The sequence below is a fragment of the Armigeres subalbatus genome, chromosome 3 (assembly GCF_024139115.2).
Source record: "Armigeres subalbatus isolate Guangzhou_Male chromosome 3, GZ_Asu_2, whole genome shotgun sequence".
Lineage (NCBI taxonomy): Eukaryota > Metazoa > Arthropoda > Insecta > Diptera > Culicidae > Armigeres > Armigeres subalbatus.
The window spans coordinates 269,711,218-269,855,396 of NC_085141.1; the positions used below are offsets into that span (position 1 = coordinate 269,711,218).

The window sequence follows — 144,179 nt, forward strand, 5'->3', positions numbered from 1 at the left end:
TTTTTATAGGGTTTAATGACCTATTATCTAAAATTGAGTCATATTTTGTTCGTTTCAATAGATAGACCCGTAGTGTCTTTGACATTTCTGACAACTTTCCTAAAAACGCCACTTTGTTTCAACAAATTTTGAAAAAAAAAATCTATTTCACTTTTAGGTGAATTAATCAAAAATTAAATTTTCTCAAATAATACCCCTTGATGTATGCAACATACTTGCTGAACATTACGTTGGGTGGTGGAACAATTTGCCAGGCAGTTAACGGAGCCAGTAATGCTGGGTAAACAAATTTTCGTGGTGCATTACGGAGTAAGATCTACCACACTGTACTCTAGTATTTTCTATTCTTGTTAATACTTATAAGTGATGGTCGGAAGGATTGTACGACAATTCTCCGAAAACCAATTCCCCGAATGCAATTTCCCCGAATGTAACAATTCCCCGAATGTAATTTCCCCGAATGTAACAATTCCCCGAATGTAACATTTCCCCGAATGGAACAATTCCCCGAAAATGACAAACACATCTCGCAATCAACTGTATGCGTCCGAAAAAAGCAGCGTTCAAAGATACGTTCAAGAGTGTCTTTTTGGAGATTATCAGCTGAATAGCCTTTGGTAGTAATTGTAGTTCTTGATCCCCCAAGATGTGTTATTGAATTATAAAGATATCAGAGTACAGTTTTTCTATCTTCGGAATCAAACTCCTGTCATGTATATACCTTCTTCAAATATATAAGGCAATAGTGGATGTAAATCCTTGTAAACAAAAATAATGCATTTACCCGGAAAGAGGCAATGTTGAATGTGATTCCTTTTTTAAAAAGAATGCATCTGCTCGGAATAATGCAATGGTAAATGCGTACCTTCTTCAGAGGGTGTTTCGCCAGATAATGAATGTTATTATTCGTTCTTTAATAACATGTATCTTCCCTGAATATGATAATGGGGGATGTGATGCATTCTTTAAAAGAAGGCATTTTTACAAAATAAAAAAAGGTAGATGTGGTCCTTTAAAAATAGGCGTTAGCTCGAAAAAATGCAAAGATGAATAAATTGAGAATGATAATAAGGACTAATCTGATCTCTTATTTTGATGCAGGCGAAATTGGCCAGAATAAGGAAAAATATATATAAGATCCCTTATTACACAAAATGTATTGAATGTATTATATTTCACCGAAAAACATTTTGCCGAACTCATTTTCGCAATATAGCATTAGGCGGGCTAATATAAAAGCAGTTTTAAAACATATAATTTCTTCATATCAATCATTTATTATACCTGGCAAGCGTGCTACTTGCTTAGTAAACGAATTATCTCCTCTTTTTGATTTATTGCGGACAGAATTTCTGTCTCGAGAGGCCTTAATTAAAAGAAGGTATTATCTCCTTCATTTTCATTTCACCGGACATACGCGATCATTTAAAGAAGGCGTTGTTTCATTATTTCACTTTTTCCAGACAAACGAGTTCATTTGAAGAAGGTGCTATCTATCTTTTATTGCCTTATACCGGGCAAATGTGTTCATTCGAGGAAGACATTATCACTTTATTTCCCTTAATACCGGGCGATGCCATCATCTAAAGAAGGAATTATCTCCTACCGTCATCTTATACCGGACAGACGCGTTCATTTTAAGAAGACATTCCCTTGGCTTTAAACCGGGCAGATGCGTTCATCATACTAAGCAAACTTATTAATTTAAAGAAAGCAATATCCCCTCACTTCGTCTTATACAGATCAAATGCATTAATTCAAAGAAAGGATTGCCTTCTTTCAGGGTATGTCTTCATCTTCAATGGCTTTACATTCAATCTGAAACTTGAGCTGTTTTTCAACTTAGTGTTCTACTATTATTTCCACAGTTATCGAAAGCTTTCCGGTACCTGACAGTTGCATGAATGTCTTGTGTAGCAAGTACAATGTATATACTGTGCACAAGGAGCCCAAAATGCTTCCCACCCTGAACCGAACCGAGAATCGAACTGGCAACCTCCGGATCGGCAATCATACGTCTTTGCTCGCATGGCTTATTTAATACCCATCGCCTTGTGCGGCATTCAAAAAAAGGGAGATTTATTCGGGGAAATTGCATTCGGGGAATTGTTATTCGGGGAACTGTCGTACAATCGTCGGAAGAGTGTGGAACGACTATAATTGATTGTACGACAATTCCCCGAATAACAATTCCCCGAATGCAATTTTCCCGAATGTAACAATTCCCCGAATGTAACATTTCCCCGAATGTAACAATTCCCCGAAAAATATTTCTTTCAAACAGTAAAATAAAAATCTGTTTTAGTTTTATTTGTTTATTATGTAACTTTAACGCTCTTATCTCATTTCTTATGAAGGATCATTGCGATCGACTGGATGTGCTCGAACAGGGGAGCGTTCAGTGATTCGCTTCTTGAAACAACGGCAGTTTTAAGTTTCTCCTGTTTCAACAAAAACTTGTCAGACTTTCGTCGTTCAATATTGTCTCCTTGTAGATGACGAAGATAGTCAGCAGAAGTTGACTGTTCCTCCTCTTGGAATATTTTCACGAAGCGATAAAACTTTTGATCCTTTATGCCTTCTATTAGTCTGTTGATTTTGTTGTGGTATCCCTCGATGGCATTTGATGTTCTAGGACGATCATTTAAGGTCAAGTTGTGCACTGACCAGAATTCTGGCATAAACCTTCCTTTTTCTTCCTTTTCACAGTTCCATCCGCATTTGTGATTAGTTTTCCAACGTAGTTCTTTTCGTAGTATTCAAAAAACGGTTGCATTTCCCTCGGAGCAAAATCGCGAACAGCTACAAAGCCTTCTGCAATTTCTTGAGGTTTCAAGAAAGCTAAAGCTTCAGCCTGCCTGAAGCACATCTGAATTTTAGTTTTCCGGTTGAAAGCGTTAGTAAGGCCAAGCTTCTGGATTTTTTTCCATAAATTTTTAACCAGATGGAAAAAACAACCATACTGCACAGTACCAGGGAAAACTCGTTTAATTGCATTTATTTCCGCTGACTCGAAATCTGTGAAAACTATATCCGGATTTAGACGAATGTTGTTTTCTTTAGCAATAGTTTTCACCAAACGCAAATTTTCGGTATATGTTCTCCGCCTTGTTGGGTAGGAGCATGAGTACGAATGGCAGAAACTTTTTCCCTACGCATCCATGAATGGTGAATACCTGTCTGAAAGTAGAAGGAGCAATCGAAAAGGTACCATCCATTATGTACACGGTAGACAAGCTCAACCGTTTGATATTTGTGATTGTTGTGAAAATCATGATTCTTCCATTACCTACTTCAATATTTTTCAACAGGAATTGTTGATCGTCAAAGGTTTTGAGATATGATTCATCTAACACATCGTAGTCCTCCGGATCATTTGGATACTCACGGTATCGTTGCCTCTCACAGGTTCTTCGCTGTGCTGTCTTCGACAATTGGGTTTGGACCTGTCATTATAAATAAATATAATAAAAATTAAAAAATTGTCCTACATGTAGGCAGTAGAACGTAATTTCAAGCGAAACTTACCTCAACTGGAGCTCTCGCGGCACTATAACGTATGATTTTTTAAGGGCGTTCTGAGCTTTCTTGAGCTTTTCGCTTCAATTTATTTTTGTACCGCTCAGTTTCAACGTTTAATGCACTAGGTAGATGATTATGTGACGCAGCTGATAGCAAATAATGTGCTCCTCGACGTACTTGCGTTCTAGCGCGAGACTGGCATTTCAGTCCAGAGTTCTCACGATAGAGAACGCATACCCAGTAACATGATTCGGAAGTCTGTAGTAATTGAAGTAAATTTCATTGTTTTTTTTTCTCCATAAAATTATGATGGAACAACATACCTGCTTATCTTTGTAATATAAGTATCCATCGTGTGCCAGCTTTTCTCCACCTCTTTGGGTTTTAATAATTTCACAAGACTCGCTCAGTTGCTCACCTTCGCCATCGGAACAGTCGAAAAATTGGTCGTCTTCGCTTGACATTTTATTCGCAAATCCTCCTCCATCTAGAGCTTGAGTTAAACTGACCACGAAACTGACATTTATTCTGCTAGTTACTGTTGCATGCACAACTTACACAAACCATACTTCCCCTCCGGATTACGTTCGACTTATTATAATGGCCTTGAATGAGAACAATGTGTGAAAACCAGCTCCTATAGTTGCTCACAATATAGAGCAACAGTGGATGTGTAAGTAGGTATGCATTTTGAATATGGAGACGCATTGCCTTTTGATATAGAGCCGCATGGCAGTGGTGACAAAGAGACGCATGGTACATCAAGAGAGAAGCAAATGACTGGTTTTTAAGTTTGTTTCGTCATAGAGAGCTCGAATTGGAAACATGTATGTGTGTTAATCTATTGCTTTTAACGTTAAATACTCGTAGAATTGGCAATCACGTGCAGTCATTTAGTAAATTACATATATGCGTAATGAACTTGTATTCAAAAGAACAATACGTGACACTAAAGAATGAACATTCAACATTCTTCATTTGCATCGTATGATAGAGGGAAAGCCATACCAATGCCAAACAACGTAGTGATCTTCATGAATACTTTTGCCCTTAAAACTAGCTTCAGGAAGCACCAGTCCAATAGAAACCTCCATTCCATTGCAAATAAAAACGATCATAGACTTCATTTTTGTAGACATGTTTTATTTCATATTGGTTTTTATAACCGCTTTCAAAGCTTTTCCTTACCGTTCAAAAATTCGTATTGTTTGTGCACCATACAGTAAGAAAAATATCGTTCCTGTACATTCATATTAGAGTAATAGTTGAATAATGAAATAATTTCACGTTTATATCGCTGAAACATTGCTCCTTTTATTTCGATTATGAATTTGACCCATTCTTCAGGATCACGAAGTCCGTTAACATAAAAGAATGTCGTTAGTTTAACGCGCTCGCTGTAGTTCAATGTATCAGATACAATATTTTTTTAAATGTGAGATGGCTATAAATATGCTGGCCCACAAATGTCCTGGAAGGTAAACATGACATCTGTTGAATAATGCGCTTGTCGATATGTTCTACTCGGTTTTTCCATCACGTTTCTCATCTCGAAGCAATCAATTAATAATAATATCTCCAGACACACTTGTTCACTGATGAAATACTCATATATAACTAACAGCATTCCGAAGCGTGGCATATTCTGATTAATTTATGCGGGCGAGCAATACAATTGTAGTCTAGTAGATATGTATTGGTGATTTATAAAAAAAAAACTGTACTGATTCATGGAGTACCAAGGATCATTCGTTTTCATTGATCTTGGATAACCGAGAATCGAACTCGTCACCATCTCTGGATTGGCAGTCCTACACCTTTGCTCGCAAGGCTACTGGAGACCCATTGAGTAACATCTGAATAAAAAACGGCTAGCTCATTTCTTCTCAATAGAAATGTAGCAGAAAGACTTGCACTAAACAAATGACACGGGTATGATACAAAAGCGCAATGTAATGGACGCAGTGGTTCATTCCGAACAAAAAAACTTAATTATTTAAGGTGAGATTCCAATTGTTCACTTAATTTCAAGTATGGCACATTTTGTATTCCTTACAGGAGACACGGACGCCCAATAGAGATTTTGCCAAGGGCGCTAAGAATCTACGCTAAAACTAGATCATTGAGAAATGGGTTCATTTTAGACTTAGTGGCGTTCCAAGTGGTCGGATATGCAAGTTTTTCACAGCGTTTTATAATTAGAATGGTTTATCTTTTCGGTCAGTTTTTTCATAGTTTTCCACAAACATGGTTTCAAAATATTCACCATACAGGAAGAGAAAAGAAAAATAATTATGCACAGTCCTTCAAAATCCATCTGCGTCAAAAAGCGGGTTTTACCCTTCATTCAGTCCCATGATGGCCCATTTATGTTTTGGCTAGATTTAGCCAGCTGCCATTGTAGCAAGGAAGTGTAGTTCAGTCCATCAAATTGTCCTTAGTTCCATCCAATAGAGACATTTTGGGCGCTTATTAAGCAGAAACTGAAGACAAAAGAAGCATTTATTAGTTATATTGACCAAATTGAGAATTGATGGAAACAGCTAGACAAAATCATGACTAAAGAAGGTGTGCGCCGGCTAACAAGCGGCATCAACAGAAAAGGAGGAGTCTTTCTTAGAAAAAACGATGCATAATATAAGCTTTGATCCATTTTTAGAAAGTTTTTCGATTGAACAAAAAGTAAAAAAATACACACATTTAAAAGTGCCGCATTTCTAAATAATCTGGTCGTTACAGCGCTGTGGGTAATAATTAACCATTTTGTTGGGTGTTTTTACTGACATGCATGCTCACTACTGAAAAATCACAAAAATAATAAACAAATCAAATTTTATTCCATGCTTTTGTTTGTGATACAATGAATATGGGAACTATGAGATGGTAACAGTCATCCTTATTCTAACCACAAAACATCTAGAGCATCACTGATAAATAGAAGCAACTCGAGTTCTTCGTGGAAATGCAGAAGGTAATTCGTTTTCAATCATTTGCTCCTCGTATTCCTGCCTGCATGTATTTAAGGACGTAGATAGCACCATTGTTGATGATTTAAATGCTCAAGATACTGAAAAGCCCCACATTTGCATGTTCCATGAAACTATTAAATTCGTCATGCCATGCGAGATTCCTTGCCGCAATCCCCTTCAAGATGTCGTGACTTTTAACTACATATCGTACTCAATAAACCAGCATATAAAATAACTCTTCTCTACAGACAGCCGTTCAAGCCGCCAAGTCAATAATTTTCAATTAGTCTGCACTTAATCTTCATTCCAATCTGCATATCAATGAACCCTTGCAAGATAAGCTTACACACGCTCTTCAGTGCTTTCACCCAAATATATTGATATTTTTTTTTCCTTTTACGCAATTTCAATTTTATGAACATCAACTTCCTGCCGCATGGTCTCTACACTATCACATGACTGCACAGTGCACAAGACCAAAAGACAGCCATCGAATGCATTACAAATTTATCCCAGCAAGGCCAAAAATAGGATCAACCTACACGCAAGCATATGCTCCCGATCCCCATCGTCGTCGTCGTTGCCGCCGTTGAAGTCTGGCATCTTCTCTCCGAACCCTGTCAAGTGACGACAATTTACGACTTACACGACGATGTCCGCCTCAAAGAAATGGGAGGAATGTTATCAACAGACGAAGTATTCCACAGCTCCTACCTCGGTAATCCAATACAGAAATGTTCACCAAATTGAATAAAAATGCATCACGTTCACCCGAAACGAAAAAAAAACTCAGTCCAAAATATGTAATCGCAAAAATGCTACACCGGCCCTTCCGTTCCTTCGCGAAACCTGACCTTATCCGATTCCGCGTGGTTTGCGGAGCTCTCCAATTGCACTCTGCGTGAATAAATTAGCCCAATAGCTCATATGAATGTAAAACATCAATGTAAACATAAACATCCTGTTTCTGCTATCGTCCGACTATGGATAAAACAGAAACATTCGGTGCAGCGAAAGGTGCATATACCCCTCGATGGCCGCCGCTATGATATGCATGGTTGGATGCATTCGGAACATAACGTTTGTCGGAGGGCAGTGCGCCATGTAACCGGCTACACAACAGATTCTCATAAATTTGTTGACCTCCGGTACCCTCGAGTTGTTACTTTGTTACTGCCTTCCTCGGACGACATTGGCGAAATGCAGCAGAATGGGTTATAACCTCCGAATTGCATGATGTACAAGCAACTTCATTACATACACACTTGCCTATTCAAATGAGTACAATTGCATAAGTTTAAAAGTAGTCTTGACGGAACTACGGTTACAGATCAGAACATTTAATTCATTATGCCTGCTTGAACCATAACACGAAAACTTCAGATAAAAGTTTCAACCAATAACTATCAAACAAATACCTCTTTTTTTGCCTTTGATAGGCTACAGCTTCTCTTATATGAGCCTACGCCGAATGGAGAATCCTTTTTCACTGGACTCGATCATAGGCAAATCGCTTCCAGTCGCTCTGAAGTTTAGCGCCCCCAGGTCCTAGTCAACTGCAAATAGCCATCGTGTACGTGGCCTTTCACAAAACCTACGGCCTCTTCCGGGTTCTCTACTGAATATATTCTTCGCTTAACGCTCTCCCGGCATACAAACAACGTGTCCAGCTCATCGTAGTCTCCCGGAGAAACTGTAGAAGGATTTGCCGGAGAAACTTCCGTATGCGTTCCCAGAGGAATATCCGGGGGCATTCCTGGAGGAATTTCCGAAACAACTCCCAAAGCAATTCTCAGAATTATCCGAAGGAACATCAAGAAGAATTTCCGGAGGAACTATCGGAGGAGCTCCCGGATGAATTCTCGGAGGGACTCCTGGAGAAATTTCCGGAGGAACTATCGGAGGAACTCCCAAAAGAACTCCTGGAATAATTCCCGATGGACATACCGGAGGAAGTCCCGGAGAAAGTCCCGGATGAAGTTCCAGAAGCACTTCTGGAGGATTTACCAAAGGAATTCTCGGAAGAAGTCTCGGAGAGAATTTCGGAGGAACTCACCTGTAGTAATAATATCTAAAGGAATTCCCAGAGGAAAACCTAAACAATTCCTTGAGTGAAGGAGTGAAGGAGGAGTTTCGGGATTGGTTCCCGATGTAACTCACGGACGAACTTCCGAAGGAATTTCCAGAGGAATTCCCGAAGGAACTACCGTAGGAACTCCTGGAGGAATCCCAGGAAAGGCTCTTGAAGGAATTCCCGGACGACGTGTTTCTGGGAGTATTGGAAGAATACCTGGAGGAACTCATGGAGGATATTAAAATCCTGAAGGAATTTCAAAATGAAATCCTTGAGGATCTCCTGGAAAAACACTTGGAGAAATTTGATGTCCTGGAAGAATTCCCAAAGGAATTCCTGGAGGAACTTTCAAAGGAATTCCGTATGAATTCTAGAAATAATAAAGAAGGAATAACAGCTAGATAGGATTTAAAATTGGGTTGGAATATACATTATGTACGGATCACACCCAAGACCAGATAAATAACATGATTCACTTCAAATTATTTTAAAAAATAATCCTTTTTGAACCATTGATATGATAACCAATAACTAACTATTTGAAAATCTTTGCAAAGGAAACTTTGAACTCGAAATCTGGATGATTTTAGATGGAATTTGATTGAGATTAAATTACATTGGATTGGATCAGATTAAAATGGAATGGAGTTAAATTGTTAAATTGAGTTGAATTAGAATTGGAATTGAATTAGAATTGGAATTGGATTAGAATTTAAATGGGATTTGATTGAAATTGAATTACAATTGGATTTGAATTAGAAATGAGTTAGATTGTAATTACATTGGAATTCTATATTGTAGCATGACTGGAATCGGAATGGAATTGGATAGCTCTTGGAATTGGAATTGGGTTGTAATTGGATTGGAATCCCGAGCAGGAGTGACTATCTCGATACCATACTCTGTTATGAACTATTGGGATTGGGATGGGATTGCAATAGTATTGGGACTGGGATGGGATTGGTACGGGATTGGGATTGGGATGGGATTGGGATGGGATTGGGATGGGATTGGGATGGGATTGGGTTGGGATTGGGATGGGATTGGGATGGGATTGGATTGGGATGGGATTGGGATGGGATTGGGATGGGATTGGGATGGGATTGGGATGGGATTGGGATGGGATTGGGATGGGATTGGGATGGGATTGGGATTGGGATGGGATTGGGATGGGATTGGGATGGGATTGGGATGGGTTTGGGATGGGATTGGGATGGGATTGGGATGGAATTGGATCTGAATTGGAATTGGATTGGAATTGGATTCAAACTTGAATGGAATTGATTTGAATTTGAAACGAAATTAAATTGGATCGGCGTGGGTTGGATTTGAATTACAACCTGGTGGAATTAAATGAAATAGTAGGGCAAGGTTGGCACCCCGACGTAACTTTTGACAGAAATCAGGTATGGACATTTTAATATATGTCATACGTGAGCTATATAAGCACGTTGTTTTTGTGCTAACTATCGATCGAAACACATGATGATGTTCCGTTTAAAGGTTAGTACGCTGCTGAAAAGCACTGTGCCAATATTTAGATAGGATTCGGAATGGCCACGGAATGATTCCGCTACTAAAATTCCGCGAGCAGTAGGGAGTTGGCAAGTAGAGAATTTTCTCTTAACGCTAATAACGCCTTCTTGGTAAAGTAAATACAGCTGTCACTTTTCCTTATACGAAAAAATATTCTGTACCACTATTCCTATATACGCTAGACGGGTTATAATCTTGTTTAAGGTTTGTAGATCATCCAAAGGCTCCATGGAATATCTGGATTATAGAAACACGATGGATAGTACATCATATCTTTCAAGGCTTGTAGGTAATTCAAGAACTCCTTGGAGTATAGACTTACGGATGAATCAGCGTAACGATGAATTTCTCTCGTGTGACCTCTATTAAAGCCCGTGTGACCTCTAATAGCCCCATTCTGGTCCATAGAAACACGCTATATAAACCAGCGAAACGACGAACGTAGCATTTTTGGCTCCAAGCGGAATAGCCTTTTTGTTTTATATGGAATTACGTTGAGTGGATTATCATCATTATAGAGGTTTGAAGATGTCCTCGAAGTCCGTCAAAAATGCAACTTCAAGCGGAATATCTCCATTCTGGTATATGGACACACGTTGGGCGGTGTGCCGTTTCATCATGTTGAATGTTTATAGGTTGCCCAACAACTCCCAGCAACAACCAGCGAACGATGAACTTTTCATGCGCATCTACGGGCGAAATACTTTCTTTCTGGGGCTGGGCTCAGAAGATATGATCAGAATACTTTTCTTCATGTAAAAGGCGAGTTAAAGTTGCTCACTCATTTTTTGGGCACCTAATCTTAACCGATTTGCTTGCGACAAGCTACGGTAAAACATACTTTTGCATATAAACAATAAGAAATGATCCATAAACAATATTAAAAACGATCTGTAAATAACTTCTGAATGTTCCATAAAACACTACCATAAATCCATAAAATAGTTCGAGAGTAACCATAAAGAAAAATTTTAAGATCCATAACTACACTAAAATTCACCAATTAATTGGAACAAAACTAGGGATCAAATGACCAAAATTCAGAAGTTTTGCAAAGTAAGGGCTGCCACAAGTTACAGTAAACGGGGAATCTTATTCCATTGCTTCCTATAGAGAAATGGCCCGATCTTACTATTGCCTTAAAAATAATGACTAAAGTACATTTTTTTTATACACATGCACTCACCGATTTGCTTGCAACAACTTGCATTCGTCGGGAAAATCTGTCTCATTGTTTCTTATTAAAAATTTACCAAATCGAATTATGGGATCAAAACCTTGGGCGAAAATACTACATATTACAAAGAATTAGTAAAAATCTTCGCATGGCAGCTGCCGCTTGAAGAATAACGGTATGAAGTCTTCGTTCTTCGATGTCGTCATGACGATTTGGTTACACGACGAAAGCTTACGTCGTGCGCGTCATTGACGATGTGTAGAGTAGCAATGAAGACAATGTAACTCGTCGCTACTGGTGGCATTTCGTGCTATGACGATGACTATTGTGACTAATGTTATTAATGTCATTTCCATTCACATAATAAATCTCGATATTTTCAGCCATAGCGCCCTCAATTCATATTCTTATGTTCTTAATGGTTTTATTAGGGTGCCGACAACCGGTCACCTTTTTCTCAAAGGCATAAAATCAACATTTAATAAAATTATTATTGAAATGTTTCAAATAGATAGAATAAATCAATTTTTTTCACCAGTTATTAACTTATGCCATTGATATGCAAATAGGGTTTCTTACCCCATTCCCGGCCTAACATGCATGCGGCTGCATTATTTAGTTGATATTTATGACAGGAAGCAACTTTTCCTAAATTTCGTGTGCCGTGCAATACTGCAATGGGGTTCACTTCTGCTTAAAAATAACTTTTCTTGGTAAACATCGTTTGAAAAAGCTTTTATTTGATTTAAATTAACGAGGTCCAGCACTAATTTCAGTCATAGCGATTTCATTTCCGGCCCACTTCCAAACCGGTTCCTGGCCTAAGCTAAATTTCGCTCAATCTCTCAACAACTTACTCTCATTCTCTCTCGGGACGGTAGAAAATGCGACGTAAACAAAAATAAGCACGTTCAACGCCGACATGATGCCAGATGGTATTATTTATAATAATTTTTATTTGGTTGAAAAGATATATTCACTCATCCAAATTACTTCCAAACGCTTAAAAGCTATATTTTTGTCACTTTTTGAAATCGAGAGAATTACAAATAACATGATACAGTCAACTAGGGTAAAATACCCAATAGTGGACCCTCAACCAATAGTGGACCCTCCAGCCGTTTTGCATTATTACAGCACAATGTAAATATTTTGCATTGAAATTCCATCGGGAGAACCTACCTTACAGTCCTATGATTTGATTACATGCATTGGAAATGCTATGGAAAGTAAAATTAGATGATTTTTTACAATTCTATAAAAAATAAACACAAGAGTGTCCATTATAGGAATATTTTGGGGGGTCCACAATAGGGAAGAAGAACGTCCCGAAACGAAACATGAAAATCAAATGAAGTGTCGACTATAGGGAAGCAATTTCCTATTATGGACCCCCTGGGGGTCTACTATAGGGCGAATTCAGTCGGACTTTAAAATGTTAATTTCAACGAATAACGTCGTGCATTTAAGTGCTTTATGTATGTATCGTGAAGAGGAGATGCAGAACTTGTTATTAGATATCAAGCAGAATTACTATGTTGAAAATATCTACTCCTTATGACCGGAAGAACAAAATTCCGCTACTAGGGGGTCCACTATTGGGTATTTTACCCTAATTAAATAGTTTTTCTATGAACGTTGAAGGATTTTGTTCATACTAAAAAAACTCCTGGCCTTCTGGCAGCACGGTGCGGCTAGAAGTTCTTAGGCCGAGGTGAATTTTTGTTCGGTTTGAGGATACATTTTTTAAATGTATTCTTATATGTTTATATTAGTTCTAGTGAAACAAACAAATAAAAAAAATTAAAGTGCGTGAGTTCAGAATTATTGTGTGGTGATTAACAGCTTCAAGCAATGATTGTATCGAGAACTGTGACGATTTTCAGGTAGGTGTTTATATGAAAATACCGTTTTGTAAAAGTGGAAAGATTCACTCCGGCTCAGTGGTGTAGCAACGGATAGTGATTGTTCGGAATGTACATTTTTATTTTCTATAATTGGACCATTCAGGCGTGAAATAAATGGTTGACAAATATTGAGTATTGTACGAAATACATGGGAGACTTTTTTAAAATTATCAACCATAAACCTACGGCTTCCAAAAAGTGTAAATCCTTAGTTTTCTGTGCAGTGAGCCGGGAATCGGGTCCATAGGCCCAAGTAGTGATTTACCCTATCACCACTTTATTCAATTAATGGAAGAAACACAGATAAAAATACGTTGTGATTTTAAATGTATTTTCATGCACATATTTGGAGCATGCAAATAAACGTAACATTCAATCGATCTCACTATTCTTTTAAATCGAAATAAATGTAAACGGTGCTTGCTTGTAAAATTCAATCAAATTTTATTGAATTTCGAATGCTAATTCGTTTGATGGAATAAGCTGCAATTTTACACGTCGTTGAATTTTCAAAATTATTTGCTGTGAAGTTATGAACTAAGAACAAAAGGGTGCCGACACCGACCACCTTCTCCTACTAAACTCGTCTTATGACAGGTGAAGACATTACTTTAAATGAGCTTAAAAATTTTCTCATTGGAATTTGATTGTAATTGACTTATAATTGGATTTGAACTGGATATGGGTTGGATAGGAATTGCATTGGGATTATATTAAAGCTTGACTGGAATTGGATTGGAATGCAATCAGGCAGCTATTAGAATTGGAATTGGTTTGTAAATGGATTGGTATTGGATTGAATTCAAATTAAATTGGATTGTAAATGCATTCGAATTGGATTGGAATCAGATTTAGGCTTAAATGGAATTGAATTGGAAATTAAATGAAATTGAATTGAATTGAAATTTAAATGAAATTGAATTGGATTGGAATTGAATAAGAATTGAATTGAAATTCAAATGGAATGGGATTAGAACTGTAGTAAAAATGAATTGGAATAAGAATAAAATGGGATTGGTATGCGATTGGAGTTGTAGTAGAATTTGATTATATTTGGATTGCATTGAATTAATATAATAACATCAAAACCCCTGATCAATCATCGTGAATCCGAAAGGGTTGGGAACCACTAGGTCTGTGGTCTGCGCTACTATGGAGCATTTTAAGGTTAGAGAGCAAAATCTCATGCCCCATCCCACTAGTCTCCTGTGCAATTGCGATTGTACTGGATAATCACGAAGTCTACGAAATGTACGGTCATCATGCGTCTGCTCATGCTCTTCTTTGTATGTAAGTATCAAAACTTACCATGCAGTGTCCTCGGGATGTAATTTGTTGGAAATTTTCAGTCACAATCTGCGAAGCCGAGCGACTTCCAATTCTAGGTTGGTTGTTCAACAGAGCAAAATTATCAAACTCAACCACATTTTAGGCCCCACAGCATACAGTGTCCTTAACATGCTTTTTTAAGAATCGTCGTGATCGTTCGTGAATTAAAGTTTTTACTTTTTGCATTGATCAAAAAAAAAAGGTTACGCGCCAAAAAGTATCGATCCCGCCAAACATGGAAACAAAACTTTTTTTTTGACATCGCATTTTGACGTTTAGCTGAACCCAGAGCTAATTGCGCCCCAACTAGGAACCAAAAAACCAAACCAGCGAACGTTCACTGTTAAAAATTTGGCTGCCACGTGGTGGATTCTGGCAATAAATGCTTTGATAGCGCGTGCTATTTGTACTGCGGATAAATTTTGCACATCTATGAGAACCTTGGAAAATGATCACGAAAGTTGTCATTTTGTTGCAAGGCATACATTTTTGTATGACAGGCAGTTTTAGGATAAAAACACCCAAAGTGATGGGGATCACTCCATTCCATTATATGATACATAGACTAACTATACGGCGTTTCCATAGTTCCATGGTGTGTGCAAAGGGTTACGGATATAGAAATTACAGACAATGTGATAAAAATTCCCAATTATTACTAATTATATTTCTTATGATTCTGTTTACTTCGCAGGGCACGCCGTACAGCGGATACACATCAGCCTCCTCCCAAAACTCCCCCTCCGCACCAAATTCCCTGCCCAGTCATTTGCACCAGAGTCGCCAGAGCTACAATTTTTGGAAGGCTGGCTCACAAACTCCCTTAACCAGTGCATCCTCTGTAAACTCCTTCTTCCGACCTTCATCCCATTCACGATGTTGCCTGTGGAAGGCCCTCAAACTGATATGGCGCTTCATCAAATGGCCGTTGGGTTTACTGTTGATATGCAGTCTTTTAGGCTTAGTAGTTTACTTTTTGGTTGTAGGTGAGTATCCGGAAAAAATTAACCCAAAAAGATTACATATAAGAATCTTTGTAATTCATTTTGCGTCTTGATTTCAATCGATCATATAGATAGGGATATCATGAGCAGTCCATTGTTTGGAGAACACAGCATCTACGATGTACAGGAAAACCTCTCTATCGATTTCAACGATTTTACGCATACGAATGATTTGGACAGCGGCCCTGTGACCACCTTCGGTCGAGATCACAAGGACAAAGGAACAGGATTCTCCAAAGACGGGTCGACACCAAATTCAAAATTCTCGTTTGGCCTCAACAACGATTTGCTAGCGATTTTCGTCAAGAAGACCGAGCAAAATCGAAACGAAGGCCACAGCGTGTGGTCATCAACGGAGCATGAGAATTTGAGCGAAGAAACGCCTGCCACGGTGGAGAGAATTACCAGCAGCACAACCCGTGCTCCGATTCGGAAAACCAGCACAATTTCACTGAAGGACTACACCAAGGCACGGGTGAACTTCGATGATGACGATGAATTGGACCACGGAGCCGCCATCAACGAGCATACGACACGGGCCATAGATGCTGGAATCGATTCCAACGGCAGACAGGTGGGGCCAAAGAAGGACGATGGTTCGCGCCAATCGTTCGGATTCACTTCAGGTCATCAAAATAATTTTGGCGTTCCCATCGAAGAGGATGAGCGTCTGTTGAGGAGGTTGAACGAACAATTGATGAAACTTGAAACGAAGAGAGAAGTGATTTATTGTTTCAATTATGTTTAACGTTTCCTTCTCCATCCGTGTGTTGGGATACGGGAGCATGAGCCCTCCACATTTTCCACCAAATAAACTTTTCACGTCACAGTGGTTCAGAAACAAAATAATGCCGCTTTGATAATGCATTTTCATATAACAATTTCATTTTCTCACTGATGGTTTTTCAATTTTTATACTTCAATGGATCATTTCCATTATAATGATGATTAGTAACAGAAAAACATACATACATATATAGCGTTAAAAGCTGTTTAATGGACCACTGTGCACCTCAAGAGCTTTATGATATCTCACGCTGCGGTGTATAAAAGTTGTTTCCCTTGTGGTGGCTGGGAAATCTGGTGTACAGCAATAATTTATGATGGATTACACACAGACACATTCCTACCTCTATCCACTCCCTCAGTCACGCAAACAGATGCTCAGTACACGTTTCAGTTCGATTCTACGACAGCAGGTGGGATGCACACTTCATTTACACGATGCAACAAAAATATAGCTAAACTTACATTTGGAAACGGGCGAAAACTGTTCGTCATTTCATCTCATAGCTCCCACATTTATCTCATAAAAAACAAAGCAATGAAAAGAAAATTCATTTGTTTCTTATTTTTGTGAATTTTTAAGCAGTGAGCACGCATGTTAGCAAAAAGAATCGATAAGATTGGTGCTGCATTTCTTTGTTTTGCGATGAGATGAGTATATGTTCAGTGAGATGGAAAACGGAGCAGTTTCCTTAGATATCGCAGTAAGGACTGGGCGGGCTTGGTTACCTAATAGGTGCAACTTTTGCCCAATGATCACTTTTTTTCGTTGGGAATTGAACTTTTCACATACTGTGCATATATCCACATTTATGAATCCGTTGAATAGTAGCGATTTTTGTTGCACTGTGTAATCCAAAATGTCCCCACCCTACTCAATGTGTTGAACACTACGCCAACCATTATCATACCTTCATTAATACCCGCTTCTGAACAAAAGCATTAGACATAGTGTTTAACCAATGAATCCCACCTCCGAAAACCTTTTCTAGAAAAACCTTACCATCACTTCGTCGACCACGGATTCCAGTCTGTACCGGACAAAGGTTTCCCCAACGCTGCCCATACTGTCCCGGTTCGAAATAACCACCGAAGGTTTGAAACGATTCAATATTTCCGAAGAAGGTACTGCACACAAGCCAACAGACAGCCCCGCAGGTGAGCTTTCCCGAAACGTACAATTCTACTCACAAGCCTCCCCCCTCTTCTTTTCCCACATCAATCTAGGCATCTGCAAGTCCACCTCGCTACCTCTGTGTAGAGCAGTGCTGCCCTACGATCTCACAACCTCCAAAAACCCACAGCTAACCAACATCGAGTATGAACATTTCCAGTACCTTATCAACTCGAAATGTTCGGTGCGTGTTGCGGAATTTGTATGTCTGGTACTGGAGCCGGAATGTCGACCAACCCGAATGGGAACACTGAGTCCCTGCAAGAGGATCTGCAAATGTAACTAATTTTGTTTTTCCATATCTGTTCGAATCATAGCCTAAATTTTCCAAATAACGCATCTCAACAGCAATTCTGGAACCATGTGCGCATATTATTGCCAGTTCGGAAGTTTTGACAGCGACGTTCGATTGCGATATCTATCCAGATTCCAACGATCGAAACGTGTGCGAGGATCCTACTCGTCAGAGTGACTGCCACGCGAATGAGTTCCAATGTGCGGATTCCAGTTGTATCCCTCTACAGTGGAAGTAAGTAATGGCAATGGGTATTCTCTATGATCTCTATTTTGCGGCATATAAAAAATGCTTTTAATTTTTACGCGATCATAATTCAATGGTAAATAATTATTATCTCTTGATACAAAACTAGACAACAAAAATGACACCAACTCACTGATATGACGATCATCGAAGAATCATATAATTCAGGACAATTATATCACAAGGAGTTCCACAAGACTCAATATACTTTCGACTTTCCTATATACATTTCTAGAGAATTTTAAATACCTGGTCGGTGGATCCTAAACTGACAACCCGAGAATATTGTGAAAAATCGAAAAGAGTTCCCCGTGGAAAGTAGGTACTCAATAGGACGTCGTCAAAGGTGCTATTTTTAAAATATGTCGCCACTACATTTAAAGTAAAATCGTTTTTTGGTATGGAGAAATCGCTGGTTCTCGCCAACTACACATCGCTGAAATGTGAAATTTGGGATAAAGGCAGCAAATAATGTTAGTATTCTGTTTACTCACTTTGATTTTCACAGAACGACAGCGTAAAATTTATTTTATTCATGTTTCATACTGGGATTGGGCCGTTTACTTTAAATGTATCAGCGCCATTTTGCTCAAGAAAAACATGATAAGAGTTTCCGAAAAAATACATTGTAACCTTGCAAGTTCGAAAGCAGTAGAGGAAAGTGTTATCGTGATTTTCACTATTTGGATAGTATATGGAACGGTGGTACGGTTTTAGAACCCTATTACTCGGGCATGTGCTACACAGATACAAATATGTTAGGATTTTAAATGTATTTTCATGCACATATTTGGAGCATGCAAATAGACGCAATATCTAATCGATCTTATTGTGCCTGCTTGTAAAACTCAGTCAAAATTAATTGAATATCAAATGTTAATTCGTTTGATGGAATTAGCAGCAATTTTACAAGTCGTTGAATTTTCAAAACAATTTGCTGTGTACCAACGACGAATGGGGATGACAAACTCCCCAACAGATGGCGCTTGTTGGTAGCTGGGTGACAGAATATAGGACGGAAGTCGGGAAATGACACGAAGAATGTCGAGAATGGGGAGAAAAATACCTGGACGACTGTATGGATGGGGACAGGGGATTCTGAGTGGAGATTGCTTTCGGAGGAGTTGAATATGAAGCCTCGTGGCGAAGTCTTTTCTTTTCGTGGAAGGAGAACAAAATTGAAGCGAGTTTCGAAACGTGCGATTCGAACAATAGTGCGTGAGTCATCAAGGACAGTTCGGTCCAAGTTTCGGGAACCGGCCAATCGAGTGGCAGCAATAGATTTCGGCTTTCATTTTATCATCGTGTAACCGCTTTTCTGGTCCAATCCATCAGCTGCTTGCTAGCGAGGCCATCGACCGTTTACCGCCAGCCCAGCTATCGTCACCTTTACGGTTGCCGTTGATTCTGACCGTCACCCCGCAAATCTGTTGGTCCAGCTATCGCCGCCGTTGCCGCCATCGGAAATCCTGCCCAGTGCTCAGAAAGCCTGCTGCCCCAGTTACCGTCGCCGCTCCATTCGCCGGTTAAGTTATCGCCGCCATCGTGACTAATCCTGCCCACCGCTAAGCAAGACTACCGCCCCAGTTACCGTCGCCATCAGCATTCCTGTCCCACTGTCAAGCCTGTCACCCTATTACCGCCATCGCAATTGTCGCTGATCTAGTGCGTCGCCCAGTCACCCTGCTAGCCTACAGTTGCTGCCGCCATCGCGATTCTCGCCGTGATATCAGCCGTCCAAGCTCAGCCACTGCCGCTCTCAATAGCGTGTCATCTCCAACCTGTCAAGCTACGTTATTGGACCCCTCCCCCTTCATCAAAGGCTAGCGTTTCCATGAGAAGTACCACCACCCGATCCGTCAATTAGGCCGAATTACTTGCCGGTCCTGTCCAATTCACGGCACTGCCGTGTGAGTAATATAAGTTCCAAAAACTAACCCACAATCCGTTGCTATCCAGATCCGAACGCCTCCCCGCTTCCTCAAAACGACCCTGGAACTCGAGGACCTAAAGAAGGCCTTTCGCGCCCACCCCGTTGGCTGCCGTAGGTTAGACCAGTGGCCTGGGGTTTTAATCGGATTCCCCTTCTGGGTTCCGGACAGAAATCCTCGAGGGCTAAAAGAGTCGTACCAGTAGAGAATAACAACATGCAGTTGTCGTTGCTGTACATGCATCTACATGTGTATAGGAGCACCACCTATGATCTGATAGTAAACATTGCGCATAATATTGCATTCGATGTTGCTTGCAATATCGTTGCTTACACATGCGCCACGTACCGGGAATCTTGAGCAGATTCAACTGCCGATATCCTATTGTGGAGATCAAAAATTCGTCGTAGATCTTCGATTCTTAAAACGTCCAACATTTTTATAAAAATATCCGCCAACTAATTCTTAGTGCTGATAGCACAGAGAATAGACGTTCATCTTCATTCACGCACTTGTGTAAGAGTTTGTACTGGTCATTTTAAAGTATGTCGTTATGTCTCCGTTGCGCGGTGCTAGTGTGCTGATAAATATGGTTGAAATTTGCCGTGTTTTACTTTTTAGCGCTAGTGTTTATTCCTAGGCTCGCTCCTAGGTGGCAGCACTACATTGTTTATGAAATGTATGCCAACGCCATCACTTAGTGAAATTGAGTTTTTATGTCGGGCAGCCTGCGTTGGGGGCGCTGAGGTGCGATTTAAATCTTTACACACGTTTTTACGGAATTTTGTTCGAGCATCCATGTCTGTTCTCTGTGCTGATAGTTTCTACAAATATTTGCCCGGCTTCAATATGGTCGCGAATAAAGTTGTGGCAATTGACTCACCCTTTCTGGAAGATGTCGCCACCGTTGTCACCTTCTTGATTGACTATGCAACTGTGTTCCTGTATACTTGAAATGAGAAACCGTTTCTATAGGATATAGGCAGTTGAATCTGCTCAAGATTCCTGCTACGTGGCGCATGTGTAAGCAACATCGAATGCAATATTATGCGCAATGTGTACTAGCAGTTCATAGGTGGTGCCCCTATACACGTGTAGATGCATATACAGCAACGACAACTGTATGTGATTGTTCGGAAACTCTCATCATGTTCATCTTGAGCAAAATGGCGCTGACAAATTTAAAGTAAACGGCCTATTCCCAGTATGAAACATGAATAAAATAAATTTAACGCCGTTGTTCTGCGAAAATCAAAGTGAGCAAACAGAATACTATTATTATTTGCTGCCTTTATCCCAAATTTCACATTTCAGCGCTATGTAGTTGACGAGAACCTGCCATTCCTGCATACTAAAAAACGACTTTACTTTAAATGTAGTGGCGACATCTCTTAAAAATAGCACCTTTGTTCACACTGCCCAGTCTGCGTCGACAATTTCAAATAATGAATGATATCATTTTCATTTCCTTGGACAAAAAAACTCCAAACAAGTGTTCTTCGAACCTTTCATTTCCTTGGACAAAAAAACTCCAAACAAGTGTTCTTCGAAGTTTTTATATGTCGCTGGTCATGTTGTATTGCAATCATCCAACCCTAGCAGCACAAGTCGGACCGATTTGGTTGCTGCAACTCAAATGTAACCAAATTCAGTTGTATATAGGTTGCATAAACCTCTATGCAACGTGTGTGCTGCTCGGGAAGCAGAACTTTCTCTGTGTTGGCTTCTAATAAATTTACAATTTTTCAGAAATTGAGAAATTGCATGATACCATACTTCTGAAGCTGGCAAACTGTATACTCATCTGTATCGACACCATCAAGAATGGCCGCAATTATTTTCTCTTAAAGCTCGCGTTGCAGGAACGCCGTTAATACATCCATATGATATACCTCTAGCTCTCTTTGTAACGCAATAGTTAGGGCTACATGAATCGTTGCCAGCTTGGCCTCAGAAGGGACCCTTCCTCGACTAGTCCAGCTTTATATCGCACTGCTTTTCCAACATCGCCATCCTTCAGTTGTAAAGGTTTAATTTCTGTTAGACGCTTCCCCAACCACCATACATGATTACTTTTCATCGATTGCAATTCCTCATCCAGTCGCTATGAAAGATCCGTCCCAGACTGGTAGATCAATAGGGCCGCACACATTCTAATGGGTTATCTCCAACGTCTCCAACGGACGTGTAGCGTAGTAGTCCGTCCCCGTCTACCCCAAGTAGCACAACTTGTTTCACTACTGAACATTAAATGTGAAATTTTCACTGTGTTGCAACTATTCGGAAACAGTGTTGTCCTACACTCAGGGCAAAATATTCTGCTCTTTGATTTTACTCCATCTAAACGATTTCATAGTCTCAACTAAGTCAGTTCAACTAATAGAAGGATATTTGAATTTTCTAAATGTCATGGCAAACTGTCAAAAAACTGCACTCCAGAGCCACAGGAGCGCGCGCGCTGAAAATACACTCCAGTGGCAAATTGTGTACGCAATAAATTGTTTAAGTATTCTGAGATGACCACAAACGGCCCTTCGGGAAATCCGAAACATTCGTAAAAGTGGCCAATTCCAAAAGTTCATCTCAAAACAAATTCTCGAAACTGTTTATATCATCGAATGGATTATGCAATCAATAGTGAAAGTCTATTGTGGCCCGAAATGACCACAATACGGTCCTCAAGAAGCCCGAAACATCCGTAAAATAGGTTAATCCTAAAATTTGATCCCAGACTTGAGTTAGCATTCACGTAGTAATGGTGAATTATATGTGGAGTAAATAGTGAAAGTCCTCTGTGACCTACCAAAAGTTAATCACATTCGATTTTTTAGACATTAACATTCACATTGTTAACGGCTCCGGTTTTCCGGGAAATTTGAGACATCCGCTAAAAGTATGATCCCCGGGGAGACTTGATCACCCTCTGTTTTATCGAGAACTAAAGTAGTTTAGTATTTTTAAGTATAGATCCTCTAGACAAATAACCTTTATGTGGTGAGTTGTTTTCTGGATTGACAAACCTTATTCATTCTGCGGCCTGCGTGTTGTGTTTTGACTTTCCCAAAGATTTGTTTATTGCCACGCAAAATTTGAACAACTTTTCGTAACAATGACGAAATGCTTCCGTTTTTTCACAGCACAAAGTTATAAATATGCTTAATGATCTGTACTGATGACAATGTCAACATTCCATCAAAGTTTTAGAATATTTGGATTTGAAGTTATTGCCTTAATATGACGACACTTGATCCCCCATTAGTTTATTTATTTTATTTCGGCAACCAACGTAAACTAGCACAAATTCATAGACCTTTGCAGGAGTTCACCAAATTCACTCACCCGATGAATTTTGGCATTTGAGCGGGTCGTCTTCTCGAACAAAAGTTCATTTCGCGTTCATTATGCGACCCGATCAGACGTCATAATTTCTTGGGGGGAGTTCATTTTGCGTTAGTCTATATACATGTTTGTTTTTGTAATGCTATAGTATGATTAATTTTTTTTTTGTAAAGCGATGTATAATTTTGATTTTTAATTTATATTGCTGAATTTGTTATGTTTGTTCTTTGAAAATATTGTCTGTTGTTATGCCGAGACATTGTTAAGTCAATAGTTTCGCAGTGTTGATTGTAAACAGCCATCTTTCGGTTGAGAGGCCCAAATTCGGCGTAATTTGTTCGGCAGTGGTTGGTTAAAAATAATGTTTTATGTCGAAGTAGCCGAGAAGGTATGTAAAAATTAAATTTCGATAATTCTTAGAGAGTCTGTGTGGAAATCGCGTATGTTTATTTATTCTTGGTTGTGATACATCGGAAATCAGAGAATGGGATCAAGTCAAGCCAGTCTCCCTAGTTGAAATTTTCTAGGACGTCTGAATGTGCACAAAACCGTCTTCCGGGAGATCAGGAATATCAGTGAAAATGATCAATTCCAAAAGTTTATCCCACAGCTTAGCTAATTTTCGCTTTCATTCATATGGGTGAATTATGTACGCAATCAATAGCGAAAATCCTCCGTGATATGCAATGATAATACAGTTAAACCTCCATGAGTCGATGTTCTATGACTCGATATCGACTCATGGAAGTAAATTATTCCATATTAAAAAATGTTTTCTGAGTTACTTTGATGGTCCGTTCAAACAGCATCACAAGGTTTGTGTATTCCACACATGACGTTTGTGTATCACACATATATTGTGATGACGGCGTGGCGGCGTTCCTCGTTGAATTCCTCCGAAGCTTCTCCAGAAGCTCCTCTGGAAGTTATTCAAGAACTACCTCCGGAAGTTTGTTTAGAAGTTCCTCCGGTAATCCCTTCGGAAGTTCATCAAGTAATCCCTCGGAAAGTTCCTAAAGGCTTTCCTCTAGAAGTTCTTCTCAGAACTCTGAGAGTTCTTCCGCAAATCTCTCCAGAACATTCAAAGTTAATTGCCTATATGCCGGGTATTAAGCCACCCGGAGTGGAAATTAATTACTATGTCTGAAACTTGATTATGCATATGTACAATGAAGGGGCGGTTACCCTCCAATACCTTTTCCGAACTAAATCTATCACATGTTGTACATATGCATAATCAAGTTTCAGACATAGTAATCTCTCCAGAAGTTCATCAAGTAACTCCTCGGGGAGCTGCTCCGGGAGCTCCACCGAACTTCTTCCGAAAGTTCCTCCAGAAATTCTCAACGAAGTGTCACGGAAGTTCCTCCGTGAATTCTTTTTCGAATTGGCCACATTCACGGTGTTCCGGATCTTCCGGAGTACCATTACCGTACAGTACCAAAAACTTTTATTATTGATTGCAAACACAATTCGTCAGGATAGGTAGTTACGAAAAAATTGCGATGCTCTGAGATATTATTTTGGAGTTGAGCACTTTTACGAATGAACTGGATCTTCCGGAGGACCGTTTCTTAAGAAATTGGAGGTCACAGAAGACTTTCCCTATCAATTTGCCAGAATGAAAGGTTTCGAAAAAAAATCACTGTGCTGAAGTTTTGGAATTGTCCACTTTTACAGATGTTTTACGGATGTTCCGGATCTTCCGGAGGACCGTTTCTGGGACATTCGTAGGTCACAGAAGGCTTTAACTATTGATAGCCCCCACAATTTGCCAGAATGAATGGTTATCAAAAAATCGCGGAGCTCTGGGATGAACTTTTAGAATTGGCCAATTTTACGGATGTTCCGGATCTTCCAGAGAGCTTTCCGATGACCGCTCGAGGGATAAATTTGCCCAGAAATGGCATATACAATATAGCAAATACAGTTGGGATCATCAGAGCACATATTTGCAAGCAATTTTATGTTTCATAACACGAAACTCGATAATTGAGAAGCTCAAACAGTACCTCTTTAGCACAGGTTCCCCGGGGACTAGAGTGGTCAATTTGGATGAATCACCCCGTGGGCTTGTTATTGGAACCTACAGCTTTCGTTTGGTGCCTAAAGATCAAAAATCGGTTGAAATTTGAGTTTTTGTGATCGAGATGAAATCTTGGGTCCAAATGGACCCCAATGCACAATGTGTCACTTTTTTTGTGGCGCCTCTCCTAGATGTCGCTGGAAGCTGATTTTCTCAGGGAATCCTTATTTCCAAAAGTTAGGAAAAGTCAGAATTTTTCAGATTTTTATCTCGTTGCGTTACAAAGTTACAGCGGTGTTTTGGGTGTGCTTGGGTCGAAATGGACCCCAATGCACTAGGAAGGTTAACAAAGCCCTTAGTCATTTCAAGCTTCACAAGATTATTTTATGCTTGATGATGACCTGCTTGCCCTAATCGCTGTAAGTGTTGGTTACGTTATGTCGAAAGTGTTACCGAAAAGTTCGTGTTAGTGTATTTCATGGAATAAATGTTGTAAACGCAGGAATTACTCGTGACTCAGTGTAGGTTTTTTTTCTCAGTTAGCTCCCTGTAGTAGGCTAGGCCTTAAATTGAACTCCACCACCACCCTAAAGCGCCACAATTGAAATCCACATTTCTCCATCCGTGGTTGCGCCACCGCTCGTCAAATCGCTTTGTAGTTATTTGCTTCACTCACCTAGCTCGCTGCGCTCCCTGTCTTTTTGTGCATGTCGGGTCGGAAGCGAACACCATCTTTGTAGGGATGTTGTTCGACATTCTTATAATATGTCCTGCCCATCATTCCCTTCTAGCTTCTAGCTACCTTCCGGATATTACTGGGTTTACTGTAGACTTGTTCGAGCTCGTGGTTCATCCTTCGCCGCCACACACCGTTGTTTTGCATACTGCCAAAGATGGTCCTAAGCAGCCCTCTCTCAAAACTCTGATTGCTTGTAAGTTCTCCTCGTGCATGGTCAAAGTTTCATGTCTGATTTTTTTTTTCCGCAGTATCTTTTTTGACCGCTGGAGCCCGTAGTAGGCCCGACATCCACAGAACATCTATCGTATCTAACTATGCTTCCCAAGTGGGCCCTATCACGTAACTTTCCCAGATTCCTCATCCCTGCATATTTCAGTTCGCGGCAAAAGCCTTTGCAGAATACGTTGAACCTTCACGTGACACAGTTTCCATATCCGCAGTCCAGGCGGCGTTTCTCATCCTCAAGGAAGCGGGTCTCACTCTCTCACTCATGGATCCTGAGCACCCCTAGGGGTACATAGGGCCAACGTAAAAGATCTCCATCCAAGGGCGGCTGCTCACTTTAGCTTTGAAGCGCAGGTCAGATTCCTGACAATTTCCTTTATTTCCTTGTTGAGGCTACGCCGCCACGAGCCCCTGCGTTTGCCTCTGCTGCGATGTCCTGCTGGATTCCAGTCCAGTGCTTGTTTGCAGATTTCGTCTCCGCTCTTTCGTAATGTGTGACCGACCCAGCTCCATTTACGCTCTCGAATTTCTGTCGATATCGGTTTATGATTGCATCGTCGATGGAGCTCAGCATTCGAAATCCAATTGTGAGGGCACCAGGTTCAAATTATAAAACGTAGACATCGGTTGGTAAATACTTGCAGTTTTTGCCTAATCTCTGCTGATACACACCAAGTCTCACTAGCGTATAACAACACAGATTTTACGTTTGAGTTGAATATTCGAAATTTGGTGCGTTGACTAATCTGATTGGATCTCCATACATTTCGTAAACTCGCAAAAGCAGCCCTAGCCTTCTTGATCCGTGCTCCTATGTCGATCTTGGTTCCACCGTCCGACACTAACTGGCTGCCGTGATATTGGAAGTTCTTAACCTTCTCCACTGCTTGCCCGGCTACCGTAAAGTTGGAGGGGTTGTTTGTGTTTACATCCAACGATTTGGTCTTGTTGACGTTGATGATGAGACCCGCCGTTGAGGAGCGTTCGGCCAGGTCGTTCAGCTTACTCTGCATATCAGAGCGCCGTTGTGCTAGTAGAGCAATATCATCAGCCAAATCGAAGTCGTTTAGATGCTCCATAGTAATAGGCTGCCAGAGCAGCCCACGGTTTGGTACACGGTCCCTCCAAGACACGTGGATTCTTTTTCGCAAATTTCATATCAATATGTCCATTTCGAAACATGTGCTGTGCATATGCCCAGCCAAGATATTTAACAAAAAAAAATATTTGCGTACAGCCGAGTTGCCGAATAATATGCAATTAATTGAAGAAGTTGAAGAATTGAAGAAGTGAGTAATTACCAAGGTTTGGGAGGATGAGGTTCTGCCGCAGGAGTGGATGGAAGGTGTCGCAATCACATTGCTGAACGCTTAACTACAAGGTACTCTCCCAAATTTTATGCCGCCGACTAACACCAATTGCAAAAGAGTTCATGGGGCAGTACCAGGCGTGATTTATGGGTGAACGCTCTACCACAGACCAGGTGTTCACCGTACGTCAGGTTTTGCTGAAATGCCGCGAATACAACGTGCCCACACATCATCTATTTATCGACTTTAAAACTACATATGATATATTCGATCGGGACCAGCTATGGCAGCTAATGAACGAATGGTTGAAGAATTCGTGTACTTGGGCTCACTGGTGACCGCCGATAACGATACCAGCAGAGAAATTCGAAGACGCATCATGGCAGGAAATTGTACGTACTTCGGACTCCGCAAAACGCTCCGATCGAATAGAGTTCGCCGTCGTACCAAACTGACTATCGCTTATGAGACCGGTAGTTCTCTACGGGCACGAGACCTGGACGATGCTCGTGGAGGACCAACGCGCACTGGAAGTTTTCGAAAGGTGCGGTGCAGATGGCGGACGGTATGTTGAGGAGGCGAATGAACCACGAGTTGCATCAGCTGTTGGCAGAACCATCCATCGTTCACACCGCGAAAATCGGAAAACTGCGGTGAGCCGGGCACGTAGCCAAATGTCTGACAGTAATCCGGTGAAAATGGTTCTCGACAACGATCCGACGGGAACAATGCACAGCGGGCAAGGTGGATCGATCAGGTGAAGGACGATTTGCAGATCCTCCGCAGACTGCGTGGTTGGCGAAGTGCAGCCATGGACCGAGCCGAATGAAGAAGACTTTTATGTATTGCACAGGAAACTCCGGCCTTAGTCTGGATAATAATAATAACAATTCAAGAAGTTGTTCGAAATGCTCGAGCCAACGCATCAGCGGATCAGTTGTGTCGGTGCGCAACTGACCTATTGCGTCGTTCACAGGCATCCTCGGATTCATCCTTGCTCCACTCAGGCATCGTGATATATCGTAGAGGAGGCGTATATCGCCAGTTGTTGCAGCTTTCTTCCCTTCGTCGGCCACGGAGTCCACCAACGCTCGCTTGTCCCGTCTGCAACAGCGTTTGACTTCCTTCTCTAGAACCGAATACCGTTGACGGGATTCGTACTTGGCTGCTCTGGTCCTTGCCCGCTCTATCGCGGCCTTTGCTTCTCTACGCTCCTCGATTTTCCGCCAGGTTGCATCAGTAATCGACTTTTTCCGCTTGTTTCGATGAAGGCATCCTTGATGGTCGTCCACTACTCTTCTACGCTGCCACCTTTCGGAACACCCGCTGCCCGAGTTCCAAGTTCTTCAATGCACGATCTCTACACAGCTGGATCTTCTAGTCGGCGTGGTCTGCTTCGCTGTTTCCTTCTTATTTTCCTGGATCCGATCTGTTATCTTTTGAACATATTCTAGAAACCTTTTTCACGGAAATGGCTATATGACCTATATGAGCTAAATCTTTTAAAAGAAAAAAATCTTTCAAATTCTTTATACAAATTTCGGTTGTGCCGCCTGATAGAACATAGTTAGTTATGGAGCCTGTACACCTCCGGTGGTGCAAAGGTCTGACTTGAAAGTTCTCCATCCTGAGCGTTGTCCAGCTATCGCTTTAACCTGTTGCCAGGTTAGATTTCGGTCGACTTCTTTTATTTCTTTATTGAGGCTTCGCTGCCATGAGCCTCTGGGTCTGCCTATGCTGCGATGTCCCGCTGGGTTCCAGTCTAATGCTTGTTTACAGATTTCGTTCCCCCCTACGTAGAGTGTGGCCGACCCAGCCCCACTTCCGATCCCGAATTTCTGTTGCTATTGGCCTCTGATGACAACGACGATGAAGCTCGTTGTTTGAGATCCAGTTGTGAGGCCACCAGGCCCGAATTATATCCCGCTGGCATCTGTTGATGAACACCTGTAGCCGTTGAATGTTCTCCACTGATTTACCTGTTTTTCCAGATATTTCTTAAACTCGCAAAGGTAGCCCTTGCTTTCTTGATCCGTGCGCCTATGTCGATCTTGATACCGCCGTCTGACGCCATTTGGCTACCAAGATATTGAAAGCTTTCAACATTCTCCACTGGTTGCCCAGCTACTGTGAAACTGGAAGGGGTCACCGTGTTTACATCCAACGATTTGGTTTTGTTGACGTTGATGACTAAACCTGCCGAAGAGGAGCGCTCGGCAAGGTCGTTGAGCTTACTTTGCATATCAGAGCGCCGTTGAGCGAGGAGTGCAACGTCATCAGCCAATTCGAACTCGTTTAGGTGCTCCATGGTTATAGGCTGCCATAACAGCCCGCGGTTTGGTTCACGGTCAATCGCACCTAGCAAAATCTCGTCGATTACGATGAGGAACAGTAACGGTGATAGAATACATACTTGCCTCACACCAGCTACGACCCGGATAGGATCGGACAAGACCCCATCGTGCAGCACTATACATGAAAAGGCCTCGTACTGTGCTTCGATGAGGTCGATGATTTTCTCAGGAACCCCCTTGCGTCTCAGGGCGCCCCACATATTCTCGTGATTGATACGGTCGAAAGCTTTTTCGTAGTCAATGAATACCAAGTAAAGGGACTCTTGGAATTCGTTGACCTGCTCCAGAATGATACTGAGCGTGACAATATAATCCATACAGGATCTTCCGGCACGGAATCCGGCCTGCTGCCGCCGGAGAGTCGCATCGATCTTCTCCTGAATCCGGGCTAGGATAACTTTGCATAGAACTTTTTGGGCACTAAGATACCTTGCATCCAGTCGACTGGGAAAGTTGCGGTTGCTGCGGCTCTCTCTCCTTCGTCGGCTAGAGAGTCTACCCACGCTCGCTTGTCCCGTCGACATGAGCGTTTTACTTCCTTCTCAAGAGCCGCGTATCGTTGACGGGCTAAGACTTTAGCTCCTCTGGTTTTTGATCGCTCTATCGCGGCTGCGCTTCTCTTCGCTCCTCTATCTTCCTCCAGGTCTCATCGGTGATCCATTGTTTTCTCTGGGTGAGCAGTTCGCCCAGATTGTTCTCGCTGGTGGCGATGAAGGCATTCTTGATGGCGGTCCATTGGTCTTCCCACCTTCCGGAATATCTGCAGCACGCTTTTGCAGATCTTCAACGAAGGACCATTTCACCATGGCATTTTCCAGTCGGCGTGTGTTGAACCGTCGTCCAGCTCTCTCTTCCTGCCGCCGGATCCGTGCAATGCACAGGCGTATTTCGCCGATGAGGAGGTGATGATCAGACGCGTTATCGGAACTACGTTTATTCCGTACATCAAGAAGGCTCCGTTCCATTTTCGGCTGATGCAGATGTGGTCGATTTGATTTTCTGTAAAGCTGTCACGGGAGACCCATGTAACCTTGTGAACCAGTCGATGAGGGAAGAGCGATCCCCCGATCACCATGTCGTAATTACCACAAAATTCTGCGAACAGCTCTCCGTTTTTACTCATTTCTCCGAGACCCTGGCGTCCCATAATGCGCTCATGGTTCGAGTTGTCGGGTCCGATCTTTGCATTGAAATCTCCCATACAGATCTTGATATCACCCTTCGGAATTCTATCTACGACGGCATTTAGTTGGCTGTAGTCTGTAGAAGTTTTCTTTGTCTTGCAGATCGGCAGCATCGGTTGGCGCATAACAGTGGATTATAGTAAGGTTTCGGACCCGTATTCGAGTGTGCCTGGGCGCTTAGTAGGAAGGCAACTCCGCGATGCCGGGAGCGTATTCACCTCTTAAACCAGAGTATAGCAGAACTTGTCCCGACGGCGTTGTCCAAAGTTTGGTCAACGGACTTCACTCAGTCCCAGGATTTCAAACTTCATGCGGTGTGCCTCATTGGCAAGTTGTGCCAATTCACCCTGCTGGGCTAGGGTTAAAACGTTCCATGTTCCTATTCCGTTGTTTCGCGCTAAGAGTCGTTGCCGTAAAATCAGTCCGTATTCTTTCTTTATCGTATTCTCGAACAAACTGATATTTCGGGAACAGTAGGTTGTTGGCCCAAGGTTCCCTATCCACCGGAATGGGGCTGTCATCTTAGGTATAGCTTCCGGGGAATAGCATTGCATACTCAGGTGCTGGACGCCAGAACAGACGCTGTTGTAGCCGCACCTCCTTAGTGAACAAACGCTCGGTCGGTCGGGACAGATTTGTTTAAAGTCCCACCCAACACCAGGGCTGGGCTAGTGCGCTTTGAGCGGCACACGGTCACTTTGACGTGGTCTGCTTGGGGACACACGCAGCTTTTTATAGAAGTTTAACAGAGCCCACTGTCGAACCCCACCACATCTTAGGCAGACCCCACAGGACTTTAGCTCACTTTAGCTGATGTCAGAAAGACAACAGTGCCCTGGCTATGCTACCAACTAATTACGCAACCCTAAGCTGGCGGTCAATTGTCAGCCAGACCAAGTCATTTGTCAGGACCAGAGCTATGTTAGGCGCTCCTCCCCGGATGTCAATTCACCATTTCGTAGCCCTCGACTTCCCTGGGCATAAATACATTATCGTGTTAGCCTCATGATATACGAATGCAAAAATGGTAACTTGGCTTAGAAACCTCGCAGTTAATAAATGTGGACGTGCTTAATAAGCGATAAGCTGCGAGGCGGCAATTTCCCAATGGGGATGTGATGCCAGTGAAGAAGGAAAACAAGAGGGTAGCTTTTTACGCGGATGGATTTCATCGATTTGTCGGTCCACCTTAATTTCCACAACTTTTTGAATACCACCTGATTTTTCTTCGATTTTTTCGTACAGTTTAGTCAATGTTTCATTAAAGATAAAACAATTCGCGTAAAAAGTAACCCCAATGTATTCCGATGGCTTATTGGGGCAAACCTCATGACTCGACAGTTCACCATAAACCGCACTGCACTGATTAGTGTGATATACCTGACATTAGGACTACCAGAAGGCTTGCCATATGAACTCAGAACCTTATTTTTAGACAAATCTCTAATATTATTATCAATCTCACATAGATGCGACAACATAAAGGACTGCCAAAATGGTGCAGACGAGGCGGATTGTAAGTTTTGCGAGCGCGATGAATATCGCTGCCTGTCCAACGACAAATGCATACCCGATAAATGGCGCTGCGACCAGTACGAAGATTGTCCCGATGCGTCAGACGAACTGGATTGTTACTATGATGAACCTACTACCTTTCCAACTGGTTTTGGCAGCCAGCGCGAGTATCCGTTCGTGCAGGTACAAGTGCCCAACAGTCCTGTCCATGGGTAATACCCTAAAACCCTTTATTCAATACCAAATCTTAACAAAATTTTATTAAAATTTCAGGAAGCCTTATCTGACCATTACCAACGAAGATAGGGAACGAAATCAACAGCAGGAACGCAATGCTCGCCCTTACCCGGATTATGAGTCTTCGAGAGAAGACGAGTACGAGCCCACGGCAGCAGAGAACGTACCGCAAATAAATCTAAAGAACCGAACGGACCCGATTGAGAATAAGACAGAACGCGTGGAAGACCAAACCGAGGCCGAGACCAGCCAAACGATATCAATCCCCAAATCTTTAAGTAATCTCCTTCGAACAACTCGGTTACTTCGGTACAGAGCGATCTAATTTGAGGCACTCGTCTTTGTAGGTAATTTTCAGGACAGCAAAGAAATAATGATGACGTCGGATTCGGAGAACGACTACAAATACAGTAGTACGAGCAGGTCATTCCTGACGACTGCCCACGCGTCTCCGTGTCCCGAAGGGGAGCTACGATGCGTCAGCGGTATTTGCATTTCCGTGAGCCAATTATGTGATAAAGTAAATCAGCGATATTGTCATTGGTAATTCGAATTTGATCGTTAACTCAGTAACTATTTCTAGGTAACAGACTGCGCCGATGGCGCCGATGAAGCCATGTGTGTTTATAAGGATTAATACTCAAAGCATCGGAACGAACTCAACCAGAGCAAAAGTTGAAAACCATGACCAGAAAGATTTTGTTTTATCATAGCGTAGCACTGCCCTGAGATTGATTTATCTTTCTTCTCTCTTTCCAGTGTAGAAAAAGGATACGATCGAATTGTATTTATAGAGTGATTTTACTTGTTAACTCGTTGTTAGATATGCGGATCATACTGGAAAAATTCATCCCGCGACCACAATTATCGTTACCATTGTTGAAGAGTTACCCCCTATGATTGTGTATTATTAGTTCATTAAGAATGCTAGGACAATATGTGTAATATTATCAATGATTAGGATGTGCACGTTGGAATGGCGAAATAGTTCGCAAAATGAAAAGTTTTACGTAACATATTTCGTGCAGCCAACAATTGGAAATTTCATTCAAAATTGGTATTCCACTTGATAGAAACGCGTTGTAAATAAGCCATTTTTATCGTTCGTATCATTTCATATAAACTTTTGTAAATCAATGTTTCAATAAATTTTATGTTGAATATATAAAACTGAGCACATCCTTCTGCTTTTAAACTTATCACGAATCCTTTCTCCCGAATTTCATTACTTCGTGAACCCTGATGTGAAACCATTTCTTGCCGAACAGCAGTATAGTTGGGGGCTCTCCCCAGACAATATGGTAAATGTAGCAGAGCTAGCGCTTAGATATACTCAAATGTTGGAGCCCCGTTCGTATCTCTCTCTCAGATGTTTTGCCGGCTTGAAAAGTATGACTCATCTATGTACCACCAAGCAGCCGAAGCGAAAGAGGGTCAACCCCAATGGAGGAAGACATTCGAAGGAAAGAGGCTCCAAGCACAACAAAAACATAAACATCGCTTACGATAACACAAACCATTCCACCGAGCCAACGCGCTTTCCGGGCCTTACTACCGGACCAAACCGCCAGTGGGTGATGGCAAAACCGGAGACCGTGGGCACGATGGCACTTATTTATAGGCGATTTGCACAAAGCTGTTCCACAAACCCTTGGCGATGATGGGTGCCGATAAGAATAGTAGTACCGGACAAGGAAACGCACCCCAAAGGAGTGGAAAAGCGGGCTAGTGGATAGCAATTGGTATACATATAAATAAGCACATCATGCTGCCCGCGGAGTACACGAGCTAAGGAACGCTGTTCGATGAATAAGAAAACATTTTTATGAGTTTTCGCTCTGTTTTTTGCAATTTGTTCTAGGATAGATGGTTTGATAGTGAAGACAAATTAATTTACTACTAGCTGAAGTACAGCAAATGTTCGGTCCGTAGACTTTCCGAGACGATTCCGAGTGACACTAGAAACGGCTTTCTGGCCTTTCTCGAATTTCTTTTATTAGAAGGCTAAAATTTCAAGCCAAAAACAGTTTTCAATAAATGTTCAGATTATAATTGCTTTTTCACAAAGATAGATTTTACAAACAACCACACAACTTCCTGGATGTAACATTTAAGCTTGGTGAATCAAATTACACTAAATAGAATTCCTAATTTTACTTACCCAGCTGAATGGTTGCATCCAGCACGGTGTGAGTTTGTTTGCGAAATCCGAGGTAAAATCTCCGTTTTCGAAAAATGCTAATAATTTGATTATGTATATGTTTTTTAGACGGCTGATGGTGGCTGAAGTTCAGTAAGCCAAAATGAGTCACGAAAAATGATGCTGCTAATATTGAATATTACCGATTAAAACCAATCTAGCGGACAAATGCCAAATGAATAATAAATCCAGTTATTAATAATACCAAGCTCACAGCAATAACAACATGATGTATTTCGGAGGTATTGAATACTAAATCAATACCTCGTAGTACGGGTGCGGTATTAAGGCGGTTCACATTTCAATTTTTTTTCGAAAATTCAAACTCTCATATGTCTATTAGCTTCTTTTTGACGATTTAGGAGTCCTTGCAAAAATTCAGGTATTTTGGAGGTGATCGCATTCACCCCCATATTCCACATCTTAAAAAAATATGTTAGTAATCCAATTTTGTGCCATTGACCCCAAAATCACCAGAATTGCGGCCGATCGAAAGATACTGGTCTGGAATAAAAACACGAGCTGCGGATGCTTCCAAAATTGATCATTACGGAACATAAAATGTTGATTTGGCCTTACGCGTCAACATTCCATATTGGTTTATAACTCCAACGTCGATTATCCGATTATCCGAGTAATACAGGTAAACTTTCCAAAAAAACTTTCTGTTTTGTCGCTTCTATAGTAAAAAAATCAAAATAAAAAAAAAAATAAGTCGAGCGCTGAAATCTTATTTTGGACTGATATTTGTCAGCTTCTGGAAAAGCATCAATCTCATTGTTCCGGCCGGTTCACACTGCAGCACTTTTTAGATTTTTTTGTTTTCGATTTTTGTGATAATAAGAGGCTTCAAAAATATGGTTTCTTTGGGAAAGTTGACTTTAATTAAGTTAAATAATCGACTGAGACAATAAAATTAGTTTTTTTTTTGTTGGAATAGATTGCAGGATGAAAATGTTAATTAAGGACATGTGCAAAATCTTATGAGTTCATTTAAGAAAAAGTTTCAGCATTTGGATGTATTTAAGAATTAGAGTGAAACAGTTATACATAGTCAAAGCTTACATATTGTATTTCAGCCCCTGAAAATTTCATGACTTCGGTTGATAGACTAATTTTTGGCGAGTAGTTCAAAGTGATGCAATGTGATTCCGTATATCCTTTATGGCGACAAAACTGAACGCCTGTTCAAAGTCACCTTGATAGGACTTCCCAGTGATGATAAATCATTAGAAGAGATCAAAATTGAAATCGAACAATTACTTAGATTTGCACCAGTCCCAGTAATTAAGATGAAAAAGAAATCTCGCTCTAATATTTCTCAGAGCGGGAGTAACTTCTGAAGGAATATCCATAGGAATTCCTGGAGGAATATTCTGAAAAATTCCTGGAATAATATCCGAAGGAACTACTGGAGGAATATTCAAATTAATTCTTGAACGAATTTCTAAACGAATTGCTGAAGAAACATCCGTACTAATATTTGGAGGAATATTCAGAGAAATTCCTAGAGGAACGGCAATTGCTGGGTAAAGTACCATTGGTACTTCGCGTACCTGAAGGAATAAAATAGATCCCATCTTGCGGTCCTTAGCCTCTTACCCAGCTACTCCTATCCCTACCACCCCGTGGCGCTGGCCGGGATACGACCAATCTTAGGGAAGATCGGGTAACCAACCGAACCCCGGTGGGAACTTTGGTCGTATGCTGACAGGGAAGGGGGGGGGTTTGCTCCTCTCCGGAGGTGCAAATCTTATTGAGCGTCTGTTCTCAATGTCAGGCTCGGCTCACACCAGCGTCTGTTCTCCATGTTAGGGGCGGCTGATCATCGTCCGAGTGCACCATGGTCCACCGGCAATAAGGAGGAATGGTCCTCCGGAAATTTAGGTGGTTTGGTGTCAGGCCCTGCAAGCCAGCCAAAAAAACCTCACGCAACGAACAATCAACAAGAGAGTACGGACCGGAACCATCGGCGAAGACCACTGCGACGGAAAGGGATTAGCGATTGGAAACTCGGTTCGTGGAACTGCAAATCTCTCAACTTCATCGGGAGCACACGCTTACTCGCCGATGTGCTCAAGGACCGTGGATTCGGCATCGTAGCGCTGCAGGAGGTTTGTTGGAAGGGATCAATGGTGCGAACGTTTAGAGGTAATCATACCATCTACCAGAGCTGTGACAACACACACGAGCTGGGAACAGCTTTCATAGTGATGGGCGATATGCAAAGGCGCGTGATCGGGTGGTGGCCGATCAATGAAAGAATGTGCAGGTTGAGGATCAAAGGCCGATTCTTCAACTTCAGCATAATCAACGTCCATAGCCCACACTCCGGAAGCACTGATAATGATAAGGACGCATTCTACGCGCAGCTGGAACGTGAGTACGACAGCTGCCCAAGCCACGACGTCAAAATCATTATAGTAGATTTGAACGCTCAGGTTGACCAAGAGGAGGAGTTTAGACCGACTATTAGAAAGTTCAGCGCTCACCGACTGACGAACGAAAACGGCCTACGACTAATTGATTTCGCCGCCTCCAAGAATATGGCCATTCGCAGCACCTACTTCCAACACAGCCTCCCGTATCGGTACACCTGGAGATCACCACTGCAAACAGAATCATAAATTGACCACGTTCTGATTGTTGGACGACACTTTTACGAAATTATCGACGTCAGGACATATCGTGGCGCTAACATCGACTCTGACCACTATCTGGTGATGGTTAAACTGCGCCCAAAACTATCCGTCATCAACAATGTTCGGTGCCGACGACCGGCAGCGTTGCCGGAAGAGGGTGAGCTCGATGGGGCCCCTCTTGAGGACTGCTGGAATACAGTCAAAGCAGCCATTAACGACGCAGCGGAGAACAACGTCGGGTGTATGGGACGAAGTCGATGGAACGATTGGTTCGACGAAGAGTGCAGATAGATTCTGGAGGAGAAGGTCGCGCTGCAGCAAGGTACCATACAGAACGTGGAACGTTATAGACGGAAGCGGATACAGCAGAACCGCCTTTTTCAGGAGAAGAAACACCGCCTGGAAGAAGCGGAGTGCGAGGAGATGGAACAGCTGTGCCGTTCTCAAGAAACACGCAAGTTCTATCAGAAGCTTAACGCATCCCGCAAAGGCTTCGTAGAGTATAGTACTCGTAGTATATATATGGTAGTATAGTACAGTATAGCCCGCGTAGAGCTATGGAAAATTATGGACGAGAACAGATTCCCTGGGAAGCTTACCAGACTGATCAAAGCAACGGTGGATGGTGTGCAAAACTGTGCGAAGATTTCGGGCGAACACTCCAGTTCGTTCGAATCGCGCCGGGGACTAAGACAAGGTGATGGACTTCCGTGCCTGTTGTTCAACATTGCGCTAGAAGGTGTCATGCGGAGAGCCGGGTGTTACAGCCAGGGTACGATTTCCAACAGATCCAGTCAATTTATTTGTTTCGCGGATGACATGGACATTGTCGGCCGAACATTTGCAAAGGTGGCAGAACTGTACACCCGCCTGAAACGTGAAGCAACAAAAGTTGGACTGGTGGTGAATGCGTCAAAGACAAAGTACATGCTTGTGGGCGGAACCGAGCACGACAGGGCCCGCCTGGGAAGCAGTGTTACGATAGACGGGGATATCTTCGAGCTGATCGAGGAATTCGTCTACCTCGGATCCTTGCTAACGGCTGATAACAATGTTAGTCGTGAAATACGAAGACGCAATATCTGTGGAAGTCGGGCCTACTACGGGCTCCAGAAGGAACTGCGGTCAAAAAAGATTCGCCACCGCACCAAATGTGTCATGTACAAGACGCTAATAAGACCGGTTGTCCTCTACGGACATCAAACAGGGACAATGCTCGAGGAGGACTTGCAAGCACTCGGGGTATTCGAGAGACGGATGCTTAGGACCATTTTTGACGGTGTGCAAAAAGACGGTGTGTGGCGGCGAAGAATGAATGAGCTAGGTAGCTAAAGCCGGAAGGGTACGATGGGCAGCTCATGTTGCAAGAATACCGGAGAGCAACCCTGCAAAGATGGTGTTCGCTTCCAATCCGGCAGGTACGAGACGGCGTGGAGCGCAGCGAGCGAGATGGGCAGACCAGGCGCAAAACGACTTGGCGAGCGTAGGGCGTATCCGAGAATGGAGAGATGCGGCCTCGAACCGTGTATTGTGGCGTCAAACTGTTGATTCAGTGTTATCTGTTTAGATGTAGACTAAATAAATGAAAATGTCTGAAAATCCTAGAGAAATATTCGGACGAATTCCCGAAGAAAATCCAGTGAACTTCTAGTAGGAATATCCGGAAGAATTCCTGGAGAAATATTCGAAAATAATATCTGGGTGAATTCCTGGAATAATATCCGCAGAAGATTCTGAAGGAATATCCAGAGGAATATCCGAAGAAATGTTTGAAGGAATTCCTGGTGGAATATTCGGATGAACTCCTGGAGGAATAACCGGAGGAATTCGTGGAGGAATATCCGGAGGAATTCCTGGAGGAAAACCCGGAGGAATTCCTCTAGAAATACCCGGAGGAATTCCTGAAGGAATATTCGGCCAAATTTCTGGAGGAATGGCCGGAGGCAGGGTTTGCGGAAATCGCTCTCAATAGATAACGAACAACGATGAAAGAGAGGCAAAAACCTCTTCGAATCATAACAAGTTATGAAAACAAAACTATCGCACTTGTATACAAGTTGAAAAAACCTGATTCGGATAGGCGGCCCCCACCGATGGGGTTTTATAAAACGCTTTGTTCTCGCTCATTTTATGTTGGTGGCCATATTTTTTTTCACACAGCTGTGTAAAATAAGTTGAAATGCATCATCAGAACCGGTGCCCCCCGCAATTGGGGCTTTTTAAAAGAAATTTATCACGGGTTGTAGCCCCCCGAATCAGTTTGTAGGGATTTACCCTATGAACCGATACAACGAAATACGGCAAGAGGAGATACCTGAAAACGACATGTACCTTGACAGCGCGACGGGGGGGATGGACACGAACGATAAAGTTGGACGGTTGTGAATAAGCTGTTGCAGAAGAAATAAAGGAAGTGATTTGGCTAGAGAAAACGAAAACTAGTGTTTCTTCATTACAAGAAAAGGAAACCCTTTACATCTGGCGACGAGGATGGAGAAAATCGTGAGTAAAATAAAAAAAGGAAGAAACAAATAATTTTAAAGAAGATGTTCGATGGCTTGTCGTGATGTTTGCTAGGTATGAGCGTTTTTCGTAAATGAGGGCGAACGTGAAAAAAAAAATGATGCTGTTGGGTGGATTTATTAAAAGAAAAATGCGGTCCAGTTGCAAGTACAAAAAAAAAATACAAATCGAAATATTTGAAAATAGAAGATAGGTTTGATTTTGAGAAATTAAACTAATGCGCTTGCCAATTCTGAGGAATTGAGGGGCAAAAGAGAGCTTTCGAGAAAGCTAAAAAAAAAAATTAAATAAAATGGAGTTCTCTGAGGAGATATATATTAAAAAAAGCCTCCGAGGAGGTGCGAAAAAAAACGGAGGTTGCCCGTTTAGGCGGAAAATTATTTGATATAGAAAAAATGAGGTTATGATTCCCATATACGTATACTTATATTTGCTTCGAGGCACGTGTCATTGAAATGGGGATGAAATATTTCTAAATAAAATATTGAAATATGTCATGAGGAAGTTTTGTTATGCTTAAACTGAACGATTAAAAACATTTCGTAATTTCTTTCTATTTCTTAGATTGATGAATCGCGGGCGCTTCCGGCGTTCCGATGCGAGGAGATTGATAAAAATCAATTAGCAAAGGAATGGAAGGCTTGGAAGTCAGCATTGGAGATTTACTTCGACGCTTACGACGTGTCGGATCAACGTAAAATGCGGGCTAAATTGTTGCATCTGGGCGGAAAACAATTACAGCGAGTATATGAGAACTTGCCAGATAATAACAAGATTCCGTTGGTATCGACAAAGGAAAACTGGTACGACGTGGCTGTAGAGAAGCTGGATGCATACTTCGAGCCGGGACGCCAATATATACTAGAGCGCTGCCGATTGCGGAAAATAAAACAGGAGAAGAATGAACGGTTTTCGCACTTTGTAATGCGCATCAGGCAGCAACTCTCTGATTGCGGATTCGAGAAGTACTCGTCGGAAGTAAAAGATGTTCTCACGGAATTATTCGTAATCGACACCATCGTTGAAGGATGCCTTTCAGATGAACTTCGACGTCGAATCCTACAAAATGATAGATCGTTGTCAGAAATTGTGGAAATGGGTGCAATGATGGAAGGAGTCGAGCAGCAGATTAAGGATATTGGATCGTTAAATTCAACGGACACAACAGAGAAAGTATTTCAAGTTAAGACGGAACGAATAGTCAAGAATCGGACGCCGTATACAGAACGAAGCCGTTCTTATTACAGTTCTTTGAAACCCAACGTAAAATCATTCTCCTGTTACCGTTGTGGGACGCAGGGCCATGTTGGATCATCTGAAATGTGCAAGGCTCGCGATCAAATTTGTCGACGGTGTAAGAAAGTAGGACATTTTGAAGCTGTATGTCGCACACGTACTTATGCATCCACTTCCGCATCGGATGTAATAAAGGCCAAGAAGGTTCATCTGGTCGAAAGAACCGAGGCTCACCAACAAATTCAGAACCCGTTGGAACATAAAGCTCCGACACAATCAAATGACTCGAAGGTATACTATTGTTTTTACGGAGGTAATGAGTCAAATGTCATTGAATGTAAAATTGGTGGAGTTACTCTTGAGTTACTGGTGGACTCAGGTTCTGACATCAATGTGATACACGCGGAGGCCTGGACTTTTCTAAAACAACGACAGGTTAAAGTTGCCAACATGCAGAAAGGATCGAAACAGATCATCAAAGGATATGGAAGTAGCATTCCACTGATAATCATAGGGACCTTCGAAACAGAGATAGCGATAGGTTCACGGTCAATAATGACGACATTTTACGTGGTAGAAGGCGGCCAACGCTGTCTGCTAGGAGATGCCACAGCAAAGGAACTTGGTATCCTGAAAATAGGAATCGATGTAAATCAGGTGGAACAACATGAACGACCATTCGAAAATCAAGGATGTGCAAGTGCACATACACATGGATCCATCATTTAAGCCAGTATTTCAGCCGGTTCGACGCGTCCCTATACCATATGAGGCTGCCGTTAATAAAAAGTTGGACATCTTACTTGCTCAAGACATAATTGAGGTGATGAATCATAATTTAAAGTAACGGTCCGATTTGTAATTTATGAGTACAAATGTTGATTACATGAGAAATAAATGATATTTAATTGCATACTTATACAAAATTGACGGAACATTCTAATTTCAATATTACAGGTTAAAACCGGTCCTACCACGTGGGTGTCACCTCTTGTGGTCGTGGGAAAAGCCAACGGTGAACCTCGTGTGTGCTTGGACTTGAGGAGAGTCAACGAGGCAGTGATCAGAGAAAGATTCCCAATGCCTATTGTCGATGAAATATTGGCTCGAATCGGAAAAGGAAAAGTTCGTAGTAAGCTTGATATTCGTGATGCATTCCTTCAGACTGAGCTTGCCCCAGAATCTCGCGATATCACAACGTTTATTACGAACCGTGGACTTTTTCGTTTTAAACGACTTCCCTTCGGACTAGTCTCTGCCCCCGAGATCTTCCAAAAAGTCATGGACGAGATTTTGTCTGGTTGCGAAGGAACGGTTTGCTACTTAGACGATATATACGTAGAAGGACAAAATGTAGAAGAACACGATGCTCGTCTAACGAAAGTTTTCGATCGTCTTCATGCACGTGGCGTGGTGCTTAATCTTCAGAAATGCATAATCAGGGTAGCAGAGCTGCAGTTCCTAGGTCACATTATCAGTCAAAAAGGATTACGACCTTCTCCATCCAAAGTGGAAGCGCTGTTGTCTTTTCGCCGGCCTGAAAACGTTTCCGAAATCAAAAGTTTTTTAGGCTTGGCAAATTACATGAATAAATTTATTCCAAACCTAGCAGCAGCAGACGAACCACTTCGGAAACTCTTGCTTCAATCATCAAAATTTGTATGGAATCAGGAGCAGCAACACGCATTCGACATAATAAAACAAGCTATGACAAAAGAGAATAATTTAGGATACTTCAACTGCAGCGATTCCACGTCGGTGATTGCCGATGCAAGTCCTACTGCGCTGGGAGCGGCTCTTATCCAAACGAACCAGCAGGGAGAAAATCGCGTGATTTGTTTCGCATCAAAATCGTTGACCGAGACGGAGAGAAGGTATTGCCAAACGGAGAAAGAGGCGTTGGCGTTAGTCTGGAGCGTCGAAAGGTTCCAAATGTACCTTCTGGGAAAACCATTTGATCTGATAACAGATTGTAAGGCGCTGACGTATTTGTTTAACCCTCGTTCGAAACCTTGTGCGCGCGTTGAAAGATGGGTTCTTCGACTGCAAGGGTTCCAGTATAAGGTTAAGCACATATCGGGAGAGCAGAATATAGTGGATGCACTTTCAAGGCTATCGACATTGAGACCAGTACCCTTTGATGTTGCAGAGGAACTTTTCGTAAACGAAGTCGGGCATGCTGCAGCTTCAACTGCAGCTATACGGTGGGAAGAAATCGACCGAACATCCGAGAAAGATGAAGAAATATTGCATATCTTCGAAGTTCTAAGTAGTGGTCGTTTATTTGAACTGCCCATTGAATATCGTATCATTGGAAGAGAATTATGCCGCGTTGGAAATGTACTGATGAGAGGGGATCGAATAATTGTACCCAAATCATTGAGAGATCAAGTGCTGCTTCTCGCTCATGAAGGACATCCAGGTTCTCGTATGATGAAAAGCCATCTTCGATCATCTGTGTGGTGGCCAAAGCTAGATCTTGATGTTGATTCATACGTTAAACGATGCAGGGGGTGTATGCTCACGTCTGCTCCAGACGCCCCAGAACCAATGAGTCGGCGAAGCTTACCTGCGAGGCCTTGGGAGGATTTGGCAATTGACTTCTTAGGCCCATTGCCGGAGGGACAGTACTTACTGGTTGTGGTCGATTATTACAGTAGATACTATGAAGTATGTGAAATGACCACTATCACTGCCGAGGATACCATCGCCGAATTAATGACGATTTTCAGTCGCTTTGGGGTACCAGTTACGTTAACTGCTGATAATGCACCTCAACTAAGCGAGGAATGCGAAGTGTTCTCCAATTTTGTAAAGACTATGGAATTCTATTAATCAATACAATTCCTTACTGGCCGCAAATGAATGGGAAGTAGAACGGCAGAACAGAACCATATTGAGGCGATTACAGATCGCACAGGAATTAGGTCAAGATTGGCGCAGGGAGCTCCAAAAGTTTCTGCTTACTTATCGAGCTGCTTCACACTCGACAACTGGGCGTTCGCCAGCAGAATTACTATTGGGAAGGAAAATTCGAACTAAGCTACCCAATTTAATGCTTAGTCGTGATGATGAAGAATTGAGGGATCGCGATGCTATTGTTAAGGAAAAGGGGAAGGAGTACAGTGACAATCGTAGACAAGCTAAAAAAAGTGAGGTGTCGGTTGGAGACCGGGTTCTATCGAAGAGATTTAGAAAAGACAACAAACTTTGCACCGAATTTATGAACGAGGAATTTGTTGTGCTTACAAAAACTGGTTCCGATACCACAATAAAATCTACCGTATCCGGGAAGGAATACAGGAGAAATACTTCTCACCTGAAGAAGATTCCATACGAAACAGATAAGTACAACAAAAACGGTAATACACCTGAAACAGCTCTGTTTTCTGAGAGCCCTGAAAAGCCCTATTCAACGAATACGACTAGTTCCGTGAACACGGATGTCACCCACGACGTGGGTGGTAAGCGAAGGCGGCAAGAACCATCTTGGTTCCGCAGTTATGTGCCGTATTAGATCAAGATGTTTTAGGGGGGATGTAGGGATTTACCCTATGAACCGATACAACGAAATACGGCAAGAGGAGATACCTGAAAACGACATGTACCTTGACAGCGCGACGGGGGGGATGGACACGAACGATAAAGTTGGACGGTTGTGAATAAGCTGTTGCAGAAGAAATAAAGGAAGTGATTTGGCTAGAGAAAACGAAAACTAGTGTTTCTTCATTACAAGAAAAGGAAACCCTTTACACAGTTCATTATCGTAACATCTACCGAAAAACGTCTCTCACGGTATGCTACCTATCGAGAGTGTATACAAACATAATAAGTAATTTTTAAGAAAATTATTTTGAGCTTTTTAGTGGAATGTCTTCACTTGTCATAAGACGAGTTTGTACAATCCCATTGAATTCCACCACTTAATTAGTTAAGTGGTGGAATTCAATGGGATTGTACAAACTCGTCTTATGACAAATGACAAGTAAAAAATTTTCTCATTCTCCTTTGGATTCAAACCATGTCAGGAGGAATATCCGGAGAAATAACTAAAGCAATGTAGGGACGAATTCCTGGATGAATATTCTATAATAAGGATCGTTTTTGACCACCTCGTGACATTATAGAAATTACTCTATTATCTCCGATGTAATGTTTGGAAGAATTCCTAGTGGAATATTCAGAAGAACTCTTGGAGGAATATCTGGAGAAATTCCTGGAGAAGTATCCAGAGGAATTCCTAGAAAAATATCCAGAAGAATTTCTGGAGGAATATCCATACGATATCCCGAACGAATTTCCGAAGTAATGTATGGAGCAATTCCTTGTGGAATAATCGAAAGAAATGCTGGAGGAATTTCCGGCGAAATTCCTTGAAAAACAAAATCCGAAGGAATATCCGGAGAAATTCCTTGAGAAATATCCGAAGGAATATCCGGAGAAATTCCGGACGATTTCCCTTAGAAATATCCGGAATAATTCCTGGATGAATATCTGGAGGATTCCTGCAGGTATGTTCGGAGGAACTACTGGAGGAATATCTGGACGAATTCCTGGAGGAATATTCAGAGAAATTTCTGGAGGAATATCCATACGATAACCCGGAAAAAAAATTCCGAAGTAATGTTAGGAGGAATTCCCGGTGGAATAATCAGAAGAAATGCTGGAGGAATTTCCGGAGAAATTCTTTGAGAAAAATCCGAAGGAATTACTGGAGGAATATCCGGAGAAATTCCGGACGATTTTCCTTAGGAACATCCGGAATAGTTTCTGGAGGAATATCCGGAGGATGAACCAATTCCTGGAGAAACGGCCGGGGGAAATCTTGGAGGAATATCCGGATGAATTCCTGGTGGAATATCCGGAAGGGTTCCTGGATGAATAAATGCACGAATTCCTGGAGGTATATTTGGATCAACTACTGGAGGATTATCCGGAGGAATTCTTGGAGAACTATCGGAAGGATTTCTTAGAGGAATATTTTATTGGTCTTATTTGTCTTGTCCTATTTGTCTCAATGGGCTTATTTGTCTTATTTGTCTACTTTCCTTCATTTGATTTCAATTTATATACATATTTGGTGAATTCGTGTTTGCATATCTAGATGCGTTATTTTCTAGTGCCACGCTAGATACAAAATTGATCGCTCACATCGCTCCTTCCTTGCCGTGCGCCACGAGAAAATATGCTGTTGGCTGCTCTCCCAAAATGTTAATTTTTGTATGGAATTTGGAAAACTTGGTTGAAGTAAAAAAAACTTTCCTTCGGTTACATTGTTGGTTACATATACATTTTATTAGGGGAAAAGACGGCTTTGGAAGGTTTTGTTCTATTATTGGCATGGGGGTTTTTGTTGACCAAATTTTATGAAATTTGGCCACAATATTCTTTGATATGCAAAGCATGTTTAGGCCAAATTTGAGCATAATCAGTCATAAAAAACCCCACTGACAATAATAGAACAAAACCTGCCAAAGCCTGCATACATCAAAATGATCGCTGGAAAGTTTTAAAACTTTTGTCCGTTGGGTTTTGCAGAATTCGGTTCCTTTATGTCTCAAATCATTTGAGAGAAGTACGGAGAAGCAAAAATTTCAGTTGTACAATAGTTCAGTATTTAGAGCTTTATTCAAGTTTAGAAACTAATAGGTCCACATTTATTGTTAAATTCCAAAGAAATTGTCAGCGGGGATAAGCGATCCCCGATCGCATATTTTCTATCATTTTGCATGTTTTTGCATTAATTAATATGCCTTGCCACAATTACTGTTTTTTTTTTCGATATTGAAATTTTTTCTAGGTCTTGGGAAAAAACAATGATTTTTCAATAATTCCGAAATGTAACGTCCGATCGGGCCAATTTTCAATAGCAAGTAATGGGACCGTATTCCCTGTCGAATACAACTTGTTGCGAGTAAATCGTATAATGCTAAGTTCCAAAGAAAGGGGTCTGCAAAATTTGTACACATTATACACATACACACACATACAGACATCACCAAAGAGAGGAAGTCGGGGAGCCACTCCTCCTACAACCAGAGCGTGGAAGATCACCCACTTCGACAGAAGAACCTTCAGTGAAGCTTTGCGCCTGGAGGAAAACATGAAAAGTTTGACGAGGATGAACTGACTGCGGTTCTGTCACGAGCGTGCGATGCTACCATACCGAGGAAGGCACGACCGCGGAAATGTCGACCACAGGTATACTGGTGGAGCGAGAATATTGCATCCTTTCGAGCAGCCTGCCCCCGGGCTAGAAGAAAAACGCAAAACACACGCTCGTGAGGGAGGAACGTATCGAGCAATTCGAAGCGGCGAGACTAGCTCTAAACAAGGCCATCAAAGAAAGTAAGAAAGCCTGCTTCGACAGATTGTGCCAGAGCGCCAACTCAAACCCATGGGGAGACGCCTATAGGGTGGTGATGGCCAAAACAAGAGGAGCATTGGCACCTCTCGAGCGATGATGTCCAACGAGGCTGAAGACGATAATCGAAGCACTATTTCCGCACCACGGCGGGGAAGGAGCAAATGACGAAGCTAATGACGGAGCTAATGACGGTGGCAAAGTCTCACTACCCGAGTAAAGCACCTGGTCCGGACGGGATCCTGAACATGGTGTTGAAGACAGCCATAATGACTAATCCGAACATGTTCAAGTTAGCCATGCAGAGGTGTCTGGACGAGCAGACATTCCCGGATGTATGGAAGAGACAGCGTGTCTTCCTGTTACCGAAACCTGGTAAGCCACCAGGAGACCCCTTAGCGTACAATTCAATCTGCCTAATAGACACGGTAGGTAAGCTACTGGAGAGGTTGATCCTGAACAGGCTGTCGCCGTACGTGGAGGAGGTAGGAGGATTATCGAGCGAGCAATTCGGCTTTCGTAGAGGATGGTCTTTCCTGGATGCCATTAAATCGGTGGTTGACACTGCAAAGGTCGCCATCGAAAGCAAGCAGCGTGGTATACGTTACTGCGCAGTAATAACACTCGATGTGCGGAATGCATTCAACAGTGCGTGCTGGATGGAGACCGCGAACTCGTTGCTTCGGCTGGCTTTTTGGTTAATTTATTTAAAAAATCTTCGGCTTTTTGGTTAATTTATTTAACAATTTTTTCCAATTGGCATACTTTCCAGATGGAAAAACGCCAAAGTTGTTCCAATTTAAAGCCGGACAAAAATCCAGTTGAGGCTTCTAGTTATCAAGTTAGTAAGGGTTACGAATTTAATTCAACTCAAAAAATCTGAAGGATATTCGACAGGAGTTGCTCTTCATGATATACAGAAAGAATTTGACAGTGTTTGGCATGCAAATTTGATTGCAAAAGTGATGAATTTTAATTTTCCTCTATACATTATTAAACTGATCCAAAATTATTTATCAGATCACTCACTGCAGGTAAACTATTAGAATTCGAAAGAGCTGGTGTTCCCCAAGGCAGCATACTCGGGCCCGTATTGTATAACATTTTCACTTCTGTCTTACCAAATGTCAAAAATCTTTGTTTGAAGATGCCACGGGCCTTTCCACCAAAGGACGAAGCCTTCGTGTCATTTATAGTAGGGGGGAAGACGGCTTTGGCTGGTTTTGTTCTATTATTGGCAGGGGGGTTTTTGTCGACCGAATTTTATGAAATTTGGCCACAATATTCTTTGATATGCAAAGAATGTTCAGGCCAAATTTGAGCCTAGTCAGTCATAAAAAACCCCCTGTCAATAATAGAACAAAACCTGCCAAAGCCGTCATTCCCCCTAGATAAACAAAAAATCAAACTTTTGTCTTAAGAACAAATTTTTAGACCAGCCATGTTGTATGCAGTGCCAATATGGACTAGTTGCTGCAATACCAGAAAGAAGGTACTTCAGAGGATTCAAAACAGAACTTTGAAAATGATTCTGAAGTTGCCTCCGTGGTATAGTACCAATGAACTTCATTGAATTTCTAAGATTGAGACATTGCAAAAAATGTCCAATAAAATAATTTCAAATTTTAGCAAAAAATCGTTGCAATCTTATATTGCAACGATTCGCTCCTTGTACCCTTAGTATAAATTAGGTTAAGTTTAGTTTAAGTTGAAAACATTGTAATTCCTACATGGTTCAATTCAACCAGAGTAAAAATCGTAACTGCCAGAGGCAATTAAAATGTACTAATAATAACTTAAAATGTATCATAGCAAATTAGGATGATAGTGTTAAGAAAACACGGAACACCTAGCCTAATAGATGAATGCATGTATTAGATAATCAGCAAATAAAATTAGTGAAAAAAAATGAAATAGAACAGTCAATTACGAAGTATCAACATTGAATTGTGCGGTCATCTCATGCTTCTGCTCTTTGAAAATGGAACACATCTATTGCGCTCAATATTTTAGAAAGAAGCTGAGAAAACCAAAAGATTCTAGATTATTGTATTAAAGAACGTGGGACGCACGCTATGTTTAAAGGCAACTATTATGCAAAGTGAATGCACCCCGGATGTTAAGCCGTTAGATCATAGTTTTTGACCTCTAGTTTAAGGATCTGTGTCGATTGAAATATTTCATCGGTGAAAATTTGACTTTTTTACCATTCAAGGTGATATTTTTAACCTAAAAATATATTCTGATTTTTTTTTCTTCTGCAAGTTATATAAAATCCAAGCACCACATTTTTTTCCTGATGCTTTGAGAAACATTTTCATATAAAAACATTTTTCATATGATGAAAATAGTAGAAGTTACACTAAAATTACTGCCAGTCTTAAATGTTTTTAAGGTTTATTATGAATAGATCTGGAGCCTTCTCTAGCTGTGCGGCAAGATTCATTGCCTCCAAGAAAGACTATTCTGAAATGTGGCTGGTTTCGATTCCCGGTCTGGTCTAGGAAATCCTCTCGACTTCCCTGATGGGCATAAAGTATCATCGTAGACTCATGGTATACGAATGCGAAAATGGAAACTTGGCTTAGAAACCTCGCAGTTAAAAACTGTGGAAGTATTAATAAAATGAACACTAAACTGCGAAGCGGCATATAATTATAGTAACAAGTGTTACGGAATCATAAAAAAATAATTTATTAATGAAACTTTACACTAATTACATCTGAATTCACTGCTTACTAACTATGAACTGCCCAATTCACTGTCTTTCACTACCTTTTATAACTTATTATTGCTAACTTAACATTTCCTATGCCTGCCTATTTGGAACATCGGTGATCGACCGGTGGGGAATTCTGCTGATGGTGCATTATTACTTTCTGGGTGACAACGGCTGATTGGGATCGAAGTCCAGGGGTTCTGCTGACGGTGCTTCTCTGTTGGCAGGGCCCTCTGGTTGGCTATTACGGTTGATGTGCATATTGTATCATAACTCCTCCGGGGGTGAAAAAGCGTGGCCTCACGCGTCTTCAATGGGATTCTGCGATGAAGATTTGGGGTCTCTTTTGGTTAGCTTAGAAATGAAGTAACGAACAGTTTGTCTGTAATAGAGTAGAGCAAACACAGCTAATGTTATGGTTATAATGGTTGAGAGTGTTAACCCTCCAAATAAACTCCAATGCCAAAGTTGATTTGTAAACTGCTTCAAGTAAACGTGATTAATCATTTTCCTGTTGGTTATAGTTTTATTGTTGAGATAATTTATGTCGTCCTCCTCTAATTGGTGGTGTATTATCAGATTGTACATAGCCCCTTGAATGATGGACGGTTGAACGATTCGGCTGATTGATGAAAACTGCTGGTTTCTGATAGTTACTGTACAATTGTAAAATGTTATTAAAAAGTTTCCCTCTAGGATGCGATTATCGGGACCACAATCGGTTTTTAGTAACTCTGATTTCGCATTGGTAACTAATAATTGGTTGTCGGTTATTAGTTGTGCTTCTGTACTATTCTCTCGTCTGGTAGTACAATAGCTCTTCTTTCCCAATATCAAACTCGATATACATTGATCTGAGTACTTACTGATGTAACTACTACGTTGAATGAATTCATCAGGTTTGGTGGTTGTGAATAGTCCATGACTGCTTTTAATCAGGTGTGTTGGATATTTCCTAATCATTGAATTGTTATTATTCAGCGGATGGATTTGAAGTATTGCTGATTCTTCTCTCCAGTTTTGGTACACGTAAGATGTACAGTAGGGTTTCGTGGTTAACGGCAATTTTGGGTTGCACTAAGTTTAGTGCTTCGTCTGGCAGATCTGTGTAAACTCCTTGATCCTCCAATAATACTCGTATTGTGTGTATCTCTTGGGTTGTGAGAATTTTGCTGTTGGCAACTGATATTTTAGTCCACAATATTGCGTCCTGAATTTCTTCTAGTATCTTGTTGATCAGGTCAATATTAATAATGGTGGTGATGGTTTCTATTTCATTTAGTATGATCTGGTTTTCATGTTTGCTTTCAATTACCTTATTGACTGCTCTGGTTAATGACTCCAATCTTTTACCAATCTGTTCGTTGACTTTATATTGTTGGTTGTTGCTTTCGATTAAGTTGTTCAGGGTTGTGTTGATGATGTGAAGGTCTTCGGCGTCCGGGCTTCCACTGATCCATTTCCAAGTCGTTCCGATAAGGTTCAGGCTCCTAGCTAAACGTTTTCGTGGTTGTATTTGAATGAAATTGGAATATAAGAGTTTAATTTTGAGTTTAACAATTTCAGATAAATGATTATTAATCTTTTTATACGCTAAATTTGTCAAAGAATTGATTGTAAGTTCTAAATTTGTAGTGTTTATAGGATGAATAATATAGACATTTCCTGTTTGAATTTTACATGATTTGATTCTCAAAGTTAAAATTGGATTTGAATTTAGGTTTGCAATTTCTATCTCCTGGCAATTAATTTGAAAAATTACGACTATTAAGATTATATGTAAAAATAGAAGCCTAATCATTCCTATTGGGCAGTTATTAAATCTATTTTTTATCATATTAAAATGTTTTTTTTTGTTTTCGTCCTTCGTATGGGAGCTGCAATTATACAAAAAAAATGAATTTATTAGTAATTTTATTCAGTATGGTTTCAAGCTGAAAGTAGAAAACGGTGTTAATGTGTTGATGGTATTGTTGGGTATTCGACGTTTTTATCTGAAAATAGAGAAAAATATGTTAGTTTCTGTTCCTAATTCGCTTAAGTTTATTTTTATTTCTTTTCACATTTCTCTTGATTGCAACAGAATGTTCATTGTTCTTTAGGCATTTAGTTTCTGTGAATCTGGGGTCTAACTTTTTTCTTGTGGTTTTCTTTATGAAAATGTCTGTGTTCTCGGCAAGGTTTGGGGAGTCTTCTCTTTCTGGGTTATGTTTCGTCATTGTCTTTGCTGATTTTATCAATTGGTTGGTGACCTTCGCGTATAAATCTTTTGCTTCCTCAGCAATCTGTTCTGGATCAATATTATTACGTTGATTAAACACAATTTCGTTGGGTTTAAAAGAAGTAGCTGAGTGAACTGAATTATTATAAAGGGCTGTTGCTATAGCTACGATCTCTGGCGAACTTTGTCCTTCAAATTTATGTTTATTGGTATTGTATATCTGGAATAGATTTTCAGGTGCCAGAATGGCGGTTTGTGTACCCTGTTTTTGTGATAAAACCGCGCCCAGAGCATAGTTGCTCGCATCCGTGGTCAAAATAAAAGGAAGGTTATAATCAGGATAGGCAAGAACCTGATCCGAAGATATGATGGTTTTCAATTTTTCAAAAGATTCTTTGTAATCTTTATCATTTATGTTTATGTCTACATCTTTTTTCAAATACTTCGTGAAGGGTTTAGTAATTTTAGAATAGTCTTTAATGAACCTTCTATAATATCCAGTAAGTCCTAGAAATTGTTTAATCTGCTTTGATGTAGTTGGTAATTGCCATTCTAGAATTTTTTGTATCTTATCGGGGTTTGCCTTAATGCCATTGGGAGTGATTACATGACCTAAAAATTCTGTTTCGGTTCGCAAGAACTCACACTTGTCTAACTGGATTTTAAGATTGAAATCCGCTAGACGTTTTAAAACCTTTGAAACATTTTCAAGGTGATTTTCTAAGTTATATCCAATGATGATGATATCATCCAGATAAACGAAGCATATAATACCAATGTAATCAGCCAATATGCTATTCATCGCTCGCTGGAAAGTGGCGGGCGCGTTCTTCAAGCCAAAAGGCATACGTGTGAATTCGTAGTGCCCTTGTCCTGTTGAAAATGCTGTTTTCTCTATGTCCTTTTGTTCATCTCGATTTGGTGAAAGCCTGACTTTAAATCCAAAGTCGTAAAGTACACAGACTTGCCAAGACTGTCGAGAATTTCTTCTATCTGAGGGATAGGATACTTATCGTCTACCGTTTTGTCATTAAGTTTCCGGTAATCGATAACTACTCTAACCTTTTTCTTTCCAGAGGCGTCCGATTTTTTTGGGACTACCCAAACGGGAGAAGAATATGGGCTCAGTGAGTTTCTAATTATTCCGCATTCGAGCATTTCTTGAATTTGCTCGTCTACGTCTTTCTTATAGTGTTGAGGATATCTATACGTCTTTGTATAGATTGGTTGGCTATCTTTTGTTACAATATTATGTTTCACTGCAGTAGTTGCTGTGAGTTTTTCACCAGTTTTTAATAATGTATCCTGGTGTTCCAAAATAACATCGAACAATTTGGATTTTTCAAAATTGGATAAATGATCTGTACGAATTAATTGTTGTATATCTGATTCTTCTAGACTCTTATGAATTTTAACAGGGATTGGGGAGATAGTCTCGAAATTATTAACTTTTAAAGAGAATTTAGGAATGTCTTTTGGTGGGGTTTTGCTATTGCTTTGAACAAGGATTGTAGATTTAAAATGCCTAGAGTTATAAAGACCGGGTAATATTGTGAGTTTATTTGTTAATTTTGAGAATTTCGGGACGTACCAGTCTCCATCGTTTGTAGTTGAAAGGGTAACAATGTGGTTGTATGTTTTCCTAGCAGGGTAATATTTTTTAAATGGTATTTCGATGCCATTAACTTTAACAATTTCTTTTTCGTAGTTTATGACAGCTTTGGTTCTTGAAAGAAACTCAGATCCAATAAGACCTTCAAAGTAATTATGAAAAGAGATTTCGTAAAATTTTTGTGGTGGAAAGTTTCTTCCGAAGAAGTTAAAATATCCTTTTTTGTTAATAATATGAGAACCAGAGATATTTTTAATTGTAACGGGTTTGGTTTCTACAGTATTCTTAAGTAATCCCGGGCGAATGAGATTTTTGTTAGCGCCCGTGTCAATTAAAAACTTGAAGCCGTTCAATTTCAAATATGGTAAGAAGTTCCTCATTTTATTCGGATTACTCGATTGGCCTGACAAAAATTTACCTCTTTTTCCTCATCATCATCAGATGAGTCTTCTGATGCGGAAAGTTCATTTTCACTAGCTACCTCGTTATTGTTAATGAGCTTTTTATTATAAGTTAATCTGCTTTGAAGCGATGAGTCAGTTTCCATCGGTTCTATGGAGTCTTTGCTGTTATTACCTGAAACAAAGTTTGGTTTGTGCGAAAAGTTTGGTTTAAATTTGGTATGCTGCATGGGTTTTGGATCCTGATTTTTACTGCTACTACTCGTAAATAATTTACTACCGTTTGAATTTTTAGCTTTTGAAATGTCTTCCATATTACTGGCGTTGATTTCTTGACTCTTAAATTTGCACAAGAATGCGTATGCATCCTCAATATCTTTAGGCCTTGCTGCTTGAGCGTGACCGAAATAGTTTCCACGCAATCCAGAAATAAAAGCGGCTAATCCGTCCTCATCAATAAAAGTATTTATTGCATCCCAATTATCACGATACTTTGTGTTTTGTTTTGATAAAGTTTTAATATTCTGTACTATCTCTTTTGTACGGTGGTAATATCTATGAATGCTCATATTTTGATCCATTTTATTCTGCCACAACTGGCATTTATACGTAGATAATTCTTGGCGATCACCAAGAGCATGAATTAAAATTTCCTTAATGTTATCGAAATCTTGTGGATTGCCTGCAAGACATAGGATGTCTTTTGCTTTCCCACTTATCTTATTTGTTACAGCCGTCACATACATTGTGTATAATTCCGGTGCAACTTTATTCTTGAATAGATTTAAAGTATTTTCTGCCGTGGTAAGCCACGCGGCCAGTTGTTTTCTGTTGCCTTCGAAAGGCTGAAGAGATTTAATGGGATCGGGAATTTTGAAGAAATCCCCGATTGGAACATCGCCTGTGTTTTCGGTTTGTGAATTACTGCTGGCGGCTGCAGTTGAATTCTGTTCTAATTGAATTTGTCTCTCTTGAAGACTGACAATAGCAGTCATCATTTGAGCGAGCTTGTTAGAGATTTCTTCCATATCAGGTGAGGATGTATTAAACTCGTCCTCAGAAGAATCTGAAAAGTTCAGCACAAATTTTCTTTGCGATGAATTTTGGCATGCGATACGGTTCGCTGCGCGACTCAACGTACCTGACCTATACGATTATGCAACAAGAGCTGTTAATGTGAATGAAGTTCAACTAATGTTGTCTCTGATTTCACTAGCCTCGCTTGTGCACACACGGTTTAAATTTCACTGGGTTTTTGAACTTGCGTTCTCTTAGAACTCGCAAATTCGTTTCGCTGCGATAAAATTAATCACAGACGCAAGTAACACTTTTCACTTTAAAATGAATAAAGGGTTTTACTTACGGTTTTTAGTCGTGGTGGCTCGATGAAAAACGTTGGCGGTGCTCCGCGTGTCCTAGTGGCGGGGGGTCCTCTAATCACGTCAACGGCTACGCCTTCAGTTGAGGATGTTGAAAAACGGGTACCACTTCAAATTGGTTTATTAGTCCAATTTATTCCACTGTTTTTTCACTAAGATCACTTTTTCACTGGCCTATCCGGCTGCGCCAATTATAGTAACAAGTGTTACGGAATCATAAAAAAATAATTTATTAATGAAACTTTACACTAATTACATCTGAATTCACTGCTTACTAACTATGAACTGCCCAATTCACTGTCTTTCACTACCTTTTATAACTTATTATTGCTAACTTAACATTTCCTATGCCTGCCTATTTGGAACATCGGTGATCGACCGGTGGGGAATTCTGCTGATGGTGCATTATTACTTTCTGGGTGACAACGGCTGATTGGGATCGAAGTCCAGGGGTTCTGCTGACGGTGCTTCTCTGTTGGCAGGGCCCTCTGGTTGGCTATTACGGTTGATGTGCATATTGTATCATAACTATATGTCACACTGCAGTGATTGATGTAATGCCAATAAGAAGAAGTATTACTAAATTTAAGAACATAATATCACTTTTTAGCATTTCAAATCTACAAAAAATCACAACTACGAACTAATTCAAAGTAGTATTTATGTTCTTCATTTCAAACTTGATTTGAACCTTAATGGACGTCCACATTATGTGACCATTGTTATAGGCTACCACCGTCAACAACCTGTGGTAGACTCACTAATACCTTATAGTAACCAATGTATTATTTTCCTTTCAAAACACCCCATTTAGCTAAAAGACTTCGACAATGACGACCAAGTTAAGCGTGACGGGTTGCGTTGACCTCTGATATCCAGACTTCTGATTTGTCTTGATGTTTTTTTTTTGCTGCAGGGTCGAAAATTCGGTTGACCTATCCCACCAGCAATTGTAGCACTGGAGGATGGGTTTTGTCTAGAATTGTGTCATAGTCTCCTCCTTCCAGAAGATGATTATGAACACAATGAATCGCCTGCTTTGAGCGTGCTTACAGCGGCACACAAGGAGTTAACTTTCTGAAATCAGTATGGCGAAAGGCATCTAAGGTTCGATTTCTCAAAATTAAGCACCATTATCGAAAAAATATTTGGTAGGCGTAGTAGCGGACACCATCTGTCATAACCGGTACCAAATAGTTTTTTATGAAAAGTTCCTAATTTTGAGAAAACCCGCATTAGATGTCTTTCACCATACAAATTTCTGGCGGTTAACTCTTGCCGGCTATTTGCGCATATACGATAGCGCCTAGATGTGAAAGCGGCGGGTAGCAAATCAGCCACTGCCAATAATTCATTGAAATATAATCGAGCATCTTTCTTGACCTGTCCAGCGTTAAATTCTGTTTCCATGGTAATAAGTGGACGGTGCAGGGTTGCTGTTTTTTTAATAGACACGTTTGAGATATGTAGTCACACAAGAATTTGCTATCGAAAAATGAAATTTCGGTTTCAATAGTATTTCCAGTATATGAAAACTGTTTTTATATGAAATTTTTTCATGAAGCATCAGAAAAAAGGGGTGCTTGGACTTTATATAACTTGCATAAAAAAAATTAAAAAAATCAGAATATATTTTAGGTTAAAAATATCACCTTAAATGGTAAAAAAGTCAAATTTTCACCGATGAGATATTCCAATCGACACAGATCCTTAAACTAGAGGTCAAATACTACGATCTAACGGCTTAACTTCCGAGGTGCATTCACTTTGCATAATAGTTGCCTTTAAACATAGCGTGGGACGTAAAGTCTGGCAGAATCCATGAACAGTATCAGAAATGAAACATCAAAATTGCTTTATTAAATTTTCTAAATGTCATGTCAAACTGTCAAAAAAATGCACGCCTGAGCCACAGGAGCGCGCAATCATGGGGCTCCGGTGTGCATTTTTTTTACAGTTTGACATTCCATTTGTTGGCTCACTGTGTAATTCCGCTAAAATTTATTTAAAACTATTTAATATGATCAATCGCTAAGTATCAACTTTGAATTGTGCGGTCATCCCATGCTTCTGCTCTTTGAAAATGAATCACGATCTATTGCGTTCATTATTTTACTTTCTAGAAAAAAGCTGAGAAAACCTCAAGATTCTGGATGATTGTATTATTGAGACGCGGGACGCAAAGTCTGGCAGTATCGAAGTTGAATAAAATCCATAATCTGAAAAATCCAAGATCTGAAAAATTTATCCGCAGTGCAAATAACACGTGCCATCAAAGCATTCACCGCTACAACGGTGGCGGCAAATTTTTAAAATTATCAAAGTAGCTTTTTTGTTGCAGGTTGCTTGTGGCAATCCACAGTAAACGCGACGAGCGATGCGACTTACGTAAAAGAATAACAATCGTTATCAACAGGCTGTAAAATTGCATTGTCGCGTCGCATCGCACGTCGCTTGCACTCTGCAGCCATGGCTTCCCCATTAGGCGACTATCTGGAGCATATTTTTCGTTGCGACGAAAAATAAGCGGATAAGTAGATTTTTTTTATGCGCGGTACAATACACAGAAGCTTGCAAAGTCTTATAGCCACATTCGAGATAGCCTTAAGGGTCCCCCAAACACACGCGACGCGACAGTCGTGACGCGATTCTATCGCTTGGCGACAGCGATTCTGTCGCCGTTGGTATGGAAGCGTAAATAGAACATTGCCTGCAGCGACCCAACGATAGAATCGCGGCGACTAGTTGTCGCTGTCGCGGCAATAAAATCACTTAGGTCTGGGGGAACCTTTGTGGAATCTTTTTTTTAATCAAACAAAAGCGCATAGCCTCCATGGAGGCGCGTCATACTTTCTTACCTTTGATACTCTAGTTCGAAATCCAAATTCATCGCGATTTGGCAAAATATCTGCAAGATGCGATGGAAACATCCTCATAAAACTCGAAAGATCATTTTATCTGGTGGTGCATATTATCCCGATTGCTATCATATGATGATAATTGCAAATTATGTATCCTAAAAGGTGCCAATAAAATAGGATTTTTTATTGTATCAAGAAGATTTTACAAGACCAACGGCTGAATAAAATGTTATGTTTTTTTTCATATGAAGGCTATTTCTTTGTACATATTTTCACAATAAAGATAATTCACGCAAAAGAAACAAGCTTACATATTCTTTACAAATGCAAATTTGCCAATCAAACGATAGGAAACACCCGGCTGTCCATTATAGTGTCTACATGATTGACGTTTGGTAGTAGGTACAGAAATTGATTTTCTCTACCACAAGAAACCCCACTCTTTGAAGCCCTGCTAAGCAGTTTACTATAAGTCAAACCTTAGAAGTGCTTTATGGTAACAGGTAGCCCATGTACCATTTCAGCCTTCGGAGGTACTTGCCTGTTGGGCTGATACTACCAACAAACGCTGCGCTAGACACAATAATCCAAGCAAAGGGCAAGTGATGATTCATACCACCAATGTTACCCCGCGCCATTTTCCTACATCTCTTACCAAGCAACAGTACAGGCAGTGGGATCGGCGTGGACATCAAGTTCACACGCACCTCCTTGCTGTTGCTAGTTCCTTTACAAAGCCAGCAGGCGATTGTAAGTATGAGAAGACTACGATGTGGAAAACAAAAACAACCCCCGGGAAAAGAATGCCATCCCAAGCTGGAAAAGCCGCCCCACCAGAACTCAACCATATTCTCACGCCGCCGCTCGCTCACGAACATTCTATACGACCATTTATATACCTTCCTGGTTCGCTCGGTTCAGTTTGTCGATTGCCAGGAGCATAACAAGGATAGTTGAGCTTTTAGTATATTTTTTTTTGTTTTTTTACATCGTATAAAATTTGTAAAACTGCACATAATACAGCAAAGTCTATTTGAATCGAACATTCTTTTGAGCTTATCCATTCGTTTTGATATTCCTCTGTTCGCTTCTGAAACGGTTTGAAGAATCCTTTTCTAAACACAACGCTCTACCTTTGTACACTTTCCACAAAATTTCCAAACTGTTGAGCGAATTAACAAAAATAAACTCAAATTATAGATTTTTGGTATAACTTTGTCTCGAGGTTGCAATGTAACTACTAACGAGATTAATTAAATTTTCTGTTTACTCTTGAAGTTGTTTATTGTGGGTCAATGAAATCTCAAGCCAATTGTATAACAAGAGCCGATAAACTTGGTTCTAAGCCCCCTCGCTACGCGGCTGAGAACTGAAACGTAATCACGCGCGTGATTCTCACGATTCTGCACGAACCGATAGTGCACGAGCTATAGCTACCAATCGGATACCGGGGCGAAATGCTTTGGATCTTCCATTCATGGGAAGAGTGAGTCAGTGTTTTACTATCCGCAGGTCGAGCTATACTACGTCGCCCATCAGTACTCAGAACACGGAATTGTGAGTCAACGTGCACCGGGATCGGGTATAGCAGCATCCATCCCGCATGCAGATAGTCTAGACTCCAGCAGCTGAGTTTTATGTACTTTGTGAGACAGCTGAGCTGAGAGATTGGTCGTTACTCGTTAGGGAGAGTGTGCTGTGCGTACATTGGGAAGGATTGCAGTACATAACACTGATTTCGGCAATCACGAAGAGTACGAATCTGTTATCAACTGGAGCATAAAGTTGTACGGATGGCAGTGGTTGGTAGGAACGTGACAGCATGGAGCAATGATTTACCACAACCTCGGTCAGTATCCAATATCGCGTCGTGTATTGCGTGGGTGAAATAAGAGTGCAATCCTTTCGGTCGGTTGTCTGTCGAATCAACGGGAGGTTATTTGCATGAAAATTGGATCCCTCAGATAGACGATAACGATGGGATTAGCGCGGCAACACAATACAGTCTGGATACGGTTCATGAACGAGCGAATGAAGTTACATCATGTGGATAATGAGTGTTAGCTGGCGAAAAACGAGGATGAGTCATGGACTGTGAAATGGGTGTTTGTCTATGGCCATACAAGTGTCGTTTAACGAGATGTGTTCTTATTCTAAATATTCATTGACCGTGAATAATTCGCTGGATATACAGAGGAAAGTTTTGAATGGCAGTTGCGGTTTGGTGACAGTGGTTTGGAGTAAGAAACGAAAAACGGGAATGTGCATATTGTAAACAAAATTGGATTTAAACCAGTAGCAGGAATATGATCAAGCGGTACTAACGGAGAATAACTTTTTTATCGCAACGCAAACAAAACCGAACCTTAAAATGCCGATGAGCGATTATGTGATAATAAAGGTAAATAATTTTCAAATGATATACAGAGAGTGAATTGAAGAACCGTAATAATGGAATTTATAAAAACATACTTTTTTCTTCGTAGGGTATATGGCTAATCCCGAAGCGGGCTTGGTAGTCATATGGCTACTGCTTCTGCCTCATACGCAGGAGGTCGTGGGTTCAATCCCAGGTCCGTTCCATTCTCCTACTTTGTATCTTTCTCTTTATTTCTCATGTTCTAGCAATCGCTAGAACTGGAAATGGACTTCCATACCGTTTCCATTATTATTCCTATACCTTCAACTTGAGTATTCTATCAGTAATCTGATAGAATTGGAAATGAATTATAGAGCTCGTTTCCTACACCCAATTAGAAATTCCATCAGTTACCTTCTCCTATCTATCACATTGGCAGCTCGTTAACCAAGACGGACCTCTGCCTCTCCAACCTAACCCAGAAATTCCAACAAATTCCGCATGAACTCGTGGCAAGTGCAGAGGTATATTCGGCTTGCAGTGGGCGAGTGATTGCATCATCATTTCCTCCCCCTTCCCTATATTGACTTGCATTCTGACGTGGCAGGCGCCAGTATGACCTAACAAATGAGATCACCAGTACTTGTACATTGAAGATGTGTGCTAGTCCCAAGCAAACATCTGTTGGTTCCCTAATCTAATCTAATCTAATCTAATCGAACACAAACGCAGCCAGTACAAAGAAAGCATCCTGGAAAACTATTGAGTTAGATGACGCCCAATAATTTTTCTTGTCAATATTGAGGCTCACAGCATACCAGTGGTATGACATAAACTTCAAAGCGGCCAGGCCCACTGCGTTGTGTTTGCCGCAGAGATGATTCTTCGAGATGTATCGTGTTCAAGTAGTCACTTCAACATGATACATATCATAATCTACAGGGGTTGAAGGATGCGTGGACATACCGTACCATACGCACCGCGTTCTTTTTAAGTTCTTATTTTGGTAATTGTATATAAATAAATATGTAGTGAAATGAATAACATTATGATAAGAAATTATATCAAATTTTATATATATTTGTAGAGTACAACGTCAACTAGGAGCCGAAGTTGATTCGGGATGTACATCTCTTGTAGAAGAAGCTGGAAATAGTAAAAAATTTATTTATTATTTAGAATGTTATATATCAGATAGCAGATTATGTGCCAGGAAGTCGTCTACGTAAAGGTTACATGGCAGGTTGTGAAGCTTTCCTTCCTGGGATGTTTTGTAGTGGGCTATGAAAATGTTAAATCAGTATGAAGGTACATAATACAATAATATAAATATATAAAAGCATAAAAATATGATTTTTTTAATATGAAAATAAGAAACATAAAAATATAGTGTAATAATAGAATAAAATTTGCTATATGAAAATTTAAAAAATATGAAAACATGAAAATAAAAAATGAAGATACAAAAATATGAGTACATAGAAACATGAGAATATGATAATATTGCAAATGTTAAAATATAAAATGTGATATTAAAGTATTAAATTTTGAGAATATGACAATATAAAGATCTGAAAATAAGATAATATAAAAATATTAAAACACGAAAATATAGAAGATGGAAATATGAAAGTATAAAAAATATTATAATAAAAATATAGAAATATGTAAATATGCTAATTAAATTATAACAACATGAAAGTATGAAAATATAAGAAAGACAAAAAAAATAAAATATGAAAATTAAATATTTCAAACTACAATATGAAAATATGATATGAAAAAAATACAAATATATGAAAATACAAAAGTATAAAAATATGAACATATACAAGTATAAGAAATGTGAAAGCATAAAAAAGGCATCATATGAAGGTGTAATAACATGAAATTATATAAATATGAAAATACAAAAATATAAAACATAAAATATAAAATTTGAAAGTGGAATGTTAAATTTAAAGAAATACGAAACTATAATAATATTATAACATAATAATAAGAAAATTTTAAGACACAAAAATAATAGAATGTAAAATATGAAATTATAAAAATATAGAAATTAAAAAAATAAAATGTAAAAATATGAAAAATAAATATAATGAAATATGAAAAATAAGTATAATAAAATATGGAAAATAAATATATTACGAATATATAAAAACACAAAAGCATGGCATTGCTCCGGTATATTTCGTGGACTAGAAACTAGTGATACTCATGTTTCCTTTGAAATCTCTGTTCAGATTGCTATCAGAAATCAAGGTGGGTGTAATCCTTAATTTCAATCTGTGACAAAAATGACAAAAGCATTAGAATTACTATTCCTGGCCACGCTTGTCTGTACCGTTACTAGGGAGAGAAGGAATAAGTCTCACGGAGATGGATATTGAGAAGGTATTCGTAGGATCAGGATGTGCCTGTAGCTGGCAATGTGACCATGGTAGAACTTACCCCGTAACACACCACGAAGAGGTATCTACCCAGCATTACGGGTAAAGCAAACATCTGTTGGTTCCCTGTGCAAGAACAGCTGATCTGGTCATAATGGAGTAGCAACTACGAGCAGTCAATCCAGCTCAAGCTCAAGCTCAAGCGTAGGGTATATGGCTAATCCCGAGCAGAAGAAAATAGCTCAATCATATCAAATCCTTATTTGATATCAATCAAGATATCAATCATGATCTTCTATTATAGTAAAAATTGTTGAGTTGAGATTTGCTCCCTGACGATTTAACTCGTGAACGGGTTGACCGATTTGCAAGATTTTCTCCCTAATTAATTCGTTTTGAGATACGCTAGGTTTGTATATACAGAAGGTTGGCGATTTTAACGACCGCATCGTGCTTTCGTGCTGTGCGATTCTTTTCTCTCTTTGCTGAAGGAAGTTTTAATACTACCCTTCATTCGCCTTCGTTTTACGTTGAACCCGTTTGCAAAAGTAAAATTCTGACAAGCAGTGGTAATCCTGCAGGGACACCGTTCTGGGAAAAAACCTCTTAGAACAGTGATCCCCAAAATGCGGCCCGCGGGCCGCATGCGACCCTCCAAGCCATTTCATGCGGCCCACGAAGGATTTCAGAGAATACACTACATGTGACCCAATGTTAAGCATTATACATGACTGGAAAAACTTTTTATTGAGCCAATTTTTTGTTGCATGCGAGGATTTTATCAAGTTTGAACCATTATGTTGTTGAAGCGCCATATATAAAGCATGAATCGTGTTATCATCATGATTGATGAAAATCATCACTCATCACAAATTGATTCACAATAGCATTAAAATAAGCTAGGCGAAATTCAACTGAAAAATTGCTGGATAATTCACTCCAGGAAACACGTTGTTAATCAACTATCATGTCAGCGTATCTTAAGCTACGGAAAATATTGAACGAAATCAAGATTTTTTCCATGCTCCGATATTGATGAAGAGAAGGTGTCGGAAAATTTAATTGATATTCGGAATAGCGTTAGCGTTGTTACGGTATACTTCGTAGATTGGACACTAGTGATACTCATGTTTCTTATGGAATCCTTATCCAGATTGCTATCGGAAATCAAGGTGGGGAGTTACCCTTGATTCCAATCTAAGATAAAAATGGCATAAGCATGAGGATTACTACTTCGGGCCACGCCCATCTTTACCGTAACTAGGGATAGGAAAGGAAATGTTGATGTAGAACTTACTTAACGAGAGGCCCCCGACTTGGCGATGCCCTCATAAGTTCTACGGAGCTGGTGGTTTGGTAGGGTAAGGTAGGTCATGGAGGTTTGCCTCAAGCTGGCAATTCGACCCACAGACTATGTTGTTTACCTGTTTTTATTTAAACTCTTGTCAGCCGGCTGTCGAAAGAGTATGCTAATATCGATTTTATTTACAGTTTATTTTTTAAATAATTTACAGACGATTTCTTAACCTCAATCTATCAACAACTATCCGTTGAACAAATCTAAATTTACCAAATTTGTACTTTCTGCTCAGTGAGCAAAACGATTCTTAAAGGTTCATCGAATACAGAAATCAAACCATGCCTTTTAAAGATAATTATACTAAACATTTTACAAAGTTTTATTTAAAATATTTTCGCGATTTCTGATATAAAACTCAATAGCTCTGAGACGTAAACGGCCTAAATGCATCACCACCAGAAAATATTCATCACGCGCTGATCTACCTAAACATATATCACACATAGTAATAGAAATAGTACTTCCTTTTGCGTTGTACAAATATGTTGCATTTCACAAAGAACATGACTCTTCTCTTTTCTCCATTCCATCAAACGTTTCACTCAAATTTCAATTTCACTTTCACTTCAATTTCAATAAAACACGGCACCGGACAAATAAAATAAAATAATTAAATAAATCAATAAATAAATAGATCAATGGATAAATAAATAAATACCACAATCACTCGCGAGCGCGTCACTTGTTTGGGGTTTTCTATACGGTAAAGGCTATATGATCGCTCCAAAAACAAACTTTTTTTACCCTCTCTTGCGTTATGTGATGCTGAAAATAAGCTCCTAATCATTTGATGGCAAAAAATAAAACAAAATTAAAATATTTTAGCTAAATTTTACTATTTTGGTCGAGCATGGGTCTGCCTGACACCCACGTTGAAAAATATGTTCCATGCTTGCCCCCCACATAAAATAATAACGTGTGCTAATCACTGATGATACTAAAAGATTTAAATGAAATTAGGCATTGTTCCCGCTTATCATTTTAGCACCGCCAGGGGGAACTTGGCCGGTACCCACTGCACTTTTCTTTCCCTTTCCACAAACAATTACAATCATTTGTGATATTTCAACGGAATCTTATTGGGAATTCTGAAAAGGCAGACAATCAATGCAGTTAGATTGCCAGGTAATACGTGCACATCGTAGCACTGGTGATGCATCACAATCGTATATATACAGGAGTATATGCACTATATGATGACATTGACCGGAAGATTAGATAAGCATTTTCCCCCAGAAAATTTAATTGATATTCGGAATACAGATTAACTCAAGTTCTATGCAACTGTTGACATGTTCACCTGACTTCAAAAACACTTTTAAAACATGCTGTCGTTATTTGTACAACAATTCCTAAAAATAAATACATAAGGTCATAAAGCCGGAGTTCTGCTAAACCGCACAAAGCGGCTTTTAGACTGTCTTGTGATACTTTGCTCGTAATAAGAAAACAAAATAATATTCGTAGCTATGATTGCGCTTATTTAATGAAAATATCTTCGATTACTAATGCGAGTATAGTTCAATGCGTTTTGTAAACGATCGAAACACGTTGTTTTGTGCGCAAAATTGAATGATTTTCCATTGACAGAACCACGACCATATGATCATTTGGCAAAATAGCTTAATGACGAAATTGAGAAAATCGAATCTACCTCTAGCCCAGGTGATTCGCTCCATGCGAAAAAGCAAAGGATTCCGCCAATTGTTGTATCTGTTGCCGAGTTTTCTGGCTTTAGGAATGAGATTTTGAGTAACCTTCAGGGGATCAAGGTTTCATTTCAGATTGCCGCGTTTTGCCGGGATCCTTTGACGATCGCAAACGTCTGCTTCAGTACTTAACTGAGAAGCGGCATACATTCTTCACATACGACGACAAAACTGAGCGATGAGATTAAAACTGAAATTTCTCAATTACTTGGATTTTCCAGTCCAAAGCATTAAGATGAAAAAGAAATCTCGCTCTGGAACTTCCCAGAGGGGTATTTCTCGAGAATTTTATTTAGTTCACTTTAACAGCTGATTTTCAAATTCTAACTCCGCAACAAATCCAAATTTTTCATAATTGATATTGGCCAAACACCGTTCATGGAATAATGCTCAAAGCTATTACAATGGTAAAATTTTATTTGAAGATTGTTCTGCGGGATATTATTCTATTCAATATCCGAATGGACCAACTTGTGTGTTTTCAAGTCGAAATCCTTCTACAATTGATTTAGTTTTAACAGATTTAAGTCAGCTGTGTGGTCAATTGGTAACTTATGCTGACTTTGACTCTGATCACCTTCCTCACAAGAAGCCATTAATAATCCAATCAGCTCTACTTTTAATTATCATAGAGCTGATTGGGATTTATATGAAACGTATATCGATAGAAATTTTGATGTTGATATTCCTCTCGATACCAAAAGTGATATTGATAATGCTCTCGCATCTTTGACAAATTTAATTGTCGAAGCCAGAGCCATTGCAATTCCTAAATGTGAAATTAAATTCAACTCCATTATTATTGACGACGATCTACAACTACTGATCCGTCTTAAAAATGTGAGGCGAAGGCAATGACAAAGAACTCGCGATCCCGCGTTGAAAGTTGTTTGGCGAGATTTGCAAAATAAAATTATAGAACGTTTCGCTATTCTGAGAAATACCAACTTTGAGAATAATGTCTCAAAATTGAATCCCAGTTCGAAACCCTTTTGGAAATTAACGAAAATGTTTGATAAACCTCAAAAGCCAACCGTCTAAGACGAATTAAGTTCTGTCCATTTAATTCCACCAGTTATTTATTTTTTTTTTTATCTATTGCAACGATTAGCTCCTTGTACCCTTAGTATAAATTAGGTTAAGTTTAATTTGTTGAAAACATTGTAATTCCTGCATGGTTCAATTCAACCTGAGGAAAAATCCTTACTGCCAGAGGCAATTGAAATGTATTAATAATAACTAAAAATGTAACATAGCAAATAAGGATGATAGTGTTAAGAAAACACGGAACACCTAGTCTAAGAGATGAATGCATGTATTAGATAATTAGCAATTAAAACTAGTTTAAAAAAATGTCATTTGGTTAAGTTTGTGTGGAAATGCGAACAGGCCTTGGCATCATTCATTGAGTCAGATGACGAAAATAGAAGACTATAGCATCGGAGCAGTTTTCAATATGATTCGGAAGTATCGTGAGGAGTTTTTATTTCAGGACATGATAAAATCTGAACGTAAATCGGTCTCTATGAGCCACATGCTCGATCGGAAAATCGTTCTATCTTTTCCCGTAAATATGGTTCTTCTGTTCAAGATTTGGAAAAATCTCAGAACATCGAAGAATGAAGTCGACCGAACAAGACACAAATTAAACTACGGACTTTCAGGAAGCAGAAGAAGAAAAAAGAAGTGAATAACATGCCACATATATCAGAACATGGGCCCATAAACTTTTGTGTAGAAGCTCGTTGGGCAAGGTGATGATGATGATGAACCACGAGTGAAATTCGATTATAAGATGCTTCCATGGGACCAGTTCAACATGATCCGTTTGGGTGAAGTATTGACGGTGTTGATAAGTAAGTTTATTTAGGAAAATTCTGTAAAAAAGAAATGATTTTGTAAGAAATTTGTAAGTAAGGAATGCTCTCGAATCCATTTGCAGTGATCGATACAATAACAGTTGATGTGTAAATACGTTCAAGAGTTATTGTAATGGCGGTTACTGTCCATTATCCGAAAGCATCATAACCCAGTACTATTTTAGCCGATTTTAATGTCAATGTATTACGCGATGGACACGGTAATCTAATACACAGCAAAAGAAGTCGAATACGTACTCAAGAAGATGGATTCTCTAAACCATTCCCAAGAAATTCCTATTAAAACTTTTTGTGCTTTGACAAAGGCATACTTGTGAAAGCATTTTAAGGAAGCGGACTCCATCATAACGTTATTTTTTTCACTTATTTCACAAATATGAATCAGTTTATGCCTTGGAAAGACAAAATACGTGAACGGTACTCGTTATTTCTTGTCGGAAATGCTTACAGAATCCTTCACAGGTAAGGTACCCCGGGTCAAGTTAAAATACGGGATAAGTGGGTACTATGGCTGCCGATGAATCAAGTACGTTTTTAATGGTAACAATGTTCTGAACAGATTAGACTGAACTAACAACAAGTTTACCCGACACAAACATATTTAGAATCAAACCCATTTGAGGCACCATACTAATGCTATTGCTTGATCACGACTTTTAACTATAGGGAAGAGCTATTACTTTTATTTTAACCCAATGGATTTCCAACAAAATAGTCATTTCTAAATCATTTATGTGGAAAATGAAATAATTGTGTGACATCTAAAACCGATTTAATAGTTTCAATTAAAGCCAAAATCTGCACTTTTTACTTGCCCTTGAGCTTTTTACGATTATGCGGGTTATGGGTAAATGAACGGGTTTGAACAACATTTTCGATAGAGCAATTTCAACTGTTTTAAATTGTTGTCTACACAGAAAAAAATACTGAAAAGTAATCAGAGCGTAAATAATAAAGACGTGGAAAATTACACTATTCTGGGCGTACATGGATGTTTCCCAACATGTTCGCCCTAAATGTATGCAATTTACATAGCACTATGACACTTATTCGTATAAAAAGTGACTTAATGCAATACAAATTGCATACATTCAGGTGATAATATCGTTTAAATTTACGCTCTTTTTGGCATTCCTTTTATGTGCATTATTTTCGTGTAAATTTCAACAATTTTTTCTATCTGTGTAGTGAAAAATAACTCCTTGAGCTCAGATCCTTATATTCAAATCGATCAACAAGATGATCTTTGATGTCCTCGCTATTTTTATGAGTTGGAATACTTCAATGGGACTTCATTACACCATTATAAATACATTACAGAATTCGTTGAATATCTATGACACTCCAAACAAACTGACACTCCAAACTCCATATTCAAAAGAATCAACAAGATGATCTACAATATCCCAACTACTTCCATGAGTTGAAATAGCTCCACGGGACTTCGTTACACCATTATAGCCACATTACAGAATTCGTTCGACCACTACGACACTCCAAACTGTCTTTCCCAACTAACATTTAATGTCAATGTAAATGTTATTTCAACTTGTTTATACGGCTTCAAGCTGAATATGTGTGCTATACATATGATCAAGAACTTCTATTCATTTCCTTTACCAGCAAATCTGGCGAATCTATTCAGCTGTTTTTGACGTGCCGGCACAACTATTTTACAGCATGTTACACATTTTTTTCTCAATCTTTACTAAACCATTCAGTAATATAATTCGCTTCAATGGCGCGTATTCAGATTGTTTGAATCTGTTAAATAAGTTTTATACAGCCACTGAATTCAATTTGATTAAATATTATTTAAGAGGAGAGTAAATTTCAGAGTTTATTTAATGTTTTTTTTTTTGTGAAAACTGCAATATCTATTTTGTTGCTACCTACACCCAACCGGCGGATGTTAGATTTTCTAACAATTCTGTATAAGAACCTACCAAAACCTGTATAAGAACTGGGCATATGCGAAATTGTTAGATTCTTATACAAGTATTGTATAAGAATCTAACAATTTTGTAAGCTTTTCTAACAATTTTTGTTTAAGAGCTTACATTTTTTGTATAAGAATCTAACAATTTCGCATATGCCCAGTTCTTATACAAGTTTTGGTAGATTCTTATACATAATTGTTAGAAAATCTAACAACCGCCGGTTGGGTGTAGATTCGAACTCCTGATCTCCTGATTCAATGGCCGCTGCTCTGTCATCACCGTCACTTTGACATATGTAAATAACAAAGAAAATTATGGATGTGCTTCTTCGCATACCCTATAGGTTAATTTGCTAACGCTATTTTCGGATTCATGCTGTATAAACGTTAGAAAGAGGCCTACATGCTGTTTTCAGCACATAAGCTTAAAAATTATGCTTTCAGCATTATTTCAACCATTATTCAAACATTTATCAGCATGTTCTGTTGGCTAACTTTTATGCATCATCAATCGCTGAAATTGTTTTTAGGCAACATTTTCTCGATCTGTATAGATGCTACTCTGCTGCTAATCGTTTAACAGTAGCCGTCAACAGAAATATCGCTTCTAAATGGCTTGTTTTCTTACACTATCTGCTAGCATTAATGACAGCGCTTTGTCAGTTGCTATAATAGCAGGTGAAAACCTTTGTAGCTGCATTACAGAAATCAATAGCTCATACACAGCTCCGGAAACGAAAATCAAATGTAAACATTGCGGTTTTGACGTTCCATACTGATAAGCTACTAAAAGAAGCAGTATAAGGTTTACTTAAACGTTGTGTAATCTTCAAAGATACAGAAGTTGCCTAAAAGCTTCGTTAGTTCATTTATAGCGCCATTACGCTATATTGTTAGCGCTATAACAACAGCGAAAACGTTTTCATTGTGAATGCTACTCACCAGGGTTCATAATGCTCACTCAATCTCAGGAGCACATGATTTTCCCTCACGTAAGTTTTCGGGGAGAAATCGCTTTTCGGGAAAGAAAAACAGCCTGGAGAGTGATAACAATTTTTCGCTCACTTCGATTGCCGCTAAACGTTGGTTTGCTCTTTTTCTTTCATATTCGAGTCTTTTCGTGGCATCATCAATGCAAATGGTAGTAGCTTATGTGGAACAAACAACTTAACGCTTTCATACCTCATACAGATAGAGTGGTGGTGTGGCTAAAGTAAGCGCATCCCCACAGCTATTATTGTTACTATTCTGGGTTCGAATCCCGGCGCGGCCATACAATTTTGTAATTGTTCTGCGATAATTCTCGCGAAAAATGAGTGAGAGGTGAAAGTAATGAAACGAGAAAGGATTTTCATCTAATAGGAAAGATTTTCGTTCATATTCCAATGCTAATTCTAGAGAAAAGATTGATGAATGAAAGAAGATCCATAAACAACGAAACAAGATTTTCCCTTGGCCCGAAAAACGCTTGCTTTGGTCTCATTGAAACGAAAAGTCGAAACCCTGCTACTGACCGTAATATGGGAAGTTGCTAACAAGCAACTCAATTACATACATGAGCTCTTAACCGATGAGCTTTGTTGCTAATTCAGACAGAGCTGTTTTATGAATATATGAAAGCTGCATAAACGATAATAGATGAAATATATTCGGTACAAACTGACTAGCTGATAGATATTTGGGTAATAGTCGAGTTGAAGTTTAAGGGATTATTTGCGGAGGCTTTTCTTTTATTCAGCATTGGCTGCTTTTATTCAAATATTATACAGCCAAAGGCTAGAAGTTGAAGCTTTTAGCACCAAAATTGTTAGTTGGGTTGAGCTTCAATCCAAATATTCAAATCAATCAACATGAAGATCTTTGATGTCCCCACTATTTCTATGTGTTGAAATAGCATGTACGACATGTACGACAATCCAAACTGTTCATGAGTTCAATTCTTTATATTTAAATCGATCAACAAGAAGATCTACGACGGTCTAGCAAGAGTTTTCCGCCAAAAAATTTGTATGACGAAGGACATCTAGCGAAGATCTATAAATTGCGTCACGCAAAACAATTACCATTTTCAATACCCCTCCACCCTTCGTCTCACTTCTTGTAATGGATCTCTGGTATTTTTATTATTAGTCGCCACGCTGGTCAGACCTCCCCGTTCCAGTAAGGATGTGACGCACTTTGTGAATGGCCACAAATTTCATCAAAAATAGGAGCATTTCTCGAAAAAAACAATCACCAGTCTACTAAATATTTTTTTCAATGAAGAAGATTATTATTGAGAAACGTAACTATTGATACATGATGGTACACTGCTTCCTAAAAGTTTACTCCTAGTGTGCTGCATGTTTTCAGCAGTGCGCCAGAACGAATCTGATTGTGAACGTGAAAATGAAAGTTTTAATGAAGCGCCTTCTGTTGACGATCTCGCAGAATCACATCAAATTGTTGCAGAGAAACTAAAAGATAGATTTTTTCAAATTAATGAAATTTAAGTTAAAAAGCCAGAATAATCCACCTAGCGGTGATGGTGACTACCTCGTGTATTATAAAATGTAACAAGAAATTGCACTTTAGGGAGATAGATCAAGTTATTTCCATCAATTCACATTTATTTGCGTTCATTTGAATGCATTGCAGCAGTTTTCAAAAAAAAAATCCTTCTATTTTGAATTTTGTTTCCAAAGGGGATTCATTTCATTTTTCATTTATTTAGTTTACATCTAAACAGATAACACTGAATCAACAATTTGACGCCACAATACACGGTTCGAGGCCGCATCTCTCCATCCTCGGATACGCCCCACGCTTGCCAAGTCGTTTTGCACCTGGTCTGCCCATCTCGCTCGCTGCGCTCCACGCCGTCTCGTACCTGCCGGATCGGAAGCGAACACCATCTTTGGAGGGTTGCTGTCCGGCATTCTTGCAACATGTCCTGCCCATCGTACCCTTCCAGCTACCTTCTGGATACTGGGTTCGCCGTAGAGTTGGGCGAGCTCGTGGTTCATTCTTCGCCGCCACACACCGTCTTCTTGCACACCGCCAAAGATGGTCCTAAGCACCCGTCTCTCGAATACTCGACCGCAGTTTCTTCTGGAGCCCGTAGTAGGCCCGACTTCCACAGATGATGCGCCTTCGTATTTCACGACTAACGTTGTTGTCAGCCGTTAGCAAGGATCCGAAGTAGACGAATTCCTCGACCACCTCGAAGGTATCCCCGTCTATCGTAACACTGCTTCCCAGGCGGGCCCTGTCGCGCTCGGTTCCGCCCACAATCATGACGCATTTACCACCAGTCCAACTTTTGTTGCTTCACGTTTCAGGCGGGTGTACAGTTCTGCCACCTTTGCAAATGTTCGGCCGACAATGTCCATGTCATTCGCGAAGCAAATAAATTGACTGGATCTGTTGAAAATCGTACCCCAGCTGTTACACCCGGCTCTCCGCATGACACCTTCTAGCGCAAAGCACGAAAGTCCATCACCTTGTCTTAGTCCCCGGCGTGATTCGAACGAACTGGAGTGTTCGCCCGAAATCTTCACACAGTTTTGCACACCATCCACCGTTGCTTTGATCAGTCTGGTAAGCTTCCCAGAGAAGCAGTTCTCGTTCATAATTTTCCATAGCTCTACGCGGTCTATACTGTCGTATGCCGCCTTAAAATCAACGAACAGATGGTGCGTTGGGACCTGGTATTCACGGCATTTTTGAAGGATTTACCGTACTGGTCTGGTCCGTTGTCGAGCGGCCGTCAACGAAGCCGGCTTGATAACTTCCCACGAACTTGTTCACTAATGGTGACAGACGACGGAAGATGATCTGGGATATCACTTTGTAGGCGGCATTAAGGATGGTGATCGCTCGAAAGTTCTCACACTCCAGTTTGTCGCCTTTCTTGTAGATGGGGCATATAACCCCTTCCTTCCACTCCTCCGGTAGCTGTTCGGTTTCCCAGATTATGACTATCAGTTTGTGCAGGCAAGTGGCCAGCTTTTCCGGGGCCATCTTGATGAGCTCAGCTCCGATACCATCCTTACCAGCTGCTTTATTGGTCTTTAGCTGTTGAATGGCATCCTTAACTTCCCTCAAGGTGGGGGCTGGTTGGCTTCCATCGTCCGCTGAACTGACGTAGTCATCTCCTCCGCTGCCTTGACTTTCACTGCCTGTACACTCAGCGCCATTCAGATGTTCCTCGTAGTGCTGCTTCCACCTTTCGATCACCACACGTTCGTCCGTTAAGATGCTCCCATCCTTATCCCGGCACATTTCGGCTCGCGGCACGAAGCCTTTGCGGGATGTGTTGAGCTTCTGATAGAACTTGCGTGTGTCTTAAGAACGGCACAGCTGTTCCATCTCCTCACACTCCGCTTCTTCCAGGCGGCGTTTCTTCTCCTGAAAAAGGCGGGTCTGCTGTCTCGCTTCCGTCTATAACGTTCCACGTTCTGCCGGGTACCTTGCTGCAGCGCGACCGCCCGCGCTGCGTCCTTCTCCTCCAGAATCTGTCTGCACTCTTCGTCGAACCAATCGTTCCGTCGACTTCGACCCATATACCCGACGTTGTTCTCCGCTGCGTCGTTAATGGCTACTTTGACTGTATTCCAGCAGTCCTCAAGAGGGGCCCCATCGGGCTCACCCTCTTCCGGCAACGCTGCCTCGAGATGCTGCGCGTATGCAGTGGCGACATCAGGTTGCTTCAGTCGCTCTAGGTCGTACCGCGGCGGTCGTCGGTACCGAACATTGTTGATGACGGATAGTTTTGGGCGCAGTTTAACCATTACCAGATAGTTGTCAGAGTCGATGTTAGCGCCACGATATGTCCTGACGTCGATAATGTCGGAGAAATGCCGTCCATCAATCAGAACGTGGTCGATTTGTGATTCTGTCTGCAGTGGTGATCTCCAGGTGTACCGATACGGGAGGTTGTGTTGAAAGTAGGTGCTGCGAATGGCCATATTCTTGGAGGCGGCGAAATCAATTAGTCGTAGGCCGTTTTCGTTCGTCAGCCGGTGAGCGCTGAACTTTCCAATAGTCGGTCTAAACTCCTCCTCTTGGCCAACCTGAGCGTTCAAATCTCTTATGATGATTTTGACGTCGTGGCTTGGGCAGCTGTCGTACTCACGTTCCAGCTGCGCGTAGAATGCGTCCTTATCATCATCAGTGCTTCCGGAGTGTGGGCTATGGATGTTGATTATGCTGAAGTTGAAGAACCGGCCTTTGATCCTCAACCTGCACATTCTTTCATTGATCGGCCACCACCCGATCACGCGCCTTTGCATATCGCCCATCACTATGAAAGCTGTTCCCAGCTCGTGTGTGTTGCCGCAGCTCTGGTAGATGGTATGATTACCTCTAAACGTTCGCACCATTGATCCCTTCCAACAAACCTCCTGCAGCGCTACGATGCCGAATCCACGGTCCTTGAGCACATCGGCGAGTATGCGTGTGCTCCCGATGAAGTTGAGAGATTTGCAGTTCCATGAACCGAGTTTCCAATCGCTAGTCCCTTTTCATCGCAGTGGTCTTCGCCGATGGTTCCGGTCCGTACTCTCTTGTTGATTGTTCGTTGCGTGAGTTTTTTTTGGCTGGCTTGCAGGGCCTGACACCAAACCCCCTAAATTTCCGGAGGACCATTCCTCCTTATTTCCGGTGAACCATGGTGCACAGTTTCACTTAGAGTCCCTCGCTGACACTCGGACGATGATCAGCCGCCCCTAACATGGAGAACAGACGCTGTTGTGAGCCGATCCTGACATGGAGAACAGACGCTCAATAAGATTTGCACCTCCGGAGAGGAGCAAACCCCCCCTTCCCTGCCAGCATACGACCATAGTTCCCACCGGGGTTGGTTACCCAACAAACAACGACAAGCTACAAATAAGCATCTAGGTTGAATTATTGTTTATTTGTGATATTCGTAGCTGAATAAAATGTATGCTGAATAATTCGCTAGACGGATTTCATTTCAGCATTTAATCTAACTAATATTCGACATGACCTATTTATTTGTTTACTACCTTTATTTGAAGTCAAACTAACGTTTTCGTTTTATCACATTTCAGCACATTGGGGAAGTTTAACAGTGTGCTGAACTAATGATTTTTAAAGTTCTCTGTTCGACTATGATGTGATGCTCTGAAAGGGTGGTCGAATTGAGTTTGAATAGTAAGTTAATAAGCAAGCATTTAGACATCCTTCTTAACCTTTGTCCTTCTTAACCATTGGATTTCCCATTTATCTGATCTATCGCACAGTGGAAAAAAAACATGCTTTTTCAGTTTGAGAGAAAATCTGGATTCTAGATCTGGAAAATTTGATTTATAGGAAAAATGGATACTGAATAATACAAATAGACATAAATAAATCAATTAAGACAATAAAATAATTATTTATTTTCAAGACATGCTTTTTATATTCGTGATTTATTAAGCTGTCGGAGATTATATCAAACAAAACTGCTGGAGCAATAAAAAAATCATGCATTCATGCGGAAATAAATTTACTAAAAGCCGGATATAACGCCGTTGAATAACGTCGGAAAATTATTGAATCTTTGATGTGTGGAATCAAAAGATATTTTAGTTACCAGATAAAGATTGTCGCTTCGGTTCCCTTTGTTCTGCTGTCCAAAACATGTGTGGTACCTAACTGTCAAATCGTATGTATTTTTCAATCATTGACATTTAGATCCACTATCCTCGCCAAGAAAAGATGTTCCGGACAGCGACGACAGCGATAATCTTTATCTGGTAACTAAAATATCTTTTGTGGAATCCCAATATTATCGCATGGATGTTGATCTTTATTGGAATAATCTTAGCATTTGACAATAATATCGCAACCGTTTATCAAGAGATTCTGAGGAAGGCCGAATATACTTTGATTTTATTTTCATAAATTCATAAATAGCATTGGGAATGGATTTTATTTTATCGTTTATCGACACTATTTTTACGTATTTTTCCTAGTGTGCGAAGGTTATGACTGGCTGAACAATGGTTGAAATAAAAATCTTGTTCAGTTATTTATAAACTGTAGTTTGACAGATCGACTTATTGAATAAGAGTCCAATTATGATTCATATTCAGCAATAAGATTATTTATGTTATGCATTGAGTGAGCCATATCTAACAAATCAAGGATGGCGCGGATGATCAAATGACAGCAGTTCGAGACCCGATTTAGGAAAATTTTAAAATGATTATATGAAAATAGCAATTGCTTCAAAATACGCTCATTGGAGATCTTGATGATGTTACCTTCTATGCGTTATTATTTTCGAAGAATTCACATGTAGCTGAATTGAGGCTTAGTAAAATGCATATTAAAGGTTTAACGAATCAGTTAATAAAGTTGTTTTTCAAAATGAGATGTTGTAGTTGTATAACTTCGCCAAAATTGTGTGAACAAAGCTTGAACAGATGTTGTGATAAGAAATAGTACAGACATAATTCAACACAGCGCTGAATTAAATCATCACACTGATGTTAGTTCAACTAGTGAATGTTTGTTGGGTACCCGATCTTCCCTAAGGTTGCTCGTATCCCGGCCAGCACCGCGGGGAGGTAGGGATAGGAGTTGCTGGGTAAGAGACTAAGGACCGCGAGATGGGGTCTATTTTATTCCTTCAGGTACGCGAAGTACCAATGGTACGCTTTACCCAGCATTTGCCGTGCCCCTTGGAAAAAATGGATACCGGATACGGTTACCCTTGGAAAAAATGGTGGAGAAAACACTTCAGTCCCCACTTTAGGCCCCACGTGAACCTGTTCCAGGATGACCGGTCCGTTATCAAACCATCATATGGCCTAATACGGGAAGATCCATTAATTACGTAACGCTAAAATTTGACATTTTCGACCCCCCCTCCCTCCTATGTTACACTTTTTGTATGAAGCATCTGAAATTTTTGTATGGGTTGTCACACTTCACGGAACCCCCCTCCCAGCGTTACGTAATTTATGGACGTTCCCTAACTGTAGTAAACATGCTTCCGAAACAAGTTCATGAATTTTGATGAGGGGTTGAACCAGGGCCGGATTTAGGGGGGGGGGCGTGGCCCCGGGCCCCCACAAATCTTTTGTACTAAAACCAATCTTTTTTGTACATTTTGGGGCCCCCACAAGCGTTGTATGGCAGACTTCTAGCGCTACTTCCCCTCTAAAACTTTCTCGAACGGTACATTGCTCTATGTCTAATATTTACGGTGTGAAACGCTACACTGCAAAAATTCCACAAATTTTTATTGGCAAAAATCCATTAATTTAATTCATGATTCTAATTAGTGCACACATAACCACTCTCCACGCGAAGTACAAATATAATCTATAATCAAATAAAATGTATGTGAGGTCTCTAATATGCAGTTATTGAATTTATGTGTGGGTACAAATTGCATATATTTGGGTCGCCAAATTGCAAAAATTTATGTGTGTGACAAATATATTCAATATAAAGAATTTTCTCAGTGAGTATCATTTAATGTACTAAATGATAATACAGTAGCCGTTCGATAACTGCAAAACGTTTACTTTTCAGTTAACGAATGCCGTTCGATAACTGCAACGCATTCTAGACGTCAAACGGTTGTCAATCGACGTCAGATGCAATAAAAGTGCATCCAAATGTGCAGCGCAATGCAGCTGTCATTGAGTTTGACATCAGTTTGAAGTTTAGCGGACCGATAACTGCAAAACTGTTGCACCTATCGAATTGCAGTTAAAAAGCATTGCAGTTAAATGACTTGCAGTTATCGAACGTCTACTGTAACACTTATTATCATTTAGTATATAAAGTGATACTAGCATTTCACGCTGTAGATATTAGACATAGAGCAATATACAGTTCGAGAAAGTTGTAGAGGGGAAGTAGCGCTAGAAGTCCACCATACAACACTTTTCGGAATTCCGCTTCTGGAATGAGTTATTGGCTGAATACTAAATGATAATGAAATGATAAGTTCAATCCCTGATTTTGATACATGATACCCATATTGCCAGGGTTTCTTCAGAATGAGTTTGTGGCCACTTTAGGCCCCACGGGAATCTGTTCCAGGATGACCAGTCCGTTGTCAAAACTTACTATGGCCCAATTACTCATCAGATCATGCTTCCGAAACAATTTCATGAATTTTGATACCCATATTGCCAAGGTTTCTTCAGAATGAGTTTGTGGCCACTTAAGGCCCCACGGGAACTTGTTTCCGTAATAACCGTTCCGGGATCAAATCATAAGATGCTCCTTTAACGTAGTTAAGTTATATTCTTCAAATATCCAACGAAGTTCATCAGTCATGACGCAAGAAATCTTTATTTTGTTTGACTATATATCATCAATTTACACAAAATGTGGTACTTGGCCTTATAAATCCTGAATTCCGGTAATTAGGTAATCCGAAACGGTTGTATGTTCCTGAATCCATAGCCACCAAAATCGTCCAAATCGTGGAAATATAGGCAATGTTATGATCAGTTTAAGTCCATGGGTACCCGGGTACCTTGTCGGTAACGTAAGGGTGCTTGTTTTGTCGGTAACAAAAGGGGTAAATAACTCCGGAATGCGATGGCCGATTAGGTCAATTCTTAATAGCGAAAAATAAGCAAAGCTTCCGCGTCGAATGCAACCTGTTGCAAGCAAATCGGATAAGGCTAAGTACAAAAAAGTGTGTCTCACATTTTTTGCACATACATACACACATACAGAATTCGTCGAGTTGAGTCGATTGGTATATAACACTATGAGTTTCCGAGCCTTCTATCAAAAGTTCGGTTTAGAACGAACGAACGGTTTGGAGTGAACGGTTTAGAACGGTTTTGGAGTGATCCTATAGCCTTTACGTATACTTAGTATACTGCCGCCCAAGCATAGTTGTCCCATGTCGTTTTTAAGTTGTTTAGTTCTTGTTTAGTTTAGTTTAGTTTTTTAGTTCTTGCTGCCCTGGTGGCGAACAAAACGAATCCATCAATGAATTTAAGAACTAGAAAGCATTGCTGGCAAGTTTAGCCATGGTGTCTAATAGAGAGATAACTTATCTTATCAAATGCGACACCGGCAGCACAGTTGGAAGGAAGGGCATGGTAAAAAACGACATGGGACAACTATGCCTGGCACGGCAGTATACGCGAAAGGCAAAAAAGTCCTAGCTATTCTTGAAATTTTAATAAGTGGCTGTCCATATACCACGTGGACAGTTTAGGAGGGGGGTGTGGCGAATGTCCACGGTCCATACAAATTATTGATAATTTATATGAGCAAATGTCTACGCTGGGGGAGGGGGGTATCTGAAACTGACCAAAACCTTTCCACGTGGTATGTGGACAGCCCCTTATTTTATTCTTGAAAACAAACATGAATAATAATAATAATATGAAGTTATTTGGGTCTCCAGTAGCCTTGCGTGCAAAGGCGTAGGATTGCCAATCCGGAGCTGGCGAGTTCGATTCTCGGTCTGGTCTAGCATGTTTTCGGGTTGGAAACATTCTCGATCTCGACTCACTGGGCATAGTGTATTCATTGTACTTGCCACACAAGATACATACTCATGCAATGGCGGGCTTTCAATTAATAACTGAGGAAATGCTAATAGAATACCAAGTTGAAAAGCAGGCCATGTTCCAGTTGGAATGTAGAGCCACTGAAGAAGAAGAAAGTTATTTTTGAAGAACCATATTACATCATCCGCACTATTCAAATATTTAATGGCAATTTCTCAATAAATTTAAATTTTTTAATATATGTACAAAAGTTTTATTCTACTGTGTAACCACAACTAACAGTATTCGACAATACACCACAAGGGATTCATTCATACTTTTTTCCTTTTGTGTGCCATTCGAAGAATGTCATCATCAGCAGGTACACGAGCATGTATGCGGGACCCGTATCGCCTTCGTAGAGTGATGCCAAATATTTATATAGTTGCCTCGTTTACCCCCAGTATGATTCTTGACAACATCGATAAGAGAAAGCAGGACGGGTGCCACTCCAAGACTGGTCGAATGGAAACTATACTACGTATAATGAAAGAGTGTAGTTTCATTTCATTGTAACCATACATCTGTTGTGTTGTCAAGTGATAGAAGAGCTTTCTTTTTTAAATATTTTATATTATTTTATTTTAGTTTTTGTTCAAATATTTAGAAATCTAAATTAGTGCTGCAAGTAAATTGCGTTTGCTGATGGAAAAGTGTTTTGTATAAAGAAATCGATTTTTTTAGATTGAACTCTGGTAAGCATATCTTTTTTCACATTTCCGAGCAAACAAAAAGGCTAATTGATAAAATAATGGAATATGTGAGATATAGGTTTATAATATATTCGTTTTGTATGTGCATCATATCAGATGCTATAAATAACCTAGCCAGGAATTTAACGATTCCAGTGGGTGGAACGTGGATTCGTGGTAGACCGAAAACTGATGTCAAAATCAAAAAATCTAGAGTTGATTAGAGTGTAGTACAACCGTCGTCATCGATTCGCGTATGTGTTGTGTGTAGTAGCATTGACCTTCGGATGATGGCGATTAGTTGAAGTTGAAGATCGCATCTTACAGTATCTGCGAATGCTTCATTGCTGATCACGATATTTTCTTTCGCTTTGTTCCAAATATTTCAGACTAAGTCGTATATCATCAGAATGAACCGGGAGGAGAACCTTTGCTGGTTCCATGGGAAGATTTCACGTGAACGAGCAGAGGAAATACTCAGACAAGGTAAATGCACACACCTCTACCTACCTATCATTGTATTATCGAAGCAAATTGGTAGAAAGTTCAAACAAGAAATTATCCAATTTACAATTTTAAGTAGAAGTAAGTTCGTTAAGTATAACGTTTGCAAATAAGAATTTCTTTTATAATCAGTAAGAATATTGATTATGCACATGTTGTGTTGTATTGCAACAAATCAGATATCTAGTGAAACTTAACGGGTTCAATAATCTTCTACACTCAGCGAATTCCACTTGTTTTGCTAGCAACCTCAATAATCATAAAAAAAAATTGCTTAGTTTTACGCTACACTATGACATAGTTAAGTCTGATTGTTTTTTCTTGTCTTGCAGAAGGCGGCGATGGCGTGTTTATGGTGCGAGAAAGTACCTCATCCGAGGGGGACTTTGTCCTGTCGGTACTATTCCACGACGAAGTCGTTCACTACCAAATCCGTCGGCACGGTGATGATGCCTTTTTCTCAATAGACGACCACATGCCTATCCATGGCTTGGACTCGCTAATCGAGCACTATCGGGAATCTTCCAATGGGCTGGTCACACGACTACAAACTATATGCCAAAGTGGACCACCACCACACGATGTCAGGAGCCACGGGAAGGAAAACTTGCTCCATAGAGCAACGGAGAACAGCAACTTTACAGTGGTGTCCGAATTGATGAAAACGAAATACAAGAACATTGACTCCAAAAACGAGCACGGGCAAACGGCAGTGCATTTGGCTTGCTTGTATGCCGAAGCGAATATTCTGGAGAAGCTGATCGAAGGGGGAGCCAACATCAATAATAGGGACACCCAAGGGAATACCCCGTTGCATGTAAGTAAAGACACACATTAGAGCATTCCACAATAGCTTGAATTTTAGCTTGAAGCAGAGTGGGCCGTTTACTTAGGGGTCGTACACTTATTACGTAAGCACTTATGGGGGGAGGGGGGGTCAGCCATTTTCTTACGCTCCATATAAATAAAAATTGATTTGTATGGGAAAAATCTTACATGGGGGGAGGGGGGGTTGAAAAACCCAGAAAAATTGCTTACGTATTTAGTGTACGGCCCCTTATGGGAAAACGATTGATTCTGATCATAGGTCTGGTCCGTCGTTTTCTCAAGAACTACGCCCGGGATTTATTACCTGGAATAAACGTTTAAATTTATTAAATTAATGATTTCGTGTGTGTTACTTCTACGTGAAGTTAAACGATTTACAATGATATGATATCTTTCCTTTCAAGCTGCATGAAGGGGAGGAAGAATATCAGTGTGGCCAGTGGAGATATATCAGCTTCCACACTGATATTCTTCCCTCCCCCTTCATACGGGAGCTTGGCAGAAGGAAGGTCGTGCGATATGTGCCATCACAAATATTGCCCTCCGCTCGCTTTCAAATCGACTTCTATAAAAAACATTCTTCATGCCTGCCGTATCCTAACGGAACTATCAATTCTATACTTTCGCCTCTAATGCTATCATGAACATGTACGTCCAAGTTTGGAAGATGATATTCGTTTAAATTTATATTTTTATTTATCCAGTCTTCATTTTTTATTATTGGAGAATTTATTCTCTGGAGCACTCAGTTCCGTTTTTAAATGTATGAATTGATGTAAAAGAAGTACAGAAGGAGAGGAATCCAACGCCTTTGATGGAGTACTTCCCATTGAAACAGTAGTTGACACAACTTTTTCTGTACAATAATTGCTTTTCTTTTTGGCCACCATACCAATAAAGCTTAAGTAGGTAATTCAGGGTCTTACAATAGCTGAGTAAATCCATCTTCGGCTTCAAGTCCCATTTTTTACCGAATGTTTGTTAATATATGCAAAATATATGTTTTTGACTCAGTGCATGGTTTGTAACATGGTCCCTGATTTATGATTAAGTTTGTCTTTGTAACAGCATAGTTGGGCCTTTCGATATTTTTTTCCTAAATGTGGTCCACGTTGTTACAGTTACAACGATTTAGCAGAAAATAATCATGCACCCCAGTTCACAACTCATCCTACCTACCTACAAGTATAGGACAATTTTAATAAGTTTATATAACTCTAAAGAAATTAAGCAGTTGTTATTTCGTGTTTGAAAATTTTTATCAGCTGATTACCGCCTTTGGCAGAATACAGTTATAACACAACACAGTAGGCTAAGTAGAACCTGAAAAGTAGAACTGACTGACTATTAAAAGGCTCTGCATTCAATAAACTCATTCGTATTATAGTTCACCTCCCATAGCTTCGATCCAGACCGGTAGCACGTTGATCATTGAAGAAACCGTATAGGATAGAACGAACCTTGAATGTAATTTCCAAATTTACACAACTCTATTCCATCTACGGTACTAGATGGGTTCCCTGTTCGTACAATCCTACCAGCACAGGATTACATGATCCCGAAGCAAAACAATGCCGATGAACCACTCTGCATAACTTAATCACCATAGAGACATTGAAGAGCATGTTGAAAGATGTTTACCTATATAACAAATTACATTGTCTGAAATTCAATAACCCATGAAACCACTTTAACACAGAATGATTCCCACCACATGCGTCATCTGAAGAATTATAATCCATAGCTCACTTTTGGGAAGATTTAATAGAAAACCTGATTAGATGCCCTACTTGTAATTTTTTAGAAAGTCTTTGGAAGATTGATGAAAATGTAGCATTCTACACAAGCAGTGTAAGGCCGGAACAAATATAAATTTCTTTTTTTGTCCCATTGGTCATTCGATAATGAAGGGGTGGGAAATAAAAATAATAAAGGCATACAAATTGATGAAATCGAAAATTTAATCATTTTTCTTGAAGAATTTTCTGGAAAAAATCAATTGTTTTTGTTTTTTTAAATTGGTCACGAGATTTTAAGGGGGTGGAGTGGAGACGGAAGAAGATAATAAAATTTGTTCCCGCCTAATTGTCACTGAGCAACAAAAGAGACTAGCGATAATGCTTTTGTTTCCTATCTGCAGAAGATAAGCACAATGTTGCGTTCAATTTTATCTGCAATAATTCTAATGAGGTATTTGTTGTGAGCTTTTCAAATTGCGATCATAAGTATATTTCAAAAGCTAAACTGATATCATGACAACCAATACATTTTTAACCGAGAACAGCGTCATAAACTGACGACTTTCCCAATTGTACGGCAAACAATCATTTGTTCTATTGAAGTTTGGGACAAACGCTTGTTGCAAGTTGAGTTTGTCCCGGAATGGCCAGACCTACCGATTTCTCGGTAATCCTACTGGTTCCCAATCGATCAAGGCAAAACTACGGTTGTTTTTCATATTACAACTATCAATTTTGTTTAACATAGGGGAAAGTGGGGCAAAACAGCCAATATTAATTATGGCCTAAGTGAGCATTATATTCACGTTATTACGAGGGACTGTTAACAATAATGTAGTAGTGGTATTATTGGCTATACCGTGGACCCCCGATAATTCGAACGGAACCTCATTTTGTTTTAAATTTGAACTTCTGGTTACTCTATGAGCATCAGATAAACCGATTTCTGGCTGCTTTTTTGTTTTGATTCTGCGGTCCGATTCAGGATGTTTCATTTTTCTTTTCTCATTACGATGTTCAAACCAACGGGGTTCGAATTAAAAAGTGGTCAAATTCAGGGTCTCGACTACCTGGGAAAACCTGAAATTATCAGGGAATGCTTGGGTCAATCAGGGTCAATCAAAAATACACGTCTTGATGTAAAGAGCCCGCCTATAGCATACGTTTGCGTTGCGTTGAACAGTTTTCCCATGGGAAATGTGTCAAACGTATCCTAAATGATGCATGCCAAAGAGCAATTAGCCACAAACAAGCTGTCAAACAACTCGCCTTATCACTTAAAAAGGATAGATTTTGTTTCTTGTGGGCTTGAACACTAGCGGAGTTAAACTGATGCACGATGGGGCACGTGATCCCCCAAATTGAATACTTATTATTAAATTTGAATATACACCCAGTTTTCTTTACACGGTTGGAATTCTTTAATTTCTCGGTTAACCCGAACTTTCACAGCTTTTTAAATACCACCTGAATTTTCTTTGATTTTTTGTGAATTTTTTCGTGGGGTTAACTCATTTTTTCATTGACGTTGAAGGTCTTAAACGACTAAAACCAAACCGTGTAAAAAAAACCTGGGTGTATGCGTAAAAATTTTCGTGAATGTTTAATTCTGTTTTGATTTTTCAATTTAATCAACTTCTTGATGATTTTTCAAAGAAGTTCCTGCAAAAATTGCCGAAACATTTCCTGAAGGTATTTAGAAATTTCGTCGGAAATTCTTATAGAAATAGCTTCGGGAATTTCCTCACGAATTCTTTCAAAAATCTCTTCAAGCTCTCCTTCAAACATATCTTTCTAGGAATTCAGGAGTTATATCAGATATTCCTTCACTAATTTAATGAAAAATTTCTTCGGTTTTTTCTTAAACAATCCTTTTAAAATTTCTTCATAACATTCTCTGAAAATTCTTTCCAAAATTACTTTAAAAACTCTTTGAAAATTCATTTATACTTTCCTTCAAAAAAAATACCTGAAATAATTATTGAAGAGGTTCCTAAAAGCATTTCAGGAGGAATTCCGGAAAAAATATTAGAAAATATTCCGGAGGAATTCATAAAGGATTTTTCGATTGAATTTTTTCATAGAATTTTCATTGGAATTTCTGAAAAAAAAATCCAAAAGGCTTTTCAAAAGGATTATCGAAGAAATTTCTAAAGGAGCTTTGGACTAGAGTTTCCATTTCCCGGCCATTTTCGTTGTCCCGGGATTCGGGATGAACTTGTTCGTATATCCCGGGAAATCCCGGGATTTTTCGATGTTTTCTTATAAAACTTATTTTTTTATTTTAAAACGATTTTATTCAATGTTCAAGGGTAAAGTTCATATTTTGGAAAGGCCAGATAATACAGATTTCAAATAGGAACTCAATTCAATTCTAATTTGAATCGATTCTTTCGAAAAAAAAACGACTTCAAGAAGCAAATAATATTCACGTTTTTCTCGGAATATATGATCGCCGAGTCCGAGAAGAAGGGTTCGCTGGCGGTTGAAGTCGACTTGACTGTTTGCATTGTTTTGAATACGCATTAGATTTAGACAGTTGCTGGGATTGCATTCAATACTCTAGTGACGAAAGATGGAAGATGCGCAGTAGAATCGTACTGGACACATAACCTTTTGGATATATGGAAACCCCCTCACAAAGAAAACACAATACTAGAGTATCCTCTTACCTATGTCAGGCTACTAATTGATACTTTTGCCAAGATCTGCAGCCTTGGCTGCAGCTTTTCCTAATCTTGAACATATCACTTCCTAATCTTGATGTTTATCGTTAATTTATCGTTATCCCCGATAAAGTTAATTGTGTTCAACGTAATCGTTCGATAATTTAACGTCAGTCAACTCGATAATTTCACGATTATGGAGTTGATAGATTACGCCCCGAGCAGCACACATGTTACACATATATCACAGTAACTTATATATGACCGGATCCAGTCACAATCAAGTTGCAGCAACTAAATTCGCTTGACTTGTGCTGCTTGGGGCGATTAAGGTTGGTATACAGAAGCCGAGAATTGGATAAATTGATTGCAGCCTATTGACCAGATTTGATTTTGATCGAAGCGATACACCAAAAAAAAGTTTGTTATACAAACGTCGATTGGAAGGACATGTATTGGATCAAGAATTGTTTTGGAGGCAAGAAGCTCAGGAAGACTGACTCAATGTTGGGCGGCGCGAGGAGATTAGCAAGGCGAATATCAGCTAGTGTACACAACCTCGCTGTAGACGGGAGATGGGTAGGAAGCAGGTGCCAAATAGATGTAGCTGATCTTGTTCTGTAAATACTTGTCATTTAATTAATATAGAGCTGTAGCTGCTGGAAAAAGTATCAGTCAGTAGCCCTCCATTTTTTGTGAAGGTGTTCTATTAACTATCTCCGATATTTTCATGTCTGTTCCTCGCTTACTAATTTAATAATAAGATGATATCGATTGTGCATCACAAAGAACCTTGGCTTCGTATACATGCCTGAGCCTACCAAATAAACGAACTTGGAAAAAAAAATCATGTCTGATGGGAGGTATAAATATATGATATGAGTTTATCACCAAGTTATCAAGTTGGGTTTCGCGTTCAAAACAAATAACTTTTGTGAGAAGAAAAATTACACTGTTTGCAAACCGGAAATAAAACAGTATTTTTTGTCCCGGGTATCCCGGGATTTTCGGGATTTCAAAAATAATATCCCGGGAATCGGGAAATCCCGAATTTTCCTAAATCCCGATTTTTTGTCCCGGGATGGAAACTCTACTTTGGACGGAATTTCTAAAAGAATTTTCAATGGAACTTTTGAGAGTAACATTAGATGGAATTCCAGAAGAAATCACTGGATAAATTTTCGAGGGAATTTTTCAAAGGAATGGTAGGGGAACGGTTTGCCACTTCATCTCATAGCTCCTATTTCCATCCCATAAAAAAACAAAGCAATGGAAAGGAATTTGGCTTGATTATTTTTGTGATTTTTTTCTACAATGAGCACGCATGTTGACAAAAAGAAGCGACGAATTTGGTCCCGTATTTCTTTGCTTAGCGGTGAGATGGATATACATATGTACAGTGAGATGGAGATCGGAACAGTTCCCCTATTTTCAACGAAAAAGAATTGATGTAGGGTAAAAAACGACCTATCATGGAGTTAAAGGGCTAAGCATCGCATCAAAACAAAATTGATTTCTAAAATTTTGAACTGTTATTTTTTTTTTTCACATTGCAGTAGTCTAGTCTAGTAAATATAGTGTGCTTAACTTTTGTTGATTTGTTTTTATCACAATCAAAACAAACTATCGCAATTATAGGACGCAGTTGCCTATCGTTGCGATATTTTTCGAAGATCAGTCCTATATCAGTCCTATATTGTTACGGTATTCATTCCACTAATATGAATCATATTATGCCTTGGAAAGGCGAAATGCGTGAACGGTACCCGTTATTTCTTGTCGAAATTGCTTACAGAATATTTCCCAGGTACTCAGAAGTCGTTCGTAATAAACTACAGGCGATGAAAGTTATTTCATGAAAATCAATTATTTACGAAAATAAAAAGAATGACAAAATTTTTTGAGGTGGCAAAATCGGGTCGAAAACGTGATAAAATCGGGTCCAAAACGTGATAAATTCGGGGGTAGATAAAATCGGGGAGTGACAAAATCGGGTCAACACTGTATTGTCAAACAAAAGGTTGCATAGTACTTAATTCAAAGAGTTTTAGCGTATCCACAATTGTTCGTACCCTCTGAGTACGGGGTCAGCCTGTTGAGGATGATCCTCTCTAGCAACTCTCTTGCAACTCGCAGCGAGAGTTCGGCAACGTGCCTGGTGTAGCCTTCTGCCTTCTGAGCTGCGAAGAACACCGGAGGCCCTTCGTAGCTTAGTAGAAAAAGCACCTGTCTAGCATACTGGTTTCGTGGGATCAAACCCCACCGAAGGAAGTGGTTACCCTCCAATACATTTTTCAAACTAAATCTTTAACATGTTGTGCAATTGCACAAATCGAGTTTCAGACATAGTAACCAGTAACGGATATGGTTTCAATCGTAAAAATTGGCTCTAGGCAAATTCATATATTGCCGTAGAGCCAGTGATTAACAAATCAACCTGAAATACGACATTTTCAAGCGAAACATCATTTGAACATAATCCCTAGAAGTGCAAGTCCCTTACCAGTTGAACACTACTATTTTGTAGCATTGCGTAACAAATTATAAAAAAAATGTCTTGCTTCAAAATGAAACCAAAAATTAATCAAGGCCCAAGGGTCTCTAGTGCCCTGGAGATGTTCAGCATCGAAACAGGAACAGATGCGCACTGCCTGCTCCCACATGGATCTCAATTGTGCACTGATAGTCACTATCAACTCCCCCGATGCGGATTATTTTTTAGTAAAACATTGTTTGTTGTTAGTCTAAATTGGTCACATATGCAAGGATGTACGTTTATCATATTTTGGTGAAGTTTATTTAAGATTTTACAGCAGATTTTACAGGGTCTCCAATAGCCTTGCGAGCAAAGACGTAGGATTGCCAATCTGAAGACGGCGAGTTCGATTCTCGGTCCGGTCTAGGATGTTTTCGGATGGGAAACATTCTCGACTCCCTGGGCATAGTGTATCCAATGTACTTGCCACACAAGATACATAATCATGCAATGGCGGACATAGAAAAGCTTTCAATTAATAACTGAGGAAATGCTAATAGAATACTAAGTTGCAGGCCAAGTTCCAGTTGGAATGTAGAGCCGTTGAAGAAGAAGAAGAAGATTTTACAACATGATAACTGAGATTTTGTTGTCATTGGCAATGGTTCAATTAAGTACTTTTAAACTTTAAGAGGACCTTCCTTAGCCATGTGGTAAGATGCGCTGCTACAAAGCAAGACCATGCTGAAGGTGACTGGGTTCATTCCCAGTTGTACGCTCAAAGCAGTCGGTTTGTTTTCGCGACGTGCAATTTTTTCCGTGAGTTTTTCTCCTGATAAGAGTTTTTACCCACGGTTTTTCTTTGCCAAGTTGGCAAGAGCGTCTTCTTCTGGTCCGGGGAAGCATCGTGTCCTGGCCGAGACCTCCGGCATTGGTGTCGAAGACCAGAAAATCCGATCGCCATCAATAAATCGGATCCATCGGTAGGGAGAAGCCAATCACCACATTCATCTCGTGTCGACCGGCCCCTACACAAGCGCATCACTCTACAGCTATAGCCAAGCAGAAACCAATGCGATCAGCCAGCCGCAGTACAGTAGCTGTTGATGTGGGATAAAACGGACTGAGAAACAGCAGCATCCACACAACAGAAGGTACGCAGTGAAGGCTGCACGGCTAGGTATAAATTTGTTTTTTTATTCCGCTATATCTGCTGTTGTCTGAAGCTAGGTTGGTCTTTATTGCTAGCAGTGGTTCTCAACACTACAGTTTTCATTCCCACTTTGTCCAGCTAGTTTTGTAAATATATAGTTTTTTCATTCCACTGTTATTATTCCCGTTCCAGTTAAAAATTATCATCCCATTATCACACCTCTCTTATTATCTTTTTTTTTGTTTTTTTTTCACTAAGTATTTGATAAAACGCCTTTCATTTTTAGTATATAAGTAAAACCAAGTAATAGGCTAATTTGGTCTTTGAACTTTTTTTTTATTATTATTATTTTTTTTTTTTCGTTTTCTTTTTTTTTTGCGTTTTTTTTTTTGGTTTCTGTCTCTGTTGCATTTTTCAAATAATATCGCTACGATTCTAATCGTTTGCGGTCCTGAATCCACAAGCTGAATGGAAATTAATGATAAAGGCGGGGGCTCAGAATTTGAGATTTCCGACGACGAGATACCTTCTCCGTCATATGAAAACTTGATTGGAACACTTTTTACTGTGCCGGAGGCCAAAGATTCTATCAATACGGCACCAATGGAAAGTAAGTCATCTGCCACTCCTACGTTAGAATCCTCAGAGCGAATGGATACTAACCCAACTCAGTCTGTTGGTGCATACCAACATCATGGTCCTTCTTCTGGCTACCCCACCCCGGCGCACCCCCGCCTAAAGGCTTATCCACCCGGATCTAAGGGTCCTTTTCTGGTTTTCTTTCGGCCCAAAGGCAAACCGCTAAATAAATTACAAATCGAAAAAGATCTGGCAAAGTCGTTTCGGAGCATTGAAGAAGTTAACTCACCGAGCCGCAATAAGCTTCGCATCACTGTAAGTGATCGCGAACAGGCGAACAAGATTGCTGCCTGTGAGCTCTTTCGCATGGAATATCATGTTTACATTTTAAGTCACGAAGTTGAGGTTGCAGGAGTGGTCACCGAACCGTTTCTAACAAGCGATGACATCAAGGCTGGCACTGGTGGATTTAAAAACCGAGCGGTTCCAGCAGTCCAGATCCTTGATGTCAGGCAAATGAACTTTGTGTCAGCAGATGGCACGAAAAACCATCTGATTCTTTTCGAGTGACCTTTTCTGGATCAGCACTGCCTGACTTCTTACTAATGGGAAAACTTCGTTTACCTGTCCGTCTCTATGTGCCGACGGTCATGCACTGCAATAGGTGCCAACAAATTGGGCACACCGAAACGTACTGCTGTAATAAGCCACGCTGCAACAAATGTGGCGAACAACATGTCGAGGGTCCCTGCAGCAAGGAACCCAAATGCACTTGCTGTGGCGATTCTCCGCATAATATCTCTGCATGCCCGCGGTACATAGAGCGGGGAAGAAATCAACTCCGCTCTCTCCAACAGCGATCGAGGCGAACTTACGCAGAAATGCTAAAGAAGATCGCCCCAGCCGCTGTACCATCAACCCAATCTATCGCCAATGATAACATCTTCTCTTCCCTTCCGCAAGATGACCAAGGCTCTGACTCTGGGGACGGTGAAGAGTACACTGTTGTCGAAACAGGAGCAAAGCGGAAGCGTATGAGATCAAAGCTACTGCGCCAACAAGTATCTCAAAATGTCTCTGTCGAACAACAGGTTTTCCGACCCTCCCCTGAAAAATTAGCAAGTGGCGGAAAACCCAAGAAAATTTCTCCTGGGTTCAAATTTGTGGCTAATGATTTTCCGTCACTTCCTGGAACATCTAAAACCCCAGTTGTTCCACTTTTTCGCCCAGAAAGCAGGAAAAAACAATATGATCAATGCGAGCCTCAGCAACAACAAGCTGAAGCATCAAACAAAATGTCGCTTTCTGGGATTGTGGATTTCATCTTCAACATATTGGAACTTTCCCCATCAACAAGAAACATCATTAATATGATAATTTCTTTAATGAAACCCTTTTGAAGCAACTAAGTTTAAAGTGGCCTATTCTTGACTCGATCATATCCTTCGATGGCTAATACAACCAACGAGGTCAGGGATGTGATCACAGTTCTACAGTGGAATTGTAGGAGTATCATCAAAAATTTAGCAGCGTTTAAATATTTAGTTCACAGCACAGGTTGTGATGCATTTACTCTCAGTGAAACATGGCTAACTTCAGATAAAAATCCCTCTTTCCACGATTTCAACATTATTCGCCGAGATCGAGGTGATGGATATGGAGGGGTGCTCTTGGGGATCAACAAGCTCCACTCTTTTTACAGAATAGATCTGATGAGACCATGCTGAGGGTGGCTGGGTTCGATTCCCGGTGCCGGTCTAGACAATTTTCGGATTGGAAATTGTCTCGACTTCCTTGGGCATAAAAGTATCATCGTGTTAGCCTCATGATATACGAATGCAGAAATGGTAACTTGGCTTAGAAACCTCGCAGTTAATAACTGTGGAAGTGCTGATTGAACACTAAGCTGCGAGGCGGCAATGTCCCAGTGGGGGATGTAATGCCAATGAAGAAGAAGAAGAAGAAGAAGATCTTCCCTCGATGACAGGCACTGAAGTAGTCGCATGTCATGTCACCATACGAGGAAAAAGCTTCAGCATAGCTTCTGTGTATATACCGCCGAATGCGACGGTGCGACACAGAGATCTCACGGCCATTTGCTCAGCTATGCCGGAGCCGCGGTTGATTCTAGGAAATTTCAACCCACACGGTACTTACCGATGACAACCGTTCTTCCTTGATTTATGACATGTGTGACTACTTCAATATGACATATTTGAATAACGGAGAAGCAACACGTGTGGCACCATCAGGACTCGAAAGTAGAATTGACCTCTCAATCTGTTCAATTTCACTAACATTGGATTGCACGTGGAAAGTGATTCAGGATCCCCATGGCAGTGATCACCTGCCTATCGAAATCTCAATTACCAATGGATCGCGTAAGAATCATCAGATCGACTATACATATGACCTCACGAAACACATTGACTGGGGAAAATATGCTGAGGCGATCATCGATGGTGAACAATTGGTCGACGTACTTCCTCCGTTGGAAGAATACCGATTTCTCGCCGGTTTGATTCACAACAGCGCGCTTCAGTCACAGCGTCGACCTATACCGAAACTCAATGCGCGTCTTCGTCCTCCCACTCCCCTTTGGTGGGATAACGAGTGCACTAGAGTTTATCGAGAAAAATCTGACGCGTTCAAGGACTATCGAAAGCGCGGTACACGGGATAATTACGACCGATATATTTCTCTTGAACGTAAATTCAAGAGTCTTGTTAATGCCAAGAAACGCGGTTACTGGCGGCATTTTGTTAATGGGTTATTGCGGGAAACGTCGATGTCAACTCTTCGAACTGTCGGGAGGAGAATGCGAAACACAGCGCCGGTTAACAACGACAGGAAAAGTTCTCCTAGCTGGATTTTCGCTTTCGCCAAAAAAGTGTGCCCGGATTCCGTTCCAGGTCAATCAATCGTGCGTGACGCTAATGTCGGTCGAAGTGAAATCGATAACCCCTTTTTGATGATCGAGTTCTCGCTTGCCCTCCTTTCGTGCAACAATTCTGCCCCAGGAATGGATGGAATTAAGTTCAACCTGCTTAAAAACCTCCCCGACGTCGCGAAGAGGCGCTTGTTGAACTTATATAATCAACTCCTGGAGAACAACATTGTTCCAGATGAATGGAGACTGGTAAGAGTGATCGCCATTAAAAAGCCGGAGAAACCTGTGACGGATCATAACTCGTACCGTCCAATCGCGATGTTGTCGTGTATACGGAAGTTGTTTGAGAAGATGATTCTTAATCGGCTCGACAGATGGGTTGAATCGAACGGCTTTCTATCAGATACCCAATTTGGATTCCGCAGAGGCAAGGGAACGAACGACTGTCTTGCGCTGCTTTCTACAGAAATCCAACTGGCCTACTCACACAAAGAACAAATGGGTTCAGTTTTTGGACATTAAGGGGCTTTTGACTCTGTTTGCGCCGACGTCCTTTCAGACAAACTCCACGAGTGTGGGCTTGCACCAATATTGAATAACTGAAACATATGAGCTTTTCTCATGGAAACTCAACAACTTCTAGAATTAGTTACATGGGTCTCCCCCAGGGCTCATGTTTAAGCCCCCTTCTTTATAATTTTTACGTTAGAGGCATCGATGAGTGTCTCATGGAAAATTGCTCGTTAAGACAGCTTGCGGATGACGCCGTTGTATCCTTCACAGGAACAGGGGCAAACGATCTGCAAGGACCATTGCAAGATACTTTAGACAATTTGTCTTCGTGGGCTATTCAGCTGGGTATCGAATTCTCTCCGGAGAAAACTGAGCTGATTGTCTTTTCTAGGAAGCATAAGCCACCCGAACTAGAGCTTCACATAAGGGGTAAGAAAATCGCTCAAGGCATTTCCCATAAATATTTAGGGGTCTGGTTCGACTCGAAAGGCAACTGGGGAAAGCACATTAGACATCTGTATCAGAAATGCCAACAACGTATCAACTTCATGCGAACAATTACCGGAACATGGTGGGGAGCCCACCCGGAAGATCTGATAAAGCTTTATCGTACAACTATTCTCTCGGTCATAGAATACGGTAGTTTCTGTTTTCAATCCGCCGCGAAAACACACATTTTGAAGCTGCAACGGATTCAATACCGTTGTCTTCGTATCGCGTTAGGCTGTATGAACTCGACTCATACAATGAGTTTAGAGGTACTTGCGGGGGTACTTCCTTTATCAGATCGTTTCGCGGAATTGTCGTTAAGGTTCCTCACTCGCTGTGAGGTATTAAATCCTTTGGTTATTGAAAATTTCGAGAAGCTAATTGAACGAAACTTCCAAACAAAATTTATGACACTGTACTACTGGTACATGAGCCTGGAAATTGCCTCTTCATCATACATTCCCAGTCGTTGTTGCTTCTTAGACTCTTCCAGTTCTACTGTGGTTTTGATCTTACCATGAGACAGGAAATCCATAGAATTCCAGATCATCTCCGATTGGAGTGTATACCTCAAATTTTTGCAAGCAAGTACTGCCATATCAGTTGCGATAAAAAGTTTTTCACCGACGGGTCAAAAACAAATGAATCCACTGGTTTCGGTGTCTTCAACGATTTTCATAGCGCCGCTCATAAACTTCGTAATCCTTGTTCAGTATATGTCGCAGAACTAGCGGCTATACACTATGCATTAGAGCGAATCGCCTCTTCCCTCTGATAAATACTTCATTTTTACGGATAGTCTCAGCTCAATAGAGGCTATTCGTTCAATGAGGCCGGTACAGCACTCACCATATTTCCTTAGGGAAATACGAACCATATTGAGTGCTCTATCGAATCGCTTATACACTATCACCCTGGTATGGGTCCCTTCACATTGCTCAATTCCGGGTAATGAGAGAGCGGACTCACTTGCCAGGATGGGCGCTATGGAAGGCGATATTTATGAGCGTCAGATCGCCTTCAACGAGTTTTTTACAATTGTCCGTCAGCAGGTCTTGCTCAGTTGGAAACGTAAGTGGGATGAAGGAGATTTGGGGAGATGGTTACATTCCATACTTCCACAGGTATCGAAGAAACCTTGGTTCAAGGGGTTGGACCTTAGCCGAGACTTTATCAAGGTAATGTGTCGGCTAATGTCCAATCACTATTCACTAAACGCGCATTCCTATCGAATAGGACTGGCAGACAGCAATCGCTGTAGGTGCGGTGCAGGTTATCAAGACATCAACCACGTTGTCTGGGAATGTCCGGAATACGAAGTTGCCAGGTCCGATTTATGTTCATCCCTCCGGGCCCAAGGGAAATCAGATAAGGAAAACATTAGAGACGTACTGGGTAACCTTGACTTGGACTACATGATTCTTGTACACAAGTTCTTAAAACGTATCAATGTCTTCGTCTAACCCCTCTGTTATCTGTTAGGAAAAGTCTACTTTGCCTCCCCTCCCCCTCCGCTCGGAAAATACGTATTTTTGTATCTTTACAGTTCGTCCAAAGTCCACGCTACGTTAATCAGCCATGAAAACCTTACAACAACGCTGTTTAAAAACAACACTCCCTAGGCCCTATCCCATCCTCTTTTTTTTTCTTATGTACTCCTTAACCTCGGCCAAGCCGCGAGTTTTTCGGCTCCCCAAGAACTAACCACTAGAACTAAGACGAAGTTCATGAAATTGTAAAACTATTTCAAAAGAAAAGCGGCTCCGTCATGCCTACTGGCACTTGAGCCTTTAAATAAATGAAATTATAAAAAAAAAAAAAAGGTGACTGGGTGTCGTATTCTCGCCTTCTAATGTTCCATAATTCAGCTCCTTCCCAAAATCCATTTTTTTCACGGAGCAGTAATTTTTAAGATTTTAGACAAAAATCCTTTTCAGGCCTCCAATCACAGTTAATTATTTTGAACCATGGAATTTGTAGAGCGAGCAGCTCTCCAATTCACTTTTTTAATCGTATATTTGTAGAGCGAGCAGGTCTCTACGGAAGAGGAGATAGCAGGCCTCCAACCAAAACTTTTCTTTCATGATTCATGGAGTTCTTGAGCGTGCAGACCGCTACAGAAAAAAGAGAAACCTCGTTTTTTGTTTAAAATTGAATTCGTAGAGGTTTCTACGGGAAGAACTGGGTTCAAGTCTGGGTTCGAGTCCTGATCCGGTCTAGGAAATTTTCGGATTGATCAGGGTATAAAATCACGATGGTGCTTAACCTCATGATATACTAATGCAAAAATGGTAACTCGTGTTAGAATACTTCGCAGTTACCGAACGGTGGAAGTGCTTAATAAACACTAAGCTGCGAGACGGGGGGATGTAATGCCAATAAAAAGGAGAAGGCTGAGAAAGGACGTCTGAGAACTGAGGACAACGCGAAGTGATGAGGTAATGGAACAGGAATCTTTTTTTTATTATTATTACTTTATTAAGGAAAAGGAATCATTGGCGATGATATTTACTTTACATCTGTTCTATGAAAATCGTCTAACCCTGGCAACCTGAAGGCGTAGAGACGAGTTTATCGAAGTAGTAAGACAGAGTATGTAAAGCTTCACCGCTGGGTAACGAAATAGGTCGAAGAACCTAATCCTAAAAATAACTAAAAGTGGCAAATGTTGCACGTAGACTATACATACAGAACTGCACGATTTATAAACTGCTTGCAGTATGTCTAGTAACCCTATATGCGTCACTGCTTATCGCCAACTTGGGTGCCATACACTTATTACGGATTTTTTCTGGCTTTTAACCCCTTCCCCCTTGTGAGATTTTTTCAAACAAATTATTTTCCTTTTACAGCAACCGTTCGCTAACTGAGCTAAAACACCAGCCCAGTTAACGAACGCCGCTTTTTAACTGGGCTGACGAGGGAATTCGCGATGCATTGTTGTGATCGTGTTTTACATGAAGCTTAAAGAATATACCATTCAGAATCCCCTCGTCACCGAGTCTTTGATGTTTTTCGACGGATAACTGCTTTTTAACGGGGCTTTGGCCCAGTTAGCGAACGCCCAGTTAAAAAACAGTCCAGTTAAAAGGCGCCCAGTTAGCGAACTGTTGCTGTATATAGCGCGTAAGAAAACAACAGGCCCCTTTCCTATAATGCAACGTACATACCAGTCAAGCAGCTTGACGAACATTGACTCCGCCCCCAAGAAAATGCTTCGGTTGCTGCTTGGTTGAACCTGAGACGAGACCTGCAAAGACGGCTTCTTTTTCCCTCTTTTTCCTTGCTTTGACACTTGTTCTTCTTTTCATCACAGTTGATCATCGATTCTCAACTGTTTCCTTGAGTGTTTCACCTAAATCCCGGGTAGAATCTTCTGAGCACAATAAAAGTGTTTGTGATTTACGGATTTGTAAACTTATTTTTATAAACATTTTTCCTATCGGAAATAAAACACGTATTCATAACAGTTCAATATTAAGCTGTCCGGCTTTTCTAGAATACTTTTCAAAGTGAAAAAGTACTCGTAAGGGTCTGTTCAAATATTACGTAACGCAATAGGGGATGGGGGGTTGTTTTATTTTTGTTACGCTTTGCTACACAAAATATAGGGGGTGGGGGTCCTTCGAAATATTGTTACGCGTAACAAATTATTTGCAGAGAAAAAAAAATTTTTAAATTAAAAAATATTCATTATGTTTGAAAAAGCATGATATATGCAATAGATAATAATATGTATGGCACCGTCCTTCAAATTCTGTTAAAATAAAGACCTTTTTTTAAAAATAGCATTTGTTACGCGTTACGCATAGGGGTAGGGGTGGTTCTGAAAAATGTTACGGATTGTTACGAGGGGGTGGGGGGTTCTTAAAAACAACGTTGTTTGCGTTACGTAATATTTTAACAGGCCCTAAAACAAAATCATTCGAAATACTTTTTAAGGGATACCAATACTTTTACACAAAAAGGTGCTGGTTGCATCTGACAATTCGTGACAGCGCTTGCTGGTTGCAGATGAAGTTACATTTTTTCCTCTTTGCAAGTCCCGTCCCAGGTTTGAACGTGTGTGAAGTTGTTCGAACAACCATTTGACAGTTGGCGGCTCGGTTGGAAAAAATTAAAACGGTTTGATTTGGGTTTGAGTTGTCGGGGGTGGAGTCAAGGTTCGCCGAACATGTTTGAGCATTTGTAGTGAAGTTGCACAAACCCCCATATATTTTTTGATGGTTGGTGCTCAAGTTGGCGCTTCGGTCGTTCGTGTGTGATATTGTTAGTCGAATAAATTGATTGTTCGTGCCGCTGTTGGTAAATCTTGATGAATGTTTGAATAAACGAGAGGTGGAGTCAATGTTGGTCGAACTGCTTGACCGTGTGTACGTTCCATAAGTATTAGCGTCTCATGCAACGTACACAACAGTCAAGCAGTTTGACGAACATTGACTCCGCCCCGAAAAAAAAGCTTCGGTTGCTGCTTTGTTTGAACGTGTGTGAAGTTGTTCGAACAACCATTTGACAGTTGGCGGCTCGGTTGGAAAAAATTAAAACGGTTTGATTTTGGTTTGAGTTGTCGGGGGAGGAGTCAAGATTCGCCGAACATGTTTGAGCATTTGTAGTGAAGTTGCACAAACCCCCATATATTTTTTAATGGTTGGTGCTCGAGTTGGTGCTTCGGTCGTTCGTGTGTGATATTGTTGATCGAATAAATGGATTGTTCGTGTCGCTGTTGGTAAAACTTGATGGATGTTTGAATAAACGAGAGGTGGAGTCAATGTTGGTCAAACTGCTTGACCGTGTGTACGTTCCATTACATTCTGCTACGCTATGGTATCAATCAAACAACGTATAAATTACCTGTAATCGCATATTTTGTCCTATCTTTATTAGCTTTTCTTTTCATATGGGTTGGGTTAGATATGCAACTACAGGCGTTTGATGATGATTAACTTTTTAGAACGGAGACGAGCCAGCCTCGGGCTGAAAGTCTCCCTAATAAAGACAATAAAAAAAACTTTTCAGAATGATTTTTTTTTTCAGACATTTGATTTCTGAAATTTAAAATAGATACTCTGATTTTGAGTATGGTAAAATATCATACAACTAATAAATAATGGAAAAAACATCTGAAGAATCACTGCATTTATTCAAATATCGTCCTGAATTTGTACAATCAATTTTTGTTTGAGCTTCTCCTGATAATCTTCCCATCTCTTCATGCGGCGGAGCACTAGTGGTATCAGTTCCTTGCGCTGGAAGAAATTTGTCTCTGGCCCATCGCGTTGCTCCACCATACTGAGGAAATCGTATTCTGGCTCATAACCGATCGATCGAAGATACTGTTCAAACCTGACTGAAGAGTAGTTACCGTAGACCAAATCTATTTCAAGGTTTTTACGTTCCGTTTCACTTAACGTAGCATGCTCTCCGAAGCCATACTTGAATATGCGATCGAGCTTTGTCTCTGTCGAAGGCACTATTACCTCCGGTATTGGCTTTTTCTTTAACCTTGACCTGGGCAACTTTCCTGTGCGAGGAGGCTTCACGTAGGGCGGTGCCAAACTACGTTTCAGCTGAATCGCTAACAGCTTATGTCGATGATCTTCATCCGCGGCACGTTGAGCCGCCTTCATCTTTCGCATATGGGCAAATCGTACTCGTTTCTCAACCGATTTAATTATTTCTGGAGGAATTTTGTCAAACTCTGCCAGTAGTTGCGTTATTGTGTTTGAAACATAGACAAAACTTTCAGTTCCTGAAAAACGCAGTGCATTCTGTCTTTGATCTAACGGTAGTAGATTTTTGTAGAGAACATACAGAAGGGTTTCAACATTTCTGGTTTTCTCGTTGGCAACACATTCTCGCAAAGGATTTCCTATCCACTCATAGAAAGTTGCCTTCAATTCAGCAGAGCGTTTTTCATAACTTTCTTTCCTGGATAACAAATCTTGAATCGAATACCTCAGATTTCCAATAAGTGTGAAATAGTTGTTCATTACTTCCTTAGATTCTTGCTCTGCATCCACTTTAGTCCAATTAAGCATGTTCAAACGATTCAACAACGTCATAGAATTGGCATCTAATTCCGCAACTCCGCCTAACAAGTCTTGACTATTTTCGAACACAGAATGTACTGGTTTTTGCTTTTCGACATATTCTTTTTCAAAAAACTCCTTGACGGCCCAAATATCGTTCTTTCCCTCTAAACTTCTCAGGTTTTTGACGCATCGATTTGCAATAGATTCAGGATATCCTTCAAGATGTCCCTCATCGTCCATATGAATCCAATCATTCTCTTCTCGCCAAGCTTTTGGCATAATCAAATATAGGAAGTTTTGATATTTTATCCTTCGAACCCAAATGCTCTCCAGTTTGATTACTTTGTTCCAAAGTCCGACCATCTTCTGCTGTTTGTCACGAAACTCCTTCTCCAATCGGGCAGTTTCCTCGTAACATGGCTTCACCGTGTCCATGACTCGCATCGACTGACTGAATCGCTGTTGACGGATAACCCTGAGAGCTTGAGTCAACTCGGCACATCGTTCCCGCAATTGTTCATGGTAATTCTTTTCCGCTTTCTGTGCTTCAGTTTTCTCAAATAAATATTCTTGCCGGTAGTATGTTTCGAACTGCTTCCGAGAAGCTTCCCGCATTTTATGAATAGCATCAACCCTGGTGAAATTTCGAATTCTCGGTCTGTAGGAAATCTCACTACGATAATGTGCATCGAATTGCGTGGCCAGCTTGGAGCCATGCTTTAACTTATGTCCCAACCTTTCTTCCTCGAAACACTTATCCTCAACCATCAGTCTTCCTCTCATGCCATCATTAGCCCTTGATCTGTGAGTATGGAAACGATCTTCAGCTTGCAAAAACGCAGCCATTTGCTCGGAAGTACCAACCATGTATGGGCTTTCGAAACTGACCTTCGGCTTGACAATAACCGGACTTGGAGACTTGGAATCCGGCGATGCAGACTTTTCCATCTCCTGTCGAAACCAGTCGAACAAGATTTTGTTACCATCCAGACATAAATAGCTGCCACTTTCATCGCTCAGACTTTGAAATGTTTGTAGAGAACGGTTCTGTTCGCCCTGCTGTTCGTGCTTGCGCCAATCATGTTTGAGATTCCCGAAGAAGCGATCTTCTAGTATGGCGAGGAATTTGGACTTCAGAAATTCGAACTGTTCGCAAATTGTAACATGGCTTGGTTCGCTGGCACTGGACGAGGAGCCATCTGCACCGGTTGACATAGTTCTACGTTCATAAGGGTAGCATCAACAACAACGAAGAATCGATCCGAATTGTGGTAGCAGGGGTTGAGCGCTCTCCACGAATTACGAATAAGGAAAAATATGTCATAGATTGATTGCTTTGATTAAAATTATTTTTTGCAATTCGAATTCCGGCTCAAAAAGGTTTCTCCAAGCACACGCGACCCGATTGTTGGTATCGTTGGGCGACGGCAATTATCGTATCGGTCGCGTTGGACCCGAACAACCGCAAGACTGCCGTGAGAACGAATGCCATGAAACAAAGTGAGCTTTCCGGCGCGATTCGGTCTTTCAGATGAAGAGTAGCTTGAAAGATGTTACGCTCAAGGTTCGAACATTTCTGTCCATCGCTCAGAACGCGAGGGGCTTACATTACGCGTTCTAGTGGGTTTTCGAGCATGCTGAAGAGAATTTAAAAATCGCTGTTGAGCAGCAATATGGGCCGGCATTCTCGGGCTGTGTTGTCTGCACCCTTTTTCTTTACCAGCACGTTAATACCCTCCACGAAGGCATATAGAGAAAGATTGCCGGCGAGTGCTTCATTGAGAAACAGACTCAACTCACGATGAATAACGTTGAACATGCGGAGGTAGAACCGTTGGCACTGGGGAATCGTTTTGGCGTACTCGCTCTGATAACAGATAATATATGTCTGCCTTCGAGATCTCTTCATGCCCACCGCAGTCTTCCGATTTTCGCGGTGTGACAGCTGGTGCAACTCGTGGTTCAAACGCCTCTTCGACGTACCGTCCGCCATCTGCACCCCACCATAGATGGTACGCAGCACTTTCCTTTCGAAAACTCCCAGTGCGCGTTGGTCCTCAACAGTCCACGAGCATCGTCCAGGTCTCGTGTCCGTAGAGAACTACCGGTCTAATAAGCGTTTTGTAGATAGTCAGTTTGGTACGGCGGCGAACTCTATTCGATCGAAGCGTTATGCGGAGTCCAAAGTACGTACGATTTCCTGCCATGATGCATCTGAGAATTCCTGTGCTGGTATCATTATCGGAGGTCACCAGTGAGCCCAAGTGCACAAATTCTTCAACCACCTCTATTTCGTCACCACCAATACAAACTCATGGTAGGCTTACGTTGTCCTCTCTTGAGCCTATTCCTATCATGTACTTCGTCTTCGACGTGTTGATGACTAGTCCAATCCGTTTAGCTTCGCTTTTCAGTCTGATTTAGGCTTCCTTCATTCCATCCTCTCAAAGTTACGTGCCATAATATCAATGTTGTCGGCGAAACCAAATAACTGGACGGACTTCGTGAAAATCGTACCACTCGTGGCAATGCCCTTCGTATTACCCGCTACAGAGCGATGTTGAAAAGCAGACACGAAAGACCATCACCTTGCCGTAACCCTCTGCTCGTTTCGAAGGGACTCGAGAATGCCCCTCAAACTCGAATTACGCACATCACCCGATCCATCGTCGCCGTGATCAACCGTATCAGTTTATCCGGAAATCCGTTTTCGTGCATTAGCTGCCATAGCTGGTCTCGATCGATTGTATCATATGCGGCTTTGAAGTCGATAAATAGATGATGCGTTGGCACGTTGTATTCGCGGCATTTCTGCAATACCTGTCGTACGGCGAATACCTGATCTGTGGTAGAGCGTACACCCATAAATCCGGCCTAGTACTGCCCTACGACCTCTCTTGCAATTGGTGTTAGTCGGCGGCATAAAATTGGGGAGAGTACCTTGTAGGCGGCGTTCAGCAATGTGATTGCGCGGTAGTTACTACAATCGAGCTTATCACCCTTTTTGTAGATATGGGACACACGACACCTTCCATCCACTCCTGCGGCAGAACCTCATCCTCCCAAACATTGGTGCAGCGCTCTAGCCAGTTCCTCACCACCGTGTTTAAACAGCCTCCTGGTAGTTGGTCAACTTTAGGGGCTATATTGTTTTTCAGCCGGCCGATCTCATCCTGGATTTCCTGGAGATTCTGAGCCGGAAGTCCGCGCGCGTGCTCCTAGGTTCATTACCATACCGCCACCGTTGTCTGTCACATCGCCATTCAGGTATTCTTCGTAGTGCTGCCGCCACCTTTGGATCACGCTCGTTCGTAAGAAGGTTCCCGTTTATGTCCTTACACATAACGGGCTGTGGCTCTTACGTGAACGGTTCAACTTTTTATAGAACTTTCGTGCGTTATTAGCGCGGTACAGTTGCTCTGTCTCTTCACGGTCACGATCTTCTGGCGATCTGCTGGCGCTTTTTCCTCCGAAAAATCGAATTTTGTCTGTTCCGCGCCCGATTGTATCGTGCCTCGTTCGCCCTCGTGCGGTGTTGCAGCAATCTCGCCCATACTGCATTCTTCTCCTCAACTAACTGCTCACATTCGCCGTCATACCAGCCGTTTCTCTGACCCGGGAGCACCATGCCTAGTGCAGCGGTTGCGGTGCATCCAATGGCGGATCGAATATCTCTCCAGCCATCTTCAAGAGACGCTGCGCCTAGTTGCTCTTCCGTTGGGAGTGCCGCTTCCAGCTGCTGCGCGTAGTCTAGGGCTGCATGTATCCGCAAGTAGGTTCCGCCAAAGCGCACAAGCACAAGTCCTGGTGTTAGGTGGGACGCTAAACAGACCTGACACGACGGCCCTCCGACGCGACAGGAGGTTTGCGCAGGCCCAATAAGTCGCAACCGATTCAATACGGATTTTTGTTTCGTCGTATTTCAACATAAATTTTGGACATACTGCTTCAAAAACGGATGCAAACCATAAAAAAGAAGAAATATATGGTAAAATAAGGGCTTCTAGGGCTTCCAAACCCTTCTTGAGTACAGAACTTGATGATCTACATAAACAACAAAGCGTTTTACTTGGCCTCAATCCTAATATGAAGTTGGCAATGGTTCTTGAGGCATAAATAAACTATTTTTATCAAATCGCAGTGTTACCAGAACATCAACGGTACTCCAAACAATTCTTGAGTTAGATCTTGGAGGTCTACAAGACCAACAGAGTGATTAATAGGGTCCTGAGCTTATGTGATAGTTGGAGCAACCCCACGGGACATCATTACACCAGTATACACAAATCACAACATTCTCAGAGTTCCTGCGGTACGCCAAATCATTCTTGAGTTCAGATATTGGAGGTCTACAAGACCAACAAAGTGATTAATAAGTTTCCGAGCTTGTGTGTTAGTTGGAGCAGCCCCACGGGACATCATTACATCATTATATAAGAAATTCAACATTCCCTGGATAGCTACGGTACTCCAAACTATTCTTGAGTTCAGATATTGGAGGTCTACATTGCCAACAGAGTGATTCATAGGGTCCTGAGCTCGTGTGATAGTTGGAGCAACCCCACGGGACATCATTATACACAAATCACAACATTCTCAGAGTTCATGCGGTACTCCAAATCATTCTTGAATTCAGATATTGGAGGTCTACAAGACCAACAGAGTGATTCATGAGTTTCCGAGCTTGTAAGTTAGTTGATGAAGTCCCATTTGACATCCAAAGCATTATTGAGCTCAGATATTGGAGGTCTATAAGACCAACAGAGTTATTCATAAGTTTCTGAGCTTGTGTGTTAGTTGGTGAAGCCCCACGGGACATCATTACACCAGTATATACAAATCATAACATTCCCAGAATTTCTTCTTCTTCTCCTTATTGGCATTACATCCCCACACTGGGACAGAGCCGCCTCGCAGCTTAGTGTTCATTAAGCACTTCCACAGTTATTAACTGCGAGGTTTCTAAGCCAGGTTACCATTTTTGCATTCGTATATCATGAGGCTAGCACGATGATACTTTTATGCCCAGGGAAGTCGAGACAATTTCCAATCCGAAAATTGCCTAGACCGGCACCGGGAATCGAACCCAGCCACCCTCAGCATGGTCTTGCTCTGTAGCCACGCGTCTTACCGCACGGCTAAGGAGGGCCCCAATATCTACGATACCATAAATGAGCTATTCCAACTCATAAAAATAGTTAAGACATCGAAGATTTTTATGTTGATCTTTTTGAATATTAGGATCTGTACTCAAGGACAGTTTAAAGTTTCGTAGATATTGAACAAATTCTGTAGTATGTCTGAAATGGTGTTTTGAAGTCTCGTGGAGCCATTCCAACACATAAAACTAGTGAGGACATCGAAGATCTTCATGTTGATCGATTTTTATATCAAGATTTGTACTCAGGGATAGTTTAGAGTGTCGTACATGTCGAGCGAAGTATGTTGTGTTGCTGTAATGGTGTCATAAGGTACTTTCAGGCTTCGGAATTCTCACTCATATGAATAAAAACCAGCGATTAATCCATTCAGCGGTTAGTGATTTTTCATGTTGCCTTGTGAGGAAGTATTCTCACGCAATATTTTTATCCGGATAGAATGGCGGGTGATAAATTCGTGAGCGCCGGCTCGCCGGATAATTTAATTTTAATCCACAAATTTTCCTTCTCGTCGCCTCACCAGATAAATTTTACAAGCATATTTACAAAAATTTAGGACTGCAACGGGATTCGAACCCAAAACAATTTTTAAAATGTTTAAAGCGCCCACTATAACCACGCCACCACATGAATTGATTGAAAGCGAAGGGAAAAACTGCTGTATTGAACCTTTTTCTTATCGTGACGCATCGTCAGATTCAATCAGCTTGGAGAGGCAAAGTAAGCAGCATTTGATTTTCGCGAAACATGGGAAGAAGGATAACAAGTTTTCGCACCATCGCTTGTGCCGGAGTTTATCGCACTGTAATTTATCCGGATAAAATGCATGGTGGGGTGATCAATTGTCGCGTGAGTGAGTTAGAAATCCGAACCCTGGGTACTTTGGAGCTATTTCAACTCATAAAAATAGTTGAGACATCAAAGATCTTCATGTTGATCGATTTGAACATTAAGATCTGCACTCAAGGATGGTTTGGAGTGTCGTAGATATTGATCGAATTCTGTGAAGTGTCCCCTAGAACTCCCAGATGGCCTGAGAAGGGATCGTCAAGCCCTTGGACATAGTCCCTGCTGATCCCCCTCCCCTCTTTCCCCTGGTAGGCATAGCAGCCGCTGTAGTACGCTCTACTTATCTTGGTCGTAACTGCTCATTCTTATATTCACCACTTCCTGGATCGGCAATCTTCCCGTAATACAAATCGCCGCTGATCAGGAGCCGTGCTAATGACGTCCGTGCTCTCTTCCGCTACCGACTACCACAGCAACTAATGGGCGGTCGCACAATGGTTGAGATTGAGCTGCGTTACTTGCACAGCTTCCTCGTATTAACACTCAATGGGAAAGCAGGCCCACCCATGGCATGGTTGTGGCCTCGTTCCTGTTCCCATAGCGTGCACGATGGTGCTTTATCGCACGTGTGCGCTTTAAGTCCATCTTCGCCGCACCGCCTACATAGATTACTCCTATCCGGCCCACTGCACGCCCACGATTTGTGTCCTGCTTCGAAGCAGCGGAAACACTTGTCGACTACTGGTAGTTGGTCACACACACTAACCAGCCAACTTTCAGCTCACCAACTTTGATCACCTGGTTAGACGTGGACGCCTGTGCTATCCACCTCTCCACCTTGGTTTTTGATGGCCGAAGCGATTTCCTCCGCTGTCTTGATCTCATTCACCTGTTTACATTGCAGGTTCACTTCGTCGTGTAGAGCCCTATCCTCTCCAGCCCCGATTGGATTGTTTCGCCCTTCTCCTTTGCTTGCGACTTTCGTGGGCCTGCTCTCCTGGTTTGCGCTCTCCTGACGCTTTTTTGCGTTCTGTGGATAGCGCTTAGTACCGGGCAAGTTTTTGGCGAGCTTGTTTGTCTTCCTTTCTGTTGCTCTATCGCTGAGTGCGAAATCTAACGCCTCTTGTGCCATGGTTGTGGTACTACGGAAAGAGGAAGGGAGCAGTCTGTGTACTCTTCTTCGTCTTGACCAGAGACTTCCACCCTAACTGCAAGCTCTTCCTGTTCCTTACAGCAAGAATAAAATAGCGAAGCTAAAGCAGGTTTAGCTTCATTTCTCTCGACATATTACCCCATCCTTTGGTGAAGTCGATAATGTCATCGAGATGCACCATGACGACGGTCAAGCTCGGCAGAACGCCGCTCGATCCTATCTCCACAGTGCCGCTGCATACCAAATATTGGTGCATCTTTATCGCTCTCCTCGACGACTGTTTCGTCAGTCTCCTTCAGTCCCATCTCTATCCCACGCAATGCGTTAGGTTGAGACCTCTCCAAACCTCTAGAATGGGGTTCACTTCCGTGGCCAGGGATTGAATCCAAAACATATACGATACGTAACATACCGTGAGAGACTTGTTTCGCAAACTGTAATAATAAAAAAACTGATTCGGGCGGCTATTACCTCATGATAAATTTCTTTAAAAAAAACTCCAAACGCGAGGAGCAATGGTTCTGATGATGCATTTCAACTTGTTCTACACGGCTGTGCGGTCCCCAACACAAAATAAGCGAGAACCATCACTTCTCTGTGGGGCTGCCTATCCGATTCTGTTTTTTCGCACTTGTATACAAGTTTGATAAATTTGTTATCATGGCTTGTTATGATTCGGAATAGTATTTTGCGTTCTTTTATCGTTGTTCGTTATCTATTGAGAGCGATTTCTACAAACCCTGCCCGTGGCCTTGTTGGTTTGTTAAGCTTTATTCATATGGTTGTTAGGGTTGCCTTCGAACCCAGCTGAAACAGTCGCCTTCTTGATCCGATGGTTATTGGTTATAAACTGATCATACTCACATCTGGCTGCGTGAGATGGATGGCTGAGTTGGGACGGAACCATCGCCCCACGACAGTTCCCACAGCGAGATAACTTCTCCGAACGCACTGAGAAACTCATCTATCTTCTTTTCGGAAACGTTTTCCGGCAAATCGTGCACTTAAACTTCCGCACTTCCATCTTCCATTGTTACACGAAGTTTGTGCTTTAAAGTACTGAAAAAATCCTTTTTTTTTATTCCAGTACGCCAGTCGTAAGCAAACCGGTTTGGAAATGGTGCGCCTTCTGGTGAATGCTGGTACCAACGTGCAGGCACGTAATAAAGAAACTGGGTGGGTGCCACTACACGAAGCGGCAGCAAACGGCAATCTGGATATTGTGCAGGAACTCCTTGCAATACCAGTTCCTCACATGCCCCGCACCAGTTACGGTGAACTACCCGTAGATTTGGCCAAGGAGAAAGGTCACAATGCGGTGGTGGAATACTTGACAAACTATATACCTCCGCCAGCCAACACTCACAAAGGACAGTGGTACCATGGCACCCTGGAAAGACAACTAGCAGTGGAAAGCTTACGAGAGCATTCGTCGAAAATAATGCCTTCGTCAAGCAAGGAGAACAAGGAAAATGATCCTCGGACTGATGAGAACGACCAACATGACGCTTCCGGCGTTTACCTTGTAAGATATTCTACCAAACATGGCGTCGATGTCCTGACACTGTTGTTTGAAAATGAGGCAAAACATTTCATCATCCAAAGGAAACAGAATTACCTCTTTATAGATGATGGTCCTTACATGACTTCTCTAGAACATCTAATAGAGCACTACACCAGGTTCTCAGATGGACTTCAAACTAATCTTAAATATCCGGTGCCTCCGAAACCAAAACCACCTATACCACTGTTTTCCACCATACCAAGAACGAAACACGTGATTACCACGAGCCCGGGAGCAACCTCACCAACCGCACCGGTATCCAACACTGTGGAACGTAATGGAACTACTTCATTCTTCCGTAAATCCAGTGACAACACTCTGCACAAGCCACCTCACCCGGCAGCTCCAGTGCGGAACCTTTCGGTGCCAAACGACACCATTCTCCAGCAAATGAACAAGGTGGGCCTATTCGATCGAAGCCCCGAGAGATCTTCCACACCCAAGTCTTCGCCGAATATTGACGAAAACAAATCAAAGTCCAATAGTTCAACTGCTAAAAAGAAGAAGAACATAATAATCGATGGCATGAAAAGTCTGAGAAAGAGTAAGGTGAAACAGAAACTGCCCGTCGAGACGGATGTCCAGCTCAACCGAGATAGTCTAATCGAGCAAATAAGCTCGGACAAAGTTCTACAACAGTTGTCCTTTTCGTCGGATTTCTCCTTATCACCGACACCGCTAGATCAATCTGATGCGCTCTATCAATCCCCGCCCAATAATTGTGCCATCGTGGACATCGACTTTGGTGAACCACTTGCCGTTCCGTCCAGCCGTACCGTCGACGGTATCAATAACAATAACGCACCGCCACTCGTTGGTAGTCCTTCCATGCAAAGCACACTCGGTCGCCGCCAATCCTCTGAAGCAACATCAAATGAAACGAATCCTGCGGAGGATTATTTTGTCGAAAGTGATAAGAACATTTACGGCGAAAGCCACCTGGACAATAGTCACGAGGAAATTTATTTCATCGATGCACCCCCTACAACGTCTGCTCCTAATCCGCCACAGGTAAGACCTATTGTTGAAATTTCAAGAACACTCATACGATTTCGACTTCTCGACAGGCTAATTCGGTGAACAACAACAGTTTACCGGCGATACCACCAACGACTACCAACTACATCATCACTCGCAACATTCCGGTATTTTTGAACAGCATTTCGACGGTGGAGTCTCCGACCAGTCCACCGCCAGCTCTTTTGCATGCCTTCCGTCCTGGTGGTCCATTCGAACGGTTGGATTCCAATCTATCCACCGTCAGTCGTGATAGCGTTCAAAGTGGCGATTCCGAATTCCTCTCTATCATCCAGCAACAACAGGATGAGGACGATCGAATGCACATGCGACTGTACCGCAGTCCGTCCAATCGACCCAACTATTTCATACCTAAAGAGAGTATCGTCACGCAGGAGGTACTGGGCCGCGGTGAGTTTGGATACGTTTACCAGGGTTTTCTGAAAACGTGTCAACTGGAAACAGATGCAGATCAAGCGGCAGCCGCAGGCCAAGGACTGTCGGATGGCACACCGATCGCCGTCAAACAACTGGTGGAAAGTCACGGTAAGCGGAACCGGGTAGATTTCTTGCGAGAAGCTAGCGTTATGATCCGACTGAGGCACCACTGCATTGTGAAACTGATCGGTATCTGCAAAGGGCCCCCGCTGATGATGGTCGAAGAACTGGTACCACTGGGATCTATGCTGGATTACATCATTGCCAACAAGAGTACGATCAATTCAAAGATCGAGCTCGTTATCTGGGCGGCGCAGATTGCCTGTGGTGAGTAATTTCAATGTTTTAAATCAATATGTTTTCGTTGGGCCTGATTTCAATTCCAGTCAGCACCGCACCTTCTTAAGTACCTTTACCTTGGGTCGGTCTGCGAGCGATGACCAAACTGACATCAACTTTTTTATACTTTTCTAGGAATGCAATACCTCCAACAGCATCACTTTGTTCACCGTGATTTAGCGGCGCGCAACATTCTGCTTGCCTCACGCAACCAAGCCAAGATATCCGATTTTGGACTATCACGTGCTATCGGTGCTGGGGATGATTATTACCGTGCTAGCCAGGGCGGAAAGTGGCCCATCAAATGGTGAGTCGACATATTTTTCCTTACATATTATCAAAGGTCTAACACAAAAATCCTTCCCCAAAAACAATACAGGTACGCACCGGAAAGCTTCAACTATGGAACATTTTCCCATGCGAGCGATGTGTGGTCCTTTGGCATAACGATATGGGAAATGTACTCGCTCGGTGCTCCCCCCTACCATGACTTGAAGGGAGTGGACGTTATCAAATTGATCGAAAATGGCCAACGGCTCTCTCAGCCGGATCATTGTCCGGAGAAGGTGTTTGATGTTATGAAAAATTGTTGGAACTACAACCCGAAAAGTAGACCGACGTTCAACTTTTTAACCCGTTTCTTCACTGACGACATCAAGTACCAAAATCTACAGGAGTTGGTTCAAAGTGGGAAGGAGATCAACGCTAATAATTAGACCTAGTCGAAATTCTGACATTTTTAGGAAAGCCAGTTTTTAAGTATTACTGATACTGCATGCATATGTTGATAAACGTACTGAGGGTAGTGAATGGCCTCGAACATTTTAACCCTAACAAAGACAGAAACATAAACTCCAAGTTTATCATTTGTTCAAACATATTTTTGAACAAATTATTTCGTTTAGCTCTTATACTATATTTATTTACATTTGAATACAACAAACAGGTATCCGTTTGCTCATCTAATCAATCCAAATGCCTCTGTCAAAACTAACACCATTCCTTTTTTGTACAACTACTGCTACATATGACTATAGTCAAAAGCTCGATCTACGTCAAGCATTTTGTTTGTTGATTTTTAATCTATCATATTTTCTAGTTTTATGTGCCTTCTATACATTGAGTGTCATGAAGTTGAAACCAATACGATTTTAACATTTTGTAAATGAGATTTCTCTGAATGTGCTATATAGATTATGTGTTATGACTAGAAGGAAATTCATAAGGTGGCAAAATCTATTGTAACAAGGGAAGAGAAGCAATGTATTGTAATTATTCATATAACAATATCAGGAGAAAACATTTAGCTATATAACACAATACATGGAGAAAGTTATCGAAATGAGTATCATTGATTAATATCACACACCATGATAATAGACACTGTGTTCTCGCCTGACTGTGAATATACATGAGTAATAAAGCACATGCGACAATTAGGCAAACCAAGCATCCGAAAGATACTCAATTTGCAAAAAAAAGAACACCGCGGCGACGGTTGGTAAACGGATTCAGGTGGCTTTCCGCAAACGTGGCCTCTAGGCAGTTTTATTGTATAGGCATTATAAACGTTTTTAATACGCCTATCTAGAGAGTAAGAGGTTGTGGACTTGAAGTCCCACCAAGTCATTTTGATTTTTTTCACAGCGAAATCAATATCAATATGTCCATTATGGAAACATGTGCTGTGTGTGGTAGTAGCGGATTGTGTTAAAATAATAATCGGAGATACGAAATGAAAGCATGGATTATTCGAATGAGATTTGAATTTCTTAATCGAAGTTAATCGAAGCAATCGGCGTTCGAATAGTAGGCGCCCATTAGCACACGAATATGAACTCGATTGACAGAACGAAACAAAGAACGAGACGATACTAATTCGAATATTGGGTACATCTTCTATGTATCACTAGAGCTACTCGTTCTGTCAGAGCATACTTGTGAGTACACAGCCCATGATAATTAAGATATTCGACGGATGTCCTAAGGATACTCGCTCGGCCCCAACACTGTGCGTATACATTGCATAGCCAAAATTTTTCACATAAAGGATTGTTAATACGGCCGAAAATATGCAATTTATTTGCCATTTTTAAGTTTAATTTGACTTTAATTCGATTCGGAAAAAAGAGACAGAGCTTTACAATCCTGATCAGAACGCTACTAGGTACACCTTCCATCCATTTAGTGTTTACATAATATGTGTATGGTCCCCTAGCAGCATTTATTCTTGTCTCACGCATACTTTTCGTAAGTAAATCCCACGTGATCATGAGTTCTCTCTGTGCCCTGAGATTTTGAAAATATTGATAAAGAAAGAAGTACAAACTAGTTATGTCATGTCTAGTCGTAATGGATAATTTTCAGAGAGGATTTTATTTTATCCCTTACTTCTAATTTTTCAAACTTACTCTGCAAAAAAATAGTTAATTTTTTACATGAACCGTAGGATCAAGTAACGATTTGCGTCGCTACACCCAACAAACAATTTCAGCTGAATAATCTAGTTTGTTATTTGAAGATGCCTATTTTTGGCTGTATAAGGGTAAAATCAGCAGTGTTCAGCATCGTTCGGGACTGTCAGTTTGAATATGAATCTGAACCATTCATTTTCCCAGCAGCGCTTTTAGATTATTTTTTTATACCAGTCAAATGTCAAAAACAGTAAAACTGGTATAACGCTCCGGGGCTGCAAAATGGTGGGTTGACATCAAGGAAGGAGCGCCCAACAGAGCTCTGGTCCCCACAAGTCCCTATCTCACGCTTCCACGGGTCGTCCGATGACAAAAGACTGCCAGCTAAGGGTTGTGTACTTAGCTGCACTACCAGCCTGGGCACTGTTGTCCTTCTGACATCAGCTAGAGTGAGAAGGTACGCCTCGAGTGTCTGTTCACCAGGAGGTGCGGCTCAAACAGCGTCTGCCTGGTACCCAGCGGCTGATTAACGAAATGCTGTATCGCGTCAGCTATACCTAAGGTGGCAGCCCCATCATCGCGATGTAGGTAACGCGATCCCGGTAAGGTAGCTTACTGAAGCCTCTCAAATACCACGAAAAATGGGGATAGAAGAAAAAGAAAACGTTATTTTTGGCAACCGACCCGGCAACGAAATAAGGACTATGATTGGAAACTCGGTACCTGGAATGTCAGGACCCTAAATGAACCTGGACGAGTGAGCCTTCTGGCTCGTGAACTGCAGAAGGTTGGAATGAACGTGGCCGATATTCAAGAAGTCCGATGGCCTAGATCCGGAGAACGTGAATTCCGAGCCGTGGACCCCACGACCAAAACTGCATTCAAGTATAACATCTATCACAGCGGCGGTGATAAAGCAGAGCATGGAGTTGGTTTCGTAGTGATGGGCAAGCAGATGAAGCGAGTGATGCGGTGGAAACCTATTAGCGAACGAATCTGTGTGTTGAGGATACGGGGCCAATTCTTCAATTACAGCCTAATCAACGTTTAGGCACCGACAAACGATAAATCCGACGATGTGAGGAACACGTTTTATGAATGTCTTGATAAAGCCTATGGAGAGTGCCCAAAGCATGACGTCAAAATTGTTATCGGAGACGCTAACGCTCAGGTCGGTAGAGAGGACTTTTTCCGTCTCATAATCGGTAGGGAGAGCCTTCACTCCGCTACCAATGCCAACGGCCTACGGCTAGTAAATTTTGCTGCTGCCAGAGGGATGGCCATCAGTAGCACCTACTTTGCACGAAAGAATATCCGAAAGTACACCTGGAGACACCCAAATGATGAAACTTGCAACCAGATAGACCATGTTCTGGTGGATGGGCGCCATTTCTCGGATGTTATCGATGTGCGGACATTCAGAGGTCCGAACATTGACTCTGATCACTACCTCGTTGTCAGTAAAATTCGATCACGGTTGTCAACTGTGTCGAACGAAAGATCACAGCGAACGATGCGTTACAATATCCAGCGATTGTCGGCGGAAGGAGTATCGGCTGAGTACCGCCAGAAGCTCGACGAACGGATAAGTGCAATCAACGATCTATGGGAGTCGATCCATGGAGCGGTGAGCACAACAGCACGAGAAGTGGTAGGCACTGCACAGAGGCGACCCAGGTCGGGTTGGTTCGATGTAGAGTGTCAGAGAGTGACAGACTAGAAGAACGTTGCCAGAAGCCGGATGTTGGTGTCAGGTAAAAAAGAATACGAAGAACAAGTGATTAGTGAGGCGCAGGAAAAAATGGAGCAGAACGATATGCGGAGGTTTTATGAGTCTGTCAATGGCGTGCGGAGAAAGACAGCGCCATCTCCCGTCATGTGCAACGACCAACAAGGGAATTTGCTGACAGATAAAACTGAAGTGGCTGCCAGGTGGAAGCAACACTTCGAGACTTTGTTGAATGGAGGAAGTGACGGTGCATCGGTGAACAGAATAAATATTAGCGACGATGGACAAGCTGTGGAGTCACCTACACTAGATGAGGTTAAAAAGCTGTCAAAGAGCGGAAAAAAATAAGGCTGCGGGGAAAGACCAGCTCCCGGATGAACTTCTCAAACATGGCAGTGAGCAGCTTTATGAAGTTCTGCACAATATTATGTCGAAAATATGGGAAGACGAGGAAATGCCTGCTAGCTGGTTGGACGGCCTCATTTGCCCTCTCTTTAAGAAAGGGCACAGACTGGAGTGCGCCAATTACCGAGGAATAACCCTCCTTAATTCGGCGTACAAAATTATGTCCCGTGTTCTGTTCAACAGATTGAGACCGCTTGAAGAGTCCTTCGTCGGCGAATACCAAGCAGGTTTTCGTGAGGGCCGATTAACGACGGATCAAATGTTTACCCTGAGACAAATCCTTGATAAATTCCGGGAGTACAGCTTGCAGACACATCATCTGTTTATTGATTTCAAGGCGGCGTACGATTCAGTGAAACGGAATGAATTATAACAAATTATGCTTGAACATGGTTTTCCGGCGAAACTGATACGGCTGATTCGTATAACGTTGGACGGATCGAAATCAAGTGTAAGGGTTGCGGATGAAATATCGACGTCATTTGTTACCTTAGATGGAATAAAGCAGAGTGGTGCACTCTCGAACCTACTGTTCAATATAGCGCTCGAGGGAGCGATTAGGAGAGCTGGTGTGCAAAGAAGCGGTACCATTATCACAAAATCACATATGCTCCTGGGATTTGCGGACGATATCGATATTATCGGAATTGATCGCCGTGCCGTGGAAGAAGCTTTTGCGCCTTTTAAGAGGGAGACAGTGAGGATTGGACTCACGATCAATACCAGGAAAACGAAGTACATGGTCGCTGGCAATCAACGTGGGTTCATTAGTGGTGGTGGTAGCGAAATAGTGCTGGATGGTGAAAAATTTGAAGAATTTGTGTATCTTGGAACATTAGCGACGTGCGATAATGATGTTACCCGCGAGGTAAAAAGGCGTATTGCAGCTGCAAATAGGGCTTATTACGGACTTCGTAACCGGCTTAAGTCCCGTAGTCTGCAAACGAAAACAAAACTCGCGCTGTATACTACTCTGATTCTTCCGGTGGCTTTATACGGCCATGAGACATGGACGTTAAAGGAGGCTGATCGGAGAGCTCTCGGAGTGTTTGAGCGTAAGGTGCTGCGGACAATACTCGGCGGTAAACAGGAGAACGGTATCTGGCGGCGTCCCATGAATCACGAATTGTACCAGGTGTATAAAGGGCTGGATATTATTAAGCTTATACAACACGGCAGACTACGGTGGGCTGGTCACGTTGTTCGTATGCCGGAAGAACGTCAAGCGAAGATAATATTTAGTAGAGAACCCGGAAGAGGCCGCAGGCTTCGTTGAAGGCCGCGTACACGATGGCTTTTTGCAGTTGAAGAGGACCTGAGGGCGCTCAATGTTCAGGGCGACTGGAAGCGATTGGCCCAGAATCGAGTCCAGTGGAGAAGGATACTCCATTCGGCGTAGGTTCATCGAAGAGCTGTAGCCCATCAAGTATCAAGTAAGTAAGTATAACACTCCGTTCTATTTTCTGCAGATTTGAACCACGATTGAATCACGAGATTCAAATATTTTCCAATTGTTTTGGTGTATGAATGCGTCATTTTATCTACGGATAAATCCACTTTGCAATTACGGCGCCTTTCTTGGCGCCAACATGATGATTTCATTTCATTGAAAATTTGAAAAACATGAATAGAACACTGCTGGGGAAACCAGCGAGTTTGTTCTATTTGGCTCCAGATTCAAACTAGAATAGTGGTCGAAAATTTGGAATGAAACTGAATCACTCATGATTTCACTCTAAGCGCTGTATTCGCCTTCAATATTAGTTGGGCAGGGGCCCTCCTTAGCCGTGCGGTAAGACGCGCGGCTACAAAGCAAGACCATGCTGAGGGTGGCTGGGTTCGATTCCCGGTGCCGGTCTAGGCAATTTTCGGGTTGGAAATTGTCTCGTCTTCCCTGGGCATAAAAGTATCATCGTGTTAGCCTCATGATATACGAATGCAAAAATGGTAGCTTGGCTTAGAAACCTCGCAGTTAATAACTGTGGAAGTGCTTAATGAACACTAAGCTGCGAGGCGGCTCTGTCCCAGTGTGGGGATGTAATGCCAATAAGAAGAAGAAGATTAGTTGGGCAGCTTTACTTTGTTTAGCACTCCAGTGAGGCGGCTGAAATCGGGAATTAAAGATAGCAGTTAATACTTGTTGTGCCAGCCATTGATATTTGAAGGAACACCACTTGGTGCAAGCACGTTGTCTCTAAGAACTATATCGTGCTTGCGAGGACTGGTGCCCTATCCCTCTCGCTCCGGTAGTGCAACTCTAGCTTACGGGTCGGTGATACCGAGAAGATGAACCATGTATTCAATGAAATATCCCATATGTGGCCTTGCTAGGCCATTCATTCGCTTCTAACATTTTTGACCGTCTTTTTTGGAATTGGTCCCACTGTGCGTTCGTATCGTGCCTCGTTCGCCCTCGTGTGCCCTTTTCCAGTAACTGCTCACATTCGCCGTCATACTAGTCGTTTCAGATATCTATCCAGCCATCTTCAAGATAAGCTGCGCCTAGCTACTCTTCCGTTGGGAGTGCCACTTCCAGCTGCTGCGCGCAGTGTTGTGCTGAATCATAATCAGACGATAATGATTGCAATTTTCACGTGAAAACAGTAGGCGAGTTGTCGCCGGCGACAACTTCTCAAATAGTGTACTCAAACGATAATAAGCACAGAATTTTCATTCAAACATTAATCTTTACTATGATCAGCTAATTGTCAACAGTCCCGTTATATCTGCTATTTGGCGTTATGGTTTCATGGTAGTAAGGAAAAAGTGTTCAAAATGTAACGATAAGTGCTTCAAATCAAGATACGATTTTCAAACGATTCTTAATCGCTGGCGAGTTTTTATCATCTGATAATTTAAAAGTAAGATCGCGGGTGAGTTTGATCATCCTCGATTTTTTGAAAATTTGATTTTTCCCAACCCTGGCTGCGCGTAATCTAGCCTACCGTCTTGTAGCCGCCCAATGTTTGGCCGCGGCGTACGACTCCGACGCGCGTTGTACACCGCCAAAAGTTTTGAACGACGGCAGACTGCAACGAGACGAGATAGGTAGTGGTTGGATTCAATTTTCGCACTGCGGTAAATGTGGACGTTTGTGATGTCGGTGAAGAATTTACCGCCAAATAGGACGTGGTCGATTTGGTTTTCCGTTTCTTGATTAGGTGCTTTCCATGTGGCCTTGTGGATATTCTTGACTACCATTCTACGGGACGCTGCAAAAGTTATGCATCGTTGGCCGTTGTCGCCGATGATGATTTTGACGTCCCGCAGTGAGCATCCATCGTATGTCTGCTCCAGCTCTGCATAGAACGCTTCTTTCTCGTCGTCGGGTCTCCCTTCGTGTTGGCATTGCACGTTGATGATGCTATAGTTGCTGAAACCTCAGCTTGCACATCCTTGCGTTGATTGGCTTTCACCCAATTACGCGTTGACGCATCTTGCTCAACACTATGAAGCCAGTTTCCAGCTCGTTGGTGGTACCACAGTAGTAGATGGTAGCCGCTCGATGCCCGCTTTACCATACTTTCATTCCTGTCTAAAAGATTTCCTTCAGCGCTACGACGTCGAAGTTGCGTGGATGTAATTCATCGTAAAGGAACAAGGAAAAAAAGAAAAAGGAAATAGGAAAAAGAGAGAGAAGAAGTAAAAAGGAAGAAGAAAGCAGAAAGCAGAAAGGAATAAGAAAACAAGACGACAGAATGAGGAAGAATAAATAATAAAGGAGGATGGAGGAACAATGAACAAGAAAGAAGAAAGAAGAAAGCATGAAGGTGGTAGAAGGAAGAAAGAAAAAGAAAGATGGGTGCTCTTGAACTAAGAAAAGCATCGCTGAGAGCTGACTAAGCAACTATAGAAACTCTATGCGGCATTCCTTGTTAATAATAACACTTGTTTTCCAAACACTTCTTGCGACGATATCACGGTGCTAATGCTGGAAGTTGGATTCGAAGCAACAGTGCATCCAGATGGTACAGTGTTTGATTCATTTTGTTCACTTCGCGGCTAAGTTAAGAACTGGTTGCACCGACGAGCTAAAAATGTAATAGGGTATAGGGCCTTTTTCCACAACCGCTGTACAGGCTCGAGATTTACATTGACCAACTCGATGCTCACGTTTCAGATGATTGAAACATAATAGCTGGTCATTAACCTTCGCCATCCTATCGGAAATTGACATCTGCTTTAGTCATTTGTTTACATTGTGGGCGCCGTCACTTGAAAAAACGAGCTCGGCGGTTGTTCGGTCGGGAAAAAATCCTCTTTTCGCTATATCCGGAGACCCAGCTGATCCAGTAGTGATTTCTCCAGCACACTTTTTGATTGGTCGCTCAATGACTGCCTTACCCGAACCAACCTATGAGGACATCAAGATCGGCCGGCTCAACCGTTGGCAACATATGCAGCTACTTCGAGAACAATTCTGAAGGGCTTGGTCTCGCGATTATAAAAAAAATCAACACGCTCGATTTAACTGTTCCATCTATTGAATGATCAACTTTAAAATCACTATTATTGAAAATGATAATTCCTTTGATTTTGGAGTGGTGTCACACCTTTCACAAGTGTGTGGAATGCAGACAATTCCATAACATCAACACTGTTGATCAAAGTGCTACTCACTGGATGTAGGAATGATTAGCACTTCGATCAGCACCAATAATGTCTCCACTAGAATTGAAAGTGCTATGCTATTGAATTCACAGGTTCAAGGCTATTGATTTAAGAGTGGAGCGATATTGGTGTTGTTCTAAAAATAGATGACAGTTCTTTCATCTGTTCTACTTAATTCAAGAGGTATTTCGAAGTGTGAGATGGAGTCATGGTAAGACGAAGGACTTTCAAGCAAAGGTATGTTATTCAAATCTGAGCTGAGGTAATTCTATTTTTTTATTTTGTTGTTTTATATTCAAAACATTGTGCACGTCAAATGGAAGTGGTGGTCTTTGAATGCGACGAGCTTAGCTATTGATATTGATTTGATTCCAAAGTAGTGCATATTCAAGTGCAGAACAGTTCGCATGGACGTGTATATTTTTTACCGTGTACTTATGCTCAGCCTGCAACCGAGAAAGAAAAACTGGAACACCGCATCCAACGTTCGACCTGGGATGATCGTGCTTCTGCAAGACAAGAATCGACCTCCACTGCAGTCTGGTTTTCCTCCATTTTATGCATCACTCTCAGTCCGACTACCGATGAAGCAGACGAAGCAACATCGCGATGCGCCCCAAGTTTAGTGTTTTTTTTCCAATGTACTGAGATTAAATAAGTTTATTAAATTAAATTTCGACCGTAATTTCTAATTATTCCGACCGCTACAGAAGTCTCGAAGTTATACAGTCCACCTTGTGTCCACCGAATACATCTTCTTCTTCTTCTTATTGGCATTACATCCCCACACTGGGACAGAGCCGCCTCGCAGCTTAGTGTTCATTAAGCACTTCCACAGTTATTAACTGCGAGGTTTCTAAGCCAAGTTACCATTTTTGCATTCGTATATCATGAGGCTAACACGATGATACTTTTATGCCCAGGGAAGTCGAGACAATTTCCAATCCGAAAATTGCCTAGACCGGCACCGGGAATCGAACCCAGCCACCCTCAGCATGGTCTTGCTTTGTAGCCGCGCATCTTACCGCACGGCTAAGAAAGACCCCAATATACATGGCGAAGCTCATTTTTAGCACCATGAATGTAAATTATCAGAATGTATTTGCGATACAACTCCCCTATGGCTCACGAAGCGTTGCAAGGCGGCGAGAAATGCGTCGGTTGTCAGATCGGACACCAACTCCACAAGTGTACGGCCTTCGTTGTCATACAAACGAAAACCGCGATGTAAGCTTTAACCACTTTTGGACGATGTGTTCCTTGCTTCACAAGCATCGGTCCGGCATAGTCCACACCAGTAATGCTGAAGACGGGCGGTGGTGTCACTCGTTGTTTTGGAAGATCGCCCATGAGCTGAGAAACGCCTGTTGGATTCGATCGAAAGCATTTCACGCATGACCTATTCACCTGTCGAATGGTTGATCGAGCGCGTAGCAACCAAAACTGCTGTCTGATTGCAGAAAGAAACCCAGCCGGTCCAACATGCAAAAGTTCGTGATAAATTTCTCGGATCAGGCGATGTGTGACTGGACTTGCGTTCGGAAGAATCAGCTGGTGCTTCGATTCGTCGGATAAGTTGAATTGCTTAAGTCGTGAACCGACCCTTAGTACACCATCATCGGTGTAGATCGGATTGAGATTTCCGATGCATTTGCAAAGCGTTTTAGTTTTCACTCGCTGGATTTCATCGCGTAGTTCGATGTGCTGAACCACGCGTACGATGACCATCGTCGACCGTCGAAGTTCTTGCACGATTAAATGTCTTCTGGTGATGCGCTCCTTTTCGCATTACCCATGCGATTATTCGTTGAAGCCGTCGGAAACAATTGCAGGTTTCAAATATGTCCAGTTACTCTGCTACATTGGCCTTCAGTTCCGGTAAATCCTCGCCGAGCAGATCATTCACCACTTCAAGACTAGTAACCGGTGAGAGCTCGCATGGAAGCATCTCACGAGATACAATGTCCGCTGGGCTGTGTTGGGAACGAACATAATTCCAAAGAAGTCCATCGGGGCTTGAATCTCGCTTACTCGATTACACACGAATGTTTGTAGCTGATAAGGATGCTTTTGCAGCCACGCCAAAACTATTTCGCTGTCGGAATATAACACTACCTTTCGTATGTTGACGCTAAGGGCTGGCAGCACCTTGCAACCCAAACGAACGAGTAATAATGATGCACACAATTCCTTGCGTGGAATCGTAAGTGCTCGGAGTGGCGCCACCTTCGATTTGCTGATTAGCAGTCTGGATTTGACGGTTTCATCATCCATTATGCTTTGGATGTAAATGCAGGCTTCGTATGCCGCATTAGATGCATCTGCAAGTCCGTGCAGCTCGTAATAAACAGCACCACGAAACGTTACTTGGCGAGGGATTTTTACCTGCATCAGTTGAGGGAGCGCAGTCTTGAGGTTGTTCCATTCCATTTGTGTGTTGTCGTCAACGTGCGAATAATCCTAGCGGATCTAAGTGTTTCGCTAAATACCTCCGAGTGGATTATACGCTTCGTAGCTGGTGGGTCGCGTTTAGTTCAGGCAATTAATAGTTCATCGGTGATTGGCTCCCACAGTAGGCCGAGAACCTTGGTGACGTGACATTGTTGACATGGCGATCTGCAAGCGGCTTCAGCGTTTCTTTCTCGTCTTGCCGTGCAAGTAGTTCGGGTGAATTGGAGCACCACTTGTGAATTAGGAATCCACAATCCACCACGAGCCAACATCATTATTGTAGCTGGTGCTGTGCTTCGATAGCATCGTCGATCGTAGCAGTCCCTGATAACACGTCGTCGACATAACAGTCAGACTTGATGATATTTGCTGCTACCGGGAATGTCGCTTCTTCTTCGTTGCACCAGGCATCGAGTGGCTTGGAAAGGCGCTGAAGCAGTACCGTAAGTGACGGTCAGTAGCTCCAGAATCTTCAGCGGATCGTTCGGATTCTACCTCCAATATATACGCTGATTGTGTGAGTCGTCGGGGTGCACATTAGTCTGACGGTACATCTTGGTAATGTCCTCCGAGAAAACAATCTGGTGTAGTCGAAAGCGAAGCATGATGGAGACGATGTCGCTTTGAACCACTGGACCTATCAGAAGCACATCGTTGAGCGACAGATTCGTTGGAGCAGATTTAGCGCTTGCGTCGAAAACAACCCGACATTTTGTCGACGAGCTTCCAGGACGAAGTACCGCGTGATGTGGCAAATATTGTCGGCGTAGCACCAAATTTGAATTCGGAAGTCGGGACTTCCGAACCGAACTTTCTTCCGAAGTTTTATCTGTCAAAATAATTGTTTGTTTTGTTTTGTTGTTTAGCGCATCTTTAGGCGAATCCAACGCACTAATTCCAAAGTTGGGAATGTTGCCTGTATCTGGAGAAAAAATCCGGATAGACAATAAAATGGCTTGATGTTCGTATCGTCGTCGACCACATTTACCTTTCGACAATGACCGAGTTGTAGATACTTTCGGATGAAGTCCACATATTGCGCTTTCAGTTCGGGGTTTCGCTGTAGCCGATTTTTTAGCATGAAATAGCGTCGCATTGTTAGATTTCGGCAGCTGTCCATCTGATTGGAGTTCTCTTTGAGCGGTAATAGAACCACAAATCGTCCACTGTTGTCTCGGAAGTGTGTTGATGTAAAATGGTTTTCACATCGTTGATCTTCGGTCGAAATAGTGGCAGCATTCGGAACTTCTTCAATTTTCCAGAATTGGCGAATCATGTGTTCGACCGAATCGAGAGATGCAACATGGTAAAACTGGATCGCTTCTTCTTTTCGTGGTGACCGGTAAGCACCAACTACTAGCCATCCTAGGTGCGAGTTCCGTAGCTCGGGAAGATCGTCATCGAGTGTGATATGTCCTGGGTTCATCAGCATATCAACTTTGTTGGATTTGAAGAACGGCGCATCGGCTAGTTGAAAACCATCTGGGATTACCCAATCGGTGACATCGATGTTTGTCGTCGGGATTGTTCCAGTGACCTTGGGGGTCACCAGGCATTCAACTGCCGCACGGAAATCACTGAATCGGGATTGAAAATGAACTTCCACCTTGTCTCGTGCCAAACTCCTGACGTTGTTGATGCCAGAGATGGGAACATTAGCACGCTGCTTTTCCTTCCAAGAGTGTTGGCCATACTTTCGGTAATGAAGTTCGCTTGGAATCCACTGTCCAGAAGGGCTCTGCACTGATGGATTCGGTTGTTTCGGTCGGTCACTAGAACTACTGCAGTCACTTACAATCTCACTGTGGTATTTCGAGTATTCAGTGTACGCTGACTGCAACATTGTTGCGTACACTTTCAAATTGAATAACTCGATCGGAAGTTGCACGTTGACACTTTCGTGGATGCGCGGAATCTTATTCATCGCCTGGTCCCTCTGGCGTTTGAGGGATTTAATTTGCGCAGCTATTGCGGGATCGCATACAGCAGTCGTCGTGTCATCCCTATTTTCGTTCGTGTCAGCATTGTTGGAACTAGCACTTTTGCTGGGAACCTCTTCGAACCCGAGGAATCCCGATTCATCTTCAAACGTTCTCACCGGCGTACGTTGCATCATGTTCGATTTTATTATTCACTGTTCTGCAATCGCAGGAAAATTTAAAGAACTGTTCTGCACTTTGCAGGATTGTATTTCCGCACTGTTCTGCCGCAGGAATGTTTTCGTTTTTGCACTGTTCTGTCTCAGCAAAAAATATTTTCGTTTTCGCACTGTTCTGCCTCAGCAGGAAATTTCTTCACTTTTTCGGGAACTGTTGCCCTCGTGGCGACGCGTACTTAGAAGCTTAATCCGGTTCGTTACGGACCATATGTTCGGTCGGGAAAAAATCGAGTTCGGTGGACACAAAGTGGACTGTATAACTTCGAGACTTCTGAGCACGGTTCTTTGAAATCGGACAACTCGGGATTTTAGCGGTCGGAATAATTAGAAATCACGGTCGAAATCGAATTTAATAAACTTATTTCTAGACCAACATTTGAAAAGGGCGTCAGAGCCAAAAATTATTCCTTCTAATTCCTCGTCTACATATAAAGCTTTATATGTAGACGAATAATCAGAAGGAATAAATTTTGGCTGTTACGCCCTTTTCAAATGTTGGTCTAGATTTAATCTTAACACATTGAAAAAAAATCATATTTCTTAAGTAGGTGTCCAAATAACTATCCTTTCCCTTCCTCAGCATTTGCAAGGACGTGGCCAGGACAGATCTCGACTTTTGGGAAGTGCATTGCTTACATCTAAGAGAGTGATTAGTACCGAATCAATATCTATGGTAACGGATGAAAAAGAATCTTTCGAATTTGAACTTGTGCCAGTAAATCTCACATGAGTGGTCTACCACATGAGGTGATAGAATGATGTTCAGTTTGTAAGTCATGTAAAGTCACTTGCTTCATAACGCTGTTGGTGTGTTTTTGTGCACTAGAAGTGCATGGAAAGAGTAAAGCTCGTACTTTGTTTAACCGTCAAATATAGTTCATTCAGACATCTACCAAACTGATAATGAATTTGGATTTTGGGCCGCTACATAAAAATATGGGTAGAACTGACACCTTTAAAGATAAAATCAAACTCGTCGACACAACACAAGGGCTCTCATACCGGTAAATGGAATATTACCAAATCGTTCTATTCGATTGAAATTTCTTTATTTATTATTCGATTTAATACAGAACTGGTAATTAATAAATATTAGTATTGGGAAGTTTATAGCAATCGGAAATAGATTCATTTAAAATCAGTTAATATTGATTGATTCCTTAGAGTGTCAAAATTGACCTTGTACTGCATTTTGAATCTATGGTGGAGACTTCCCTTGTGACCCTCTTGTATATTAAGAGATTTAAAGTGAAAAATATTTTAATTCAATTGTGTTATTAGGAAATATTGACCTACAAGGGCGTTCTTTCAAGCTCTACAAATTAACGTATAAACGCTCAAAATCTTGACGTCCAGAATTTCACATTGAAAAAATATCCTATGTAATGTCCAAATAGCTCAAATTAAACCCCAGATTGTTCCGATAACATTCGGGAACGTAGTCCGTATTGCTATCCAAATATCGAATAGCCGTTTTGAACATCTGTTCCGAAAGTTCAACACTAACTACGTTATAATCTTGCAACCAAAAATTGATAATGGGCTGGTCTTCATACTTTTCATACCTGTACATCACCTTCATGACTCTGTGCCGGTCCAGGTGAATATTACGATGCGCCTTCCGCGCCGGCACGAACACCTCGTCATTGTCCTCGTAATCCGAAGGAGCACCTTCACCCTGCTCGTCGGATGCGGAGGAATCCGTATCGGTATCCTTGCGAATTTTGAACACATTAAGATTCACGTCCATAATCTGCATCAAGAGGTAGAACACATCCCCATCGAGGCCGGGACGCCGCATTTCAAAAATAAGCTTGAAGATAGGCGGAAGCCCCAGATGTGAAATAAAGTTGAAATCGTTCACCGTTTTGCGGACTAGGTATTGGAAGTTTGGTAACGATTGATCGACGCGAAACAAACCACACGCTGCTGAGTTGAGTTCATCAGACTTGTCCTGGTTAAATAAATAAAACAAAAAGTTTAGTTAATTGAGTTTTGTTTGACTAGGTGTCTTAGCAAATGTCTTACCTCACTTTGTGGCTGGAAGCGTACGCATTCGTACCACAATTTAGCACTACCATTCCGCTTCATTGTCCCCAAGAACTGCAAACACCGCTTACAGTATAGGAACCGATCCGCTCGTAGGTGAACCCTTTGAAGATGTTTTCCATACAGTAAAGCATAGAATGGACCGTAGAATAGATCAGATTCCGAAGGAGAAAATTTGTTGATATGAGGCGCCTGCGTCGACGAGGAAGAGCATTGTACACCATTTGCGTTGGAATGAGCGTCTGTTCTTGCCGCATCATCACCATGCGGATGTTTGTGACAGTACCATTCGTTGCTGTCCATATGATCCGAAGGCAACTCGAGTATGCGCTTGAAAGCCAAGACATCTTCCTTCAGAGGATTTCCGCAATTACTGCAAGTGATCTTATAGGCAGTCCCAGTTTGAAGACTGCACTCCAGCTTAAGATCCGTACAGGCATTATACTCATTGATTTCCAGCACTTCAGAGTGGAACTTATTTTCGTTGGTGTTAATCCGGAAACAAATATAATTATTTTTGATAAGCAACGAGCTCAGCGTTTGCGTGTGCAACTTAAAATAATCTCCAAGTCTTATTTCGTACCGTTCGTCGTTATTTTCAGTGCTGATGGTAATTCGATCCGAGCCTAGATCGATTTTGGTAGACTTGATTTCTGCAAAGCGTCGGCTGAAGCAGATGAAAAAATTGGCACTTTGCAACCGAGGGCGCAGCTCGATCAGCACACGGTCAATGTTCCCTACCGGCATTTCAAAAGCGCCTTTATTGTTATTTATTTACTGATTGATTGTGATAGTTTTTGTTATGTCTAGGAAAATGCTCCTGTAAACACAATATATTGAAAACTTATTCGATTTTTGCCCGTTTGGCTTCGGGTTGATCTTCAGACTTCTTCTTAGCTGCTTTCAATTTAGCGTACAATTTATCTGTTTCAACTAGTACACAGGAGAGGGTTACTTTCTGGTAATAATCCGGTACCAGTTCCAAATTCTCGATCACTGTGGTCAATAGGTGACTCTTCTCGCAGTGAATTCCCGGAGGATCGTGCTTCAGATAAGTGAAATGCACGTGCAGATGGTAGAACGTTGGTTGATAGTGAAGGTAGATCCTCAAATGGTCGGAGCCGATGCCGTATCGCTCCTGAATGGCACGGATACCTGCTTCCTTGATGTTTCGCAGTAGTGGTAAATGGGCCGCTGTCAGATCACGCAGCGACTTGATCCCCCTAGGGCGAATCAATGCGAGAAGGTATAGTTGTTCAACAGTTTTACCGTCCCATTTTAAATCCGGCAACAGGATAAAACCAATCTCATCAGAAGGGTCTTCGAATACGATGCGGTCCTTTTCCTTCCGATGTTCAAGGATGTTGTATAACCACTGAAATAGAATAATAATTAAGTTTTTTTATAAGATATAAGATGTTTATGATTAAAAATGTAGAAGCACAACATAGATTAATATGATAACTGGTTTGATATCAAAGGAAAACAACAAAAGAACAGAACAAAACAAAAGAAGACAAAAATAAAAATTTGATTTTCGGCTTTTCCTTTGGTCCCCCCCGGGAAAATTTTCATGAGTAAAAATATCGAAACTTTGATGACTTTTAAGCACCCCTAAATCATGTCCGGTTGAGCTCAAATTTTGCAAGGGGTCATAACCCATCGAACAAGACATGTTAACTCCATCCCCCTGAAACGGCTGTCATCCACGAACAACTCGCCTGAAGCCGAAAATATGGTGCTGCAACATGGTGCTGGATGTAAACATTTCCGGTTAAGCAATAAACACACGAAGTCAGAACAGTCAGATGCGTAAGCGGCATGTGTTGCATTGTTAAATTATATTCAACAAGATGTATTGCATTGTTGCGTGATTTTCGACGTTATTAATTGGTGCTTTGATGTTGCATGAAGAAGAAGAAAAGTTTTCGCACGGGAAAACATACGAGGATATTTTTGAAACTCTTCTCTGAAATTCTAGAGGCAATTTAATTAAAAACGGTAAACAGTACGGAGTTGGACTTTTCTTATACTGTGTATTAAGTATGATATCACAGAATAAAAATTGAAATTGAAAACAGAATATTTTGTTTATTGTGCAATGGAAAACAAGTCTAACCCCGTACTGCTTACCGCTTTTTATTAAATTTCTTCTAGAATTTTAAAGAAGAGTTTCAAAAATTTCTTCATATGTTTTCCCGTCCGAATATTTTTTGATTATCATCTTTCTGCTTCTCTTCTTCATGCAACATCAAAGCGCAAATCGCCAATGCTCCGCGGCGTTATGAACGGAGCTTACACTAGGAAAGGCAACACTAGCGCCACCCAATCGGTAGACGGTTTCAAGAACTACATTTCATTTCAGGGGGGTGGTTAACTCTTATTTACTTTATCTAAAAGACAAAATCTTCCCTCATTTACCAGCAGAGGCATCGCGTCCGCATGTGCAACCGCACTGCAATTATAGCAATTTTGTCCCTAACATTTAAACTCTCGATAGATTTCTTGTCATTCTTATATAAATATATACTTGGATTATGCGCATTTGTCATATGTTTAGTACAAATTTAACGATAACAGGGCTGGCGATGACGAAAAAGTGACCAAATAGTAACTTTCAATCGCCGAAAGAGTGACCAAATAGTGACTTTTGTATGAAGTTTTGAACCGGGTATAGAACTAAAAGTTGTATTAGCATTGTCACGGTATGGTATAATTCAGGGCTGCCCAACGTACGGCCCGCGGGCCGGATGCGGCTCCATTTTTTGTGGCCCGCGGCATGTAAGAAAAATAACCTTATAATCGGCCCGCCAGCTTTTCTATCTGGCTCCAGAAGTTTTTTTTATTATTAATTATTCAATATGTAAGTTTTAAATCAAAGCTCACGCTGTAAAATGTTCATTAAAATGAAAAATTTAATGAAGTTCATTAATTTGAATTTGAAACGAAAAATAATATTTTACATCATTTGAAATGATTGCATAAGCGACTTCAAGATACAAAACCCAAATGGTGGAATGGTGGATGGTGGAATATCACTTAATTCAAATTAATTCATGAAAAAAATGTTACTTAGGTCCTTTTGAAAAGTTAAGCGAGCAATCCTTATTAGTAACATTTTGGTTTTATACCACTCTTGTAGAGAAAATTATGGTCTTCAAGAGCGTTATAAAACGTTACTTGCGATGGATTATAGAGGCTACAAACTCTTTTCACTCATGTTAATATGAAGTCAGAAAATGCAGTACGGGCCTGTTTTGCTGTTAGAAAGATTTTGGCAAAACGGATGAAACCTTTCCAGGACGGAGAACTTGTTAAGGAATGCATTTCGGCTGTTGTTGACATCGTGTCCTAAGGAAACAATGGTCATTTTCGACTGACATAGAAATTGGCAGCTTTACTCCCAATGCAGGAACAAATAACAAGGAAAACCTGAAGGTTGTTGAGCCCTGTGTAACGAAATTGTATTATTGCGTAAATTGAGAAATTTTATTCTTTTCGAAAAAATGGCACTTTTTCTACATCCTTAATAGATGAGTGAATTGGCTTTTCTAGCAGATATCGCCAAATATCTCAATGACTTGAACATAGAGCACCTTGGCACCTTGCTGAAATCTGGTACATTTCTCTCATCCTGTTGAAAACAGCTCATGCAAATCTGTTCAATATGCTGGTAAAGTAACGAAATTTTCATTTTTTTAACATCCGGTAAACGGTTTGAATACATTAATTCAATGTTTCAAATGGATCTCTAATGCATCGACGAAATCAAAATAAACAAGAAAGATTGTTTGAACGCAATTAAATCGTGTTTAGTTTTTCTAGAAAATACAAAAACAATAATTATTTTGAAAATATTTAAAAAGTTATGTGCAAAATATTTTCTGGCCCGCTAGCAAGTGTGAATTCTAAAAATCGGCCCCTGGCTTGAAAAGGTTGGGCAAGCCTGGAATAATTCGTAGATTGCAAACTTAAGTTTTATTTTTGAAAAACTTATCTAGAATGCTATCAGAAATCAAGAAAAGGCAAAAACAACACAATTATGAGGATTACTTAATATTGGCCACGCCCATCTTCATTATACGAAGGGGAGGATGGATGCAAGAGGCGAATGACTGCGTACCACAGAGTACCACATAAGTACCACAGAGTTGGATATTGAGGATGGTATTCATTGGATCAGCCAGAAGCTAGTAATGTTACCATGGTACCTCATATTAAGTAACACACCACGATAAGGTATCTACCAGGCGTCACGGGAACGAGTAGTGAGTTACAAGTTGTGTCACAAAATTATGTTGATAATTACAACAAAACTATTTTTAAATATAATAGCCAAAGAATGATATAAAATGATCTAATTGACTCCTAACCAGTGGAATCAAGGAATCGCACAAGGGACGCACCGCCACATGTTGTCCATCACGTGCACTTTCAGCCGAGAACGGTTTGCCATGCATCATACACGCATTATTTTGTATGTGTATATGTTGAGGAAATCAAGTAAGCATTGGAACCGAAAAAAGAAAACTGTTATTATCCAAACAACCGTTGTCAAGTACGTCTCCTCACCGGAGATTCGAAAAGTATTAAAAGCCCTTCCAGAGTAGTCAAGCCGAAGAACGAACTGCATAGAAAAGGTCGAAATCGGCTCGCCAATCCTGTCGGTTCGAAGCGAAGCCGAAACTGAACATTTGGTCCTTCTCAGAGTGTATGTAATTAAGAGTGGCGACATGTGCCGAATTTGACAGGTCTCCTGCTCGTTTGGAACACGATTTTGTATGGGAATGACAGATGAATTCTGTTCCAATTCTGACAGTGTCGCCACTCTTATTTACATTCACTCTGGTCCTTCTCTGTCCAGGTGAGCTCCCTGTCGGTTCGAAGCGAAGCCTAAACTGAACATTTGGCCTTTCTCTGTCCATGTGAGCCCCATGTCGGTTCGAAGCGAAGCCGAAACTGAACAGTAGGTCTCCCGCTTTAACCAATGAAAATAGATAGAAGGTGTGGAAGAAGACCAAATGCAAGTGTATTAGTGGATGATGGAAAATGTGAACAGCAAATGGTGACGTACATATTTGCACGGCTTCTCATGGGAGCTCGTTCGAATGTAGTAGAGCAGCGGTTCTCAACCTGGGGTACATGTATCCCTGGGGGTACCTTCGCTGGCCCTAGGGGGTACCTCGGCCAAAAATTCGTAATGGCGGTCATTTTACAATTCCAGTCAAAATTCATTGATAAAGTTTTGATAATTGTATATTTTCTGTTTCAAAAATTTATATTGTACATAATATGTAATGCGATCGACAAATCCCAATTGAATCCTGCCTTCCACAACCAGCACAATGTATGAAGGGCTGTGGAACAAAAGATCAAACGAACAAAACGTCGAATGAACAAAATGATTTTTTTTTTCACTAAAACTCGGTTGCTTCGTTGCAAGAGGATTAGAAGCCAGGCATTACAATATCATCTGAGCACAGGGTATTATCTTTGCCTGTGCAAAGATATTATCCCTAATCAAAGAGCACTCTGGAAAGATATTATCATTTGAGCATTTGTTGATGATCCTGATAGCCAGCGCGGTTCGGGGTTTGTTCACGTTGCGAGGGCGTTGCTACAACAAAAGAAGTGAAAAATGTTTCTCCATGGCGAACGCTGCACTTTGTTTACTGAGCAGATAGATAACTATGATCGATATCCCAGCATATCATCAGTATCTTTGCTCAGAAGATCGAATGATGGGATAAGTTGCAATGCCTGTTAGAAGCATCCTTTTACGCCTCTCGGAAGCCTTCTTACAAGCAGCCTCCTTTCAAGAGGTCCGGAAGCCTCGTTTCCAAAGGTTCGGAAGCCTAGTTTCAGAAGGTTCGGAAGCTTCCTTTCAAGAGGTTCGGAAGCCTCCTTTCAAGAGGTTCGGAAGCATCCTTTCGAGAGGTTCGGAAGCCTCCTTTCAAGAGGTTGGAAAGCCTCCTTTCAAGAGGCTCGGATGCCTCCTTTCAAGAGGCTCGGAAGCCTCCTTTCAAGAGGCTCGGAAGCCTCCTTTCAAGAGGCTCGGAAGCCTCCTTTCAAGAGGCTCGGAAGCCTCCTCTCAAAAGGCTCGGAAGCCTCCTCTCAAAAGGCTCGGAAGCCTCCTTTCAAAAGGCTCGGAAGCCTCCTCTCAAGAGGCTCGGAAGCCTCCTCTCAAGAGGCTCGGAAGCCACCTCTCAAGAGGCTCAAAAGCCTCCTTTCAAGATGCCCCAAAGCCTCTTTCCAAGAGGCTTGGAAGCCTCCTTTAAAGAGGCTCGGAAGCCTTCTTTCAAGAGGCTCGGATGCCTCCTTTCAAGAAGCTCAAAAGCCTTCTTTTCTAGAGGCTCAAAAGCCTCCTTTTCTAGAGACTCAAAAACCTCCTTTCAAGATGCTCGGAAGCCTTCTTTCAAGAGGCTCGGAAGCCTTCTTTCAAGAGGCTCGGAAACCTCCTTTCAAGAGGCTCTGATGCCTTTTTCCAAGAGGATCGGAAGGCTCCTTTCGAGAGGCTCGGAAGTCTCTTTTCAAGAGGTTCGGAAGCCTCCTCTCAAGAGGCTCGGAAGCCTCCCCTCAAGAGGCTCGGAAGCCTCCTTTCAAGAGGCTCGGAAGCCTCCTCTTAAGAGGCTCGGAAGCCTCCTCTCAAGAGGCTCGAAAGCCTCCTCTCAAAAGGCTCGGAAGCCTCTTCTCAAGAGGCTCGGAAGCCTCCTCTCAAGAGGCTCAAAAGCCTCCTTTCCAGAGGCCCCGAAGCCTCTTTCCAAGAGGCTTGGAAGGATCCTTTCAAGAGGCTCGGAAGCCTTCTTCCAAGAGGCTCGGATGCCTCCTTTCAAGAAGCTCAAAAGCCTTCTTTTCTAGAGGTTCAAAAGCCTCCTTTTCTAGAGACTCAAAAACCTCCTTTCAAGATGCTCGGAAGCCTTTTTTCAAGAGGCTCGGAAGCCTTCTTTCAAGAGGCTCGGAAGCCTCCTTTCAAGAGGCTCTGAAGCCTTTTTCCAAGAGGCTCGGAAGGCTCCTTTCGAGAGGCTCGGAAGCCTCTTTTCAAGAGGTTCAGAAGCCTCCTTTTAAGTGGTTAGGTTGCCTTCTTTCAAGAGGCTCGTAAGCCTGCTTTCAAGAGGCTCGGAAGTCTACTCTCACGTGGTTCGGAAGACTTCTTTCAAGAGGCTCGGCAGCTTCCTTTCAAGAGGCTTGGAAGCCTAGCTTCAAGAAGTTCAGAATTCTTTTTTCAATAGGCTTGGAAGCATACTATCAAGAGGCTCAGAAGCGTTCTTTCAAGATGCAACGGAACCTTCCTTTTAAGTGGCTCGAATACCGCCTTCAAGAGGTTTGGAAGCCTCTCTACAAGAGGCTCAGAAGCCTCTAATAAAGAGGCGCGGAAGCCTACTCTAAAGGGACTCAAAAGCTTAAAGGAGCTTTCTTTCAAAGGGCTCGGAATTATGTTTTCAAGAGGGGGTACCTCAAATCATGCAAAAGTTCGAAGGGGTACCTCTCAAGAAAAAGGTTGAGAACCGCTGTAGTAGAGGAAGTTTTTTCGCCATACATGAAAGGCACGCACACAATATATGGATTTCCATACCTTAGTATTTATTTTTATTGGGCTTTAACCGCAATCGGCGATGTATAGGTAGCCCAGGCGTTTATCGTAAGCACTGCACGTTTTGGTGCCAATGCAGAAAAGCACATCGGTTTGGTGCCTACCGAGTAGGTACCTATACCGCTTCAAACAGCGCATGCGCGTTTGGTTGAAGAGCGCGCAATCGGAACAAAATAGAAAAAGAAAAGAGGCGGTGATTAAATAAATTTTCTGCTCTCTCAAAGCGTTCCATGGTGAAAATCCGGTTTTGAATAAGCACATCGGATCAAAAGCGTTCTAATATTTCATGTTGATTGGAATTTTTGGCATATGATGAATTTTTCGTCAAATCGAGTGCGTGTTGGCTCTTGTTTCGGACGGCAGAACGATCGCGCGATTTGCCGAAATTTTGTGTTTTGCATTGCGCGGCCGGTAATTGGCGATGCATGAAGAAGAAGAAGTCGAAGGATGATATTTGAAAAAAATTGCATGGGTAAGCATACGGGAAATTTTTTAAAACTCTTCTCAAAAATTCTGGAAGCAATTTAATTAAAAACGGAAAGCAGTACGGGGTTGGACTTTGCTTGTACTGTGTATCAAGGGTGATATCACGAAATAAAATTTGAAATCGAAAAATTGCGTTTATTATGCAGTAGAAGGAAAGTCCAACCCCGTACTGCTAACCGTTTTTAATTAAATTACTTCTAGAATTTTTGAGAAGAATTTTAAAAAACTTCCCGTATGCTTCCCCGTGCAATTTTTTTCAAATATCATCCTTCGACTTCTTCTTCTTCGTGCAACCTTTATTTGCCAATAAAGTTAATTCGTTCAGTGCGTGTTGGCTCTTGTTTCGGACGGCAGAACGATCGCGCGATTTGCCGAAATTTTGTGTTTTGCATTGCGCGGCCGGTAATAAAGTTAATTCGTTCAGTGCGTGTTGGCTCCAGGGTTGCCACATTTAAATCTGTATTTTTGCCTAAGAAAATCTTTATGTCTGTATCTCAAGTTAAAAAATCTGTATTGCAAATCTGTATCCGTCTAAACCAAATTAAAATCGTCTTCAATGAAGTTGGTTTTGAAAAGATAAAGTCCGGAAATACTATGCGGAACTACACTGCCGTGAATCGCATATCTGTCCCATCTTTGCTGGGTTTCCTATTCATATGGGACAAATATGCGATTCACGGCAGTACAGGTCAGACATGTCATAATTTAATAATAGTTTCTTTCTAAGTATTGTAAGTAACGGAATACAAACAACAATGTTTGCTTTCTCAAGGTTTAATATTTGATCATTTACGAATAACATATGTCAATGATCCATTATTGCCATATGCACAACTTTATTGGACTAATATTCAGCCACACTGATAAACTGTTTCAAAGCATTTCAGATAAAATCAATTATAGTTAGACCTGATTACACATGTATTAAAATATAATCTAAACATTTTCCGGAACATAATCTGATAGAAATTAAAAATCATTGATCTGCATAAATTGCTAATTTAGAACAAAACCTACCAGAGACCACATGTTCTGTATTTTTAAATTGGAATTCAGTTAATCTCAACATCCCAAGTAACATTTGAGGTTTTATAACGCTCTTGTAGACTATAATTTACTCTTCAAGAGTGTTATAAAACCAGTATGAAACCAAAATGTTACTAGGGATGGCTTTTAATAAGATCATTTTAGAGTAGCATAAAAGTATTATTTTTGGTACTAAAATCCTCAATAAATCTGTAAAATCTGTAAATTTTGCAAAAATCTGTATATCTGTATATACAGATTCTTGGTCGCAACCCTACCTCAAAAATCTGTATATGTGGCAACCCTGGTTGGCTCTTGTTTCGGACGGCAGAACGATCGCGCGATTTGCCGAAATTTTGTGTTTTGTTTTGTTTTTCCCTTAGGACGGTTCGTAAGTAAATTGAAGAATATATTTTATTATTTTTACAGTATATACTGTTATTGACAAACGCTCTATATTGTCGAATAGAGCTCCCTATTATTTACCTTTCCCACTAACACAAATTTTCCTTCCCGAGACATCTATGAAGGTAGTATGGGTTCCCTGCATCTTCACTAGTAGATGTTGAACTAACATTCCTTCCCTTCCTTCCGTGATTGTAAGGATACAACTGCTACTGTATAGGTAAAGGTGCTAATCCCAAGTACCAATTTGCGACAATATACAGTAAATTGCTCAATTGAGCATTGTATAGCCACCCACGATTTGTACAATCACATATGCTATGCTATGCTATGATGAATTTTTCGTCAAATCCAATATCCAAAATATGGATTGGATGTGGACATCTTAGGAGGTAGAGGGGTAGGAAGAATGTCCATGGTACACAAATTAATGAAAAATTGCATGATCAAATCAACACTGATGGAGAGAAGAACACGTCTAAAACTGTTCGACATCTGTCTACGTGGTATGAAAACAGCCCTTCGGAAAAAAAGATTCATCAAAGGAATAAACTAAAATAGAATAATTAATAATTGAGGAACGTTTAGATTATAAACTTCATTGTACAGACCCCATTTTTCTGATATGTATGACATGCTAATTACAAATGTGTATTAGCCGTCTAATCATTCTTATTCTTAATATAATTTAATTTTCTGAACACATAACCATTAAGACTTGTCTCATTCTACAAAATAACTTGAATTAAAATTAAAAGATACCGTTTCATTGAATAAATGTCTTATATGTCATATTGAAAAGCATATGATTCCCCAGATTAGTTTGTTTTTCAATTTAACGCACTGTCCCTTTAAGTTTAGTTTGAATTTAATTCGATAAAAGGGATGTAGCTTATAAGCAGATAGACGAAACATATGGGATCGTTTATATTGGATGTGTCAATTCAGGTTCCTTTTTCAGGTCAGGTTTTTCTCAAAATATTTAACTTTGATACGAGAAGCATGAACAATAGGATGGCACAAATTAGTATGGGTAAAACTTTTTTCAATTTTTTTTTTTTTTGATGGGCCGCCCTCTTATTCAGTTCTATTTGATGCCCTGATGCTCTGGACAAAATTTCAGCCAAATCGGGCAACGTTTGGGCGGTGCTAAACTCGTTGGAAGTTTATATGCACAAATGTATGCAGAAACATCCAAAAACAGTGAATTGCAGTTGTACGGCACAACTTACGATGAAGAACTATGATACTCATTCAGATCTTGAAGAATTTAATACAGAATGTTATGCAGAAAACCGCGAGGAGATTAGAGTTTGCCCGGCTAAGTTATTAGCATTTCTCTGAAGGGGGGTTTGAGGAAATTTCGTTTCTTTTACTTTTGAAAAGAAATAAATTCACCCCTAAAACACTCCAGTAAAATTCTAATATCTTTGTCTAATAAACTCTAATCTTCTCGTGGTTTTCAGCATAACATTCTGTATTTCATCATCAAAAAATTTGAAAAAGTGTTTTTTGAGCCACCCTAATGAATAATCACCAACTCGTCATTATTTTCCTCATTGAATTCTCAACTTTTTCTACAACAAATATAATTTTGAAAAAGTATCACCGGCGCGTGCTTACTCGTTTTAATGCTGATACATTGACAGCTACATCAAACAACTGAAAACCGAAATACACCGCCATGACGGCCATGCGTCTTCGGAGTTCTGCAGTCTGGCGCTCTGCGTCAGTAAAGAGCCAAATCTTTCATTCATCCTCCTTCCGGACCTCCGTAGCCTGGCTCACTGCTAATTCCTTCTCCTCCATAAATAGGCGGATCTTTCGTTGCTTTGCCTCTATAATGATGTTGCAGACGGTCATCACAGACATCTTTAGATCCCTGATGTACTTCCCGCGGTTATACAGAAAGGACATGATCACGTCCGAGATGCTCATAGCCTCGTTAATGACCTTGGTCAGATTGACGACATCCATTTTGATCTCGACTGACGCTTCCTCTACCTTACCACGTTACTTTGTCTGGCAAAAGGATCCACCTTGTTGTCAGACGCTTCACTTGATTTTTTGTAGTGTAGCGATTGGGCCCCCCTTGCAGATGTCATCAAATCCCACCTGAAGCAGTCGCTATTGTGATCCCATGGTTATCTATGCTTGCCGAGGGAGGGGAAGAGAGAGCGGCCATGCGAGGGATGACACTTGTGTGTTCGGATCCAGATTTATCATCGAGCCTACTCCCACCTAGTTGGCAAAACTGGTCCCTACCACGGTTTTATGGGACGGAAGACAATCTAGCCGAATTTTCGAGAGAGTGGAAATATACCTAAATCCGCGATTTTCGCGACAACATTTAACGGAACCGCGATTTTTGCGACAAAAAAACAAATCCGCGACAAACTCGCGAAAAACGCGAATGTTGTAACAGTCCTGGAACTGGTTAGAAATTGATTTAGCATACATTATGATCACAGTTGAGCCATGGAAGGGACAAAGACTGTTTCCACAATTCATTATGGGTTACTTCATAGTATTATATATGGGAGGTTTTTTTTTCAATTTATTTATTTATAAGGCTCATTTGTTTAATTAAAAACTTCACGGAGCCGCAGATCTCTAGAAATATTATAGTCTAATATTCAATTATAAATCAAAAATTCAATTTACGACGAATTTTCTTCTTAGGACGGGAACTTGAACTGCCGCCGGAAGACGCAAACTGGGCTCTTCGTTGGTTCGCCTGTGGGTTCCTCATCACTTGAAAGTCGTCATCTCTCACATCTTCATAATTTTCCGAGTCAGTCAAGTAACCGGCAGATGGCATCCGCTTTGCTTTATCCTCCATTTCACTCGTTTTTTCTTCCAGTGTGCCTTCGTTCTCAAGATCTTCTCTTCCGATCTGGTCCAAGTGTTCAGTAACTGCTTCATTCATTTGTTCCACAAAGTTTTCTTCCGCCAGATCTTCAATGATTTTATCCGCGCATTCTGAGTCTTGATCAGCCAAAGTAATACCACATACAACCCCAGCATATGTACTAGGATGGGATTGGTCTTTGGGCTTATCTTTCCTACGATTTCCGGAGGGTCGTTCTGGGCAAGAATCCTTCCGATGACCCGCAGCCCGACAAAGGAAACACACATCCTGAAGACCGTCGTAATATATTCGTCCTCTACGGCCACCGAAATTAAGCGATGGTGGTATTTCTTCTTTCAGGTCGATATATACACCACGCACACCAGTGTACATATGCCCCAATCCAGATTCCGCACTAAATTTTTCTCGTGTCAAACATTCCACATTCCCATATCGCCCGAGTGCCATCGATAAGCTTTTATTACTTGTCTCTGGCGGCAAGTCAAAAATACGAATGTATTTCATATTGCTACCTGCGATTGACATCCGTACCTCTACCGATTTTCCGCTAGAGTAATGAAATTTTTTTGGCTCCGTATTCTTCTTGAGCGACTGCTTCATTGCTTCACTGCTTCATTCCAGAGAAACAAATTTAACGAAAACCGAACGTTCTTGTGTCGTTCTGTAGGCCGCTTCCATGTCCGTCAAATTGGTATCCAACTGTTTTAGAAAATTGCCAATCTCCGTCCATGTCGGACGCGGACTAGCTGTTGGGAATTGGAATCGAACAGTATTCACAACGTTTTCATCCATAGTATCTCCCATTCCTATTGAACGCACAAATCGTCACAATAGCATCACCGTCGTACGACCGAACAACAATGCGCGCACTCGACTATAGTCAAACAACTTTCTCTGCTGTTGAAAAATAAATCTCGACCGCAATCAAGCACATCTGCACTCGTCCGTACGAGACGACAGCAGAAACAAAACTGCATGGGAGGTTTTTTGATTTGCAGAAATTTGCAAGTTTAGTTTTTTTTTGTACTGAAAAAGAGAATTTTTCGCTAGAAAATCTGCAATATCTCTTCATATATAAGAGATAATAATTATATTTTTTTATCAAGACCTGTTTTTTAGCTCAAAATTGTAGAACATTTCAAAATTGTAGAAAATCGATAAAAATTGAAAAATAAATTTTGATTTTTAAACTTAGAGATATACAAATGCAGAAATGGTAACTTGGCTTTGAAACCTCATGGAAGTGCCTCATAAATACTAAGTTGCGAGGCGGCAATGTCCCAGTGGGAGATGTAATGCCAATGAAGAAGAAGAAGAAGATATGGCAGTAAGACTTTGTGTGTATCGGAAAAGATCACACAGATGCTGCCAGTATTCATCAACCCACATCTACGTTTTATGGACGATGACATCGATATCAACAAGAATTCGAGAGCTTAAATCGAGGTATGCCGTCTACACATAACGGAAGAGCGAAGACAAAATCTGCAAACAAGCGTTGGACTGGAATCTGACAGGATATCGCAGCAGACCCGACGAAGTCTCAATAGAGAAACAAAATCGACAGGAATCTGACCTGGACCTAGGTCAAGGCGGTCAAGCGGGCAGCCGCCCAGGATGAAATCTTTCATTTGTCCATACGTACCCCTATCGTTGTTCAGGACATGGAATGAGGAGTAAGAGCCACGCGCCACAGTCACAGCCACAGTCTGACAACAACGGGAACCTTCTATCGAGCGAGGGTGAGGTGATTCACAGATGGCACCTCAATGGCGATGTTACAGACAAGATGACGAACTTGGAAGCAGGCCCACAAGACGTAAGTATTCATGCTCTGGATCTCCAGAAAATTCAGTAGAACTTTGGCCGATTGACCAATACGGTGGCTTCTGCGATGCGAGAAGGCAATGGTTTTTCGTGATTGCTTTTGAGGGCGTAATACGAAGAATAGGGATTGACACGAGTGATACGACTTTTATGTTCAGCTACTTGGCTTTGCCGACGACATTAACATTATGGCACGAATTTTACTTTGAGCGGATGGAGCAAGTCTACATCAATCAGACTGAAGACGCAACATATCGTGTCATAAAATCGTACGTACTTTGGACTTCGCAAGAGGCTCCAATGCCAATCGAATAGAGTTTGCCTCCGTACCAAACTGACTAACTACAAAACGCTCCATGACTATGACCATCTATGGTTGGATGGAGATGGAAAACGGTACATGAAAAAGGCGAATTGCAAAATTTCATTTTGTAAGTTTAAACTGTACAAATTTCGCCATAAGATGACTGATGTACGCATATAAAAAACATTCGAAAGCAAAGGATAGAAGCGCAAGTCACATTGTTTTTTTAAAGGCTTAAATCGAAGGAATAACCTATCATACACCAAAATCAAAAACAAAATATGTTAAAAAATATCTTACTTGTGCTCTTCAATATTGGTACATATGGGACAGTTGTGTATTTATGGGCAGTGCCCCTTGTCGAGGTGTATTTCAATAAGTTAACTTCTTATCTTGCCCAAGAATTTTCACAATCCATTGAATTATTTGTATATGAAACAGATTGACTATGTTTGCATTTCAGCCACATGAACGACTACCCACATGCGATTGAATGTCTATGTAATCCGATCCTCACATTGCCAACAACCGATATCACACGTAACAAGTGTGCAAAATTTTACGCAAGAGTGTAAATCAAAATTTCGTGCGTGTGATTCATCCGCACCACATACCTACATACCTACACGTTTACGATTCGTTCAAGGCTAGCCAATCGACAATAATTCTTCCATGAGATAACCAAGCTCCTGTTTCAACAGCCACTCAGCATGACAACGGGTCATTGATCACTGAATATTGAAGTAAATTATCAGGGTCACAGGTACTCACCTCCAAGCTCAGCTGTTCCTGCTGCAAGTGGGGTAACGTCACACTTTGATAATCGCTCGCAGTCTCCTCGACGAGATACCGTGCATGGGCTGAGTATTTTGCGATATGTTTCTCAGTGGCTGGATAGATAATCGTCACCTTAAGTTCTTTCGTAAACAACGGAACAAAGAGCAGTGAAATATAATTCCAAATCTATTTGTAAGGTAGAGGTAGCAATATAGGTACCTACAATACATTTTTTTTAGTTTAAATTTGTTCAAATTATTCAAAGAAGACGAATCAATACTTTCAACAATGTTTTTTCTTCTATCAGCGACTTTTCGTACTCATTCTTTTTTTTTTTTCATTACAAATACTTTTTGCACAGGCGTTATCGTCTCCAATAAAACAGAATAAAAATTGTTTAACAAAATAAAAGCAATTAAATTTCAATTATTTTCAAAACAAATTTTCAAAAAAAAAATGTTTTTAAGTATGACATGTACTGCAGCTACCTTACTAAAAACCTCATTTTTTCTTTACTTACGATTGACTTCCGGATCGGTTACACACAGGAAATTCCCGTATATGTCGTTAATAAACTCCGTTCGGAGGTGAGATTTTCCCGAGAAAAAACTACGCTCGTCAGCCACTTCTGCAGTCGTGGATGAATTTTCTGATTCACTTTCACTTGACGACGTCGCCTTTGTGGTCGTCGTCGTCGCTGATTTCGTCACCGCTCGAGACGAACTGTTTCGCAGCTGGCTTTCTGTGAAGGCCGTCTTCTCCAATACAACGATCGCGTAACTATCGCGCGAAAGATTACCGAAATGTCCCAACAGCGAAACGGTTTTGTGTGTGCTGTTGTTGTTTAGAAT

At 41.1% G+C, this 144,179-nt stretch overlaps 6 protein-coding genes across 12 annotated transcripts in view; 3 read left to right on the top strand and 3 right to left on the bottom strand.

Annotated features, from left to right (window-relative positions):
• Nucleotides 1–34,049, top strand: part of LOC134224211 (uncharacterized) — a 362,411-nt gene extending 328,362 nt beyond the window's left edge. For 2 of the 5 annotated variants that reach the window (XM_062703507.1, XM_062703506.1), the window contains exons 3-11: nt 15,209–15,500; nt 15,590–16,092; nt 17,297–17,462; nt 17,532–17,756; nt 17,827–18,007; nt 32,597–32,854; nt 32,916–33,157; nt 33,227–33,399; nt 33,463–34,049. In XM_062703507.1, coding sequence (XP_062559491.1) covers nt 15,209–15,500; nt 15,590–16,092; nt 17,297–17,462; nt 17,532–17,756; nt 17,827–18,007; nt 32,597–32,854; nt 32,916–33,157; nt 33,227–33,399; nt 33,463–33,516 — 2,094 coding nt within the window. In that variant the 3' untranslated portion in view covers nt 33,517–34,049. Of the gene's footprint in view, nt 1–15,208; nt 15,501–15,589; nt 16,093–17,296; nt 17,463–17,531; nt 17,757–17,826; nt 18,008–32,596; nt 32,855–32,915; nt 33,158–33,226; nt 33,400–33,449 lie in introns of all 5 variants that reach the window. The other 3 variants (XM_062703509.1, XM_062703510.1, XM_062703508.1) reach the window with 3 other exon arrangements.
• A 6,162-nt stretch (nt 34,050–40,211) lies between these two features.
• On the top strand, nt 40,212–42,081 carry LOC134222456 (uncharacterized). The gene is made up of 3 exons (XM_062701601.1): nt 40,212–40,223; nt 40,809–41,771; nt 42,058–42,081. The coding sequence occupies exons 1-3, from the start codon at nt 40,212–40,214 to the stop codon at nt 42,079–42,081; spliced, it is 999 nt and encodes a 332-aa protein (XP_062557585.1).
• Nucleotides 42,082–60,573: 18,492 nt separating this feature from the next.
• Nucleotides 60,574–113,559, top strand: LOC134224202 (tyrosine-protein kinase Shark). Of its 3 annotated transcripts, none has more exons than XM_062703494.1 (7): nt 60,574–61,438; nt 82,285–82,381; nt 82,732–83,216; nt 109,953–111,440; nt 111,497–112,211; nt 112,359–112,530; nt 112,603–113,559. In XM_062703494.1, the coding sequence occupies exons 1-7, from the start codon at nt 61,409–61,411 to the stop codon at nt 112,937–112,939; spliced, it is 3,324 nt and encodes a 1,107-aa protein (XP_062559478.1). In that variant the 5' UTR covers nt 60,574–61,408; the 3' UTR covers nt 112,940–113,559. The 3 variants fall into 3 exon arrangements, with proteins under 3 accessions (XP_062559478.1, XP_062559479.1, XP_062559480.1); XM_062703495.1 differs by lacking the exon at nt 60,574–61,438 and adding an exon at nt 81,708–81,898; XM_062703496.1 differs by lacking the exon at nt 60,574–61,438 and adding an exon at nt 82,179–82,201.
• On the bottom strand, nt 100,858–103,074 carry LOC134224203 (uncharacterized). Its single transcript, XM_062703497.1, has one exon. It carries the CDS (start codon nt 102,977–102,979, stop codon nt 100,874–100,876), a length of 2,106 nt encoding a protein of 701 aa, XP_062559481.1. The 5' UTR covers nt 102,980–103,074; the 3' UTR covers nt 100,858–100,873.
• A 13,777-nt stretch (nt 113,560–127,336) lies between the features above and the next one.
• Nucleotides 127,337–128,787, bottom strand: LOC134224204 (uncharacterized). Its single transcript, XM_062703498.1, has 2 exons — nt 128,020–128,787; nt 127,337–127,945 (listed from the first exon to the last, which is right to left on the bottom strand). The coding sequence occupies exons 1-2, from the start codon at nt 128,785–128,787 to the stop codon at nt 127,370–127,372; spliced, it is 1,344 nt and encodes a 447-aa protein (XP_062559482.1). The 3' UTR covers nt 127,337–127,369.
• Nucleotides 128,788–128,884: 97 nt separating this feature from the next.
• The window catches only part of LOC134224205 (m7GpppX diphosphatase), a 15,658-nt gene continuing 363 nt past the window's right edge, over nt 128,885–144,179 (bottom strand). The window contains exons 1-3 of the mRNA XM_062703500.1: nt 143,849–144,179; nt 143,323–143,468; nt 128,885–129,415 (exon numbers count right to left, since the gene is read on the bottom strand). The exon at nt 143,849–144,179 is cut by the window's right edge and continues 363 nt beyond it. Of these exons, the coding sequence (XP_062559484.1) occupies nt 128,885–129,415; nt 143,323–143,468; nt 143,849–144,179 (1,008 nt within the window). The remainder of the gene's footprint in view (nt 129,416–143,322; nt 143,469–143,848) is intronic.

Excerpts from the sequence above, each read along its gene's own strand:
- LOC134222456 (XM_062701601.1), top strand. Across the intron at positions 41,772-42,057 it reads CACAATCAAATGACTCGAAG|AAGGCGGCCAACGCTGTCTG; the intron begins GTATACTATTGT and ends TTTACGTGGTAG.
- LOC134224202 (XM_062703494.1), top strand. The coding sequence starts at position 61,409 with ATGCCGATGAGCGATTATGTGATAATAAAG. Across the intron at positions 82,382-82,731 it reads AGAGGAAATACTCAGACAAG|AAGGCGGCGATGGCGTGTTT; the intron begins GTAAATGCACAC and ends CTTGTCTTGCAG. Across the intron at positions 83,217-109,952 it reads AAGGGAATACCCCGTTGCAT|TACGCCAGTCGTAAGCAAAC; the intron begins GTAAGTAAAGAC and ends TTTTTATTCCAG.
- LOC134224203 (XM_062703497.1), bottom strand. The coding sequence starts at position 102,979 with ATGTCAACCGGTGCAGATGGCTCCTCGTCCAGTGCCAGCGAACCAAGC.
- LOC134224204 (XM_062703498.1), bottom strand. The coding sequence starts at position 128,787 with ATGCCGGTAGGGAACATTGACCGTGTGCTGATCGAGCTGCGCCCTCGG. Across the intron at positions 127,946-128,019 it reads GCTTCCAGCCACAAAGTGAG|GACAAGTCTGATGAACTCAA; the intron begins GTAAGACATTTG and ends TTATTTAACCAG.